The sequence below is a fragment of the Oenanthe melanoleuca genome, linkage group LGE22 (assembly GCF_029582105.1).
Source record: "Oenanthe melanoleuca isolate GR-GAL-2019-014 linkage group LGE22, OMel1.0, whole genome shotgun sequence".
Taxonomy (NCBI): Eukaryota; Metazoa; Chordata; class Aves; order Passeriformes; family Muscicapidae; genus Oenanthe; species Oenanthe melanoleuca.
Window position 1 is genome coordinate 2,959,979 of NC_079363.1, and position 130,910 is coordinate 3,090,888.

At 59.4% G+C, this 130,910-nt stretch overlaps 14 protein-coding genes and 2 long non-coding RNA genes across 39 annotated transcripts in view; 8 read left to right on the plus strand and 8 right to left on the minus strand.

Annotated features, from left to right (window-relative positions):
• LOC130265906 (keratin, type II cytoskeletal 6C-like) overlaps positions 1-4,831 on the minus strand; it is a 5,423-nt gene extending 592 nt beyond the window's left edge. Inside the window, exons 1-9 of the mRNA XM_056515242.1 lie at positions 4,235-4,831; positions 3,395-3,609; positions 3,139-3,199; positions 2,743-2,838; positions 2,445-2,609; positions 1,418-1,543; positions 948-1,168; positions 525-559; positions 1-418 (exon numbers count right to left, since the gene is read on the minus strand). The exon at positions 1-418 is cut by the window's left edge and continues 592 nt beyond it. Of these exons, the coding sequence (XP_056371217.1) occupies positions 78-418; positions 525-559; positions 948-1,168; positions 1,418-1,543; positions 2,445-2,609; positions 2,743-2,838; positions 3,139-3,199; positions 3,395-3,609; positions 4,235-4,831 (1,857 nt within the window). The 3' untranslated portion in view covers positions 1-77. The remainder of the gene's footprint in view (positions 419-524; positions 560-947; positions 1,169-1,417; positions 1,544-2,444; positions 2,610-2,742; positions 2,839-3,138; positions 3,200-3,394; positions 3,610-4,234) is intronic.
• Positions 4,832-8,984: 4,153 nt separating this feature from the next.
• LOC130265907 (keratin, type II cytoskeletal 4-like) lies at positions 8,985-14,343 on the minus strand. Of its 2 annotated transcripts, none has more exons than XM_056515244.1 (9): positions 13,861-14,343; positions 12,957-13,171; positions 11,864-11,924; positions 11,380-11,475; positions 11,125-11,289; positions 10,757-10,882; positions 10,190-10,410; positions 9,952-9,986; positions 8,985-9,850 (listed from the first exon to the last, which is right to left on the minus strand). In XM_056515244.1, the coding sequence occupies exons 1-9, from the start codon at positions 14,341-14,343 to the stop codon at positions 9,600-9,602; spliced, it is 1,653 nt and encodes a 550-aa protein (XP_056371219.1). In that variant the 3' UTR covers positions 8,985-9,599. The 2 variants fall into 2 exon arrangements, with proteins under 2 accessions (XP_056371219.1, XP_056371218.1); XM_056515243.1 differs by having other exon boundaries at positions 8,985-9,883; positions 9,943-9,986.
• Positions 14,344-21,500: 7,157 nt separating this feature from the next.
• On the minus strand, positions 21,501-27,846 carry LOC130265909 (keratin, type II cytoskeletal 8-like). Of its 2 annotated transcripts, XM_056515249.1 has the most exons (10): positions 26,871-27,846; positions 26,081-26,136; positions 25,928-25,975; positions 25,291-25,351; positions 25,104-25,199; positions 24,868-25,032; positions 23,209-23,334; positions 22,632-22,852; positions 21,779-21,834; positions 21,501-21,697 (listed from the first exon to the last, which is right to left on the minus strand). In XM_056515249.1, exons 1-10 carry the CDS (start codon positions 27,201-27,203, stop codon positions 21,507-21,509), a joined length of 1,353 nt encoding a protein of 450 aa, XP_056371224.1. In that variant the 5' UTR covers positions 27,204-27,846; the 3' UTR covers positions 21,501-21,506. The 2 variants fall into 2 exon arrangements, with proteins under 2 accessions (XP_056371224.1, XP_056371223.1); XM_056515248.1 differs by having other exon boundaries at positions 25,928-26,136.
• A 458-nt stretch (positions 27,847-28,304) lies between these two features.
• LOC130265911 (uncharacterized) lies at positions 28,305-30,329 on the plus strand. 11 transcript variants are annotated; one of them, XR_008842710.1, is made up of 3 exons: positions 28,305-28,842; positions 28,907-28,978; positions 29,037-30,329. It is a non-coding gene; the product is annotated as an uncharacterized LOC130265911 (long non-coding RNA). The 11 variants fall into 11 exon arrangements; XR_008842712.1 differs by having other exon boundaries at positions 28,907-28,976; positions 29,017-30,329; XR_008842709.1 differs by having other exon boundaries at positions 28,907-28,976; positions 29,055-30,329.
• A 698-nt stretch (positions 30,330-31,027) lies between these two features.
• On the plus strand, positions 31,028-36,393 carry KRT18 (keratin 18). The gene is made up of 7 exons (XM_056515250.1): positions 31,028-31,598; positions 32,341-32,423; positions 33,263-33,419; positions 33,494-33,658; positions 34,052-34,177; positions 34,909-35,132; positions 36,209-36,393. Exons 1-7 carry the CDS (start codon positions 31,146-31,148, stop codon positions 36,312-36,314), a joined length of 1,314 nt encoding a protein of 437 aa, XP_056371225.1. The 5' UTR covers positions 31,028-31,145; the 3' UTR covers positions 36,315-36,393.
• A 1,595-nt stretch (positions 36,394-37,988) lies between these two features.
• On the plus strand, positions 37,989-47,980 carry EIF4B (eukaryotic translation initiation factor 4B). Of its 3 annotated transcripts, none has more exons than XR_008842707.1 (15): positions 37,989-38,084; positions 41,175-41,312; positions 42,119-42,327; positions 43,335-43,451; positions 43,614-43,668; positions 43,807-43,950; positions 44,299-44,409; positions 44,562-44,729; positions 45,064-45,298; positions 45,714-45,832; positions 45,911-46,121; positions 46,747-46,815; positions 47,114-47,205; positions 47,290-47,344; positions 47,796-47,980. XR_008842707.1 is itself a non-coding variant. In XM_056515247.1 (15 exons), the coding sequence occupies exons 1-15, from the start codon at positions 38,072-38,074 to the stop codon at positions 47,871-47,873; spliced, it is 1,809 nt and encodes a 602-aa protein (XP_056371222.1). In that variant the 5' UTR covers positions 37,999-38,071; the 3' UTR covers positions 47,874-47,980. The 3 variants fall into 3 exon arrangements, 1 of the variants encoding a protein (XP_056371222.1); XR_008842708.1 differs by having other exon boundaries at positions 47,117-47,205; XM_056515247.1 differs by having other exon boundaries at positions 37,999-38,084; positions 45,911-46,114; positions 46,741-46,831; positions 47,134-47,205.
• A 2,056-nt stretch (positions 47,981-50,036) lies between these two features.
• TNS2 (tensin 2) lies at positions 50,037-64,468 on the plus strand. The gene is given in 30 exon segments (XM_056515160.1): positions 50,037-50,487; positions 51,754-51,865; positions 52,595-52,632; positions 52,719-52,757; positions 53,227-53,265; positions 53,769-53,812; positions 53,950-54,121; positions 54,352-54,402; positions 54,716-54,838; positions 55,202-55,266; positions 55,565-55,648; positions 56,002-56,114; positions 56,187-56,247; positions 56,574-56,643; positions 56,823-56,946; positions 57,303-57,368; positions 57,451-57,555; positions 57,986-58,801; positions 59,436-59,538; positions 59,582-59,796; positions 60,237-60,524; positions 60,805-60,930; positions 61,343-61,435; positions 61,659-61,736; positions 62,228-62,305; positions 62,909-63,009; positions 63,011-63,096; positions 63,444-63,512; positions 63,595-63,624; positions 63,722-64,468. Coding segments are annotated over 30 exon segments (3,597 nt in total). The 5' UTR covers positions 50,037-50,421; the 3' UTR covers positions 63,864-64,468.
• SPRYD3 (SPRY domain containing 3) lies at positions 64,415-70,769 on the minus strand. Its single transcript, XM_056515182.1, has 11 exons — positions 70,632-70,769; positions 69,381-69,596; positions 69,011-69,086; positions 68,813-68,937; positions 68,317-68,452; positions 67,863-68,051; positions 67,229-67,378; positions 66,889-66,946; positions 66,124-66,243; positions 65,893-66,050; positions 64,415-65,336 (listed from the first exon to the last, which is right to left on the minus strand). The coding sequence occupies exons 2-11, from the start codon at positions 69,581-69,583 to the stop codon at positions 65,202-65,204; spliced, it is 1,350 nt and encodes a 449-aa protein (XP_056371157.1). The 5' UTR covers positions 69,584-69,596; positions 70,632-70,769; the 3' UTR covers positions 64,415-65,201.
• A 361-nt stretch (positions 70,770-71,130) lies between these two features.
• Positions 71,131-74,514, minus strand: MFSD5 (major facilitator superfamily domain containing 5). Of its 2 annotated transcripts, none has more exons than XM_056515181.1 (2): positions 74,273-74,514; positions 71,131-73,165 (listed from the first exon to the last, which is right to left on the minus strand). In XM_056515181.1, exon 2 carries the CDS (start codon positions 73,139-73,141, stop codon positions 71,819-71,821), a length of 1,323 nt encoding a protein of 440 aa, XP_056371156.1. In that variant the 5' UTR covers positions 73,142-73,165; positions 74,273-74,514; the 3' UTR covers positions 71,131-71,818. The 2 variants fall into 2 exon arrangements, with proteins under 2 accessions (XP_056371156.1, XP_056371155.1); XM_056515180.1 differs by lacking the exon at positions 74,273-74,514 and adding an exon at positions 73,789-74,077.
• Positions 74,515-75,894: 1,380 nt separating this feature from the next.
• On the plus strand, positions 75,895-84,302 carry RARG (retinoic acid receptor gamma). Of its 2 annotated transcripts, none has more exons than XM_056515254.1 (8): positions 75,895-76,032; positions 79,323-79,468; positions 79,997-80,138; positions 80,461-80,615; positions 81,322-81,498; positions 81,998-82,202; positions 82,389-82,547; positions 83,129-84,302. In XM_056515254.1, exons 3-8 carry the CDS (start codon positions 80,027-80,029, stop codon positions 83,296-83,298), a joined length of 978 nt encoding a protein of 325 aa, XP_056371229.1. In that variant the 5' UTR covers positions 75,895-76,032; positions 79,323-79,468; positions 79,997-80,026; the 3' UTR covers positions 83,299-84,302. The 2 variants fall into 2 exon arrangements, with proteins under 2 accessions (XP_056371229.1, XP_056371228.1); XM_056515253.1 differs by lacking the exon at positions 75,895-76,032 and adding an exon at positions 76,738-76,990.
• Positions 84,303-84,636: 334 nt separating this feature from the next.
• Positions 84,637-90,448, minus strand: ZNF740 (zinc finger protein 740). Of its 2 annotated transcripts, XM_056515183.1 has the most exons (8): positions 90,385-90,448; positions 89,432-89,737; positions 87,846-87,977; positions 86,832-86,918; positions 86,669-86,728; positions 86,411-86,525; positions 86,191-86,309; positions 84,643-86,106 (listed from the first exon to the last, which is right to left on the minus strand). In XM_056515183.1, the coding sequence occupies exons 2-8, from the start codon at positions 89,438-89,440 to the stop codon at positions 86,014-86,016; spliced, it is 615 nt and encodes a 204-aa protein (XP_056371158.1). In that variant the 5' UTR covers positions 89,441-89,737; positions 90,385-90,448; the 3' UTR covers positions 84,643-86,013. The 2 variants fall into 2 exon arrangements, with proteins under 2 accessions (XP_056371159.1, XP_056371158.1); XM_056515184.1 differs by lacking the exon at positions 86,669-86,728 and having other exon boundaries at positions 84,637-86,106.
• Positions 90,449-91,320: 872 nt separating this feature from the next.
• On the plus strand, positions 91,321-97,417 carry CSAD (cysteine sulfinic acid decarboxylase). 2 transcript variants are annotated; one of them, XM_056515185.1, is made up of 15 exons: positions 91,321-91,538; positions 91,799-92,036; positions 92,814-92,940; positions 93,325-93,415; positions 93,795-93,901; positions 94,005-94,120; positions 94,532-94,611; positions 94,689-94,743; positions 95,455-95,571; positions 95,645-95,709; positions 95,822-95,903; positions 95,991-96,190; positions 96,258-96,309; positions 96,902-96,991; positions 97,090-97,417. In XM_056515185.1, the coding sequence occupies exons 2-15, from the start codon at positions 91,893-91,895 to the stop codon at positions 97,261-97,263; spliced, it is 1,500 nt and encodes a 499-aa protein (XP_056371160.1). In that variant the 5' UTR covers positions 91,321-91,538; positions 91,799-91,892; the 3' UTR covers positions 97,264-97,417. The 2 variants fall into 2 exon arrangements, 1 of the variants encoding a protein (XP_056371160.1); XR_008842694.1 differs by lacking the exons at positions 96,258-96,309; positions 97,090-97,417 and having other exon boundaries at positions 95,991-96,257; positions 96,902-96,974.
• Positions 97,418-99,976: 2,559 nt separating this feature from the next.
• LOC130265876 (zinc finger protein 853-like) lies at positions 99,977-104,125 on the plus strand. 2 transcript variants are annotated; one of them, XM_056515186.1, is made up of 3 exons: positions 99,977-100,074; positions 100,425-100,539; positions 102,318-104,119. In XM_056515186.1, the coding sequence occupies exons 2-3, from the start codon at positions 100,452-100,454 to the stop codon at positions 102,836-102,838; spliced, it is 609 nt and encodes a 202-aa protein (XP_056371161.1). In that variant the 5' UTR covers positions 99,977-100,074; positions 100,425-100,451; the 3' UTR covers positions 102,839-104,119. The 2 variants fall into 2 exon arrangements, with proteins under 2 accessions (XP_056371161.1, XP_056371162.1); XM_056515187.1 differs by lacking the exon at positions 99,977-100,074 and having other exon boundaries at positions 100,225-100,539; positions 102,318-104,125.
• An 11,407-nt stretch (positions 104,126-115,532) lies between these two features.
• On the minus strand, positions 115,533-120,413 carry LOC130265879 (nucleolar pre-ribosomal-associated protein 1-like). Of its 3 annotated transcripts, none has more exons than XR_008842696.1 (4): positions 119,889-120,413; positions 118,062-118,117; positions 116,566-117,531; positions 115,848-115,934 (listed from the first exon to the last, which is right to left on the minus strand). XR_008842696.1 is itself a non-coding variant. In XM_056515198.1 (2 exons), the coding sequence occupies exons 1-2, from the start codon at positions 116,608-116,610 to the stop codon at positions 115,533-115,535; spliced, it is 447 nt and encodes a 148-aa protein (XP_056371173.1). In that variant the 5' UTR covers positions 116,611-116,655. The 3 variants fall into 3 exon arrangements, 1 of the variants encoding a protein (XP_056371173.1); XR_008842695.1 differs by having other exon boundaries at positions 117,963-118,117; XM_056515198.1 differs by lacking the exons at positions 118,062-118,117; positions 119,889-120,413 and having other exon boundaries at positions 115,533-115,934; positions 116,566-116,655.
• Positions 120,414-126,375: 5,962 nt separating this feature from the next.
• The window catches only part of LOC130265880 (nucleolar pre-ribosomal-associated protein 1-like), a 4,856-nt gene continuing 321 nt past the window's right edge, over positions 126,376-130,910 (minus strand). The window contains exons 1-4 of one of the 3 annotated variants that reach the window (XR_008842697.1): positions 130,712-130,910; positions 128,158-128,373; positions 127,409-127,587; positions 126,691-126,777 (exon numbers count right to left, since the gene is read on the minus strand). The exon at positions 130,712-130,910 is cut by the window's right edge and continues 321 nt beyond it. Coding sequence is in view for 1 of the 3 variants with exons in the window: in XM_056515199.1 (XP_056371174.1) it covers positions 126,376-126,777; positions 127,409-127,453 (447 nt within the window). In the remaining 2 variants the exon portion in view is untranslated. Of the gene's footprint in view, positions 126,778-127,408; positions 127,588-128,157; positions 128,374-128,808; positions 128,887-130,711 lie in introns of those variants that run through there. The other 2 variants (XR_008842698.1, XM_056515199.1) reach the window with 2 other exon arrangements.
• LOC130265882 (uncharacterized) lies at positions 126,668-128,895 on the plus strand. The gene is made up of 3 exons (XR_008842701.1): positions 126,668-126,757; positions 127,398-127,643; positions 128,813-128,895. It is a non-coding gene; the product is annotated as an uncharacterized LOC130265882 (long non-coding RNA).

A 130,910-nucleotide genomic window follows, 5' to 3' on the forward strand; every position in this document is an offset into this window, starting at 1 on the left:
GAGCAGGGCTGGCTGCGGAGGCTGGGCTGCTGTCAGGAGGAGAGAGGAGCTGCTTCTTTCCCTGTCAGCCTCGGGGCTCAGAACCTCACTCCCGAGGATTTGACCGAGGTGGTGGTGACGCATCTCCGCACGGAGGAGGATCCCCCGCCGGAGCCGCACATCCTCCCGCTCCCGGAGGAGAAGCCCCCGCCGTACATCGCTCCCCCCATGCCGCAGCTGCCCCCCATGCTGCCTCCTCCGAAGCTGCTGCCTCCTCCGCACATGCCGCCGCCTCCCATTCCTCCTCCCATGCCGCTGCCTCCGAATCCTCCTCCCATTCCGCAGCTGCCGCCTCCGAATCCTCCTCCCATGCCGCTGCCTCCGAATCCTCCTCCCATGCCTCCTCTGCCGCCGGAGACAGTCGTCCTGCCCACCACGGCTGGAAGAGAAGCGCAGGTTATGTTCCCACTGCCCAGTCTCAGGCTCTGTCTCTGACGAAACAGAGTCTGACGCTTTTTCTCAGGGACCCCAGGGCAGATACTCACAGACATTGACGTTTGCCATGCCATCGTTGCACAACCTGCGAAGGAAATTGGATATTTTAATTACCCAATAAATGAGAGGTTGTAAAACTTTAAACTGTTTCCTCTACCAAATCATTTTCCTGGTTCACCCTCGTGAGCCACTTTGGAATCTCTAAAAGGTTGGAGGAGGGAAATGGTTGGCAATTCCTCTTTACAACAAAGTTTCTCCAGATTTGAGGTTCATTGAAAACTCAGCAGTGACAGAGATGGGGCAGCTGCTCTGCCCCCTCCAGGGAGCCAGTTACGGCTCCTGACCCCAGAACATCCCACACAGCATCAATCACAGCATCCACCCATTAGCCCAAATAACTGGTTTGGGATTACAGTCGATATTCCAGGTGCCCAGTGTAGATCACAACACCCAATGAGATCTCAGTTGTTTACCTGTTCTCCTCCCCCTCCAGCAGCTTCCTGTACATGGCAATCTCAACGTCCAGAGCGATCTTGACGTTCAGCAGCTCCTGGTACTCCTTCAGCAGGCGAGCCAGCTCCTCCTTGTCCTTCTGCAGGGCGCTCTCCAGCTCCTCCAACTTCAGCCTGGCATCTTTGAGAGCCATCTCCCCCCTCTCCTCAGCCTCAGCGATGGCTGCCTGCAGCTGCTGGTTCTGGGGAGCACAACGGGAGCTTTCTCACACCTCAATTTCTCCCTGGTGATCAGTCCTCAGACCCCCAAGAGGAGAAGTCAGGAGGCAAATAACCATCTGCATGAAGTGAACTCGGGGCGAAAGAAGGTTTCTGCCCCGCTCATGGTCATTTGGGATCCAGCCTGCTGCCACCTCCCCCTGAGACACCCACCAGCCCCTTCCTTCCTTCGTGCCCTCCATCTCAGCCCCGAGAGACCAGCCAAGCCCCACCTGCTTCTTGACGTTCTCCATCTCAGCCCGCAGCCGCTGGATGTTCCTGGTCAGCTCCTGGATCTCGATCTTGGTGTTGCGCAGGTTGTCCCCGTGCCGGCCGGCCGTGCTCTGGAGCTGCTCGTACTGAGGGCACCAAGACACAACGACACATCAGTGGCACATTCCTGGTGCCTCCAGGAGATTCGTCACCAGTTTCAGGGCTCAGGTGACACTATGAGGACCCGCTTTGCTGCTGATGGATGCCCAGCTCAATGTTCAAGGTGGCTCTGGGACTCAGTCATGAGGTTTGAGCTTTGAAATGGATCTTTGTGACACTAAAACACATCTCTTGGCATCCAAAAAGCCACCTGGGCTGGAATTTTCTCATTAAGGTGCATTTTGGGCCACTTTTATCAAGAGGTTTTGATGCCTTAAGTTTTAGCTTTCACAATTTTCAGATTCTGTACTGCATTAGTATATGACTCTGAACTTCATAGAAGGTGGTAGGAAGTTCTCCTCCCAGTTCAATCAGACAAAACAATCCTTTTCCAGCCCCAGAACCAAGGACACCATTGCAGCTTCAGGCCCAAAAATTGCAAAAAGCAGCAACTTGAGGAGAGCAATCTGGGAGGATGGCACTGCATAACCTGGAGCTGCAACTGGACAACTAACCCCAATATGGAAATGGACCAAGACTTATAAAACTGTGAAAATCTATCATCCATCTTGAGTGTAGCCTTGGCCAGCCTCTTGTTCTGCACAAGATGTATCCTGTGAGGGCCTTTTTAATAAATACCTGCTTTATTCCTTTAACACTGCCTAGCCTCTGCTCTAGGGCAGCCTCCCAAGGCAGCAGTTTGTGCCACGCACCTCAGTGGGTTTGGGACGCGTTGGGAACAATGAGTCAGATCCCTCAAAAGCAGCTCAGTCCCTCTGGACCTTCCTTGCACCACGAGCTCCAGCCCCGTTAGCTTGAAAGGATGTCTCATCCAGCCATGAATTACTGAAAATCACCCAGCCACACCCAGGCTGCTGCCTGACTCACCTGGCTCTGGTACCAGGCCTCGGCCTCAGCCCGGCTGCTCTGGGCGATCTGCTCGTACTGGCGCCGAACCTCCTCGATGATGCTGTCCAGGTCCAGGTGCCGGTTGTTGTCCATGGACACCACCACGGACAGATCCCGGCTGATCGTCTGCATCTGAGACAGCTCCTGCAACCAAGGCACGAGTCAGAGGCACCAGCTCCAGCCTAAATGCACCCAGGCACTCATCCAGCCTCAGTGTCCTTGGCTACCACACACCTGACTGCAATTTTGGCCCCCCCGGAGAAGAGAGAGCTCCTACCTCCTCATAGATGCACCTGAGGAAGTTGATTTCATCAGTCAGAGCTCCCACCCTGGCTTCCAGCTCCACTTTGGTCATGTAGGCACTGTCCACATCCTAAAGGAAAGATCCCGCAGAAAATAGTTTTGTTTCCTCTTGGGAATCCTTCAGGGTTGTGGGAGTCGCTGTCTGAGGGTTTGGTGCTATTCACTGGGACATCATTATGTTTATATGTAATTCTACAGCCGCATATATAAATAATTAAAATTCAATAATGTTATGGTGTCATCCCATTATGCAAATTGAATATAAGGGATTCCAGATATCAGCTGGGAGATCTTAAAAACTCGACAATTCCCATTCAAGCACAGGTAAAGCCAAATATTGGGGGATTATTTGGTGGTGCCTGTGACTCACCTTCTTCAGCACCACAAATTCGTTCTCGGCTGTCGTGCGCCGGTTGATCTCTTCCTCATACCTATGGAGAGGAAAAGTGCAAATTGAGTTCCTGGACTTTCCTGCCTAAGGCCGTGAGAAACAAACTGAAAGGGAAAAACACCCCTAAATTAAAATATTCAGGCTGAAAAACTATCTCCACTATCACCATAAAAAGCAGTTGGGAAAAATTAAAGTGACCAAAAAGCTCCTGAGCTGCTCTTGGCTCCGCACTCACTTGGTTTTGTAATCCTCGACGTACTGCTGCATGTTCTGCAGCTCCGACTCCAGCTGGCCCCGCTGTGCCAGGATGGATTCCAGCTGCCGCCGCAGGTTCTGGATGTAATTCTCAAAGATCACATCCAGGTTCTTCCTGGGCCCCGATGGCCCTTGCTGCTGGAGCAGCTCCCACTTGGTGGAGAGCACCTTGTTCTGCTGCTCCAGGAATCGCACCTACAGCCAAGACACAGAGGACCCTCCATCACACAGGAACAGCTGCCACCAAAACATCTCTTGCATCACTCAGAATGATTTGCATGGTGATGAGAGAACCAATTAACTATGTTTTTCGAAATTTCTGATGGTACCTAAGCTTCAAAATCAGGAAAAGAAGGAAATTTCTAATAATTTTCTACTCAAAGGAGCTTTTACACATTGCCCTCACTCTAACTCCGTCCCTATTGCAGGTAGTGTGGAAATCTGATCTCCAGCCTAGATTTAAAAGTCTGGATATTTGAAAACAAAGAGAAAAATATATAAATTAATATTTAAATGGGAGGTTGTTTGGGCAGAGAATGGCGGAGGAGGGAGAATCTGTGCCCGAAACCTGCGGAGGTTGGAGGTGTTGAACCTGCTTGCGAGTAACCTCAGAGTAGAGCTTGGTGCAACAGGGCAGATGAAAGCCCTGGAGACATTGCTTTGATCTTGTGTGGAGGAGAGATTCCCATCTCTTCCTTAATGAAAAGGCTCTGCTCAAGCTTCTCTGCCTGCTGGGATTCAGCTCCAGAAGGACGTTTCTGCGCAACTGGGAAGTTCCTCCTAATTTTGGCCTTAATCAGGCACAATCCCACCCTCTCACCTTGTCAATGAAGGAGGCGAACTGGTTGTTCAGGGTCTTGATCTGCTCCTTCTCCTGGTTTTTAACTTGCTGGATCTGGGGGTCGATCTCCACGTGGACGGGCCGCAGGAGGGTGGTGTCGATCTGCACGGGCTGGATCCCCGGGCCGCCTCTGCCCGGGCCACCCATGCCAAAGCCTGGGCCACCAAAGCCACCCATTCCTCCGCCACCCATCCCGCCACCAAAGCCACCCATTCCTCCGCTGAAGCCACCCATTCCCCCGCCGCCCATTCCCCCGAAGCCGCACATCCCTCCTCCTCCGCCGCCCATGCCGCCCCCGAAGCCGCCGAGCCCCCCGTAGCTGCCCCCGAAGCCGCCCACCCTGCCGCCGTAGCAGCCGCCCATGGACATCCTGGCGCTGCCGCCCATGCTGTGCAGGCTGCGGCTGCCGAAGCCCCCGCAGCGCCCCGCGCCCCCGAAGCCCCGGGACACGGAGTACGAGCTGTAGCTGCTCCGGCTCCGGCCGCCGCCTCCGAAGCCGCCGCCGATGGCGGAGCAGGAGCTGAAGCCCCTCCTGCTGCCCCCTCCGAAGCTCCTGCAGACAGACTGGCGAGACATGGCTGGTTTTCCTCGAAGAGCCAAGAACGGAGGAGCTGCAGAGCTCAGCGGGCTGTGGTGAGCAGGTGGTGGAAGAAGGGAAGTCAGTCCCTCTGGCTGGAGGGCAGCGGATGCTCCTTTTATGTGTTTTTGGAGGTGGGCTGGGTCTGCATGGGCGTGAAGGAGGAGACAGGTCCTGTCTTCATCAGCGTGGCGTGGCTAAAGATTTCCATCTCCAATTTGCCAAACATTGACCCTACCCTGAAACACACCCTCTAATGCAGGAGAAAAGGCAAAAAAATCCAACTGGGGCTCCCAGCACGCCATGAGTAAGGAATCTTACGCCTTGTGAAGCATCAAGAGCCTCCCTAGGATACACCAGGCATTTGTTTTCCACCTTTCATCCGCCGGGATTGTTTCCCTGCTTGTGTTTATCTTTAAATCTCTCACTCCAAAGCCCCATTGCAGGCAGGCACTGCGGCTTATGCCAAGTTGTAGCCTGGCTTTCACAATTCCCAAAACACACCTAAGTTACACCCTCGGCTTTCTTTTTACTTGGAAAATTGCCTTTGGCTCAGAGAATTGAGTTTCCCAATCTACAGCCAGAGCTCAGCAAATTGCATTTTGATGAGGCTCTGAGCCTTTTTGATAAATAAAACCTCACTGGTGACGAGACACTGGTGCTGGCACTGGAAATTCATTTGTTGTTGGACTAAAGCATGTGCCGCTGTCTTCGTGTCGAGACAATCTCAGTGCTGATGAGGAAATACCCTCTTTGGGAGACCTGTGTAGGATTTTCTGAAAGCTTTCAGGACCACGAGGAGACACCAGGCACGGCTGCCATGGTGGGACGTGCAGGAAGATGGAGGGACAGCCCCAGGAACACAGTGGGAGGAGGGATCCTAAACCTTGCTGCCCACATCACACACCCTGGAACGATTTAAATGCGATTAACAGAGCTCAACTCACTTATGGAAATGAGGAGGGCTTAGAGGAATCACCATTCTTTTCAGCTGTTTCACTTATTTTGGTGTTTGTATTTGGTGTTTACGCCAATATATCTTTGGCAGATGTAGATTTTAGAAAGGCAGGAGTTGTCGGAATCCTCCAGTTCTGATTCCCAGCTGAGGATGGATTCAGACTATGATCCACCACAGAATTCCAGGACGGCTTGGGTTGGAAAGAGCCTTAAATCCCATCTCGTTCCACACCCTGCCATGGGCAGGGACACCTTCCACTACCCCAGGTGGCTCCAAGCCCTGTCCAGCCTGGCCTCGGACACTTCCAGGGATTGGGCATCACCACCCTTCACAGAATCATGGAATGATTCAGGCTGACTCTGTAAGTCATTCAATCCAAAAATCCATCACACATCCACCCTTTTGCCCTGCTTATCAAATAACAATTAGTCTCATTTTATTCTTCATAGAGAAAATATTTTTTTTATTACTTTTCAACATTTTAAAGCCACCTAGGACATATTGAAGTCCAAACCCACAGCTCTGCAGGCACCTGGCTGTGCTGCAGCCATCTGGTGCAGGTCTCGGAATTCTCACACAACACATGTTAATTAAGAGCTTCTGGAAAATCCACACCAGCAACTTCTGGTATCATCAGATGTTTAAATACCTCTAAAAATATCGCCCAGACACCCATTTCCAAAAGTGCCTTGGGACCCGGACATGCAGCTAAACTGGCATTTCCACTGGAAAACATCACATTCCCTGTGTTTATCCCACCTCCAGGACCTGTGTGGGTCTGGGACGACTCAAGGAGGCAGATTGGGGGCTAGATAAACCTAAGAAAAATCATGGAATCATAGGATTAAGACTGGAAAAGACCTTCAAGATCATCAAGTCCTACTTTTGAACAAATAAATATATATAATATCAAAACCTCACTGTGGGAGCAAATGAATGGCGGGGCGGGGGGGTTGGATGGAGGGTTTTACAGGCAATGAATCAACAAACAGAAAATAGATCAATACACAGACAATAAAATGGGGGCTGAATCAGTGTCCCTCAATAGCCCAGGCAAGACCCACCTCCCTCAGCATTATCAAACCTCTGGTTACACTTTCCTGGGGGATTTTTGTTGGGATTTTTCCTCCTTCTGTGGGCGGGATGACAGGATCTGAAGGTTCCCAGGGGAGGAGAGCTCCCGAGTCAGCAAAGGCAGAGCCCGGAGCCAGGGGCGCGATAACGCCGAGCGTTGAGTCACAGCCAGGGCCCAGCCTGGGAAACCAAACTGGGTTTGGGTATCAGCATCACCTCCTGCTTCAAGCGTGAGCACTGGCAGAGGTGGAATGGCCTGGGTGGGCAGGGACTCCTTCCTCTAGACCACCCTGCTCCAAGCCTGGACTTGGGCACTTCCAGGGATGTGGCAGCCGCAGTTTTGCCAGAAAATCCATTCCCGGACCTCACCACCCTCACAGGGAGGAATTCCTTCCTGATATCCCGTGTAATCCTGCCCTCTTCCAGCTGGAAGCCATCACCCCTTATTCCATTATTTCAGGCCCTTTCCAAGGACTTCCCTCTACAGCTGTCCTGGAGCCCCCAGTGAAGGAAAATGACCTTCAGAGGTCACTTCCCACACAAACGGTTCCGTGATGCTTTGAAAATAAACAGGTTTTGAGTAACTGAGAGGAAACCATGAAATCACAGGATGGTGGGATGGTTTGGGCTAGGAAGGACTTTAAAGTTCATCTTGGTCCAACCCCTGCCATGGGCAGGGACAAACCCCCATGAATCCAATCCTATTTTAAAACCATGGAAAACATTTTCTCTCCTCCAACCAGAGGCAGGAGTTATATCACCTCTGTGTCTGGCCTGGGAGAATTTTTCCCTAATTGCTGGTGCGATCCCAGGATCAAAAGGGGAGGGGTTTGTACTCATGTTTGTTTTAGCAACAGCCTTGTGCTCCGGGAGAAGCCCTTGGTCTCTCGTCAGGCAGGAGCCACTGCTGGAAGTGAGTTTGGATTGGGGTGACTCCAAGGGAAGTCAATGCCTTTTTATTCAACACCACTTTAGGTGGCTTTTACAACTCCCCAAAGGTTTAACCGTGGCTCAGACCATGTCCCCACCCAAGCAGTGACAAGCCCGTGCTGGCAGCATTGAGACATTCCATTGTGACATTCCGCCTGTCACTGCTGGTACTGGATGTCTTCAGCCTTTACCAGCTCAGAGCTGAGCATGGGAGAAACGGGGTGAGTCACCCCAAGCACAGTCTGTGGCTGGCCAGGGATGTGATTTAAGGTCTCCTCAGCAGGAGGTCAAACCACAGCAGGAGTCTGGGGATCAAAATTTATCCAAATACTCTGTTTCTGGGGAGGGGTGAGGTTTGATGGAGCAGTGGGGGAAAGTCTTGCCCTTCCCGTGGTCTCAGCTGTGTTTTAGGGATGCCTTAAGAGGAATCTATGGATCCCTGGTGAGTCCAGACTATAGGAAAAGCTGCAGGGCTGGCTCCAAGATCATGGATACCAAGGAATTAGCTCCAAATTATTTGGAGGGGTGATGAGCACTCTTCCTTTGTCCCCACCAGCCCCGGTAGGATGTTCCTAAAGCGCTCACATTTGTGCAAAGAGTGCCCTGGGAGCTCCAGCTGTGGCACCACAGTCCTGAGGCCACCTCAGAAAACAGGGTGGGCAGTTGTTGGTCAGGCACAGTGGCCAGGGAGAGCTGGGATAGCTGGAGAACATCCCAACTCCAGCATGGAAAGGGCTTAGGAAGAGAAGGAAGAAGGGAAGAGTCTCCTAAAATCCAGAGTCTGAAAATCTGCTCAGATCTGGTGGGGACAGTGGTGGGACAACAATCTGCTACGTGCAGATCCTGCAGGACAGAGAGGAGGGTCCAGGGGCTGCCTACTTCCCTCTGCCAGGAGTGGGCTCATTCCCAGAGCCCAAAGTGTCCCAAGGACACTCCCGACTGTCACTCTGCACCCAACGTCCCTTCAGCCTCCCCGTGAGACCCTCCTTGCTCCTGCCAAACTCCCCACACTTCTGGAGACACAGAGGGCTGAGAGGAGACCCAGCTGCACCTTCACCTGAGCTCCTTTAAATTCAGACTTCAAAGGGCAGGAGAAAGTCAGGAAATGTTTTCAGATCTCGTCAGAAGACGAGACTTGTTAGAACATGAAATTCTTTGGTCGGGGAGAAAACCACACCAGGTTTCTGCCTCTCATGTTTATTGGGGGATGGCACATGCCAAGGAGAAAGACTTAAGCAAACACACACGATTGTTCCCATGGTCCCAAGGAAAAGGTGAACCCTGAGTAAAAATAAACATTTTATAACAGCCCAAGTGAAACTTGGGGGGGAAAAACAAAGTCAGCTGGGTGAGAAACATCTTCTTGGGCCAAGGCAGCAGAAGGAAATTCCTGTTTTAGAGCTTGAGCTGGGGCTGATGAGTGGCACTGATTAAAGTTGCACCACAGCTGGATCCAGCACAAGAGTCTGAGAGAAGCCGAGGCTCCTGCCTGTGGCTGGGCATCTCTTGCTTGGAGGGTGCTGCTCCACAGACTCATCCCAGCCGGGTTTGGGCTCCCAGGAAAGGGCAGGTCCTGCTCCTGAAGGAAGCCTGGGCACTTTGATGTCCAGCAGCTGGAGCAGAGCACAAGGGATTGAGCTGTTCTGGGCTGCTGTTGGGATTCTCAGTCCTTGGCAGGTGGGTTTGGCCATGTTTGAGTGGTGGTTTCAGGTGCCATCAGTGCCCACCACTCAGTGGTCACTGGGGGTCATCGTGCAGTTCGCTCCCTTTCTCCTCAGGGTGCCAGGCCGGGCTTGGCTCCTTCCCTACGCCCTCCTGCCAGCGGGGCCAGCGTTCTTCAGGAGGCTGCCAGACCCCCCCACCACCACCGAGCTCGATCCCCCACCCAGGGAGCCAAATCCACCCCCGGCACCAAAGCCGCCCCCTCCCAGGCTGAAGCACAGCCCAGCACCGCCCGTGCTGCAGCTTTTCCCGCTCCCAAAGCCGATTCCTCCTCCTCCAAGGCACAGTCCGCTGCCGTATCCACCTCCCACGGAGCTGCCGCCGCCCACCACGGCTGCAGAGAGGAACAAAAGGCACCAGGTTAGCTCTGATGCCACCAACAAGTTTGGGAGCACCGATCCCAGCCCGCCACACTCCCGTGGGAACGGTACTTACAGATGCTGACAGAGCTCTGGCACTCCCCAGACATCCTGCAAGGAAAAGAGATGGAGTGTCAGATCCAGAGCAACTGGAGTGCTCCAGCTCCATGAATTCAGGATTGGTCCACTGGCACAGACACAGCACCGTGGTCCATGGCTCATGACACCTCCATTAATGTTTTATGAAGATGATGCACACATTTTTCCCATTGCTTGATCAGGACACATGGGAATTCTTGCTGCATCCCACTCACCTGCACTCCTCGCCCTCCAGCAGCGTCCTGTAGGTTGCAATCTCCACATCCAGGGCTAACTTGACGTTCATGAGCTCCTGGTATTCCCGGAGCTGCCGGGCCATGTCAGCCTTGGCTTTTTGCAGGGCTGTCTCCAGCTCGGTCAGCTTGTCCCTGGCGTCCTTGAGAGCCACCTCCCCGCGCTGCTCCGCGTCCGCAATCGACGTCTGAACAGCCTCACACTGCAGGGCAGGACATGGGCGGGATGGGGGATGAAACCATGAGCCCAGATCAGAGAAACATGTAACGGTCTGGGTTGGACAGGACCTCAAAGGTGATCTGGAGCATGAGCAGGGACACCTCCCACTATCCCAGGTGGCTCCAAGCCACGTCCTGCTTGGCCTTGGGCACTTCCATGGATGGAGCATCCATGACTTCTCTGGGCAACGTGTGCCAGGCCCACACAGGCTCAGCTGTCCCCAGGTCCCTCCCATGCCAGTAATTCCCACCACACTTGTTTCCCTTCAGGGAAGTTCTAAAGGGATGCCCAAGAGGTCCTCCCCATCCCTCAAGACACAAAACTCGCACCTGCTTCTTCACGCTCTCGATCTCAGCCCGTATCCTCTGGATCATGCGGTTGAGCTCCGAGATCTCCATCTTGGTGTCCTTGAGGCTGTCCCCGTGCTTGCCCGCGCTTGCCTGCAGCTCCTCGTACTGGTGGGAAGAGCAGGAGGAGGGTGTTGAGTCTGTCGTGGCCTCCCAGCAGCACCACCACGGGGAAGCCAAGGAGAGCAAGTCCGTGCCAGGTCCCCTCCGGACGGACCAGCACCAGCACCACTGCAGGTCCTGCCATGGCCTGAGCCGCCAGCAGTGGCTCCTCCAGCCCCGGGTGCTGGAGCCAGCAGTGTGCCCTGGGTTGGTGTTGTGTCTGCTCCTCTCCCAGGCGCCAGGCTCACCTTGCAGCGGTACCAGGCCTCGGCCTCGGCGCGGCTGCGGGCGGCGATGTCCTCGTACTGCGCCTTCACCTCGGCGATGATGCTGTCCAGGTCCAGGCTCCGGTTGTTGTCCATGGACAGCACCACCGACGTGTCCGACACGCTCTTCTGCATCTGGGACAGCTCCTGCAGGTGACACCCAGCCCGGATTTACCTCCCCAGAGCTTCCTCACGGTGCCACAGCCCCTCCCGTCCCCGTGTCCCCAGAGCACTCACTGCCTCGTAAAGACACTTGAGGAAGTTGATCTCATCTGACAGAGAATCCAGCTTTCCCTGGAGTTCCACCTTGGTCATGTAGGCTGCATCCACGTCCTGCAGCAGAGATGGGATGAGAAAACCTGCCTGGCACACACCAGTAAATCCAAAATTTCATGGAATCATGGAAAGGGCTGGGCTGGAGGGGACTTTAAAAGCAATTCCATCCCCTGCCACGGGCAGGGACACCTTTCACTCTGCCAGGCTGCTCAAAGTCCCGTCCAACGTGGCCTTGGACACTTCCAGGGCAGCCACAGCTTCTCTTACAAATCTATGCCAGGCCCTCCCCACCCTCACAGGGAGGAATTCCTTCCCAATATCCCATCCATCCCTGCCCTCTGGCAGTGGGAGCCATTCCCTGTGTCCTGTCCCTCCAAGCCATTGTCCAAAGTCCCTCTCCAGCTCTCCTGGAGTCCCTTTAGGTAAAAAAAAAAAAAGACTTGACCTTCTTGAGGAGCACAAATTCATTCTCAGCTGCTGTCCTTTTGTTTATCTCCTCCTCGTACCTGTGGATGGGAAGGAGGGAGATGGAATCTGGCTGCTTGTTTTGGCTCCAGCTCAGACTAATGAACATTGTTGGCCTCAGACTCATAAACTCGGCAAAAATAGATCTGCCACGAGGGAGATTTATGGACAGGGAATTGCACTTCGCCTTCCAGGACAAGCCCTGGCTCCTGCATCTCCAGCACCTGGGTGGGGAAAGCCTGGAAAGAGGAATTCTGGCTCTGCTGAAGGGAGTCCTGGTGTTTGCAGCCACCCCAAGTTCCTTCCCTGCAGCCCCTCACTGGCATCAAGAGATCTCCTGATTTGGAAGGGACTCACAGGGACCATCGAGTTCAGCTCCTGGCCCTGCACAGGACACCCCACGATCCCAAATGGACCCAAATTTTCCAGATGCTCACCAACAAATACAAAGTCAATTTTCACCCAGCAACCTCTGGTTGATCCCAGCTCTTATGGATTCCAATGATTCCCAGACTTCCACTATCTTTTGTAATTCCTCAAGTGCATTAATTTCTCCAGTCTTTGTTCTACTTTTTCCAACTGGACACATTATATGTTCGCATTTTTAGACTAAAATAAATTAGATATTATAATAACATCAGGAAAACAATTTTCATTTTTCCTTTTTTTTTTTTCCTTACTCCATGTCAGCCTTCCACAGAAATCCTCAAATCCTGAATAATATTATGTGAAGGAATCATGAGGAAATCCATAAGGAAATTAGAGTTGGGTTTAGCAACTGATTAATTCATTAATGTCACTGATTATTAAGGAATTCCTTCTTGACAAAGAGCAGAGGATCCTCCACCAGGAAAAAGTACAATTCTAGCAATATATTGAGAAAATCTGAGAAAAGTTGAGAAAGCGCCACTTTTCCCCATGTTTTCTAACATTCAGGAAAAAAAATCTATATTGAAATTATTATAAGAAAAAATAAATATTGAAAATTATTATCAATATTTTGGGGTTTTTGGCTGTTTGAAGTGAGTTTTTTCTCCCTGTCTATCCATCACCAGACACCCCAAACAACCTACTTTGTCTTGAAGTCTTCCACCATGTCCTGGAAGCTCTTCAGCTCTGTCTCCAGCTGGAGCTTCTCACTGGAGAGACCATCCAGCTGCTTCCTCAGCCCGCTGATGTAGGTCTCAAAGAAGGGGTCCAGGTTCCTGCCCCCCGTTGGACCAGCCTGCTGCTGCAGCAGCTCCCACTTGGTCTGCAGGACTCGGTTCTGCTGCTCCAGGAACCGAACCTAAACAGGTGGGGGAAGAGAGATTCTTCCTTCAAAACCCATCTCTTTATTGATTTGTTCCCGTGTGTTTTCTGTGTTTTATTCCCATTTAATTTGGGATGACTCCCCAGTCCTACAGACAGGTGGGGCCGCAGTGGATGGGGTGAGTGGGCAAAAGGGGTCACGTCCCCTCCCCAGCTTTGGAGCTTCTAAACAGGAGAAACACAGGGAGCTCCGTGGGTTTGGCACCTTCTTGTTCAAAATAGCCAAAAAAGTCCCAACATCTTCAAAATAGACCAAAACATCTAAAAAATCCAACCACCACCTTAAAAAAAAATCTAAATCACTATATATCCATCTTCCCCTTAAGAATAACCCAAAACACTCCAGGTCCCAACATCTCCTTAAAAATATTCCCCAAAAATCCCACTTCTCCTTTAAAATAGCCCAAGTCACACAAAATCACACCTTCTCTTTAAAAGCCTAAACCACACAAAATCCCATTAAAAATAGCCCCAAACACCCAAAAAACTTTACCTTGTCCTTCAAAGTAGCCCAAAGTTCCCCATAAAGCAGCCCATTTCCCCATAAAAACAGCCCCGAACACCTTCAGTTCATGGAGATGTGGGCAGCCCCCAGGCCTGGGTGCCCTGGATGAACATCTCCTGGTCGTTCCCACCCTGCAGACCCAGGGTGAAGCCCCTCCGAACCTTGTCGATGAAGGAGGCAAATTTGTCGTTGAGTTTCTTGATCTCCTCCCGCTCCTGCGTCCGAACCTTCTGGATCTCGGGGTCGATCTCCAGGTTGAGGGGGGCCAGCAGGCTCTGGTTGATGGTCACCTCCCTGATGCCCCCCGGGGGGCACGGGGGGAAGCCCTGGCCCCCCATCCCGCCGTCGAATCCTCCGCCGAAGCCGCCGAGGCCTCCGCCGAAGCACCCCGCTCCAAAGCCGCCCCCCAGGCCGAAGCCTCCCTGGCCACCAAAGCCTCTGCAGGCAGCGCCAGCCCCCCCAAAGCCTCCCAGGGAGGTGCTCTTAGTGCCCCCCAGGGAATAGAGGCTCCTGCTGCTGAAGCCCCCGGCGGGGCCCCGGCACCCCCCGCGCTGCGCCGGGCCCAGCGCCGCCTTGCTCTTGCCCCCGAAGCACACGGAGCTGGAGCTGAACCCCTTGCCAAGAGCACGGGACTGCCGAGACATGCTGAAGGGTCCCCAAAATTCTGAGCCAAGGGCTGAGCCTGGAGCTTGGGAGGCAAGAGAAGCCAAGTCCTGTGGGAGCACTGCTGGGTCTCCCCTTTTTATGGGCACAGGGAGTTGGTCGGTGCCAGGGGGAGTGGACATGACATTTTTTTTGGGGTTGTTTCATTCTCTTCATTGTTTTCAGGTTTGAAAGGACGCCCTCCTCACTTTGCCACAACCGTGACCTCCCTGCAAACACTCCCCAGAGAGCAAAGGAAAACAAGCATTGTTGGTGTTGGAGCCAAACTCCAACTCAAACTCGCTGGGCTGACACTCTTCACAAAGCCCCATAAACTCTCTGATGTGTCACGCCCTCAAGGGAAACCCTTGTTTTAGCTAAATCTGTCATTTTCAGCCTGACACCAGGGGCTGGGTTCACTGAATTCCAACAAAAACCCAGGCTCCCAGGCACACCCTCAGATGCACTCAGTTTCAACCTCCTGCTCCGTGGAGAGGTGACATGGGCTGTCCAAAGTGTTTCATAACTGGGAGCATTACTGTTTGGCAGGGCTTTAAAACTACTTTTATGTCAATAAAGATGATTTTAAAACCTTCTTAAACCTTCTGAAAGGATTTTGAAGTCATTCTGGATCCCTCTGAGTGATGGGCTGAGCTGGGTGGGACACAGTGGGATTTGCAGAGACTGAAATATCTCAATATATCTGTGTTGAGCAACACCCCAGCAGGGTCAAGACTGTTTCCTGCCCCACAACTTTGACTCGGGATCACATCCCTCCTCTGAGGAACCTTCCAGGGATTTTCGGATGTTTCCTGAAGGTCCTTGTGGGTCTCCAGTCCCTCCACAGCTTGTGGTACCCAGCAAAGCCACTCTCAGCCTACCCCATCGTTAAAACAGCACCATTTAATTGCTTAATTGCTTTAAATTTATATTTAAATGAGGTGTTGAGTTGCCTCCATTGAGGATCCCGGTTTATGACACCGTTAAAACAAATAAAAAGCCCCAGAACTTCCCCCCAACCTCACACTGCCCATAAAATCCAGCTCTGGATAATCCCGTTCATTGGGAGAGGTTTGTGGAACCAGTTTCAGCTCTGAGACTGTTCACCCCCGGCTTTTTTTTTTTTTTTTTACTGAAAATATGTAAATCTAGCTCTGGGTGCAAGTCCCGGTGCTTCCTCCCGAATCTCATCGGGGATTCCTGGAGCTCCAGGGCGTTCAGCCCCGGGGCATTTGCAGGGCAGGGAACAGGGCAGCCGATGCTCCCTTTGGACCACGCGCGTCCTGCACACCCCAGCCCCAGCTGGAAACGCTCTCCCACCCCGGGGCTCCCCGATTTTCCAGCTGGAGGAGAGAAGCGGTTTGAGCAGAGGGGAGGAGGCGGCGGCTGCATCCCCTGGCCTTACGCAACCGGCAGATCTGCCCCAAACCGAATGAACCTGTCGGAGCTGGGCGGAGAGCATTCCTGCGGGAGTTCCCAGGGCGGCTCCAGCAGCAGCTCCTGGCCCAGCCCGGCGTTTGCCCGAGCAGAGCCGGGCCAGCACAGCCCTGCCCCGCCCGGCCACACGGGTGGCGACACCGCTGGGACACGGCCCGGCTCCCAGAGCCCTCCCGAGCTCCGAGGGGGAGCAGCCCAGATGCTCCAGCGCCTGCCGGGGTGGGAATGCGTCAGGAGCAAAGCTGGGGGCCGAGGCTGGCCACGGTCACCCATCCAATGCTGGCCACCATCATTCACCCAATGCTGGCCACGGTCACCCAGCCAGTGCTGGCCACCGTCACCCATCCAATGCTGGCCATGGTCACCCATCCAATGCTGGCCACGGTCACCCAGCCAGTGCTGGCCACCATCACCCATCCAATGCTGGCCACCATCATTCACCCAATGCTGGCCACTGTCACCCATCCAATGCTGGCCACCGTCACCCAGCCAGTGCTGGCCATGGTCACCCAGCCAGTGCTGGCCACCATCATTTACCCAGTGCTGGCCACTGTCACCCATCCAATGCTGGCCACGGTCACCCAGCCAGTGCTGGCCACCATCATTTACCCAGTGCTGGCCACTGTCACCCATCCAATGCTGGCCACGGTCACCCAGCCAGTGCTGGCCACTGTCACCCAGCCAGTGCGGGCCACTGTCACCCATCCAATGCTGGCCACTGTCACCCATCCAATGCTGGCCACCGTCACCCATCCAATGCTGGCCACTGTCACCCAGCCAGTGCTGGCCACCATCATTCACCCAATGCTGGCCACTGTCACCCATCCAATGCTGGCCACGGTCACCCAGCCAGTGCTGGCCACTGTCACCCAGCCAGTGCTGGCCACTGTCACCCAGCCAGTGCGGGCCACTGTCACCCACCCACTGCTGGCCACGGTCACCCATCCAATGCTGGCCACTGTCACCCACCCACTGCTGGCCACGGTCACCCAGCCAGTGCTGGCCACTGTCACCCACCCACTGCTGGCCACTGTCACCCACCCACTGCTGGCCACTGTCACCCATCCAATGCTGGCCACCATCATTTACCCAGTGTTGGCCACTGTCACCCACCCACTGCTGGCCACCGTCACCCATCCAATGCTGGCCGCCACCCCTCACCCACTGCTGGCCACCGTCACCCACCTAGCACGTTGTCACCCATCCCCCCTAACATGGAGGGCCATCCCCCACTCATTGTTGGCCACCATCACCCACCCAGCACCCCAGGGTGCCCCGTGGGAGAAGGGGCCACCAGCACGGATGCCCAGCAGTCCCAACCAGGGAAACGTGTAGGGGAGCCAGAGCCCGAATGCAGCTGATTTCACCCCAAAACTGTGCCGGGCTGGGTTCAACCGGGAAACATCAGAGCCGGGAGCTCCGGGCGCCGCTGGCAGCCGCCGGCCGGGACGTGGCAGGGCCGGGAGCGGAGTGGGGGCAGCCGGAGCAGCAGGGTGGGGCCGGGAGATCAAAGCGGGAGCTGCAGAGATGGGCGGCGGCGCCCCGGGACCCGGCGGGACCCGCAGCCCCCCGGCCGGGCTGGCTGTGCTGCCACTGCTGCCACCCCTCCTGCTGTCCCTCTGCCCCGGGACGGGACCCCGCACAAGGAGAGCGGTCCCAGCCCAGCGCCGGGAACATCCCGGGAATGAGGATTAGGGATCAGCGGGGAGGGAGCCCGGGAAGGGGCACCAAGCCCCGGCAGGAGCCCCTGAGGGGTGAGGACCCTTCCGGGGGTCACAGGCAGGAGTTGGGCTGACCCCGGGGGTCCCACGTAAATATCCCATGGGAATAACGACCACCCAGGTCCCCCTGTTTCTTCCCGCAAGGGGGGCAAACAAGGACACCAAAATGGGATGAATTCACTGTTAAAAGGGTCAGGGTGCTTGAGGTGGAGGGGATCCCGTGTTTTTGAGGGAAAGTCATTGGGATTGGGGGCCTCCCAGCTGCAGCGTCACCCCCTCCCCACATTCCTGGGAGTGGGAAACAGGTGGGCTGCGCCCAGGGTACCCCTGTATCCCTCCCTCCCCAATCCCTTGGGATCCCAAATCCAGAACACCCTCTGGGGGGCCACGATGTGCCCCAAAGCTCAGCCAGGCTCCCAAAATCAAGACCAAAACCAAGGCCCCCCCATGGCCCAGCCTCCCCTCCTGGGGGCTCCCCCGCTCTCGGGGTCCCTCCGCATCTCGCCCGTTAAAAAGGCAGCGCCCGCTCAGGACGTGCCGGTCTGGGGGTGCGGGGTCTCGGGGGCCGTGGGGGCTGTGCAGGAGCAGGGAGAGGTTTGGGGCGCAGGGAGGGGAGGAGTGCGGGGTGTGCGTGTGAAAGTACCGAGAGTTTGGGCGGCTCCTCCCGACGCTAATTACGGGAGTTAATTGCCCCGACAGGCCCCGGCTTGTCACTGCACCCCAAAACCCCACCCAGGTGATTGCCAAGGGAGCAGCCCCCCGTACGGGGCAGGGACCCCCATAAACAGCCTGGGCACAGCTGTGAGGAGTGCCCACCTGGATTGTGAGGGGCCCTCCGTGGGGAGGTGGGTTTTGGGGTGAAGGAGCTCATTCAGGGGATGGATTTATGGGAGGCTGAGCTTGGGGGGTCCCACAAAGACAGAAATGGGGTTCAGAATCCCTGATCCAGGAAAACTGGGGGGCAGGAAGTGTCTGTCTGAGCCCTCAGATTTTGGGGATCCCCCCACGGGGAGGTGGGGTTTGAGGCGAACGAACCCATTCGGGAGGTGGATTTGGGGGGTCTGAGCTTGGACAGACCCTCAGTGGTGGAAATGGGGGTTCAGGCTCCCTAGCAGGAAAATCCGGGGGAACTCGAGGCCCCCCTCCCCAAACCGTGCCCCCCCAGAACCACCCAGATCCCCCCGATCCCACCCCAAGAGCCCCCACCCTCCATCCACTTCTCGACCACCGCAGACTCCCCCAGACCCCCCAACACCCAGACCCCTCCAGATATCCCCAAACCCACCCCCTGACCCCCAGGAACCTCCAGACCCACTCCCGACCCCCCGAAACCAATCAGACCCCTCCCCCAAACCCCCAAATTCTCAGTGGGGCCGGGTCTGGCGGGGAACCCCCATTCCCGATTCACCCCCCAAAGACCTGGGTCCCCAAATCCCGCCCCCCCGGGCCCATTCCCGCTCCTCTGCCGCCCTCCAGCGTCCGCGAACCCCAAAATCACCGCGGCGGGAGGGCTCCGAACGCTGCGGGGGAAACCCCTCAAACCCCCCCCAAAAGAATCCTGCGAGCCCCCAAACCAGCCCCCGCCCCCCACAAAGCAGAGGGGGGGCCCCGGAGAGACCCCCGAAACAGGGCAGAGTCGGGGGGAGATGAAATGGGGGGACAGGAAAGGGAGCGCAGGGAGGTGACCCCGATTTAACCCTGCCGGGGGCACCGCTGGTGACACCCCCTTTCTTAAGGGGGGCTGAGTCCGGACACCCCCCTCTACCCCAAAGGCCCCCCAAAAGCTCAGGGGCCCCCGAGGGCCTCAGGGACTCCCTCGAATTTTGGGGGGGCCCGCGGTGGGTCTGGGGGAGCCCCTCCCGGCTTTGGGATCCCCCCAAATCTGGGAACGGTCCCCAAAACTCCCGGGGTGCGAATTGGGGAGAGCTGAGGGCTCTGAGCTGTGGGACTGCAGCCCCTACCCAGCTCCTTAATTAATTAGTGAATGAATTAATTAATTAATCCTCTCCCGGCACTAATTAGAGGCACCAGGTGTGACCCCCCCCGCCCGCGGATGGAACTGGGGGGGGACACCCCAAAACCTGCAACCCCTCCAGCCCCTGTGGGCACTCCCAGCCCCCGAAGCCATGGAGGGACCCCCAAACCCCCCAAACCCGCCCCCCCCGGCCGGGCCCCGCCGGGTTAACGATTCCCGGGGGACAAAGTTCGCCCCAAAAACGGCTCCGAGCCCCCAAATCTCCACCACCACCAACCCAGACACCCCCAAACCAGCTGGGGGCGCCGGGACCCCCAAATGGGGCCCTGCCACCCCTCCCTGCTGCCCCAAAGGGGGGCGACCCCAGAAGGCACCCCGAGAGCAAAGGGCCCCACAAACCCCCCCGAGGGACACAGGCACCCCAAAACAGACCCTGGTACCCCCGGGTGAGAGCCCAGGGAGGGACCCGGCACCCCAAAGCAGATTCCTGCATCCCAAAAGTGGCCCTGGCACCCCAAAACAGACCCGGCCACCCCAAACAGGGCGGGTGCCTGTACCCCCAAACTGGGATTGGTTCTGGCACCCCAGAGGGGATCTGGGAACCCCAAAACAGACCCTGGCCACCCCCAAACACACCCTGGCACTCAAGATGGGTCCTGGAACCCCAGAAGGGACCTTGGCACCCCAAAACTGACCCTGCCATTCTGGGATGGGTCCTGGCAGGCCAAAACGGTGCCAGGCAGCCCTAAAACTGGTCTGGGCATCCAAAAAAGGACCCAGGCACCCCAAAACAGGGGTTGGTGTCCCCTGGACGGTTCTGACGCCCTGGGAGGGACCCTCGCACCCCAAGCAGATATTGACAGGCCAGGTTGGCACCCCAAAACACAGCCAGCCATCCAAAAACAGACCTGGGCACATCAGCAGGGTCACAGACACCCCAGGAGGGAGTCCTGGCACCCCAAAACAAACCCAGGCACCCAGAGATGGGCTCTGGCACCTGGGAGAGATCCAGGCAGCCCCAAACAGGTATTGGCACCCTGGGATGGGTCCTGGCACCCCAAAACTTGTCCTGGGACTCAGGAAGGGAGCCAGGCACCCCAAGATTGGTCCTGGCAGTCACAGATGGGTCCTGACACCCTAAAACAGATTCTCGGACCCCCCAAACAGACGCAGACACCCCAAAACTGATCTGGGAACACCAGGATTTGTCCCAGTCCCCCAAGAAAGACTCAGGAACTCCAAAACAGTCCCAGACACCCCGAGATGGATCCCACCAGCCCCAGGCAGCCTGGGTGAGCCCCAACATCCCAAAAAATCTCCGACACTCCCAGCGTTCCAGGTTTATTCCAGCAGGAGTGGAGCCCCCAGGAGCCAGCCCGGTCTGAGAGGGACGGGGGGCTGGAGCCCCCCAGGGGACACTGGGGGCGCTGGCTCGGGCAGCCAGTGCAGGGGGCCTGGGGTCCTGTCCGGAGCTGGGACCCCCAGGGAGGGGGGCTCAGCAGTCAGAGCGTGGGGGACCCCACGGGAATGGGGGGACTCTTCCCAGGAAGAGAATGGGCTCAGCTGGCCTGGACAAGGGGGACCCCTCCCAAGAGCCCCCCAGGACATGGACAGGACCCCCAGGAAAGGGGTGACTTGGGGGGACCCCCCACAGGCAGGAAGGAGGGGACTTGGGGGGACTCAGAAGGTCCTGACCCCCACCCCAGAAAAGGGGGCTCAGCTTGGGAGGACATGGGGGGACCCCAGAAAGGGGGGGCCCATCTCTCCAGGACATGGAGGGACATCTCAGGATGGAAAGGGGGGCTCAGCTGGGCTGGACATGGGGACCCCCTCTCAGGAAAGGAGGGACTTAGGGGGACACCCTGGGAGGGCAGGGAACATGGGGGACCCCCGGGGAAGGAGGGTTTGTGTGGACATGGGGGACACCCAGAAAGGGGGGCCCAGGGGGGCCTCAGCAGGTCAGGATTGAGGGGCTGCTCAAGAAAGAAGGGGACTCAGCTCCCAGGAACGGGGGTCCCCCAGGAAAGGGGGTTCAGCTTTCCAGCACGTCGGAGGACTCGGACACGAGTTTCCCGTCGCGGGTCTCGATCTTCTTGATGACGATGGCGCGGGATTTGGGGGGGGCCGGGCCCTCGGGGGGTGCGGGGGGCACCGAGTACCCGGAGCTGACCATGGCCCCCCCAAACGGCCCCCCAAAGCTCCCAAAACCTCCCCCGAATCCACCTGCGGGGAGGAGGGAGCAGCAGTGAGGGGGGCACGGGGGCACCCAGAAGAGGGGCGCTCCGGGGACCCTCCCAGACTCACCCAGGTACCCCGAAGTCTTGGTGTGGATGCTCAGGTTCTGCACAGCAGCCTCCAGCCTGGGGGAGTTTTGGGGGGTCCCCAAATAGGATCAGTGATGGAGGGGGGGATAAAGGACATGGCCTGGGGGGGAAATCTGGGCAGGGGGTTGTCCCCTAAGCAGAGTCAGTGACAGGGGGTGTTTAAGGGACATGGCTGAAGGGGGGGGTTGGAGGGGGTTCCCTCAAACCAAGTGTTTGGGGGGAGAGGAATAAGGGACGTGGTCAGGTGAGGGGGATTTGGGATGCTCATGGAGTATGAGACATGGGAATGGGACATGTGGAATGTCCGTGGGATATGGGACACCCACGGGATATGGGATGGAGGATATGGGACACCCACAGGATATGGGATTGAGGATATGGGACACCCACGGGATATGGGATTGAGGATATGGGACACCCGTGGGTTATGGGATTGAGGGTATGGGATGCCCATGGGTTATGGGATTGAGGATATGGGATGCCCACGGGATATGGGATGGACGATATGGGACACCTGTGGGTTATGGGATTGAGGGTATGGGACACCCACGGGTTATGGGATGGAGGATATTGGACACCCATGGGATATGGGGTATGGAATGTGGGATGCCCACGGAATATGGGACTGTATCATAGGATATGGGACATGGAATATGGGAGGCTCACGGTATCCAGGATGAAGGGCACGGTACATGGGATGCCCATGGGATATGGGAGGGAGCACAGGACACCAGGTGTGAGAAATGGATGCCCAGAGGTTCTGGGATGTGGGATGCAGTATATGGGATGTGGGATGCCCATGGGATCTGGGATTTGGGATGGGGGATCCCCACCTGCTCTCCTCGCCCTCCAGCAGCTTCCTGTAGGTCGCGATCTCGATGTCCAGGGCCAGCTTGACGTTCATGAGCTCCTGGTACTCGCGGAGCTGCCGGGCCAGGTCCTGCTTGGCCTGGTTCAGGGCCCCCTCCAGCCCCCCCAGCTTGGCCCGGGCGTCCCTCAGCGCCAGCTCCCCGCGCTCCTCGGCCTCGGCCACGGCCGCCTCCAGCCCCGAGCGCTGCGGGACAGGACTGAGCCCAGGATCCCCCAAGCCGGGCTCCCCAGTACCCAACATCCCTCGCCCCCTCAGTGTCCCCCTGTCCCAGTATTCCATGTCCTACTGTCCTCTGTGTCCCAGTATTCCTCAGTCCCCGGTATCCCTCACACCCCCCTATCCTCCACCCCCCTCCTCCCCCCAGTATTCCCAGCCCCCCAAAATTCCCCCATCTCTGAGCCATCTCTCTCCTCCCATCTCTCAGATGAGATCCCAAGGGATCCTCAGGAAGGCGGGGGGGGTTCCCAGGGGGTGCTGGGGGGTGTGTGGGAGAGGGGCAGGCAGTATCTCCAAATTTCTATCCAGGTTGGACCCCAAACCTGATTTTTCAGAGCCTCAATCTCTGCCTGGATGCGCTGGATCCGCCGGTTCAGCTCCTGGATCTGGCTGCGGGTCTGGCGCAGGTCGTCTCCCTGCTTCCCTGCTGCCGTCTTCAGCTCCTCGTACTGGGGACACCAGACAGGGCTGGGAATGTGGGGCAACCCCCAAACCCACCAGGGAGGAAAAGCCTGGAGTGTGGCCAAACTTGGAGGAATAGCCCAGGGTGGGATGTGGTAGGTCCAGTTGGGTTTGAGGCTGGGATGGAGATGGGGGGACCCCGCTTTTTCACCTGCACCCCAAAAATTGGAAGGGAAGAGCTGTGATGCAGTGGATGCAGGAGGGATGCTCTAGCTCCAGTGGGAATTTGGTGGGTCCAGCTGGGTTTGGAACTGGAGTCTGGGGGAATGGAGATTGGAAGGACGCCTCTTGTCCCCCTGCATCCCAAAATTTGGGATGGTGAGCTGAGATTTGCCTGTGTCAAGAAGGATGTTCCAACTGGGATTTGGGATCTCAGGGGGATGGAGATGAGGGGACCCTTCTCTTCCCCAGTACACCAAGACTGGGGAGGAAAGAGCTGGGATGTGGCCATGCCAGGAGGGATGCTCCAGTTGGGAAGATCCATTGGGATACTGTGGGTCTGGTTTAGAGTCAGGGACTTGGTGGGATGGGGGAACCTCACTTTTCTACCAGCACCTCACAAATTCGGAGGAAAGAGCCAGGTTGCAGCAATGCTGGGATAGATGATCCAATTGGGATGTGGCAGCTCTCACTGGGATCTGGCGGGTCCAGTTGGGCTTGAATCTGGGATCCCATTGGGATGAGGCCCCCCACTTTCCAGCAGCATCCCAAAACGGGGGATGAAAGAGCCTGGGAAGTTCTGGCACTGGGATGTGCAGCAGGAGTGGAGATGGGCACCACTCCCTGCCCCACAGTGCCCCAGGACAGGGAGGAGCCCACACTGGGGGCAACGCTCCAGGCTGGGATGTGGCAGCTCCGGTTGGGTTTTGAGCCAGAATTTCTCCCACGCAACAGCTGCTCCCTCCAGGGCAGGGAGGAAGAGGAAGAGGAGGAGGAGGAAGGATTTGGGGCAGAGAGGAGGAGGAGGAGAGGGAAGTTTCAGTAAGCAGGAGGAGGATGGGGCAGGGAGGAGGAGGAAGATGCAGCAAGGAAGGGGAGGAAGGGTCAGGGAGGAGGAGGACAAGCAGGAAGAAGATTGAGGCACAGGGAGGAGGAGGACAGGGCCAGGAGGACGAGGAGTCCTTGGGAACAAGGAGTAGGATTGGGGAGCAAGGATGAAGGCTTGAGAAGGAGAGAGGAGGAGGAGGAAGGCTTAGGGCAGGAATGAGGAGAATTAGGAAGAAGGAAGAGGATGAGGCAGGGAGGAGGATGAAGGCTCAGGAGGAGGAAGTTTTAGGGAGGAGGGAGGAGAAGGAAGTGTCAGGGAGGAGGAAAAAGGTGGGTCAGGGAGGAGGAGGAAGGCTCAGGGAGCAGCGAGGAGGAAGGACGGGGGAAAAGAGGAAGATGAAGGTTTGAGGAGCAGGCGGAGAGGAGGAGGATTGGGGGTGAGCGAGGAGGAAGATGAAGATGTAGGGAGCTGGGAGGAGGAGGAAGAGAAAGAGGAGGAAGGCTTGGAGGGCAGCAGGAGACGCTGTCCTGACCTTGATCTGGTAGAGGCCCTCGGCCTCGGCGCGGCTGCGGCCGGCGATGTCCTCGTACTGCGCGCGCACGTCCGCCAGCACCCCGGCCATGTCCAGCTGCCGGCTGTTGTCCATGGACACCACCACGGCCGTGTCCGACACCTGCGCCCGCAGCTCCTGCAGCTCCTGGCACGGGGTGGCGGCTTTAGGGGGGGCACCTCCCAAACGGGGGCACCCCAACCCAGGCACCCCCGAACCTCCTCGTAGAGCTGCCGCAGGAAGTTGATCTCGTCCGTGAGGCTCTCCAGGCGTGACTCCAGCTCCACCTTGGACATGTAGGCTTCATCCACGTCCTGTGGGAACTCCTCATCACCCTGCTGTTCCCAGCACTCCCCCAGCAACCCCTTGGTCTTAGGGTCCCCCGCAGTGTTGGGGTCCCCCCACCTTTTTGAGCAGGACAAACTCGTTCTCCTTCTCTGTGCGATGGTTGATCTCCTCCTCATACCTGGGCAGGGGGACACGGGGGAATGTGGGCATGGGAGCTGGGAGGATGTGGGCACTTGAGAGTGGGGGACATGGGGACAGGGATATGGAGACAGCAGGGATGGGGACATGGCGACAGGGAGGACTTGGGTGTATGGGGACATTAGGACAAGGAGGGATATGAGGATGGGTGACGTGGGAACACGGGGACAGGAGGATATAGGGACATAAGGGGGTAGGAGGACATGGGGAGGTGGGGACAGAGGGACAAAGGGACAAGGCGATGGGGGGTGTGGGGACATAGAGAGGACTTGGACCAGGGATGTGGGGACAGGAGGATACAGGGAGACCCAGGACACAGTGGGGACATCGAGGGCCGTGGGGACAGGGGGACATGGGGCTGGGGGCACACAGGGGTGCGTGGGGGAACACTTGGGGACACGGCCTGGAGCTCCTCCAGGAGGCTGCAGGTGTGGCCTGGGTGGGTCAGCAGGAGGTGCAGCCCCCGGGGGACCGCAGGGCGGTTTGGGGGCTGTGGAGGGGTCTGGGGAGACGTGGGGGTGCCCGGGGGATTTGGGGGACGCCCGGGGACACTGACTTGGCCTTGAACTCCTCGACGAGGCCGCGGACGTGGCCGAGCTCGGCGCGCAGCCGCTGCCGCTCCTGGCCCAGCCCCTCGAGCTGCCGCCGCAGGGTCCCCGCGTAGCCCTCCAGGAGCCCCCCCAGGCTGCTGCGCGGCGGCGGCTGCGCCCGCAGGAGCCCCCACTTGGTCTCCAGGAGTTTGTTCTGCTGCTCCAGGAACCGCACCTGCAGTGGGGAGCGGCGCCCCAAAACCAGCCAGAGCCACCACAAAGTCACTCCTGGGGAAAGGCAGGCAGGAGCACCCCCACAGCCCAGAATCACCTTAAAATCGCCCCCAAATTACCCCAAAATAACCCCCACACACACACTAAAATCACCCCAAAATCACACTTGGGGGAAAACAGGGTCAGGGGCACCCCCATACCTGAAAATCACCCCAAAATAACCTCCACCCCCAAATCACATCGGGGGGAAAGGGGGAAAAGGGAATCAGAACCCCAAAATCACCCCTGGGAGAATGGGTTGGGCTGGACAGGGGCATGAAGTGGAAGGATGGGGGCAGGGTGGAGATTTGCAGTCCTGGGCAAGGTGGAATCTGTGTGACCTTGGGGGAGTCAGGAGGGGCTCAGGTGTCCCTAAGAGGGGTATCCCCGAGGGTCTCAGAAGGTCCCCAGAGGTGCTCAGGAGGTCCCAGCTGATTCAGGGGGTCCCTGAAGGGCTTCTCAGTGTCCCTAGGGGTATCAGGAGGTCCTCAGAGGTGCTTGGGATGTCCCAGCTGAGACTCAGAGGGTCCCAGAGAAGGTCTCAGTGTCCCCAAGGGTACAGCAAGTCCCCAAAGATGTTCAGGAGGTCCCAGGGAGGGTCTCAATGTCCCCCAGGTGTCCCCAGATGTCCCAGGAGGTCCCCGAATGCAGACCGCAGGGTGGTCCCAGCCCTGCTCGGGTCCCCCCCAGCCCCACCTTGTCGATGAAGGCGGCGAATTTATCGTTGAGGGTCTTGATCTGCTCCTTCTCCTCCCGGCGCAGCTCCTGCAGCTCGGGATCCACGGCCACGTCCAGCGGCGCCAGGAGGCTCCGGTTGATGGTGACGGCCGTGATGCCGCCGCCCGCCGCCGGGAGCCAGCAGGGACCCCCGAGCCCCCCGGAGCCCCCCCGGAGCCCCCCGTAGGGGCCGAAGGCCGGGGCCGTGCTCATCCTCAGCGCCGGGCCGGCCGTGAAGGAGCGCGACGAGAAGGAGCGAGCCGGGACGGCCGAGCTGCTCCGGAGCGGCTGCCGGGGGATGGACACCGACATCGGGCCGGGAGAGGAGAGCGGAGAGCGGAGAGCGGAGAGAGGAGAGCTCGGGAAGCGCTCGGGAGGCGGGAGAGCAGGTCGGAACACCGGGAGGAGACTGGAAGTTGGGAAAGGAGGTAGGAGGGAGTTTGGAAACAGGTTGGAAAGCGGGTGAAGAAGGTCGGGGAGGGTTGGAATAGGGCTGGAGGAGGCTGCAGGGAGGATGGAGAAGGTGAGAAGGAGGATGAGGAGATTGGAGGAAGTTTGGAAGAGGTTTGGAGAAGGTCCTCAGCTGAGGATGAGGACGGTGGGAAGAGGCTGGCGAGCTGAGGAGGGTGAGGACGCTGGAGAGAGCTGTCGGAGGCTGAGGAGGTGAGCAGGACGAGGCCGAAGGCCGCGCTCGGGGCAGGGAGCTCCGCAGCCCGGCAGGACCGGCCGGACGGGTCGGGGCGCCGCGGGCCGGGCCGGGCGGAGCGGCCGGGCGGGTTCCGGGCGCCTTCCCGGTCGGGCTCTCGGTTTATCCCAGAGCCGGGGGAGGAGAAGCGGGGGGAGGGACCGGAGCTTTAACCCCTTCGGGGCCCGGGATCCGCGGGATCGCCGGGATCCGGACGGGCGGGGGGCGGCTTACCCCAAAATGCGGGTCCCGGCGCTCTCCACCCCCTTCCGCGCCCCCTCCAGAAGGAGAAGACCCACTGAGTGTCCCCAGGGAGTGTCCCCAGCCCTGTCCTCACCATGTCCCCCCAGTCACCGAGTCTCCACCCCGGTCCCACGGCCCCAGCTGGTTCCCCGGGCTGAGTCTCCCGACCAATGTCACCACCCCGCGTGCCCCAGTCTGTGTCCCCAGCACCACAACCCCAATCTGTGACCCCAAACTATTCCCCCAGCCCGTGTCCCCAACCCCTGTCCCCCAGTCTTTGTCCCTGCCCATGTCCCCACCCTAGGATCCCAAACTATGTTCCCATGGAATGTCACCGATCCCTGGCCCCAGCCCTGTCCCCAAATCACACCCCAAAACTGTGTCCCTAAACCCCAAACCGTGTCCCAAGCCCTGTGTCCCCAGCCCCTGTCCCCAAACCCGACTCCAGGCACACCTCCCCACACCTGCCCCACACCTGTCCCAGCCCCATAGCCAGGCCTCAGCCTGTCCCCAGCACCAAACTCAGCAAAATGGGGAAAACATCCCAAAAAGGCCTGGGATGGACGGACAGACGGACTGAGGGATGGATGGACAGACGGACTGAGGGACGGATGGATGGATGGATGGATGGATGGATGGATGGATGGATGGATGGATGGATGAATGGATGGATGTGAGTTCAGGTGTGTTCAAGCAGGTTCAGGTGAGTTCAGGTGTTCGCAGGTGTGCTCAGGTGTGCTCAGGTGAGTTCAGGTGTTCACAGGTGAATTCAGGTGTGCTCAGGTGAGTTCAGGTGTTCACAGCTGTGTTCAGGTGTGTGCAGGTGTGTTCAGGTGTGTTCAGGTGTGCTCAGGTGAGTTCAGGTGTGCTCAGGTGTTCACAGGTGTTCGCAGGTGTGCTCAGGTGCGTTCAGGTGTGCTCAGGTGAGTTCAGGTGTGCTCAGGTGTTCACAGGTGTGCTCAGGTGTGTTCAGGTGTGCTCAGGTGAGTTCAGGTTTTCACAGGTGTGTTCAGGTGTGCTCAGGTGTGCTCAGGGTGAGTTCAGGGTGTGTTCAGGGTGTGCTCAGGTGTTCACAGGGTGTGTTCAGGTGTGCTCAGGTGTGCTCAGGTGTGTTCAGGTGTGCTCAGGTGAGTTCAGGTGTTCTCAGGTGTGCTCAGGTGTGCTCAGGGTGTGCTCAGGTGAGTTCAGGTGGCTCAGGTGTGCTCAGGTGTGCTCAGGTGTTCAGGTGAGTTCAGGTGTATGCAGGTGTGTTCAGGTGAGTTCAGGTGTTCACAGCTGTGTTCAGCTGTGTTCAGGTGTGCTCAGGTGAGTTCAGGTGTGCTCAGGTGAGCTCAGGTGTGCAGGTGGGTCTGACAGGTGCCAGCCCAAGCTCCGTCGGTGCCTCCAGCCCAGACTTGCCCGGCACGAGGGCGGCACACGCCGGGCACGGGGCGGGCGCGGCAGCTGCGCCCGGGACTCGAGCCGGGGTTCGGGATCCCGGGTTTGGGACCGGAGCGCTCGGGGCTTCCCTCCAGCCGGGCCTCGCGCCGCTGCTCCCCGCCCTAAATCCCGCCTTAGTCCCGGTTTATCCGGGAGGAATTTCCAGAGATAACCCCGAAGGGTGGGTCCAGACCCTGCAGGACGCCCCCACAGCCCCCCAAGACCACCGAGTCCCCCCAGGGAGCAGAGGGGACCCCCTGAAGCTTTGACAGCCCCACCTGAGCCCCCTGTCCCCATCGGGGGGACACGGGGAACACGGAGGGACACGGGGGGATGTGAGGTGATGGGTGGGGGACGTTTTGGGGATGGGGGAACTCGGGGGGACACGAGGAGAGGAAACTGGGGGTGCCAGGTGACACGGGAGGGACACAAGGGAGGGACGTGGGGGGGTCACAGGGACATGGGGGATGTTTGGGGGCACAGGGGGAAGCCGCGAGGGGGAACACGTCACCCACCGGGAACGCCCGGAATGTTCCCGATAAGGCCCAGGGTGGGAGCAGCCCCGACACCCCCGCCCCTCCCCACGCACCCTTCAGGGGTCCCAGGGGGTCCCCAAAGAGGGACGAGGCTGCTGGACCCCGGCAGGGACCCCCTGGGACCCTCGGGTCCGGCACCTCGGGGACCCCGCGGGGAAAGCGGGGACAAAAGGGGGAGAAGAGGCAAAAAGAGGAAGAAAGGGGAAGATGGAGCAGAACGGGGTAAAATTTGGCATAAGTGGGGGAAACAGGAATGGGGCTAAGCAGAAAAAAACAGAAAAAATGGGGCGAACGGGAAATGGGAGAAAAAGGGGAAGGAATGAGGCAAAATGGGGAGAAACGGCAGAAAATGGGGATAAACTGGCAAAATTGGGCAGAGAGGGCAAAAAGGGGTAAATGGGACGGGAATGGGGTAAAACAGGGCAAGATCAGGCAAAAGGGTTAACGTGGACAAGAATAGGACAAAACAAAAAATAGGGCAAAAATTAGTAAAACGGGACAAAATGGGGCAAAAGAGCGAAATGGGAAGATTTGGCATAAATAGAGTCGAATGGAGCAAAAAGAGGCAGGAATGGGGGAAATGGGGAAAATTGCAGCAAAAATGAGATAAATCAAAGCAGTGATGGGCAAAAGCGGGTAAAAATGAGTAAATGAAACATGAACAGGGCAAAATGGGGAAAACAGAGCAAAGCAGGGCAGGAATGGGGTGAAACGGGGGGTCTCGGGTCAGGCAGGGGCTGCAGCAGTGTGAAGGTCAGTAGGGTGATGTGGGCCTGGCTATGGGGACCCAAAAATGTGTGGGGCTGATCCCGATTCTGCCCCCCACCCCACAGTTCTGGTTCTGGGTTCCTGTGCCCCCCACCCCACAGTTATGGGGTCGATCCCATCCTGAACCCACGCCACAAGTTCTGGGTCAGACCCCCATCCCTCCAGTCCTCACCCCACAAGTTCTGGGGCTGATTCCTTTCCCTCTGCCCCCCACCCCACATTTCTGGGTCATACCCCTTTCCATCCACCCCTTCAGCCTTGGGGTTGATTCCTTTCCCCCTGCCCTGCACTCCCCAATTCTGGGTCAGACCCCCAAACCTCTGCCCCGCGTCCCACGAGTTTTGGGGCTGATTCTTTTCCTCTCACACCCCACTCCCCAAGTTTTGGGGTCGATTCCCTTTGCTGTCCGCCCCCCCCCCCGTTGTGGGGCCGGTCCCCGCACGAACAAAGCCCTGGGCCGGCTCCAGCCGCACCTTCCCGGGAGCGCGGCCGTGGGGAGGTGCCGTGGGGCCGCTCCCGGCTATAAATCGCGGCCAGAATTCCCGCCCGGAATTCCGTCCGTGCGTCCGTCCGTGCGCCTCTCGCCGCCGTGCCACCGTCTCCATGAGCTTCTCCCGCCGCACCGTCTATTCCAGCTCCGTCCGCTCCGGCGGGATCGGGACCCTCGGGACCCCCGGGATCGTCCCCGGCCGCCGCTTCGCCCCGCTGGGCAGCGCCGCCAGCGTGTACGCGGGGGCGGGGGGCGCGGGGTCCCGCATCTCCGTCACCCGCACCCTGAGCAGCGCCGGGGGCGCCTTTGGGGCCGGTTATGGGGCCGGTTATGGGGCCGGCCTGGGGGGCAGCGTCTTGCTGGGGGGCTCCGGGGCCGTGGCCAACGAGAAGGAGGCGATGCAGGACCTCAACGACCGCCTGGCCACGTACCTGGAGCAGGTGCGGAGCCTGGAGCGGGAGAACCGGCGCCTGGAGACCCAAATCCGAGAGTTTATGGCCCGAAAGGGGCCCAGCGCCCACGACTGGAGCCCCCAGTGGGAGCTGATCGAGGAGCTGCGGGACAAGGTGGGGGCGCGGGGGGACTTGGCGTTAAACATTAACGAGGGGGGAGGGGAAGGGCTGAACTTTGCATCCGCGGGGGTCTGTAAGTCCCTGGGGGGGATGGGGGCGTTATGGGGAGATCTGTAAGTCCCCGTGGGTGGGGGGCGCAGGGGGGTTTTCCTCCCCGCGGGGCTGTTTTTGCGTGGGGCGAAGGGAGGTGACCGAGCCCACCGGGGCGGGGCAGTGTCAGAGGAGCCCCCCCTCCATTTTTACCCCGATTTGGGGGTCAATGAGCCTCCCCCAGGCCCCCAAAGCCCCTCCTGGAGCCTCCTCAAGGTGACCGGCACCCCTCCCCCCCCGACACCTGGGCCCCCCCGCCCCGCCCCCACCCTGGGTTATCGGCGCTTTTCCGGGGCGAGGCCCTGCGGGGACGGGGGCCGGAGAAGTCATCTCGCCACGGCGACGGTGACACGTGTCCCTGTGTCCCTGAGCTCGTCCCTGTGTCCCACTCACCTGTCTGCCCCCATATCCATGTGTTCACCTGTGTCCGTGTGTCTCCATGTCTCTGTGTGTCCATCCCTGCCCGTGTGTCCCTCCACGTCCCCCGTCTGTGTGTCCCCATGTCCGTGTGTCTCCCCATATCCGTGTGTCCCCCACTCCGTGAGTCCCCTGTGCCCACTCATGTCCCCATGTCCGTGTGTCCCTGTATCTGCACGTGTCCCCACGTGTCCCCTGGCTCCATGTGTGTCCTCGTGTCCCGTCCCAGATCCTGGAGAGCACGGTGGAGAACGCACGGACGGTGCTGCAGATTGACAACGCACGGCTGGCGGCCGATGACTTCCGAGTCAAGTGAGGGCAGGATACTGGGAATACTGGGAATAATGGGAATGCTTGGAATAATGGGGTGGGAACATGGCAGGGATGACATGGGAATGAGGGTGGAGTGGGAATGGGGATGGAAATTGGGGTGGGAATATGATGGAAGAGAAGGTGGAGATGGGCACTGAGTGGGAATAGGGATAGGGGTGGAAATGGAGTTGGAAATGAGGTGGGAATGGAGATGAGAGTAGGTGTGGGATTGGGTAGGAATGGGGATGGAGTGGGGATGAGGGTGAGGGTGTGAACGGGGATGACAATGGGGATAGAGACAAGATGGGGATGAAGGCAAGGACGAGGATGGAAATGGGAGTGGAAGCAGTGGGAGTGGAATGGGAATAAGGATGGTGAGGGAGATGGGACATGGAAACTGGAGTGGGGATGGGAATAGGGTGGAAAGGGATGGGGATGGGAATAGGGTGGAAGGGGATGGGGATGGGGATGAGAAGGGAAGGGAAGGGAAGGGAAATGAAGATGGAAATGAGGATGAGGATGGATATGAGGATGAGGATGGATATGAGACAGAATGATGGGAATGGGATGGGGATGGAACAGGGATGGGAAAAGGGATATGGTGAAGATGGAAATGGGGATGAGGATGACGGGACAGGGATGGGGAGGAGGATGTGTTGGGGATGGAAAGGGGCCTGGGGACTACAGGGATTGAACAAAGACGAGGAAAAGGCTGTGCTGGGCTGGGGATGGAAATGGGGCTGACGATGGGGAACAAGGATACGTCGGGGACAGGCGAGGGGCCAGGACGAGGCCAGAGCTGTGCGTGGGGCAAGGCTGGCTCAGCCCGTGCCCGGCAGGTTCGAGGCAGAGCTGGCCATCCGGCTCTCGGTGGACGGCGACATCGCGGGGCTGCGCAAGGTCCTGGACGACACCAACATGGCGCGGCTGCAGCTGGAGGGGGACATCGAGGCCCTGCGCGAGGAGCTGATCCTGCTGCGCAAGGACCACGACCAGGTGGGTCCGGGGGGCCTGGGGGGCTCGGGGGGGAGGCGGGTGTGGGACCCTAAACTGAGCCGCTCCGCCCCCAGGAAGTGCAGGAGCTGCGGGCGCAGGTCTCGCAGTCGGCGCTGACGGTGGAGGTGGATGCCCCGCGGTCACAGGACTTGGGGAAGGTCCTGGGAGAGCTGCGGGCTCAGTACGACGCCCTGGCCCAGAAAAACCTGGAGGACTTGGAGAAGCAGTGGGGGCAGCAGGTGAGGAGCCCTGAAAAAAAAACCAAATCCCACCCAAAAACCAGCCCTGCAATGGTGCTGGGGGAGCTGTGGGTACAGGACAATGCCCTGGTCTGAAAATCACTGAAGGACCTGGAGAAGCAGAGGGGGTGGGAGTTGGGGACCCCAAACCCCCCCCAAAAATCCACACCCAAAGGTCCCCAGTCATTCTCCATAGGGTCCTATTTGGAGCCCCTCCTAGGGCACCCCCACGATGTGCGACCCCCACGCCTGAGTCTGGCTCTTCTTGGGGTGGTCTCACCCCCCCACAGCCCCTCCAGGACTTGGGGTGTCTGTGGTGGGTGGGACGGAGGCCGCTGCCCCCCAGACCCCAAGGGTGTCCCCAGGCCTCCCCAGACCCCCTGTCCCTCCCAGATCACGGAGACCACCCTGGAGGTGACGCAGAGCACCAAGGACCTGGACACGGCGCGCGGCACCGTCGGGGCGCTGCGGCGCTCGCTGCAGACCCTCGAGATTGACCTCGAGGCCCTGCGCAACCAGGTACCCCAAAATCTCCCAAACTCCCCAAAAAGGCCCCAATCCTCCCAATCCCTCAATCCACAGCCTCACACCTCCAACTCCCCCCCAAAAAAACCTAACTGCCCTTAATCCACGGCTTCAGAGCCCCAAGACGCTTCCAACCCCCAACCCATAAATGCAGCCATTTCTGAGGTCCTGACCCCACACCCCCAAACTCTCTGAATCCCCCAGAACTTGGGGCTGGAGCTGGCACTGCCTGAAGCTGAGGCTTGGGCCAGAGTGAACCCCCATAAGATTTCCTAATCCTCCCCTGATCCACCCAGAACATGGGTTTGGGGGCTGCATTGACCAAAGCTTGGGTTGAACCCCCAGTTTTCGGGGTGAACCCCCACAAAGCCTCTAAGTCCCCCCAGAATGCGGCTCTGGAGGCAGTACTGGCTGAGCCCGAGGTGACTCCCCCCCATTTTCATGGTGCAGGTCCTCCAAACACCCCATTTTAGGGGTGCTGACTCCCCCAGAACCCCCTACTTCCCCCCCAACACCCCAGAACATGGATTTAGAGGCTGCCGTGTTCGAGGCTGAGGCTCAGACCGAGGTGAACCCTCCCAAAACCCCCTTAACCCCCCCAATCCCTCCAGAATGTGGGTCTGGAGTCAGTGCTGGCCAAGGCTGAAGCGTGGGATGAGCCCTCCAGCCCCAATTTTCGGGGTGCTGACTCCCCCAAACGCCCCTAATCGCCCGGCTCCCCCCAGAATGCGGGTCTGGAAGCGGCGCTGGCCGAGGCCGAGGCGCGGGCCGGGGCTCACCTGGCGCAGGTGCAGCTGCAGGTGAGCGCGGCCGAGGCGGAGCTGCGGGACGTGCGGGCGCAGCTCCAGCGGCAGAACGAGCAGCACCGGGAGCTGCTCGGCCTCAAGGACCGGCTCGAGGCCGAGATCGCGACATATCGGGAGCTGCTGGAGGGCGGCGACGGCTTCAGGTGAGCGGGGGGAATGGGGAGGGGATCAGGGGATCAGGTATGGGGGGGTTCAGGTGGGGAGAAAGACATTCAGGTACCGCCGGGGTGGAAGTCCAAGTGAGAGGGGGAAGTTCAGGAACGGGGGGGTGAGTTCAGGTGAGCGAGGAAGTTCAGGTGAGGGGGAGGAGTTCGGGGGGTTCAGGTGAGGGGGAGAAGTTCGAGAGGGCTCAGGTGAGGCGGGACTTCAGGATTGAGAGGGTTCAGGGGGGAGTTCGGTGGAGAGGGAAGGAATTCAGGTATGGGGTGTTAGAAGTTCAGAAATTCAGGGGAATTTGGGGGTGTAGTTCAGATCAGGGGGTGGGAGCTCAAATCGGGGGGTTCAGGTACAGGGCGAGAATGTGGTGGGGCATTCAAGTGCAGAGGTTCAGGTGAGGGGGAAGTTCAGGTTTGGGGGAAGGTGAGCAGAGAGAGCTCAGGTGAGGGAGTTTGAGGGGCGAGTTCAGGTACGGGGGCTTGAGAGTGGGGGGAGTTCACGTGAGGGGGAAATGCAGGTACGGGGGGGCTCAGGTGGGGTGGAAGCTGAGGTGAGGGGGAAATAGAGGGTGGGGAGATGTGGTTTCAGAAGGGGTTGGGAAGGGGTAATCCCAGGAGTGGGGTGTCCAGGTGCTGTCCCTGGCAGGGGGAGGGGTCAGCGGTGACACCAGAGCAGATGAGCCTCCTGTGATGAGGAGTCGAGATCCCACCAGTTACAAGATTTTGGGGACAGCCAGGGGACAGAGGTGACATGCAGGGGGGATGATCCCAGGAGACCAGATAGCTCTGTCCTTCAGGATGGTCTGGGGATGGGGACAATGGTGACATCAGAGGGGATGAGCCCCAGGTGTCCAAGCGTCCAGATCTCTCCAGTTACAGTATTTTGGGAACAGCCAGGGGACACTGGTGACAGCCAGAGGGGACAAATCTCCAGGGTGTTGGGACACCTCAGCCCATGCCCCCAGACATTCTGTCGCCATCACCTGTTGGGTGATACTTGGGTGACACTGCCGGCATGGGGAGGGGACCCCGGGTACCCCCACCCCTAACCCCCCTCCCCGCAGCCTGAGGGATGCCCTGGACAAGGAGACCACGGCCACCCCGGCAGGGACCGGCACCACCCACCGCGTGGTCACCGAGACCAGGGAGGTGAAGGTCCGCACGTACTGAGGGGGTCACAGGACCCGAAAATCGGGGGGCTCCCGAGCCCCTCCAGATCCAAATAAAGTGGTGACTCCCATGAATGGCGCATGGGATGTGCTGGTGTGTCCTTCTGGGGGGAAAGCGGGGGGGGCACGGGGCTGAGTCTGGGGGGAAACTGAGGCACGGGATGTGGAGGGCTGTCGGGGACGGATGGATCCCGGTACGCCCTCCTTGTCACCATCCCGACACCGATCCCCGGTCACCCATGGGTCACCCCCCACCCATGTCGGAGTCCCAGAACCAGCCAGGAGGACCCCAAAAGGTCCCTATCCCCACGGGCCACGTCCCTTCGTGAGCCGCTCCCGGGGGGACTCGGGGTTTGCGGGACCGGGGATCCCGGTGGGGTGCTCGGGGATCCCGGTGGGGTGCTCGGGGTCCCGATGGGGTGTTCGGGGATCCCGATGGGGTGTTCAGGGATCCCGGTGGGGTGTTCGGGGATCCCGGTGGGGTGTTCGGGGATCCCGATGGGGTGTTCAGGGATCCCGGTGGGGTGTTCGGGGATCCCGATGGGGTGTTCGGGGATCCCGATGGGGTGTTCAGGGATCCCGGTGGGGTGTTCGGGGATCCCGATGGGGTGTTCGGGGTCCCGGTGGGGTGCTCGGGGTCCCGATGGGGTGCTCGGGGATCCCGGTGGGGTGTTCGGGGATCCCGATGGGGTGTTCGGGGATCCCGGTGGGGTGTTCGGGGATCCCGATGGGGTGCTCGGGGTCCCGGTGGGGTGTTCGGGGATCCCGGTGGGGTGTTCGGAGGTCCTGGTGAGATGCTCGAGGGTCCCGGTGGGGTGCTCGGGGGTCGCGGGGATCCTCGTGCCGGGAGTCCTGGTGTCGGGGCTTCCTCGGGGGTCGGTGCCCGGAGGTGTCGGTGCCCGGGGATCCCGGAGCAGATGCCTGGGGGTGTCTGTGCCCGGGGGTCCCTGGTGTGTCAGTAGACCGGGGGTGTTGGTGCTCAGAGGGTCACGTGCCCGGGGGTGCCGGAGTCGGGGGTCTCGGGGGGCTGCCAGGGCTGTCAGTGTGTGGGACAGCGCGCGTCCGGGGCTCTGCTGCCGGGGGTCCCAGTGACCGGGAATCCCGGGGGATGTCAGTGCCCAGGGGTCCCGCTGTCCTGGGGTGTTGGGTCCTCTCGTCCGGGGTGTCACTGCCCGGAGGTGTCGGTGCCCGGGAGTTCCGAGCAGCCGGGGGGTCCCGGATGCCGGGGGTGTCACTGCCGTGGGTGTCACTGCCGGGGGTCCCGGTTGCCGGGGGTGTCACTGACGTGGGTGTCACTGCCAGGGGTCCCGGTTGCCGGGAGTGTCACTGCCGGAGAGGTCCCGGTTGCCGGGGGTGTCACTGCCGTGGGTGTCACTGCCAGGGGTCCCGGTTGCCGGGAGTGTCACTGCCGGAGAGGTCCCGGTTGCCGGGGGTGTCACTGCCGGGGGTCCCGGTTGCCGGGGGTGTCACTGCCGGGGAGGTCCCGGTTGCCGGGAGTGTCACTGCCGGGGAGGTCCCGGTTGCCGGGGGTGTCACTGCCGGGGAGGTCCCGGTTCCCGGTGGGAGGTTCCCGGTGGGAGGTTCCCGGTGGGAGGTTCCCGGTGCGGAAGCCCCACCCCCTCAGAGCCATCCCGCCCCAGGCCCCGCCCCAGCCCTGACCACGCCCCCGCGCTTTGCCCCGCCCCCTGACAGGGCGCGACGCTCGTGGTCACGTGACGCCGCCATCCGGGTCCTTTGCCTTCTCTGCCTCGTCCCAACATGGCGGCCCCAGGTGAGCGCTGCGCCGCGGGCCCGGGCCCTGCCGGCCCGCGTGGGGCTCCGCGGGTACTGATGGCGGCACTGATGGCGGCCCCGGGGCTGCTCCGGGCACCGCCGCTGCCGGAGATGGGGCTGGGGCGGAGGTGGTGGCGGGAAGACCGGGGGAAGCGGCGGGAAAACCGACCCCCCCCTTCCTCCTCCGCCGCGTCCCCTCAGGGCGGGCGCGCGCCCTTCCCTCTCCCCCCCCCCCGCCTCTTCCCATTGGCGGGGGTGCGCGCGCGGCCCGTGATTGACGTGCGCGCGCGGGCCCCCCCGACACCCCTCTGCCTCCCATTGGCGGGGGCGCGCGCGCCCGGCCGGTGATTGACGTGCGCGCGCTCAGCCGCTGATTGACGGGCGCGCGCCGGGCGCGGCTCGGCGCGTGCGCGCGGGAGGGGGGGAGGGGGCGACGCGCCCACGTGGCCGCGAACGGGAGTGGGGGGGGGTCAGAGGGACCCCGGTACCGGGAGTTTGGGGCGGGTGGGATCAGCCCCTCCCGCACACACATCTGCCCGCAGGGGCTGCGCCGGGACCCCCGGCGGGCCCGCCGTGCCCTTGAGGCTCCTTGAGGTTGGTACCGGGGGAGGCGGGGCGGGGTACGAGCCCTCCCTGCCCCTCCAGGGTCGGTCCCGGCGGGGGGCACAGCACATCCCCCTCCATCCCCGGTGCCGCAGCATCTCCCGGGATCCCCGGCTCTCGTTGGGTCCCGGTACCGCGGTGATCACGGCAGAGCTGGAAGGTGCCCCCCAGCCCAATGTTCGGGTTCCCACCTGCATCCACCCCTGTCCCGGCTTTCCCCGGGCCTCAGGTGCCTCCCGCATTCCCAGGAGTGTCCCAGGCTGCTTTCCTGGGATAGCTCTGAGGGTCTTGGAGCTCCTGGATCCCAGGCAGGGGGTCCCGTGGGATTCCTGGAACGGCCCCGTGCTTCCCTGAAATCCGTGATGGGGAGGGAAGGGAGGGACTGGGGGAGATGGAGCCGTCCCAGGGGTCTCACCACCACCGCCACCTCCTCTCAATTCCCACGGCAAAACACCAGTGGTAGTTCTCTCCATGCTGAATTCCCACAGAACAACACATTTCCAGGCCATTCCATGAGCAATCTCAGCATCACACCTCCATCCTTCTTATCCTCATTAAAGCCCTTCAGTTCATTAATTAATTATTATCCCACTGTCTGGTCGCAGATATCTGACAGGAAGCTGTGGCCATCCAAAAATTCATTATCTCTCCTTCAAAAAAAAGAGGGGAATATTTTTCTAAGCCTTTCTCTTTCATATTCTTAAAATGCATCAGTTTTCCTTCCGTTGGGAGCACAGTTGACCTCCCCAAAACCTCCAGGGGGAAGGAGGGGAATCCACTGTTCCCTGGGGCTCCAAGACCCCCCAGCTCCACCCTGAGGGATTTTTCCTGGAAAGTGCGGCGCTGTTGCCGGGAAAGATCCCATATCCAGTGGCAGAGCCACATGAGGGCAGCAGCTCCTCCAGGAAGGAGGGAAGACTGGGGGAATTGTGAATCCAAACCCGCCTTCCAGGAAATATCCCAGTTTTCCAGGAGGGTCACAGCATGTGCCTGGTGTGTCCCCACAGGGACAGTTTTCCTGGTGGGAATAGAGAATAAAGGGGGCTGGGGGGTGGCTCAGTGGCTCCTGTCCCCTCGAGTGTCCCCTCCCAGTGGCTCCTGTCTAGTCCTGGTGTCCCATGTCCCAGTGTGCAGCTCTGTCCCACCCCAGTGTCTCCTGTCCCTATCCCAGCTCCTCATGTCCAGCTCCTCATATCCCATCCCAGTGGCTCCTGTCCCGTCCCAGTGCCCATGTCCCATCTTGTGTCCCATCCTGTCACTTGCTGTCCCCTCTTGGCTCTTCCTGTGCCACCTTTTGTCCCATCCCAGTTCCTCGTGTCCCGTCCTGGTGCCCCACATCCCTCCCTGGTTCCTTCTGTCCCATCCCAGTGGCTCCTGTCCCACCCTGCTGCTCTCATGGCCCGTCCCAGCACCTTGTGTCCTCTCTCAGTGCCATATCCCATCCAGAGGCCTCATGTCCCATCCTGTGTCCCCTCCCAGTGCCTTCTGTCCCATCTCAGTACTCCCATGTCCCATCCTGTCACCTGGTGCCCCATCCTGGTGCCTCATGTCCCATCCCAGTGACTGGTGTCACATCTTGATGGCTCTTGTCCCCTCTCGGCTCCTCGTGTCCCAGCCTGACACCTCCTGTCTCCTCTTGACTCCTCCTGTCCCATCCCATCCCATCCCATCCCATCCCATCCCATCCCATCCCATCCCATCCTATCCTCATTGGCCCATGTCCCATCTGTCACCTTGTGTCCCATCCCAGGGCCTCCTGTCCCATCCTGGTGCTCCATGTCCTCCTGTACTGTTTCCTCCTGTCCCATCCACTGGCTCCTGTTCATCCCAGCTCCTCCCGTTCCATCTCAGTGTCCCATGTCCCACCTTGTGTCCCATCCTGTCACCTTGTGTTCCATCCCAAGGCCTCCTGTCCCGCCCTGGTGGCTCCTGTCACCTCTTGGCATCCCATGTCCCATTCTGATGTTGCATCAGAGCACCTCCTGTCCCTTCCCAGTGTCCCCTGTCCCAGTGCCTTGTTTCTGACCCTGGCACTTCCTGTCGCCTCTCAGCTCCTTGAGTCCATTCCCACTGTCAGGTCCTTGCTCTTGTCCCATGGCAGTGTCCCATCCCAGCCCCTCATATCCCATCCTGGTGTCCCGTATCCTGGTGCCTGATGTTCCATGTCACCTCCTCATGTCCCATTCTGGTGTCCCCAGTCCCATTCCAGTATCCTGTGTCCCACCCCAGTGTCCGCTGTCCCTGCCCTGTTCCTGTCCCTGCTCTCATTCCACCTGTTTCCACTCTCATTCCCTCCCATTCCCACTTTTTTTCTGACCCATTCCTGCTCCCATTCCCACTTGTCCCTCCTCTCATTCCCTCCCGTTCCCCTCCCATTCCCACTCTGATCCTATTCTCATTCCAGCCCATTTCCACTCTCGTTTCCTCTCCTTCCCACCCATCCCCTGTCTGATTCCCGCTGATCCGTGTCTGGTCGCTCCTGCAGCGGCAGCGAAGAAGAAGCCAAAGAAGGGGAAGACGCTGACGCTCACGGATTTCCTGGCGGAGGATGGGGGGGGCGGGGGGGGCCCCACCTACATCCCCAAACCTGTGAGCTGGGCCGACGAGACCGACGACCTGGAAGGTGAGCGCGCCATTCCTGCCTCCTGCAGTGTCATCCCTGGAGCCAGGATGGCATCCCCAGACCCCAGGGCAGCAGTTACAGCTCTGGGATTGGCATTCCCAGTCCTAGGAGCAGCATTCTCAATCCCTGGGCGCCATGCTGAGCTCTGAGATTAACATTCCCAGCTCCCAGACTGGCATTCCTGCTTCAGGGTCAACATTCCCATGCCCCAGAGGGGCATTCCTGGATCATGGAGGGCATTCCCAGCTCCCAGACTGGCATTCCTGGCTCTGGGTCAGCATTTCCAGCTCCTGGAACATAATTCCCACCTTCCAGATTGGCATTCCCAGTTGCAGGATTGGCATTCCTAGCTGCCAGTGGCACCCACAGCTGGAAAAATCTGCTGGCTGTTCCTTTTTGGAGGACTAATGAACTGGGAGAGCCATGTGAGTTTTCCTTAGGGATGAGACTCAGTGTTCAGCAGAGTGGGGGAGCAGCAAGGGGGTATTGAGGGTTTTAGGGACCAGATTCACCGAGCTTCCCACTGAGCCAGGCTGGAATCCAAGCAGGCAGGAATCCTGGAAAGCCATCCCATGGGGTTGCCCTGCTTGGCTGCTCTGGATGGCTTCAGGGCACCTTTTCCATGGATTTACCAATGCTGCCAGCAGCTCCCTCTGCTTGGCTCTGGAGGACTCCAGTTTCTTCCCGTTGCCTCCAGTTGCTTCCAGCTGTCTCTGTCTGGGTGGGCTTTGGGATGATTTGACTGCTGGCCAGCTCTGGAAGCTCAGTCAGCCCCAGCAGGCAGGCGTGTGCCCGTTTCCCCGCAGTCTCCACCACGTGGCACAGCAATGACGACGACGTTTACCGGGCGCCTCCGATCGACCGCTCCATCCTTCCCACGGCCCCGCGCGCCGCCCGCGAGCCCAACATCGACAGAAGCCGCCTCCCCAAGTCCCCCCCGTACACGGCATTCCTGGGAAACCTGCCCTACGATGTCACGGAAGAGTCCATCAAGGATTTCTTCCGAGGGCTCAATGTGAGTGATGTTCCAGAGGTGGGAATGCTCTGGGAGCCCGGGCTGTGGCTCTGTCAGGCGCCCGTATCCATTGCCACCTTGATCCTGAGAGAATCCCTTGATTCCCCAGCCATGGATCAGCCATTCCTGCTCCTCCAATGGGACTGAGGAGCCTCCAGAGGCGGCTTTCCCTGTAGAGTGAGGTGGAGGTTAGACTGGGGGAGTGGGGCAGGACAGCTGGAAACAGCATCAGGAGGCTCATGGATCACACAGAGGTGTTGAAAACCACAGGGAAATTAGTCCCAAATTGCTGAAAGCCAAGTATATTTCCATTTAAACCAATTCTGCTTTTCCTTCAGCTCTGCACCTGACCTTTGCCTTCCTCATTCCTTCTTTATTTTTCTTGGCATTTATCATCCTTTTAATATAATTCCACGGATGAATTGTAGATTCTCCTTTGGTCCAAGCTAGATCCTGGCTTTCCAAGAGGTTTCCCATCAGGAAATCCATTCCAGGAAAATCCCAAGGGATGCTCTATGGGGGACCCTGTGAGCCCCTGGGATGTCATTTAGGAATGTTGGTGGCTCCTGACACTTCCCAGGGCACCGACCAGGAATAAACAAGGAGCTCCCACACTTTGAGAGCTGAAATCCAGGGAAGGAAGGTAGTGGGCTACCCTGTGTCCATGTGGAACTTGTGCTGGACACATGCAGGGCTGATTTTCCACTGGTATGAGCTCTGAGATGGCTCCTGCTTCCCTGAGCCCGGGTTGGAGCCTGCAGAGCATACCCAGCCCTTCCCATTGTTCCCAGTGCAGCTGCCAGAGCTGGAGTTCTCTTCCCAGTCCCTCAATCCAGAGATGTTGGAAAGCTGTGCTGTGTTTTGGGGGGGACCCCATTCATGCATGAGGAATCCCCTCCATCCCTGGATATATGAGTTGCTCCAGCCCAGATCTCAGCATCCTTCCTCATTCCCCTTTGGGAGCCAAGATCCTGAGGGGAGCTGTCCTGCCTTCCCTCCCTTGGCAGATCAGCGCCGTGCGGCTCCCGCGGGAACCCACCAATCCCGAGAGGTTGAAAGGTTTCGGATACGCGGAATTTGAGGATATCGATTCCCTGTTCCAGGCCCTGAGCCTCAATGAAGAGGTGAGTCCAATCCCAGCTTCCAAGAGCACATCCCAGGGCCTAAAGGGACTCCAAGGACCTGGAGAAGGATTTGGAGATGATGGGAAAAGGGCACATGGCTTCCAGCTGGGGTATGGGGAGGGAATTCCCAGCCCAGCCCTCATTTCCCACTGTCGTTCCCAGTCTTTAGGAAACAGAAGGATACGAGTGGATGTGGCGGATCAAGCTCAGGATAAAGGTGAGTGCCCAGCTGAGGACACGGACTGGGCAAGGTAGGGATTCAGGGAGAGTGGCTGAGGGCCCAGCCCTGACCCTGCCCTGTTTCCTTCCTTCCCTGTCCTTGTCCCTGCCCTGCCTGTGTCCCTGCTCCCGGCAGACCGGGACGATCGCTGCTTCGGCAGAGACCGGGATCGCTTCCGGGACTCGGAGCGGTTCGAGAGCGACTGGCGCGCGCGCCCGGCTGCTTCCGACGCCTTCGATGACTACCCCCCCCGCCGCAGTGACGATGGATTCGGGGACAGTGAGTGGAGGGGATGGCCCAGCATTCCAGCACTGCCTCCTTCCCCTGTGCCCCAAGATCCAGGGGCACCTGACCCTGCTCTGCTTGCGATTAGGAGCTCATTCCCATCCTGAGCTTGTTCATTCCCGTCTGGTCCTCGTTCATTCCCCATTTGGAGCTCATTTGTTCTCATCTCTCATTCCTACCTCAAGTTCATTCATTCCCAAAACTCTTCGTTTCCACCTGAGCTCATTCCCAGTTTATAGGGATAAATGGGCCCTCCTCTTCTCCCACATGGGCTGTACTGGGATTTTCCTCTTTCCTCGTGGAGTCTGTGCCTATCCCAGTAAAATCTGTGCCTATTGCCAGGATATCGTGATCGCTACGATGACCGGTATCGGGACGGGCCACGGCGGGACATGGATCGTGGCTTTGGGAGCCGGGATCGCTACGACGACCGCAGCAGGGATTACGACCGAGGTGGGAATTCCCGAGGGGCAAAGAGAGTGGGAGCGAGACCCCCATATGGCCAGCGACTAACTGGGACTCCCCCAAACTCCCCAGCCCTGGTCACTGTGAATCTGGGCTGCGCTATCCCCAGCGATTCTCAGACAGATCCATCTCCTTCCCAGGCTACGACTCCCGCGTAGGCAGCGGCCGGAGAGCCTTCGGGAGCGGCTACCGCCGGGACGACGACTACCGTGGCTATGATGATCGTTATGACCGGCGGGATGACCGGATGGATCGGTGGAATTCCCGGGATGACTACGGCCGGGATGATTTCCGCCGCGAGGACAGAGGTGGGGTGGGACAGGGGCTGTTCCTTTGGGAAAGGTTGGATAGAACGGGAATGATTCCTTGGGAAAGGTGGGAGCAGTAGGGAATGGTCCCTTGGGGATGGTGGGAATGATCCTTTGGGAAAGGTGGGATGGAGTTGGAAGGGGCTGGTCTCTCAAGAAAGGCAGGATGGGATAGGAGTGATTCCCATGGAAAGGTGGGAAGGACAGGGAAAGGTGGGCTGGAGAAGGAGATGATCCCTTAGGAATGGTGGGATGACACAGGGATTATCCTGTCAGTCCCAGCACTGCTCCAGGTGGGATCAGTGCCCACTGGGATCTCCTGGCTCGTTCCCAGGTCCCACCCAGAGACCGAAGCTCAACCTGAAGCCCCGGAGTGCTCCCAAGGAAGAGGAAACTTCTGGAGCTCCTGCTGCCCAATCCAGCCGGGCTGCTTCCATCTTTGGGGGGGCCAAGCCTGTGGATACAGCGGCTCGGGAGCGGGAAGTGGAGGAGCGGCTCCAGAAGGAGCAGGAAAAGCTCCAGCGGCAGCTGGAGGATGACAAGAGGATCGACAGACGGCCCCGGGAAAGGTGGGAATGGTGCTTGGGAAAAAGGGAGTGGGGTGGGGATGATCCCTTGGGCAGGGTGGGAAGGACTGGGGGTGCTCTCGTGGGTAGTGGTGAGATGGACAAAGAAGGATCCCATCCAAGAGGTGTGATGAGTAGGAAATGGTGTCTTGGGAAAAAGTGGATATGGGCTGGGAATGATTCCGTGGCAAAGGTGGGGATGGGCAGGGAATGATCCCCACAGAGAGCTGGGATGGGATGGAAACGATCACTCAGAAAATTTGGGACTGATCCCCACAGAGAGGTGGGAGAGACAGGGAATGGTCCCCATGGAAAAGTGGGAGGGATGGGAATGATCCCCTGGGAGCGGTTTGTGTGGGATGGTGCTGATGGGGCAGCCCTTTCCCAGCCCCCTGATCCCATTCCCACCCCACCCCAGGCATCCGAGCTGGCGCAGCGAGGAGAACCAGGAGCGGTCCCGGACGGGCAGCGAGTCCTCCCAGAGCGGCCCCGCGGGCCCCCCGGGCACGGCCGCGGGCTCCGGCCCCACCGGCCGCAGTGAGTCGGGCTCCGGGGCGGCCGCGGCGTCCCCGCCCGGGCTGTGCTGCAGCTCCCACACGCCTCTGTGTCCCCCAGCCACACGGAGGAGGGAGAGCGAGAAATCCCTGGAGAACGAGCCCCTAGGAAAAGAGGAGGAGCCGCCCTCGCCGCCCCCCAAATCCCGGGAGGAGAAGCCGAAGGTGATGCCGGCGCCGCCTCCCAAGGAAAACGCCTGGATGAAACGGAGCAGCCAGAACCCCCCTGGCAATTCCCAGAGCTCTGACTCGGAGCAGCCCTGCCTGACCAGGTGGGTGTCCCAGGAAGGAGCGGCCTGCCGGGGCCTTTCCCAGCCCAAAGCATTCCATGGGTCCCTGGTTTTCCTTAGTGGAGGACCCCAGGGACTGGGAGGAGGGGACCCTGGCATTCCCAGGGATGATGCTGTAGTGTGTCCCAACGTTTCTGCTGCCCATCCTGACCTTCCTAAAGCCCATCCCAACATTCCTGTGGCCCAGGGATGTTCCTGCCTCACATCCTGATATTCCCGTGCCCCATCCCAGTGTTCTGTGGCACATCCCAACACTCCTGCAGCCCATGGAGGCTCTTCTGCCCATCCCAGCATTCTTGTGCCCCCTCCCACCATTCTCAGGTGTGCTCCTGGGCTCCATCCCAGCATTCTTGTGCCCAATCCCAGCTTTGCTGGGGCTCAGGGATGTTCCTGTGACCCATGCTGACATTCCCAGGGTCCGGGGATATTCCAGTGTCCCGTTGCAATATTCCCAGGAATTCCTGTGCACCGTTCTGATATTCCTGTGCTCCACCCCAACATTCTCGAGCCCTATCCAAACATTCCTGTGCTCCATCCCACCATTCCTAGGAATGGGGCCATTCCAGGGACCCCCCTAATGCCCCTCTCCCCTTTTCTCTCTCTGCAGTGGGGGCCCCCCCCGGCCCCTCCCCCCCTGGAGATGATGGGGGCCCCCCCAGGACCCCCCAGAGGAGAGGTGAGAATAGGAGGGGGCACTGGGAGGGCTCGGAGCGGGTTTTGGGAATTCGGGGGAGTCTTGGGAGCACTTGGGGGACTCAGAGGGTGTTTGGGGGGGGTTGGGGGGAGCTCAGGGGGCGTTGGGAGGGCTCGGGAAGAGGTTGATATCAGGGGATCTGGGGGGGTGAGGGATTTTGTGGGGGGTTCTAAAGGGGGTTGGGAGGGTCCCAGGGGTGTCAAGGCCTTGCTGGGAGGCTCAGGGAGGCTTGAGGGACTCGGGGGGTTTTGGGGACTGTAACCCCCCCACCCTTTCCCAGCAGAGGACCTGAAGCCAGAGGGGGGGTCGGGAGAGCAGCTCCAAGGGCCGGAGCTGCAGCCGTGGCCCCGCAGGAATGGGGGACTCTGAGAGGTGAGACCCCCCCCCAGAGCCCCCCCAGGAACCCCCCAGACACTGGGAATGTCCTGGGTATTGACCTCTGACCTCTGCCCCCAGGAGGGACCCCCGGAAGGAGCACGAGCCAAAGAAACTGGAGGAGAACCCCCCCTCTGTAAGGATCCAGGGGGCCGGAACGGGGGGAGGGACCCCCCAAATCTTGGGTTGGGGGATTTTGGGGAATTCTCACCATAACTGACCCCCCATGCCTCTGGTTAGTGGGGGGCTGCAACCCCTCTTTGGGGTGATGGGGCTTTGACCCCTCAGATTCATTTTTTGGGTATCTAAGACCCCTTTTGGGGGGGCTGTGATCCCCCCCTTCTGGGGTGCATGACCCCCTGGGGGGGGTCTTCATCCTCTTCAAATCTTGGTATTTTGGGGGCTTGGGGCATTTTTTTTTCAATACTGACTCCTATGCCATCTCAGCTCAACTACTCCAGCAATTTTGGATGTCTCTGGTCTCCTGGGGGGGCTGTGACTCCCTGGTTTTGGGATGTGTGAGCCCCTGGAGATCTTTATCCCCCTGAAATCCCGTTTTTGGGAATTTTTCCTGGCTTTCCCTGCAGTTCAGCCACGCCAGCAAATACGCCGCGCTCTCCATGGATGGGGAGGATGAAGGTGATGATGAAGAAGGAGCTGAGTAAAAGCTTCCTCCCCCTCCTCCTCCTCCTCAGCCGCCACGGGAACCTCTGGAGATTCCCAAAAATCCCAACCTTGATCCAGGCGAGACGGAAATAAAGCCTAAAACTCATCTATTCCCTCAGATACGGCTTCTTAAATCCTGATAAAACCCACCCTGAATGCAGGGGAATCACCCCAAAATCAGCACAGGGGGTGCCTGGGGTAGTTCCAAGAGTTTTCTCAAAGGAAAAGCAGCCCCCCCTTCCCCCCCCCGTGTTTTCAGTGGAATAAGGGGTGAGGAAGAGCTGGCCTTCCTCCCACCCCCTGCTCACTGGAGCCCCTCCGAAACAGGGATGGGGAGGCATCAAACCCCCTCCCAAAATCCTCCTGGGATCCCCCTGCACCCCCCCACTTTCCTCACCTCTGGAATGTCAGTTTTCCCCAGGACACCTTCATCATCCTCCTGCTCACAAGTGTCCCCACAATTCCCTCACCCAATTTTTGGGATGCAACCCTGCCCTTTACACAGGAAAAGCTGGATTCCCACCCCAGAGCCTCAGGATATTCTGAGATTTTGGGATTTGGGGTGGGCTGTAAAAATGTGTAAAAAGAACCTTCCCAGAGGTTCTGGGAGGTCCCAGGGGAGTTTTGGGGTCCCCGGGGGGGTGGGGGGGCTTTGGGGTTCTCCCCCTGGCTGGGGGCTGTTTTGTTTTCTCCAATAAAATGAGCTTAAAAATATCCAGAAAGGCCCCAAATGCTTTTGCCCTTCTCTCCCCCTCGAAGGGGAACGGGCCAGTTCCCAAAGCTCCCAGGGGGATTTCCTGCCCCTGCATTGGCCTTCCTCTCTCTGGGCTTCCTTCTTTTTCCTTCTTGAGTCCTTCTCTTTCCTCATTCCATCCTTCTCCTTCCTCATCCTTCAGTCCCTTCCTCCTGCTTTTCCTCCTTCATCCTCCTCCTTCCATCCTCTCTTCCTCTTCCCCTCCTTGCACTTCCTTATTTCTTCCTCTTCCCTCCATCATTCCGTCTTGTTCTGCTTCCTCCTTCCACCTCATTCTTTTTCCTCCTCTCTCGTTCCTTCTCCTTCCTTCCCTCTGTCCTTCCTCCCATTCTTCCTTCTCCTTCCTCCTTCACTTTCCTCCTTCCATCTTCTTCCTCCTTGTCACTAGTTCTACCTCCTCTTCCTCCTCCTTTTTCGTTATTCCTCCCTCACCTTCACCCTGATCCTTCCATCTGTGCTTCCTTCCATCCGTTCTCCTCCTCTGGCCCTGCTGACTGACGGTAATTAATTGGGGTGAGGGCAGAGCCCCCCCTTTCCCGGCTCTTCCCAACCGCTGGAATGCCGAGCCGCGCCGCCCCCGCCGCTGGAATGCCGCCCCCCCCGCGGCCGCACAAAGGGGGGTCTGTCCCGGCCGGGCGGGGCGGGGAGGACCCCAAGGGCCGGGAGAAGGGGGCTCTGACTGCCCTGACCGGGAGGGGGGCCGGATCAGGCCGCCGACCTCCCCTGTGCACCCCAAAACCTCAAACCTAAATCCTGTTCCTGCACCCCCCAAAAGCCGCTCCCCAATTCCCCTCCCGAGCTCAAATTCCCTCCGGGCTCCCCAGGCCCCCCTGCACAATAACCCACACCCTCCTGAACCCTCCTGAAACCCCAAAACCCTCCCTGCACCCCAAAACCCTCCCTGCACCCCAATTCCCCCTGTGCAGCCCAAAACGCCCCCACTTCGATAACCACCCCGACGCCCCCCAAGCCCCTGTGAACCCCAATCCTGCCCCCCCCCCCAGCTCCTCCCCTTGAAACGAGCTTTGCCCAGGGGCATCCCAGGGGAGGGGGTTGGGGTCCCTGAGCCCCTCCAAATCTACATCTCCCGCCCCGAGGTTGGGGGTCACAGGGGCTGAGGATCGTCTTTCCCGCCGAATTTGGGGATCCCGTGGGGGGGGTCTCAGCCTTCCCCTTTTCTCCGACTTTGGGGGTCGCCACGGAGTGGGTCCAACGCCCACTTTCCCCCCGAGTTTGGGGGTCCCGGGGAGCGGCGGGGGCGGGTTAACGGGGGGACGGTGGGAGGAGGAGGAGGAGGATGGAGAAGGGGCGGGGGCAGCGCCAGGAAGGTCCCGGGGGGGCTCGGGAGGAATTTTGGGGGATCCTGGCAGGGAGAAAGGGGGAAACTGAGGCAGCGTCAGCAGCGGGAAGTGTCACCCCTGCGTCCCCCGTGTGTGTCCCCCCTGTGTCCCCGTCCTTGTCTCGCCTGTGATCCTTCCGCTGTCCCCTGCCCGTGTCCCCCCGTGTCCGTGTCCCCCCCGTGTGTCCCCTCTGTGCGTCCCCCATGTCTCCCCCTTGTCTCCCCTGTGACCCTCCCGGTGTCCCCTCCCCGTAGCCACACGTGTCGTTCCCGTGTCGTCCCCCCCGTGTCCCCCCCGTGTCCGTGTCCCCCCCCGGCACGGGAAGCGGCTCCGGGCTCGCGGAAACGGCCCCTCCCCGCGCGCCTTCGGCCACGGAGCCGCTGGCGGGACCCACGGGAGCCCCGCGCCGCCCCCGGGAGCGCCTGGGACCCCCGGAGCCCCCCGGAGCCCCCCATGAAGCCCCCCGGGGCCGTGGGGACGCTGCTGCGCGCGTTCGGCCGCCGCGATGTTCCCGACACGGTAGGAGCGGGGGAGCCCCGCGTGCGGGCGCAGGTCCCGCGTGGGGTGGGGACCCCTCGGTGGGAAGGGGGGGCTGGCTGGGGGTGGAAGCGGCGGGGCCCCCCCGTGGCGCCCCCGCGGGTCCCCCTGCGGTCCGCTCCAGCCGCCCCGTCCCCACGCGTGGCGCTGCGTGTCCTGGGGGGGAAAGGCGAGTCTGACCCTCGCCCCCCGCCCCTCCCCATGTTTTCCTGCGCTCACCCCTCGCCGCCACCTTCCCTTTTTCCCCATTTTCCCGCTTTTTCCCTTTTTCCCACGCCCCTCCTTCCCCGTCCCACGCCCCCCCCGCGCCTCCCCCCGCTGTCCCCCCACCCCGCGCACTCCCACGCCCCTCCCCCTCCGTGGGAACGGCGGGGTCGTCCCCGGGGGAGCATTTCCTGGGCTTGTCCCTGTCCCGCTTCCTGCGGGACGCCGTGTCCGTGGCCGGGGGCCAGAGGGGCCGGGGGTGACACGGGGGGGACACGCGGGACGACACGGGGGGGGCACAGGGAGGGAGACGAGAGGACACTGGGGGACACGAGTGGGACATAAGCGACGCGGAGGGACACGGGAGAGACGTGGGGTTGACACGGAGTGACCAGGAATGGAGAGAGGGACCAGGGAGGGGAGACGGGAGACACGGGGGACATGGGGGCGGTACTTGGGGTCACGGGGGTGGCACTGGGGGCGACACATGAGGGGTCACAGCGGGGACGTGGGGGAAACAGCGACGTGACGCAGGGACAGCATGGGGGGACACGAGTGGGAGCCGGGAGGGGACACAGGAGAGGACAGGGGAGGGACACGGGGGAACGCTGGGGTGACAAGCGCGGTGGGGACACATGCGGAGACACGGGTGGCATCATGGAGGGGACAGGGAGAGGTCACTGAGAAGTCATGGAGGGAACTTGGGGGGACACAAGAAGAGACACAGGTGACACCGGGGGACAAGGGTGACACCTGGGGACACGTCAGGGGACCAGAGGAGGACGGGGGGTACAGAGGGGGCGACACGAGGGGACACAGAGGTGACGCGATGGGAACTGGGTGGGACTGGGGACTGGGTGTGTCACCGAGGGGACCCGGGGAGGACGCGGGGGGTTCTGACAGGAGACACAGAGGGTGACACGGGGGGACATGGAGGGGACACGGGAGGTGACATCGGGGTCCCAGAAATGACGCGCGAGGTCATGGGAGCGGCACGGGGAGGACACGGGGGGGACAGGCGGTGACCCCCCCGTGTTCCCGCAGCCGCGGCCGCCCCCGCCCGCCCCCCACACGTTCCGCGAGCGGAGCCTGCGGCGGGGGGCGCCCTGCGGGGGCTGCGGGACCCCCCTGGGACCCCACGGGCTCGTGTGCAGAGGTGACACCCCCGGGACAGCCCCGCGACACGGGGGGGCTGGATGGGGAGTAGGGTGGGGGGGTGTGGGGACAGTGGGGTCGGGACTGGGCAGTACCTGGGGACACTGGGAGGGCACTGGGAGGTTACTGGGAGCATTGCAGGGTCCCTTGGATGGATACTGGGGGCACTGGGAGGTTACTGGGAGCATTGGGGGGTCACTTGGATGGATACTGGGGGCACTGGGAGGTTACTGGGAGCATTGGGGAGTCACTTGGATGGATACTGGGGGCACTGGGAGGTTACTGGGAGCATTGGGGGGTCACTTGGATGGATACTGGGGGCACTGGGAGGTTACTGGGAGCATTGGGGAGTCACTTGGATGGATACTGGGGGCACTGGGAGGTTACTGGGAGCATTGGGGAGTCACTTGGATGGATACTGGGGGCACTGGGAGGTTACTGGGAGCATTGGGGAGTCACTTGGATGGATACTGGGGGCACTGGGAGGTTACTGGGAGCATTGGGGAGTCACTTGGATGGATACTGGGGGCACTGGGAGGTTACTGGGAGCATTGGGGGGTCCCTTGGATGGATACTGGGGGCACTGGGAGGTTACTGGGAGCATTGCAGGGTCCCTTGGATGGATACTGGGGGCACTGGGAGGTTACTGGGAGGGTGGAACGGTACTGGGGGGTCCTGGGGGGTCCTTGGAGAGACCGTGGGGGTTCTGATGTCGCCGTTGTCCCCCCAGTTTGCAAAGTCGCCGCCCACAAGAGATGTGAGAGCAAGGTACGGGGGGGGCGGGGCTGTCCCCGAGGGTGGGGGTCCCCTTGGGGCCGGGTCCCATTTGGGGTGACCCCCGTGTCCTCCTCCAGGTGACGTCACCGTGCCAACCTCTGCCCCCGCCCGAGCTGGTGAGGATGGGGGGCCGCGACCTCCCCAAACCCCCGGGCGGGACCCGAGACCCCCAAACCCCCCTCGAGACCCCCAAACCCCCCTCGAGATCCCCAAACCCCCGGGCGGGACCCGAGACCCCCAAACCCCCCTCGAGATCCCCAAACCCCGGGCGGGACCCGAGACCCCTCAAACCCCCCTGGAGACCCCAAAACCCTCGGGCAGGACCCCAGACCCCCGAAGCACCCTCGGGCAGGACCCCCGAACTCCCCTCGGGGCCCCCAAACTCCCCGGGCAGGATCCGGGACCCGCGGAAGGGGTGAAACCCCCCAGGCCCCCCCGAGCAGGAGCCGCAAACACCCCGGTCAGGACCCGGCACTGCCGGTGTTCTCCCTGGACCCCCCAAATCCCCTCGGGACCCCACAACCCCGGGCAGGACGCTGCCCCTCCGGGGGGTCGGGCCCCTCCAGACCCTCTGTGCCCCCCCAGAGGCGGAACACGGCCCCGGTGCGGCGCAGCGAGCGCGTGGTGAGACCCCCGAACCCCCAAAACCCCCCTCGACTCCCTGACCCCCCGTGACCCCCAACCTCCCCCGGGATTGTAATCCCCCCTGTAATCCCCCCGGGACTCCCAAAATGCCCCTGACCCTCCGCAGGTGTTGAAGACCCCCCAGCCCCCTCCTGACACCCCCGTGACTCTGCGCTGTTTTGGGGACCCCTCTGACACCCCCCTTGGCCCCCCTGACCCCTCCCTGACCCCCTTGACCCCCTCCGACCCTCCTCTTGTTTTGGGGACCTCCCTGACCCTCCCCTGCCGCCCCCCGCCCCATGTTATGGAGGCACCCCCGGACCCCCCTGACTCCCTCTGACTCCCCCTGTTTAGGGGACCCCTCTGACCCCCCCCTTTGCCCCCTTGGCCCCCCTTGAACACGCCCGTGTTTGGGGACAGCTCTTAACTCCCCCCGTGTTTTGGGTCCCCCCCGGTCTCCTTTTGCCCCCCCTCGTTTTTGGGGCCCCCCCGGGACCCTCCAGAGCTCCTCGTTGGACAGCGCCCCCCAGCGGAGCACGCTGCCCAGGTACGGGGGCTTGGGGGGGCTGGAGGGTCTCAGGGAGGGGCGAGGGGGGATTTGGGGAGACCTCAGGAGGTTTTGGGGTTCTGGGGGATCTGGGGGGCTTCTCGCCCCCCCGGTTCTGAGCCTCTCCTCCCCCCCAGGACTCCCCGCGCCCCCAGCCCCGAGACCTCCCCCTTCCCCCCCCTGGACCTGACGTTCGTGACCGAGCGGATCCTGAGCGTGGGGGTCCCGGGGGGCGGCGAGGGGGGTCCCGGGGGGCACCTGCGGCACCTGGCGAAGCTCCTGGGGGCGAGGCACGGCCCCAACTACACGGTGAGGGCAACTGGGGCAACTGGGGGGGCACTGGGGGGAAACTGGGGGGAAACTGGGGGGATCGAGGGGGGCTGCGGGGACCCTGGGGAGGGGGAGCAAGACACGAGGGGCCCGGGGGTCGCAGGGGGCCGGGGATTTCGGGGGGTCCAGCGGGGGTTGGGGGCTCCTGGGGCAGTTTCGGGGTCGCCCCGCTGGTCCGGGCTCCTCCCGACCCCCCCGTGCCCCCCCAGATCTTCAACCTGTCCGAGAAGCGCCGCGACCTCACGCGCCTGAACCCCAAAGTGAGGAGCGGTCCGGGGGGCTGGGGGGGTGAGGGTCCCCCCGGGGATCTGGGGGGTCCCGGGGCCTGCTGGGCTCCCAGGTGGGTCTCACGGGTTTGGGGCTCCCCTCGCGCGGGTTTGGGGTCCCGGGCAGGCCCTGCGGGGCTGGGGGGGCGGGGGGTGTCCTGGGGTTTGGGGGGGTTCCTGGGGGGTCCCTGCGGGGTCGGGAGTGTCTCGGGGGGGGTGGGGATGTCTGGGGAGGGGCCTGGGGGTCCCGGGCGGGTCGGGGGTGTCGCGGCGGGTTTTGGGGTGCCGGCTCTGAGGCCCCCCCCAGGTGCTGGATTTCGGGTGGCCGGAGCTGCTCGCCCCCCCCCTGGAGCTGCTCTGCTCCGTCTGCAAAGCGCTCGAGGGGTGTCTGGGGGGGCACCCCCGCAACGTGGCCGTGCTGCTCAGCAAGGTGGGGGCCGCGGTTTGGGGGGCTCTGGGGGGGCTGGGGGCAACGGGGAGGGGCTGGGGGCAATTGGACGGGCACTGGGGGGCACTGGGGGGCACTGGGGGGGTACTGGGAGGGTACTGGAGGGTACTGGAGGGTACTGGGGGGTACTCGGGGCTCTGGGGGGGCACTGCAGGACACGGGGGTGTCAGTGGGGGTGATCGGGAGGCACTGGGGGGGTCCCTCTGACCTATGGGGAGGTACTGGGGGGTACTGGGGGGGTACTGGGGGGTACTGGGAGGTACTGGGGGGTACTGGGGGGTACTGGGAGGTACCGGGGGGTACTGAGGGGCACTGAGGGTCCTGACGTGTCCCCCGCCCCCCCAGGGCAGCAAGGCCCCCGTCGGGGTGGTCGTGGGGGCGTTTCTGCACTACAGCGACGTGTGGGGCAGGTGAGGGGGGCGGGGGCTCTGGGGGATCGGGGGGTGAGGGGGGACTGGAGGGCTTCGGGGGGCTATCGGGGCACTGGTGGGGGGTTAGAGGAGGCTGTGGAGGTTTGGGGGGTGTCCGAAGGAGGGGTCTCAGATTCAGGGGTGGGGGGGCTATGGGGAGGTTGAGGGGGGTCATGGAGGGGTTAAAGGGGGTCGTGGGGAGGATTTGGGGCTGTGGAGAAATTATGCGGGGCTTGGAGGACTCTGAGGGGGGGTGACGGGGGCTTTGGGGGTGTCTGACCCCCATTTGCCCCCCCAGCCCCGAGCAGGCGCTGAACGCGCTGAGCATGAGGAGATTCTGCGAGGAGAAACTGGGGGGGGTCCTGCAGCCCTCCCAGCGCAGGTGGGGCGGGGGCGGGGGGCGAGGGAGATCAGGGTTTCGGGGGAGTTGGGTGGTTTTGGGGAATGGTTTTTGGGGTGGTTTTGAAGGTTTTGGGGGGTGTTTTGGGGTGATTTCTGGGCTGTTTCTTCGGGTGATTTTTGGGTGATTTTGGAGGGATTTTTTGGAGTGTTTTTGGGATGGGTTTTAGGGTGTTCTAGCGGTAACTCTTGATGTGGGTTAGGGTGTTTTTGGGGTGGTTTTGAGGTGATTTTTGGTGTGGTTTCAGTTGCTCTTTGGGGTCGTTGAGGGGATTTTTGGGCTGGCTTTGGTGTGGTTTTGGGGCAGTTTTGGGGTTCCACTCGTGCCCCCCCCAGGTACACGGAGGATTTCGGGGCGCTGCTCTCGGGGCGGCTCCGCCTGAACAGTTCCCCCCAGTTCCTGCACCACGTCCTTCTGCCCCCCCTGCCCGCCTACGACCCCCCCGATGGTCAGTTTGGGGTGGGGATGGGACCCCGGCAGCCCCCCAGAGCCCCCCGGTAACACCTCGTGTCCCCCCCAGGCTGCCGCCCCTTCCTCAAGATCTACCAATCGCTGCGGCTCGTCTACACCTCGGGGGTCTAGTGAGTGACACCCCCGCCCCAAGCCCGACCCCCCGCCCCTCGGGGCTCCCAAACCCCATTCCCGCCCTGCTGTGCCCGTCGGGGGGTCCCGGCGCGCCCCCAAACCTCCCAGCCCGCCCCCCAACCCTGACGTGCCCACCCCCCGCCCCTTTGGAGGGGTCCCGCGCCTCCCCCCAGTCTTCCCCCCAGTTTCCCCCAGTGCTCTATGGCTGGTGCGGTTTCAGGGGGTCCCCCTAATCTTCACCCCCCCCCCCCCCCAAACTGATTGCCCCAAACCTGCCACCCCAAACTTGAAGTCCCCCAAAGTGCCCCCCTTGTTCCCCCAGCAGCCCCCCCGCCTCGCAGTCGCTCTGTGTCACCCTGGAACCGGCGCTGCTGCTCAAGGGGGACGTGATGGTGAGGGGGGCGCGGGGGGCGCGGGGGGGCGCGGGGAGGCCGAGGCGTGTCCCGAGCTCGTGGGGCAGCTCGATGGTGCGGGGAGGGGTGACCCCCCCGACCTTTTGTGTTTTGGCTCCCCTACCTCACCTGTCCGTGCCCCCCTCACCTGTGCCCCCCCCTCACCTGTGCCCCCCCAGGTGCGCTGTTACCACCGGCGGCGGGGGGGGCGCGAGGCGGTTTTTGGGGTTCAGTTCCACACGGGGACCCTGCGCGGGCCCCGCCTGAGGCTGCGCCGGGACGAGCTCGACCTGGCCTGGCAAGGTGGGGGCGCGGGGGGTCCGAGGGTGCGGGGGCACTGCGGAGTTTGGGGGGCTCCGGCGTTTGGGGGGCACGTGGGGACAGGGAGAGTTTAGGGGTGCTGTGGGGGGGTCACGGGGGGCGGGTCGTGGGGTGATTCGGAGGGGACATGGGCGCATTTGGGGACACAGATAACGGGGACGCCCCCAGTTCCCGTGTTACCCCCAGGCGAGAACAGGGACGGCAGACTGGGGGAGTTTGGGTGGGCGGGGGGCGGCTGGGGGCTGGGAATGGGGTGACTGGGGGAGCGCGGGGGAATTTGGGGGTGCAGGTGATGGGGACGCCCCCGTGCCCCCCCGAGCCGCCCGTGCTGCCCCCAGACCAGCGCTTCCCCCCCGACGCCACCGTCGAGTTCATCTTCTCCTCAGGCCCCGAAAGGGTCGAAGGTGGGTTTTGGGGGGCGGAGACCCCCGGGGCTGCCCCGCCGGGACCCCCCTCACCGCTCCCTCTTCCTGCCCCCCTCCCCAGGCTGGGTGCCCCCCCGCGGCCCCCCCGCCGCCCCCATCGATTACGGGGTGCGGGACCCCGCGGTTCGGCGCGACTCCTACGAGGGGCGCTGGGAGAGCCCCGAGGGTGAGCGGGGGTCGGGGCGGAAATTGGGGTCCGGCGGGGTTCCCAGGGCATGGAGGGGGCGGAGGGACCCCGTGTCCTGGGACTGGGGAACGCGGGGGGCTCGGGGTGCTGGAGGGTGTTGGGGGGACCTGGACTCGCAGGGGGCGCTGGGGGGGATTTGAGGGGCCGGAGGGACCGGGGGGTTTGGGGGTTTTGGGGAGGCCCCACGGAAAGGGAGTTGGGGGGTTGGGGAGGGGCCGGGGGGGTCCCCACCTTCAACGGGGGAAAATGCGGGGAACTGGGGGTGCACGGGGGGCTTTGGGGGGCAGTGTGGACATAGGGGAGGGGTCCCATGGCCTGAAGGGGATGGGGAAGGAGACAGGAGTTTCCGGAGGGTCCCGTGGGGTTTTGGGGGTGCAGAGGGGGCTTTGACCGCCCTTTTCCGTCCCAGAGCCCTCCCACACTTGGGGTCCCCTGGATGGCAGCCCCTACGCCCGCGTGCAGAAGAAGGGGGGTCCGTGCCCCCCCGGGCCGGACTCTGACTCCCCGCCCCCCCCCGGAGCCCCCCAGGGCCGCCCCCCGGGCCCCACGGCCGCCGAGCGCCGGGAGCTGGAGCAGCTGCTGGGGGGGTTCGGGGTGCGGGGGGGCCGCGAGACCCCCGGCCCGGGGGAGGAGACCCCCGACACCCCAGAACCTCTTGGGACCCCCGCAGCCTATGGGAGCCCCGAACCACTCGGGACCCCGGCACCCTACAGGAGCCCCACATCCTACGGGACCCCGATATCCCACGGGACCCCCACATTCCACGAGACCCCCATATCCCATGAGACCCCCCCGGCCCACGGGATGCCGATATCCTATGGGACCCCAATATCCCACAAGACCCCCCCATCCCACGGGACCCCCACATTCCATGGCACCCCTGCTCCCCACAGCCCCCTGACATCCTGCGGGACCCTCACACCCCATGGCCTCCCCACATCCTACGGGGCCCCCAAATCCCAGGGGTCCCCCACACCCTATGACACCCCAAAACCCTACGGGACCCTGGTGCCCCACGTGACACTGACCCTCCATGGCCCCCCAGCATCTCAGGGGTCCCCAACTTCCTACGGGACCCCGGCACCCCATGGCCCCCCCAGCATCCCCCGGGACCCCAATTTCCCACGGGGTCACAGTGCCCTATGGAACCCAAATATCCCACAGGACCCCAATATCCCGGGGGTCCCCGACGTTCCACGGGACCCCGATATCCCAGGACACCCTCGTGCCCAATAGCGCCCCAATATCCCAGGGGACCTTGACATTCCAGGAGTCGCCGATACCCTACAGCCCCCCAGCATCCCGTGGGACCCCGACATCCCTGGAGACCCCCACTCCGTATGGGACCCCAACATCCCAGAGGTCCCCATCCCCCTATGGGACCCCAAAATCCTACGGGACCCCACCATCTCATGGATCTCCAACATCCCAGGGCCCCCACACTCCTCATAGCCCCCCACAAGCCCAGAAGTCCCCAGCATCCTACAGCCCCCCAGTATCCCACGGGACCCCAATAATCCATGAGACCCCAGCCCCCCACAGCCCTCCGACATCCTACAGCCCCCCAAAACCCCATGGCGCCCCAGTATCCGCCGGGGTCCCAATCTCCCACATCACCCCAATATCCGAGGGCCTGCCACCCCCCCACGGGACCCCGATGTCTCATGGCCCCCCCGCACCCCACAGCCCCCCAATAACGCACAGCCTCCCCTCACTGCACAGCGCGCCAGCGTCCCATGGGATCCCAATATCCCACAGCCCCCCCGCCCCTCACAGCCTCCCGGTATCTCCCACCCCCCCGAACCCTTGGGCCCCCCCCAGCCCCTGGGCCCCCCCGTGTCCCCCCCTGTGCCGTCGAGCCAGCCTGGCCTCCCCCCGGGACCCCCCAAAACGGGGGGTGCAGCGCTCGCTGTCCGAGGGGTTCCCCCCGTGGGGGGGCTACGGGCGCCCAGTGGCGGGGGGGTACCTGCTTTTGGGGGAGCTCCCGCCCCTCTGCCCCTGCCAGGACTGCCAGGGCTGGGGGGGCGTCCCCGCGCTCCCCACCCGCGCAGTTTATAGCGGCCATGACTGGGGGGCGCCCCCGCTGGAGCCCCCAGATTGCCCCCATTGCGGCCGCCCCGGGCTGGGGCTGGAGCGGGGACCCCCCCCCCAGAAAAGGGGGCTACGACCCGCCCGCCGTGGAGGAGCCCCAGGAGCCGGCAGGTGAAGGTGGGGGGCAAGGTGGGGGCGCAAAGGGGTTAATGGGGGTCCTGGGGGGTATTAGGGATCTGGGGAGGGGGGGCCTAAAAGGGCTGTGGGGGTCTCTTGGGGGTTATGGGGCATTATAGGGGCTATCGGGGGGTCCTGGGGCAGATCTGCGGGAGGTAAAAGGGTTCATGGGGGGGTCCGGAGCGGTGTTGGGATTCAGTGGGGTCTAAAGGGGCTGGGGGACTTTTGGAGAGAGTTCTGGCCACAGAGGGGCTGGGGGGCGCCTTGGGGGAGCTGAGGCATAAACTGGGGGAGATTCGGGGGCTGGGGGCGTTAAAGGGTTAAAGGGCGCCTGGGGATCCGAGGGGTGCTGGGGAGAGGCGGGAGGCAAAGGAGCCGCTGCAGGGCGGCTGCGGAGGCCCCCGGAGGGGCTTTTGGGGGTCTCACTCCCCTGTCTCTCTGTGCACCCCCAGGGCGACGCAGCCCAATCGAGGGGACCCCCTGGCCGGGCCCTCCCCGAGCCCCCTCCCCCAGCAGCGGCACCCCCGGATCCCCCCCGCCCCCGCAGCCGCCCCTGCCCGAGAAGCGGCATCCCCCGGCCCCGGGGGGGCCCCGGGACCCCTCCTCACCGCAGCGCAGCCCGGGGGGGGCCCAGGGTCACCCCTCGGCGGGGCCGGGGCCGGGCGGGACCCCCCCCGGGGGCACCTTCGTGCAGGACACCACCAAGTTCTGGTACAAACCGGGGCTGTCCCGGGAGGAAGGTACGGGGGGAACGGGGCCGGGGACCCCCGCGGGTGTGGGGGGGCCGGGAGCTGCCGGGGGGCTTTGGAGGGTCTCGGGGGTTATTAGGGGGTATTGGGGGGCTGGGGAGTGTTTGAAGGGGATCGGGGGAGCATGGGGGGGTCGCGGGAGGTCAGTGAGGGGGCGGTCAGTGGGGGCTGGGGGGTCAGAGGGGGCTGCGGGGGTCAGAGGGGGCTGTGGGCGCTCAGTGGGGGCTGCGGGGGGTCAGTGGCCCCCCGTGTGACCCCCGTGCCCCCCCAGCCGTGTCCCTGCTCAAGGCGGCCCCTCCCGGCTCGTTCCTGGTCCGCCGCAGCAGCAGCTTCCCGGGGGCGTTCGGGCTCGCGCTCAGAGTGGGGGTGCCGCCGCCCCGCGCCACCCCCAGAACGGGTATGGACCTCCCCAGGACCCCCCGAACCCCACAGACCCCCCCGGTTCCATGGACACCCCCAAACCCACCCTCCCCTACGGAGTATTTGGGGGCCGGGGGTGGAGGGGCATCTCCCGGGGCTCTGACGCCCCCAACTCCCCAGGGACCCTTGAAAATCACCCCAAATTCCCCCCAGCAGTCCCCAAATCCACCCATGGACCCCCTCGCCCCGTGCAGTGTGGGGGCTCGGGGGGCTGCCCACGGGGGGGTCTCGGGGGGCTGCCCGGGGAGGCTGGACCCGCCCAACACCCCGTGAACCCCCCAGATCCCCCCACGGACACCCCCGTTCCCCATAGAAAATGCCGGGGGATCGGGGGGTGCTGGGGGGGTCTCGGGGGTCTCCCTGGCGCCTGACTCCCCCCGCCCCCCCAGGGGACCCCCAGGAGCAGCTGGTCCGGCACTTCCTGATCGAGACGGGCCCGCGGGGGGTCAAAATCCGGGGGTGCCCCGAGGAGCCCTACTTCGGTGAGGGGCGGGGGGCTCGGGGGGAACCGAGGAGGGGTCGAGGGGGTCTCTGAGGGTCCGGGGGGTTGGGGGGGGGTGGGGAAGTCCGTGGGAGGGGCTGAGGGGTCAGGGGGGTCTCAAAGGGAACTCTGGGGGCTGAGAGCGGCCGGGTGGGGTTGGGGGACTCTGTGGGGCTTGGGGGAGCCAGCGGGGTTTTGGGGTGCCCTGACCCCTCTTTCCCCAGGGAGCCTCCCGGCGCTGGTGCTGCAGCACTCCATCACCCCCATCTCGCTGCCCTGCGCCCTCCGCATCCCCCACGCAGGTGGGCACCCCAAAAACTGCGGGAACACCCAAAACTCCCGCGTGACACCCCAAAACCCTCACAGGGACCCCCTCCAAAATGCGGGTACCTCACCGCAACTCCTCCCCGGGACACGCCAAAACCCCCCCGGAGAACCTCAGAATCATGGGACACCCCAAAACCCCCGCGGGGACACCCCTGAACACCTGCTGGGACACCCCACAAGCGCGAGGACACCCCAATATCGCGGGCCCTCCCTCAATACCACAGGAGCCCCAAAACCGCGAGAACCCCCAGAATTGCGGGGACGCTCCCAAACGGTGAAACCCTCCCAAAAAGCGGCCGGGACCCCCCAGAAACTCCTCCAGCCCCCAGAATCCCTCCGGAGCTCCCCCCAGGTTCCCCCCAAACTCCCCTGACCCCCCAGTTTTCCCTGCTGGCCGTTCTGGATGGTTCCTGGTGGGGCACTGGGGGTCCCGGCCGCCCCCCCTACCCTGTGCCCTCCTCCCCAGAGCTGCAGGAGGAGCCCCCGGACCCCCCCGGGCCCCCCAATGTCAGCACGGCCGGAGCTCTCCTGAGGCAGGGGGCAGGTGGGACTGGGGGTCCTGGAGTGGGGGGCTGTGGGATGGGGGGTTCGGGGCTGGTGCAGGCACTGGAACTGGGTCACTGTGGGGTTGGCATCGGGACTGGGAGCGCTGCGGGGGCTGGTCCCGGTTTTGGGGGGCTGGTCCCGGTTTTGGGGAGGCTGGTCCCGGTTTTGGGGCCTGGTCCCGGGTTTTGGGGGCTGGTCCCGGGTTTCGGGGCCTGGTCCCGGGTTTTGGGGGCTGGTCCCGGGTTTCGGGGGGGCTGGTCCCGGATTTCGGGGGCCGGTCCCGGGTTTCGGGGGCTGGTCCCGGATTTTGGGGGCTGGGGTTTCGGTTTCCCTGGGTTTCGGGGGGGCCGGTCCCGGGTTTCGGGGGCTGGTCCCGGGTTTCGGGGGGCCGGTCCCGGATTTGGGGAGGCTGGACCCGGATTACGGGGGGCCTGTCCCGGGTTTTGGGGGCTGGGGGTTCGGTTTCCCTGGGTTTCGGTTTCCCTGGGTTTCGGGGGGCCGGTCCCGGGTTTCGGGGGCTGGTCCCGGGTTTGGGGGGCTGGTCCCGGGTTTCGGGGGCTGGTCGCGGTTCTGGAGTTTCCCCTCCCCGTTGCCCCCCCAGCCTGCTCCGTGCTGTTCCTGGGCTCGGTGGGAACCGAGGCGCTGACCGGGCCCCAGGCCGTGGCCAAGGCCGTGGGGTCCCTCCTGGAGGGGACCCCGAGTGCGGGGGGGTCCCCCCGGCCCCCCCCCCAGCCCCGTGCACTTCAAGGTGTCGGCGCAGGGCATCACCCTGACGGACCGGCAGCGCAAGTGAGGGACCCCCAAACCCCCAGCGACCCCCCAAACCCAGATCCCTCTAATCCCGCAATGACCCCAAACCCCCCACCCTCCCCACACCACCCAACCCCCCCCACCCGGACTCCTTCAAACCGAGATCCCCCCAAATTACCGAACCCCAGAACCACTGACTCCCCCAAACCTCTCAAACCCTCACCCCTAAACCAACCCAAATAAACACCTAATCCTCCAATCCACTGATCCCCCAAACCCCGACAACCCCCAAAACCAACCGCGACCTCCCCCCACCCCCTCGGCACCCACCGACCCAGCCCCCCCCCCCCCCCCACCCCCTCCTCACCACGCCCTGCCGCCCCCAGACTCTTTTTCCGCCGGCACTACCCCGTGAGCAGCGTCACCCACTGCGGCACCGACCCCCAGGACCGCAGGTGAGGGGGGGCACTGGGGGCACAGGGGTTCCCCCAACCTTCCAAACCCTCCCAGACCTCCCAACCCCTCTAACCCCCCCAGGTGGGCGAACCCCGACGGGAGCACGGCCAGGTACGTGCAGAATGGCCCAGAACGGGACCCGCGGGAGGGAGGGGGGGGCACAGATCTGACTCCGGCCTCGGCCCCTGCCCCCCTCCGGCCCCCCCAGGATTTTCGGGTTCGTGGCGAAGCAGGCGGGAGCCCCGGGGGGCGGCAACGCGTGTCACGTATTCGCGGAGCTGGACCCCGAGCAGCCGGCGGGGGCCATCGTCACCTTCGTCACCAAAGTCCTGCTGGGGACGCGGCACTGAGAGACCCCAGGGACCCCCTCGGGACCCCAGAAACCATCTGGGGACCCCCAAAGCCCCCCGAGGCAGGGGGGAGCAGGGGCACCCTCAAAACCCAGCGGGACTCCCCCCCGCCTTCACCAAGGTGCTGCTGGGAACACGACACTGAGGGACCCCCAGAACCCCCCACGACCTCCAAAAACATCTGGGGATGCCCAAAAACCCCCGGAGTCCTCCTGCCAAGGGGGGGACGGGGACACACATAACTAACCTCCCCCCTCATCATCACCTTCATCACCAAGGTCCTGAACACCCCCAATCCCCCACTGAGACTCCCCCAAAACCACCCCCGGATCCCCCAAACCCTCCCAGGCACCCCCGATTCGGGGGAGCACAAGGGGACCCCCATAATCACCCTCCCCACAACCTTCATCACCAAAGTTCTACTGGGGACCCCCAAACTGCCCCTGAGACTCCCCCAGACACCCCCCAGACCCTCCAGCCCTCCTTGGAGACCCCCAAAACCTCCTGCACACCCCCAGCTGCCCTCTCAAATGAAGAAGGGGAGGCTGCAATTTGGGGGTCCTGGGGGATCTCCAATAAATCCACATTTATTTTGGTGTAACAAATGGGTTTATTTGAGGGGAGGGGGAGGCATGGGAACCCCCCCCATGTGCAAACGTCAAAGGGGACCCCAAAACCAGCCCAGCCCCCACCACAGAGCTGGGGACTCCGGGGGCTCCCATGGAATTGGAAGGGTCAGGTTACATTCATGATTGGGGGAACCCCTAATTCTGCCCCCTGGACCCCCCCAAAAATGAGGCGTGCTGGAAGGGATGGGGGGGCACAGGTGTGATTTGGGGGGGCACTAGGGGGGTCAGTGGAGTGGGAGGGGTTGGGGGGGCTGGAGAGGGTCAAAGGGGGCTCGAGGAACTCTGGGGAGCACAAGGGTCACTCATGGTGGAAGGGGCACGACTGAGATCCCCAAATCCACCTGGGGGGGTCACTGGGATGATCTGGGGGTGGGGGCAGGATTGAGTCCCGCACAAACATGGGGTTGGGGTTAGGAATGGGTCCCCCAAAAATACGGTAGAGGCCATGGCTGAGACCCCCAAAAACCACCTTGGGGGGCAACAGTGGGGTAGGTTTGAGGGGTCAATGGGGGGATTAACTTGGGGAACCCCCCCCAAAGAGCTCTCAAAGGGCAAAATTATGGGGGGGACAGGAGTGAACCCCCTAAAAACCACCTTGGGGGGGTCTCCACTGTTGTGGAAACACCCTAAAGTGCACTGGGAGAGCCCGGGGCGGGTCCGGGAGCACCGCAGGGTTTTGGTGTTGGGGGGCCCCACGCGGGCCCCCCCTTTATCCGCTCAGGGGGTGCAGGTCCACCTTGACCCTCTCACCAGTGCTGAGCATCCCCACGGTGGGGAAGAGCCCCCCAGGGGGGACCCCAACCTCCCTGCGCCCCACGACCGTCCCGTTCCGCGTGAAGAACACCTGGGGAGCACAAATCGGGGTCACCCCTGTACTGGGGGGACAAGGGGAGACCCCGTCCCCCTGAAAAGAAACAGGTAAAGGGGGGAGTAAGGCAAGGAAAGATGAGCCAAAAGGGGGGTGAAGGGGGGATTTTTGGGGTTTTTAAGGGGCAAAAACACCCAGGGAGGGTCAGGGACACACAGCAGGGTCACCTCAAAATAAGAGAGGAGAGCAGGGAGACCCCAGTCTCCAAAAAACTGGGGGCAAACGGGTTGACCCCATGGTGAGTCACTGCAAAGGGAACCCAGTGGGGGTTGCAGGGGACTTTTGGGGTGATGGAGGATCCAGGGGTGGGGCAAAAATAAGTGTGGGGATCATAGACAAACAGAGGATAACCAAAATATAAGGGGGGGCGGGACACCCCCAACCCCCCCAAAATCTGGGTGTTAGAGCCCCCAAACTGATTCAAAAGTTAGAGGGACAAAGGAGAATTTTGGTGTGAAGGAGGAGCTTTTTTGGGGGGCAGGGGGGCTTTTCAGGGCACAGATTTCTTTTGGCGAGGTGTCCCCACCCTTACCACGACCTTCCTGCCCTCCTGCTCCTGCTCCATGTCCTCCCCATCCTCCTCTTCCTCCTCCTCTTCCTCTTCCTCCTCCTCCTCCTCCTCCTCCAGGTACATCACGTTGCGCACCTTCACCTTCACCTCGGGGGGCTCCGAGGAGTCATCGCTGTCACCTGGGGCGGGGAAAAGGGTGAGGGACCCGCCCCAGGGCCCGCCCAGGCCTTGGGGGTCGCAGCCCCGCGGTACCTTCGCTGTCCCGGCCGTAATCCCGAGGGAACATGATCCCACAGCCCATCACGTCGCCCTTGTAGCAGCGGGGGCCAAAGGGATCCCCGACCCCGCTGCCGTGGAACAGCTTCCCGTCGTCTGGGGAGAGAGCCCCAGTTAGAGGGACCCCCCAGTTCCTGGGGGTCAGACACTCCATGGGAGTGCACCCCACAAAAAGGGGGAGAAATGGGCAGAGAAAGGGGTTAGAGATGGAGAAGGAGGGGGGAAATGGAGAAGGGGATAACTGGGGTCAGGGAGTGCACAGAGGGACCCCCGAATCAAGGGGCACTCCTCGGGTCATGAGGGGGACCCCTCCCATGGGGGTGCACCCCAAAGAAAGGAGAGAACTAGGCCTGAGAAAGGTGGAAGGAAGAAGAGGGTGAAGGGAGTGAAAAGAAAAAGGAAAAGAGATAAAAGGGGGGAAAAGGAAGAAGGGACCCCCCCGAGGGGCTGGAAACCACCCCTCAGACCTCCCCATGGGACCCAAAAAAAGGGAAAGGAAGAGGATGAAGGAGAAAAAGATGGAGGAAGGGAGAAGGGAGGAGGGAGGGGTCATGGGGAGCCCTCAACTTAGGGAGGACCCCCCGAGATCCTGGGGGAGACCCCCAGATCTTCATTATAGGGGTGCAACCCAAAATAGCGGGGGGAAATGGCAAAGGAGATTTTGGGGGAGAAAGAGCAGGAGGAGGTCCCACTATTGGGGTCCCACGCTTGGGGGGGGTCCCCTAATTTTGGGGGGCTCACCTGCGTGATAGGCCACTGAGCCCCTGCTCCAGCCGGGGTGACGATTTTTGGGGTAATCCTGGGGGGGCACAGGGGAGGGAGGTGAGGACAATGCAGGCTGCCCAGCCTCCCCAGATCCGTGGACCTCAGTTTTCCACCCCAAAGCCTCATTCTTGACCCCCCCTCCCCACCTTTCAGCCCAAATCTGAGCCCCCTCCCAGCCCTGGAGGAGGCTCCCGCCCCCCTCTGCTCCCTCTGTAACTCCTGGGTTCCCATTTCTGACCCACCCCCTGCCCCCCCAGCTCCGCAGGTGTCCCCACGCACCCCAGTGTCCCCGCACCCCAACTCCGCGCCCCCGCACCTTCCTGGCCACGCCCAGGGCGATGTAGCACTTCTCGCCCGGGTCCAGGATCTCCAGCTCGAAGTAGTGGCTGCGGGGGCTGAGCGGCCGCCGGGCCTGGGCCAGCCCCACATCCACGATGCTCTTCCCCTTCCCCACGTACTCCAGCACCTGGGGGGGGCGCGGGGAGGGCTCACACACGGGGAAAAAGGGCACCCCCCAACCCGGACCAGCCCCAGATCCGCGAAATTCATCCCTTTCCTCGCCTAGTAACAGCACCTGGGAGGGTCTGGGGGATCTGGGGGATCACAGGGGCTGAGGGGAGGATCATAGAGAGTCGGGGGGGGCACACACAGGGGATTTGGGGGCACCCAGAAACCCCAGACTCCCGATGTCACTGCCCCCCAGCACTGGGGACCTCTCTCACCCTGTCCCCAAAACTGTCCTTACTCAAACTCCCAGCCCCCAGTTTTCCTCACTCCATAACCTCAATTTCTGACCTCCCAGCTCAGGAAGGGGATCCAACCTCTTCCAACATCCCCCTCCACTCCCCCACACTCTCACTGGGTGCTCCCTCCCCATTTCCCTGCGTCATCCCCAACCCTGGGGGAGGCTCCAGCCCCCCCTTTCCCCCCCCGGCTTCCCGGGTGCTCACAGAACCACAGAGCCGCACGTCGTGGAGCCGCCCCCACTCCTCCTCCAGGCTGTCCACCAGCATCGCTCCCCCCTCGTCCTCGGACGGCCCGGGCGGGGGCAGGTGCAGCCGAACCTCCTCCCCCAGCGAGTGCAGCCCCACGGCTGGGAACAGCCCCGGGGGGGACAGGGGCACCCCCAGACCCCCCACCTGCAATTGAGAGAGTCGGGGGTGAGGGGGGCTCAGGGACAAGGGTACTCCCGGGCCCCCCATCTGGGATTTAGGGAAACACCAAAGTGGGAAGTGGGGGGGCTCTGGAGGCTTCAGGGTTTGAGAAGGTTGGGGGTCCTCCCATTCTCTGTCCATATTTTGTGAAGAACAGCTGGGGGAGGGGCAAAAGGACCCCCCGTTTGAGGGGTCCTGGAGGTTTTGGGGGTCCTGGGAGGTTTGAGGGTGCTCTGGGGCGGGGGCTCACCCTCTGGCCGTTCTTGGTGAAGAAAACCTGGGCGGGGGGGGCCCCAAAGGAGCCCCTCTCGACACCGCAGCCGATCCGGTCGCCGGAGCTGCACTTGGAGCCGAACTGGCGCCCCTTGGCTCGGCCACTGTAGAGCCTGGGGCACGCCAAAAACGGGGGGCACCCCGGAAACGGGGGCATTCAGAACGGGAGGGGAGGGTCTCAGTAATGGGGGACCCCAAACCTGGAGCAGACCCCAAATATCGCAACATGCCCCGGTGCCCCCAACACCTCCCAGTCCTGCTCCCTCTCAGTCCCCCCAGTATCCTGACATCCCCAAGGTGCCAACCCCTCAATACCCTGATATCCTCTTGCTATTCTCACACCTCGATATCCCAAAGCATCTCATTCCTCACCTCACCATCTAACAACCCACCATCACGGAATTCCTTAATATCTCAACACCTCCCCGCTGTCGCGACATCCCGGCGCCGCCCCCCGCTGTCGCGACACTCACTTTCCATCATCAGCGTGGTAGGCGACGGAGCCGGGCCCCCACCCCGGGGGGTGCTCGAGGCTGTGGCAGTGCGGGACCAGCCCCACGGCGATGGTGCCGCGGACCCCGCTGTCCACGATGGACACCTGGGCAGGGGGCGCTGGGGTCAGGGCTCAGCGCCCCCCGGGCAGCCCGCGCCCCCCGAACCCCCAGGCTCACCTCGAAGTAGTTGCTGTCGCGGGTCAGCGGCCGCGGGGCCACGTAACAGCCGACCTCGCCCGAGGGGCCGCGGTAGCTGCGGGCGGCGAGGGGCTGAGACACCCTCGACCCCCCGGGTACCCCCAGAACCCTCCCCCCCAAAATCTGTGCGTGCTTCCAGACCCCTCGCACCCCCGTGGACGCCCCCAGCCCCTCCCACCCTCGTGGGTGCATCCCCCCCTCTCCTCGGGACCCCCAGCCCCTTTTTGTGGGTGCCCCCAACCCCCTCCATGTACCCCCCGCCCCCTCCCATCCCCGCGGGTCCCCTCACGTTCCCCCCCCGGAGCCCCCCAGTCCCCTCTGGCGGGTGCCCCCGGTCCCCCCGGGGTACCTGAGCGTGTCCCCATCCACCAGGATGTGCCGGGCGCGTTCCTGGCAGCGCAGACCCCGATCCCGCTCCCGATCGCGGTCCCGGTCGCGGTCCCGATCGCGGTCCCGATCCCGGTCCCGATCCCGGCCCTCCCGCACCTCCCGGATCTCCCGGATCCGCCGGCGCCAATTCAGGAACCTGAAGTGCAGGTTCAGGTCATCCATGGCGGGGGGGCTCCTGCGGGGAGGCAACGGTGGGACCCCCGAAAGGACGGGGGGCCCGGAACCGACACCCCGAATCCAACGTGAACCCCCAAAACCCGGGATCCCCCAACACTGACCCCCAAACACACACCTGACACCCCAAACACACCTGAACCCACAAAACTTCCCTCAAAACACACCCGATCCTCCGAATCATACCTGGAAACCTTAAACATACCTGACTCCCGAAAATACACCCAAACTCTCAAAATCAATCCTCAAAACACACCTGATGCTCCAAAATACACCTAAGCCCCCTAAAGACACCTGACTCCCTAAAGTATACGAAACCCCCTAAAACCCATCGGGCCCTCCAAACACACCTGAACCCCAAAACACCCACCGGAGACCTCCCTGAACCGTCCCCCCAAACACATACCTGACACACCCAAATCACACCTGAGATACCCCAAACCTGCCCCTCAGTACACACCTGACCCCCCAAAACCCCACTGACACACCCAAATCACACCTGAGATACCCCAAACCTGCCCCTCAGTACACACCTGACCCCCCAAAACCCCACTGACACACCCAAATCACACCTGAGATACCCCAAACCTGCCCCTCAGTACACACCTGACCCCCCAAAACCCCACTGACACACCCAGATCACACCTGAGATACCCCAAACCTGCCCCTCAGTACACACCTGACCCCCCAAAACCCCATATCTCTCAGCCCAAAACTGATCCCAAATCCCAACCTGACACCCCCCCCACACCAAGGTCCCCTCATTCCGGGGGTTCCCCTTTCCCAGCATCGCTGCTCCCAGAACTCCCTAAGCCCCCCAGTTCCCCCGGCACCGCGGCCGCCCCCCATCACGGGACCCCCCAAACCTCCCCAATTCCCCCCAAGTCCCCTCAGGACCCCCAAATCCTTCTCACATTCCCCGTACCGGGGTCTCCGCGTCCCCCCCTCAACTCCTCAGGGTCCCTCCCAACCTCTCCCGGACGTCCCCAGACCCCAAACCTTCCCCAGAGCCCCCCGGGCCCCAGCGCCCCCTTACCGGGGGTCCCGCCCCCTCCACGGGCCGCGCTCGCATCCGGGTCCCGCTCGCTTCCGTCTCCCTGCGCCCGCCCGCTGTACCCGCCGGCCAATCGCGAGCTGCCGCGCCGGGACTGACGGTTCTCTCAGCCAATGGGAGCGCGCAGAGGCCGGGAGGCGGGGCCTAGCGGGGAGCGCGCCTCACGGTCACGTGGTGCCACGGGCACGGGGCGAGAGGCGTAAGGGCGCCCCCTGGAGGACGGGGGGAACCGGGGAGAATCGGGGCGCAGGAGTCACTGAGGAAACTGCGAAAACTACGGGGAACGGGGGGGTTACCGCAAGGACTGCGGGGAATTGGAGGACACTGGATGCACTGAGGGGGTTTGGCTTGGGGTCAAACCAGCACAGGGGTCGCACTGGGGACATGGCTGGACTGGGAGTCACTGGTTTGAACTGGGAGTGCTCTTGAGGGGTCTTAGTGGTCCCCCAGACCCAGGGGGTTGGGGGGAAGACTTCACAAGTACCTCTATTGGGTGGATTTATTAGAAATTAAGTAAGTAATTAATACACCCTCACCCCCATGACACCACACGGGGTAGGTCACACACCTGGCCTGGTGTCCCCACGTCCTCTCTGCTGTGCTTTGTGGGAGGTGGCACTGTGACCTGCCACAGCTCAGGTGTCACCTGGGGGTGTCCTCATGTTGTCACCCAGAGTTCATTGTGGGGTGACAGCAGTACCATGGCCCCATCATAGCACTGTGTCACCATCAGGGTGTCCCAGTGTCACTGTCACCTACATTTCATTATGGGGGTGATACTTTGACCTGTTACAGCTGGGGTGTCCCAGTGTCACTGTCACCCACAGCTCAGCCATAGGGGTGACACTGTGACCCACCACAGTTCAGTGTCCTCAGGTGTCCCAGTCAACCACAGTCCATTGTGGGTTGACACTGTGACCCATCACACCGGGTGTGACCCACCACGGGGTCTCAGGGTTTCTGTCACTCACAGCTCAGTATGGGGATGACTGTGACCCCAGCAGGGAGGTGCCTGAGGACCCCACGTGTTCTTCCCGTGTCCCTGTCTCCATTAGAGCCCAGTGTCCACGTCCCTGTCACAGCCCAGTGTTCCTGTCACATCCTGGTGTCCCCCTCACAGCCAGGTGTCCCTGCTGAGTTGACCCAGTGTCCCTGTCCCGGGGCACTCATCACTCCCCGGTGTCCCCCTCGAGCAGCCCCTCGTCCCCCACCCTCAGCCCCTCGTCCCCACGGGCGGTGCCCAGGATCCCCCCGGCTGCCCCCAGCGCCACCAGCGCCGCCAGGGCTGCAGCCCCGAACACCTGCCGCGTCCCCAGGGGGTGCCCAGGCAGCGCTGGCAGTGCCAGTGACAGCCCCAGGCCGAGGGGCAGCCGCAGCCAGCGCGCTCCTCCCGCCGCGTCCCCGCCGCGCTCCAGCCGGCGCCGCAGGAACGCCACGGCCGGGAAGTAAATCCCGCAGGAGAGCTGCAGCACCAGCACGGCAAGGAAGTCCACGGCGGGGTACAGTGGCATTGGCAGTGCCAGGACCAGGAGGGCCAGCGCCAGGAGCAGGATGGAGCCGGGCAGGAGCCGCAGCGGCTGCAGCCGGAGCCTGCCGGTGACACCGCGCCGGAACAGGGCCGAGCCTGCGGCGCTGGCGGCCGTGAAGCCCGAGAAAGCGATTCCCAGCGGGATCCCGTGTGGCTCCAGGACAGGTGTCCAAAGGAAGGCAAAGATGAGTAGGATGCTCTCCACAAGGGCCTGGACCAGCCCCAGGAGCAGCAGCCGGGGGTCAGACAGGAGGCCCCGAAGGCCTTCCCCACATGCCTTACTGCAGGACCGGCTCTTCCCGTAGTTCTCATCCCAGTTTTTCCCAGCAAAGATCCCTGAGAGTGCCAGGAAGGGTATGGCCACCAGGAATGGGGCCACAGGGCCCAGGGCCAGCCCCTCAGCCACCAGCTGAGCTAGCAGGCCGGCCGCCACGGCCAGGCCGCTGTTCCAGAGCGCCACGCGGGAGAAGGTGCTGGGAATCCACTCGGCCGGGAAGTCATGGCACTCCAGGTGCTCGTGGACGTACCAGCACTCGAAGGCGGAGAAGAGCAGGGAGGTGCCGAGCCCGGCCAGCACCCGGCCAGCCGCCAGCGCCAGGAAATCCCGGGAGAGCTGCAGCAGGCAGGACACGGAGCACAGCCCCGAGGACAGCACACACGACTTCTTCCGGCCGAGGCGATCCACGAAAGCAGCAGAGACGAGGCCGAAGGCGAGGTTGGAGGCGAAGCCACAGGAGTAGAGGGCCGCGATCTGGCTGCGCAGGAAGCCGCGGCTGTGCAGCAGCTGGAACAGCAGGGGGCCCTGCAGCCAGTCGGCAGCCAGCGCCGGCAGGTATCCCAGCAGGAACTGCCGCTGGAAGCGCAGGAAGGCGGGGTTGGAGGGAGAGGGCTGGCGCGGGGGCGGCTCCAGAGCCAGGCAACTGAGGAGGAGGAGGGCGAGCGCGGAGCAGGGGAGCAGGAACATGGTGGGGAGGGGGCTCAGGAGGGCCTGGGGAGGGAAAAAGGGGGATCAGCACTCGGAGGAACTGGGAGAGTCCATAGGGATCACCCAGGTGCCCCAAATCCCCCAGACAGCTCATGGGTTCTATAGGGACCCCCCCACCCCAAAGGGACCCATGGGGTGGAGGGGCTAGAGGAACCCCCCAGCCCCTAAAACAAAACATGGGAGGTTATAGGGACTCCCAGCATCGCAGATTTGCCACACAGTCCCTCACAGCTCCTCCACAGGCCCCAGCACCCCTCCCAAGCCCACACAGACCCCACCTAGGCCGCACAGAACCCCCACAGACCCCAAGCCCCCAGCAGTTCCCCACAATCCCCCCACAGACCCCCACGCTCCCCAAGAGGCCCCACACACACGCTCCAGATCCTTCACAGCCCTACACAGGACCTCCACAGACTCCCCATGGGGTCCTCATAGAACCCCCACACCCCTCACAGGACCTTCGCTGCCCAAATCCTCCTTAAGCCCCCCATATCTCCCCTACAGCCCCACACAGCCTCCCTCCACTGCCCACAGCCCGCCCTCCGACCCCAGAGTAGCCCCGTAGGACCCCCAGACAATTCTCAGACCCTCCGGAGCTCCTCCACCCCTTCTGACAATCCCCGTACCCCCGGTCCCACCGGCGCCTCCGCTGCCCCGTGGCGCCTCCGCTGAGCCACTTCCGCTTCCGGTCCCCATGGGCGCCGCCATCTTGGCCCGTGTCACGTGGCACAGGGCACCACCTCCCCCCCACACGGATACCCTCCCATTCCCCCCCGTGTCCATGGAGACCCCCGGAGACGCCACGGCGAGTTATGGAGACACCCATCAAAGGGACCCCCAGACAACCCACCGGGGATTATGGAGACCCCAAGTACCCCCAGAGAACCCCCATGGGGGGTTTTCGGAATCCTCACCCCAAAGAAACCCCCCCAGACACACCACGGAGTGTGCGGAGACCCTCGAGCAAATCCACAGAGCAAAACCCGTCCGTGAACCCTCCCGGGCAAAGCCCCAGAACGCCCCGTGCAATTGTCCCCGATCCCCCCAGCCCCCCCCGTGAAACCCCCCTTTCCCCGTTAAAGGGGATTCCCCCGATCGCCCCTCACTCACCGCCGCTCCGGGGGTCTCCGCTGGGGCGCGGAGAGGGCCGGACCCCCCTCACTTGATGCTTGGGCGGGGCCGGAGGGGGGCGCGGCGCGGGGGGGGGCAGCATCGGGAGGAGGGGCGGCACTGGGGGCACGGGCGGGGGTGACACAGCGGGGGACAGGGCGAGGGGTGGCACTGGGGGCAGGCGGGAGGGACGCAAAAGGGGGAGCAGCAGGAGGGGCGACAGGGTGGGAGGTGATATTGGGGGCAGCAAGGAGGGGCGTGACAGGGCGGGGGGGGACACTGGGGGCAGCAGGGCAGGGGGTAGCACTGGGGAAAGGGGGATGGGGGGTGACACTGGGGACAGGGGGGTGGGGGGCACCAGGCGGGGTGGCAGGAGGGGTGACAGGGCAGGGGGCAGCAGGGGGGGGCGCAGCAGGGCGGGGGGCAGGCTGCGGGGTGGCACTGGGGGCAGCAGGGGGGGGAGAAGCAGAAGGGGCAGGGCGGGGAGCAGAAGGCGGGGGCGCAGCACGGCGGGAGGTGACAGGGGGGGTGACAGCGCGGGGAGGTGCCCCCGCGCCGCCGGGAGCGGGGTCGCGGCCAGCCCAGCCCCATGGCCGAGCCGTACCCCCCCCCCCCGCACCCCACGGCTCCCCCCCCGTCCCCCCCGGGGATTTACCGGGCAAAGCGTCTGAGCGGGGGGAGCGGCGGGGGGGGCACGTGGCCGCACCCGTGGGTGAGGGACGTGGGAACATGAGGACACGGAGGGGGCACAGGGGACATGGGGACACTGAGAACGTGGTGAACATGGGGTGCGGGGGGACATGGGGAGGACCTGGGGACAGGGGGGATGCGGAGGTCACAATGGAGCGGGGAACATGGGAGAGCACAGGGGACATGGGGGACAGAAGGCACCAGGGGGACACGACTCGGGGGGAGAAGGGGTTATGGGGACATGGGGCAGCATAAGGGACACGGGGGCCATGGTGTCATGGGGACACACGGGGGACATTTGGGTCACGGGGTTATGGAGGTCACAGGGGACACGAAAGACATGGGGAGACGTGATTGGCGTGGGCTCAGGATTACAGGGACTTGGGGGCCACGGGGATTACGGGGGGATACTAGTGCAGGGGACACGGGCTGGGGACATGCGGGACACGGGGGGACGTGGTAGGGACACGATTTGGGCTCACAGGGAATTACGGGGACATGGGGGCTATGAGGAGACATGGAGGGACGGGGGATACACGGGGGGACACAGCGATTGGGGGAGACACACACGGGGGTCCCAGCGTGGCGGGGGCGGGGCCGGGACCGCACAAAGAGGCCATTGAGCCGCCGTGGGGGAGGGGCGGGGAGAGGAATTTCCACCCAAAAGTTTTTCCATGAGCCCATTCCCGCCCTTCCCCCGATCCAGCCCCTTCCCTCCTCTTTCCTGGCTCGGGGAAACTGAAGCATGGGGGAGAGGAGGGGGGAGTTTACACGCGTGACGGGGCATGACTGTGTGGCACGCAGGGACACACCCCGCACACGTGTCGCCTTGCCCAGACGTGCGTGTACACGCTGGGGCTGTGTGAAGGTGTGCGACACGTGCAGTGACACATGAGCACCCCGTGGAAAGGTGTGCGGCACGTGCGATGGTCCCGCGTGCAGGTGCGTTACTCATGCAGGGCCGCAGGAATGCAGACGGGCAGGCGGCGCTGGCACAGCCCTCGCACACCCGAGACGTCCGGGCACACCCAGACACACCTGCGCACAAGCACTCGCCCGTGCACACCTGGGTATGCGCACACACACCGCTGCGCGGGAGACACGCTGGAGGAAGATGGCGCGGGGGACTGGGAGAACTGGCAGGACTGGGAGGGATTCAGGGGTGACAAGGGGACTGGGAGGGGCTGGGGAGGTGACAGGGGAACTTGAAAAGACTGGAAGAACTGGGAGGACTGGGAGGACTGGGGAGACGGGCAGTGACATGAGGACTGGGAGTGCCCGGACTGGAATTGGGAGGGACTGGGGAAGGCGTAACGCGGGGACTGGGAGGAGTGGGAGGGGCTGGAGGTGACAGGGGCGGGGCCTGGGTGCCGCCCCCAGGGAGGGGGGACACACACGTCTAATACCGTGTGACACATGTGACACGTGTGTACGCCACACCGCGTGTCCGCGCCCCCAGGCCCCGCCCACTGCTCCGATCCCCGCTCATTCCACATGCAGCCCCGCCCTCGATTCCCGCCCCTGGCTCAGACCACGCCTCATTCTAACCCAGTCAGCCCCGGCCCCGCCCCCTTCCTGCCCGCCCCGAGACCACGCCCCGTTCTGATACAGCCCAGCGGCGCAGGGTCCTGCCCCTCCCTCTCAGACCCCGCCCCGCTCTCGGTTTAGCCCCGCCCCCAGCCCGCGCCCTCGCATTCAAAACTACACCGCCCCCAAGCCCCGCCCCATTTCCCCTCCCGTTCACCTCCTCCCGCGAAAGTCCCGCCCCCGCTCAGGCCCCGCCCCCGGCCCCGCCCCCGCAGCCGCACCCTCCGGGGCCGCTCGGGGCCCGTCGCGACCGGGCCGATCGCGACCGATCGCGGCGGGGCCGAGGCGCCGGGGGGCAGGCGGGGGGGCCCGGGGCCGCCATGTTCGGCTGCGTGGAGGCGGCGGCGGCGCCGCGGCGGCTGCACGACGTGACGAACCGCGGGGGCTGCGCCCTGCGCAGGGTCCCGGTGCCCGCCGGCTGCGGCGGCCCCGCCCGCAGAGGTACCGGGGGGGCGAGGGGGCCGGGAGCGCCCGGGGGTCAGGAGTGTTCGCGAGTGGGTGTGGGACTGAGGGGGGCGGGAAAGCGCGGCCAGGTGTGGATGAGTGTGCAAATGAGTGTGAGAGCGAGCGCGAGCGTGCCGTGGGTGCGGGGGGGTGTTCGTGTCGCGAGTGGGTGCGAGCGGTGTCCGAATGAACGTGCGAGTGAGTGTGCAGAGGAGCGTGAGCTGCGCTGGTTGTGGCACCGCGGGGCCGTGGGGAGGATCGGGACCGTGGGAGGGGTCGGGGCCGTGGGCGGAGGGTCTCCCAGAGCGCACCCGAGTGTGCAGACGAGTGTGAGAGGGAGCGCCAGTGTGCGGTGTGCGGGCGTGGGGGCGGCTCCGTGTCCGCGAGTGGGTGCGTGGGTGTGCCACGGGCTGGGGTGGAGAGCGCGTGTCCGAGTGTGGGAACGCGCCCAAGGGGGGTCAGGGTGACCCGCGGGGTGGGGGAGTGACGAGCGTGGGTACTGGACCGACCTAGGCGTGTGCGGGAATGACGCGAGGCCGGGGGGTGTGTGCGCGTGGGGGGCAGGTGTGTAAGGGGGGGACATCCCCAAATTCTCCCCAGGAGGGACCCGAGCTGTGAGGGCTCGGTTTTGGCGGGGAGGGCAGGGTCCCAGAGCCGTTTTGCGGGGGACACAGGGACGTGGGGACCGCAATGAGGGAGCCCGGCTCGAGGAACCTGGACCCTGTTTTTCGGGAGGTCGCGGTGTCCCGGGACAGAAATAGGGATCCATTTTTGGGGGTCAGGGACACAGGAGCGCATAGACCACACGGGACCCCTTTTGGGGATGCCGGGGGCCCTGGACCCTGTTTTGGGGGGCTCAGGGGCCCCGAACCTTGTTCTTTTGGGAGGTGACTTTGTGGAGGTAGAAAGCGGCACTCGGTTTTGTGGGGAGGCCCACGGCGGGGGGGTCCCGGATGTCCCACAGGAGCCCTCAGCGTGTAGATCTGGGCACAAACAGGTTGGGAGGGAAGAGAATCCCCTCAAATCCCCCCAAATCTCCCCTTCCCCCTATGCCCGTGGTGCGTTGCCCCTTCCCGTGTCCTCTCCCCTCCCAGTTCCTCCGCCCAACTGGTTCCAGTCGGGGCCGCGCCCGACCCCCCCGCGCTGCCAATGTGGCACTTTAACCCCTGCAGGGCCGCCCCAAAACCGCCCGAACCCCCGAACGCGGGGACGGCGTCGGGGGGAAGAGGGGGCAGTTTTAGCAGGGGCAGTGGGGGCGTCAGATCCCAAGTTTTGGGAGGGGAGCCCCCGTCCCAAATTCCCCCCGTCCCAAATTCCACCCTGGGCAGGGGAACTTCCACCCATCCCCCTCAATTTAGGGTCCGAAGGGGCACCGCGCCTTGGAGCGGGGAGTGCCCCGAAAAACTGAGGGGCCCACAGCGTCGTGGCATCCCCCAGGACGGTTTTGGGGTGCTGTTTTCTGGGGAGTGGATGCTTTAATTTGGGTTCCTCCCTCTTCAAAAATCAAACCTCAAGAGAAAACACACACGGTGGGGTCCCCCAAATATGCCCGCACCCCTCAAATGAACCCCCCCACCGCCCCAGCCCTCCGTGGGGAATCCCCAGTATTGGTGGGGGTTTATAACCAGCCCTCCCCAAACCTGGGGTATGGACGGGTGGGTCCCCGTGCCGGGGGGCGGAGTGTGGTCCCCGATTTCGGCCCTGTTTTTAGGATGGGGGGCCTCCCCCGCCCCCCCACCCCCGGTTATTTTTGGGTGCCCGTGGCACGCGCTCAGGGTCCTCCCCCCGCTCTCCGTCTCCCCCGCGGTTACAAGCACACCGCTCGAGGCCGGAATTTCCTCAATTTCAGCAATTTTGGGCTTTTTTTTAGCAAAAACACACAAAACCCACCCAAAAAAAAAAAAAAAAAAAAATCTGAAACCAGCTGCTCCTCCCCCAGAGCCGCCCGGGCTGAGCGCTGGGGGGGCTCCTCCCTTCTCCCAGTGCCACCCCCGGCACTGCGCGGGGGGCATCTGAGGGGGCTGGGGACCCTTCTCCAGAAGTTTGGGGGTTAGGGAAGCTGGGGACATCCCCATGCCAGGGTTTGGGGAGGGGGTCGGGGCGCACACTGACATGTCCCCCACCCCTGGTCGCATCCCCGGATTCCAGCCCCCCAGCCTCCGATTTTAAGGTTTGCAACTCAGGTTTTAGGGCCGGGGAGGTGACAGTAAGTCCCCCAAAATCACACCCTCCCTGTACTTTAGTTTTCCCCTCCTCCCGATGTGGGCCGGTGCCTTTGGAGAGGTGTTGAGAGGGGCTGTTTAACTTCCCCCACCTTTTGTTCCCCCAGCCCTGGAGCCCTCTCCTGGGCGGGTTTTGGGGGACACGGACGCCCCCTCGCCACCGCCCCCCCCCCGCGTGCACAAGCCTTGCTTCGTGTGCAGCGACCGCAGCTCTGGGTACCACTACGGAGTGAGCTCCTGCGAGGGCTGCAAGGTGCCGGGGGGTAGGGGGGCAGGGGGACCCCCCGGGACAGGGGGACCCCTCTGAGACAGTGGAAACCCTCGGCGGGGGCAGGGGGGACCCCGTGATGGGAGTGGGGGAAGTGCGGACCCAGAACTTGGAGGATGCTCTGGGGGGTCCTGTGGACACTGGGGACCTGCCCCAAGAAAAGGGGAACCCCCCAAGCCAGTGGGGACCCACTTGAGGAATGGAGACCCCCTGGGGGAGTGGGAATCCCCCAAGCACGGGGGAGCTGTAATGGGGGGCACTTGGGGACATCACAGACCCTGTGGGGTGAGTGGGACCACCCTTGGGGGATGGGGATCCCTTCCCAGGCACTGGGGACCCCTCAGGGGCAATGCGAACGCCCCTGGGAAATGGGAGCCCTCCAAGCCCTGTGCCCCACCCTGGGATACTGGGGAGCCACTGGGGAGCCTTACTGGGATCCCTGGGGATGTGATTCTGGTGCCCCCAGTTTGGGGGTGCCCTGCCCACCTCCAACGCCCCGTTTTCATGCTGCAGGGGTTTTTCCGGCGGAGCATCCAGAAGAACATGGTGTACACGTGTCACCGGGAGCGCAACTGCCAGATTGACAAGGTCACCCGCAACCGCTGCCAGTTCTGCCGCCTCCAGAAGTGCTTCCAGGTCGGAATGTCCAAGGAAGGTGCGAGGGGGTCTGGGCTGGGGGTCCCCCGAAGTTGGGGACCCCCCCAAAACATCACTAACCTCCTGTTCCTGGGAGGGCTTTGGGAAGCATTTGTGGCTGTAGTGGGTACTGCTGGGTGTGAGGGTTCCCCCCTTGGTCCTGCAGGGGGGGTCCTCTAAAATAGAGACCCCCCTGCAAAGCTTCACTGAGGGGTCCCAGGGATGCTCATGGTGGGGGTGCTCCTGTCCCGTGGGGGGATTTTTGGGGGATGGGAAACCCCACCTGGGAGGGATCTGAGGGGGCACAGCAATGCCCCCAACCCCCAAACCCCACCCCCCAGCTGTGCAGAACGACCGGAGCAAGAGGAAGAAGGAGGTGAAGGAGGATCTGGGGGGGGATGAGCTGAGCCCCGAGCTGGCCGAGCTGGTGCGGAGGGTCAGCAGAGCCCACCAGGAGACCTTCCCCTCGCTGGGCCAGCTGGGCAAGTACACCACGGTGAGTGGGGCTGGGGTCTGGGGGCGTTGAGCAGGGACCCCAACCCCTCCCCACAACCCTCGGATCTGGGGCAGGGTCACTGCTCCCTCCTGAGCCCCCCAAACATGAGCACTGGGGGCAGCTGGGGCTGGGGCACATGTTCAGGGGGAGTGGGGCACCAGGTTTCTGTTCCCAGGGGGTTTTGGGAGTCCCTCTGGGGGGGACCCTGACCCTCACACCAACCCTTGGGTTCTCTCTTGACCTGTCCAAAACAGGAGTGCTGAGCACTGGGGGAGCTGGGGGACAAGTTCAGGGGGAAGGGTGCACTGGGACTGAGCAGTGGGGGTTGTGGGGGATGTTTGGGAGGTTACTTATGGGAGGGACCCCAAACCCAGATCCCAAAGCAGGGTCTCTGCCCCTCCTGACCCCCAAAAACTCAAGTACTGAGTAAGGGACGGAGCTGGACCTGGGACTGGGGTTGACTTCAGGGTCTGGGGGTCACTGAGGGGGAAAATCCCAGCAGGTTCCGGGGGGTCTCAGAAGGTCCTGGACCCCCATAACTGAGCCCATGCTCCCCAAAACTCGAGCGCTGACCACTGGGTGCAGCTGGACCTGGGGCTATGGGACAAGTTCAGGGTGCTGGAGTTGGAGTCCCAGAGGTTCCAGGGGGTCCCAGGAGCTCCTGAACGACCCCCCTAACAGAAGTGGGGCCCCCTTGTGCCCCCAGAACTCGAGTGCTGACCACCGGGTGCAGCTGGACCTGGGGCTGTGGGACAAGTTCAGCGAATTGGCCACCAAGTGCATCATCAAGATCGTGGAGTTTGCAAAGCGGCTCCCGGGCTTCACAGGGCTCAGCATGGCTGACCAGATCACTCTGCTCAAGGCTGCCTGCCTCGACATCCTGGTGAGGGCTGGCCATCCCTGGGACTTGGGGGACTCCTCACGATGTCTGGGGGCTCCGTGGGGGTGGGTGGGAGCTCCTTGAAGGGGTGGCCCACAGTGGTCCTGACCTCACCATCCCACAGACAGATGTCCTGGATAGGCTGGGAGGTCTCCTGGGAGGGCTTAGGTGGGTTTGGAGATCTTTTGGTGGGAAACTTTGGGGTACCTTAGGTGCTTTTATTCATCTTGGGCAATTTCGAGGTGTCCCTGACCCCAGCTCCCCCCAGTGCTGCATCTGTCCTGTGGCAGAGCCGGAATGCTCCAGGATGGGCAGATTTTGGGTGGATTTTAGGGTCCCTATCTGCACCTGCTACATTCCAGAGCAGGACACAGTGATGGGATGAGCTGACCCTGAGTGAATTCTGTTGCCCCTGGGTGATTTTGGAGACCCTGGATGGATTTTTGGTGTCCCTGCATGTATTCTGGTGCCCCTGGGTGATTCTGGGGTCCGTGCCCTGCAGATGCTGCGGATCTGCACCCGCTACACGCCAGAGCAGGACACGATGACGTTCTCGGATGGGCTGACGCTGACCCGGACCCAGATGCACAATGCGGGATTCGGGCCCCTCACTGACCTCGTGTTCGCCTTCGCGGGGCAGCTGCTGCCGCTGCAGCTCGATGACACCGAGACTGGGCTGCTGAGTGCCATCTGCCTCATCTGTGGGGGTGGGGACACGGGGCCATCGGGGAGGTGTGGGGGACATGGGGACAAGGGACTGAGTTGTGGCCGTTCAGCCGCAGAGGGGGGGACACGAGGGGACACTGCGGGGGCGCGGGGTCTCTGGGAGGAAGGTGGGCATGTGGGGACGTGGGGACAGTGTCTATCCGGGTGGTGTCTCTCTCCCTGCCCAGACCGGATGGAGCTGGAGCAGCCCCGGCACGTGGAGCGGCTGCAGGAGCCGCTGCTCGAGGCTCTGCGGGTCTACGCCCGGCGCCGGCGCCCGCGGCAGCCACAGCGTTTCCCCCGCATGCTGCTCAAAATCACTGACCTGCGTGGCATCAGCACCAAGGGTGAGCAGCCCTGCCAGACCCGAGCCCCCCAAACCCCCTTAGGATCACCCCAAAACCTGCTAGCCACAGTGATCTTCCTGAACCAAAGGGGGTGTCCCCAAATCCCACCAGGACACCCCAAACCTGCCCCTGGCACCAGGGGAGTTGAAGCTCTCAGGGAAGGGCAGTTGAAGATTCTGGGGGTGGTTCAAGGTTTTGAGGGGGGGTTTGAAGCTCGTTTTGGTGGTGTTCAGGGTATCTGGGGAGCTTCACGGTTTTGAAGCTTTTGCGGGGTTTTGAACGTTGGGGACTGTTGAAATTTGGGAGGGTCTTGAAGCTCATTTTTGGGTGGGATTCAAGGCCTCTAGGGGGGAATTCAGTCTCTTAGGGAGTGTCACGGTTTTGGAGCAATTGAAGCTCATTTTGGGGGCGTTCAAGGTCTTGAAGGAGTCCAGGATTTTGGGGGTTTAGAGTTTTGGGGGCTGTTGAAATTTGAGGGGGTATTGAAGCTCATTTTTTGGAAGGGGATTATTTCTTAGGAGGGGCCTAAGGCCTTGAGGGGGGCCCAGTTTCAGGGGGTGTTGACATTTTTGCTCCCCCAGGGGCAGAACGAGCCATCACCCTGCGCACGGAGATCCCGGGGCCGATGCCCCCCCTGATCCGGGAGATGCTGGAGAACCCCGAAATCTTCACCGAGGCGGGGGGGGATGGCCCAGCCCCAGAGCCCCCTGCCGCCCAGGACAGTCCCCCTGGCCCCCCCAAATCCCCATAGCCCCCCCCAGATCGGGGGGGGATCTCCAAAGCCCCTCCCAAATGGGGTGGGATGTTCAGAGCTGCCTTCCAGGGCCCCCCTCTACTCCGTGGAGGGGGAGCTCCCCAAAGTGTCACCCCCCACCCCAAATCTGGGGAAGGGGGTAGAGACTGACAGAGCAAAGCTATTGCCTTAAGCTGGAGGGGTCTGGGGGTGCCCCCCAAACCTCAGCTTCCTGCCAAAGCCCTCTCAGACCCCGCTGCCACCCCTCCTTGTACTGGGGAGAACGTGAGGGGGAGGAGTTCGGGGGCCCACCCCTCCCCCCCCGAAATTAATGCCTGACACTCCTGGGTGCCCCTCCCACGGTTTATTTATTGAACACTGGGTGGATTTGGGGGGGACACACACCCCCATTCCCCCCCAGGACATCCTGCTCCCCCAGTCTGGGGGGACCTCGTTTATATTAGGGGGAGCTGCTTGTAGGTTTTGTTTTTTGATGCTCTGTGGGTGGGGAGAGACACCCCAAAATTGCTCTCCCCCAGTGCCCCCCCCCCCCAAACACTACAGAGACCAAAGATGGGGGACACAAGGTGACCCCCACAACCCCCCCCCATTTTGGGGTGGGGGCTCAAGCCATAGGGTGACCCCAAAATCTTGGGGGGTACCCCCAGACCCAACTGCCCTCACAAATCTCTGTTACTCCCAGCTTGGCTGGATGATGGGGTCTGGCCTTACTGGCCCCCCCTACATTTGCCCCTCGAATTTGGGGGTGCAGAGCCCTCAGGGGGAGCCTGTTACACTACACAGAGGGGTGCCCCCTCTGCACTTTCACCCCTATTTATTCCTCTGCGTTTACTTCGGGCCCCCCCTCCCCAGAACGGGAGCCCTCCCCGCTGCTGCCCCCCCGCTAACTCCCCCCTTTTTGGGGGGGCCCCTGCCATGTTTACAGCCCACCCGCCCCTCCCGTGCTGGGGGGAGGACACGGGACTTTTCTATTTTTTGCAAAATAAAGTTATGGAAATTTTGGGGGTTCGTGAATTTGAGATGGGGGGTGTAGACGGGGCTTGGGTGGGGAGAGGGGAAACCTGGGGACCCACCTCCCGAGGTGAGGGGGCACCCCTGGGGTCCCCCCTGTCTTAAGGACCCCTGCAGGGATAAGGGGGGTACTTGGGGACCCCTCCCCAATTGGGGGGACCCCGAGAATAAGGGAGGGATCCCCAGCAATAAAGGGGGGGGAACACCTCTAAGCCCCTCCTCAATTTAAAAGCCCCCATATTCCCAATGTGACCCCCTCACTTTGTTTGGCATAAATGGCTTCTGGCCCCCCCCTCACTCCCCCAAAGGACCCAAATTTAGGGTTAAAAAAAAGCAAAAACCCAAATTTTTATTTAAATAAGCCCTAAAGGAAGGGGGGAGGACACACAGTGGGGGCAGGGGACACAGTGGGAAGGGGGGACAAAAAATTTGGGGACCCTTAGAAAAAACTACAGTTTAAAAGTGACCCCCCCCCCGCCCCCCCAGGGCTGCACCCCGCTGCCCTCCCCTCCCCATAGCAAAATAACTGTATTAAACCCTAAATCCCAACAAATCACCCCAAAAACAAAGCCTGGGGGGGTGTGAGGGGGGTGAGAGCCCTCACAGGTGGGGGGCCCTGGAGTGCCCCAAATCCCACCCCCTCCCCAGAACCCCCCCACCCCCCCCCCCCCAGCACCCCAACCTCTTCTGGAGCCCCCAAACTGCCCCCCCCAGGCCCCACAAATTTGGGGGAATGGGCTCAGCAGAGCCAATGTCCTTCTTGAAGTGTCATTGGGGGAGGTCTCCAATATTTGGGCCCACCCCCAAAACTCCTGCAGGCCCAGAAAGGGGGCTCAGGGCACAAAAATGGGCACAATCTCTCTTGCCCCTTAGAGCAGTCTGTGATGGGGGGGGCAGGGACACCCCCAAAACGAAGGGGTGGGGGGAACAGGGGCCCCCCTTGCGGTTTTTGGGAGCTTGTGGCTGCTCCTGCCCCACACTAACCACCCCCCCGACCCTTGCCCCTGATTCAGGCATTTTCCTTTCCCTTGGAACAGGGTTTTCCAGGAAACTGGGGGGCCCCTCTTCCCCCCACCCAGGGCACAGACCTCCCAGCATGGGGGGACATAGGCAGCACCCCAAAACCGCATGGACGTATGAGAAACCCCCAGAATCTGAAGGATTTCCAGAGGAAATGGGAAGTGCTGATGAGTGTCCCACAGGATATGCCGCTCAGGGGGGGCCCCAAATTCATTTTTTGTTTCCTATTTTCCAAAAAGAAGCTGGGGGTGCACCCACCCCCCAAGCTGAAGCACCCTCAACGTCTTCAGTTTCCCTCCTTTTCTCTGAGAGGGGCTGATGCTGCTGTTCCCAGCAGGACCCTCCTACCTGTGCAGAGGTATCCCGGATCCGCCGGGATTTTGGGCAGTGTGGGGGCTCCCAGTCTTTCCTAAGAGGGGAAGGGGTGGATTCAGGGGTATAACGATGGTGGTGGGGGAGAGGGGCACTTGAAGATTCCAGGAGGATTTTTGGGATCATCATCCAAGTTTTTAGGCCGGAGGGCAGGAACGATCCAAGTTTTTTCACGCTTGCAGCGTTCGGGCTCTTCCCCATCCTTAGAGGGGGTGAGAAATCCAGGTGAGGCAGAGCACGGTGATGTGGGGCGTGCAGGAGGAAACACCCCCCTCCCACACCCCCGAACTTCCCGGTATTCCCAGATTTTCACAGCAGGAGCTGGGAGTCGGGAGGGGTCTTGGTCTGGCAGCCTTGGCACATGCGCTTGTGTCGGAGCAGCCGGTCCGTGCGGGAGAAGCTCTGCGAGGACAAGGGGGTCAGTCGGTTCTGGGGCTGGACTGTGGGTGCCAGGGGTGCCCCACCCGGGGATTCCCTGGGGAATACCTGCATGCAGCGCTCGCACTGGTACGGCTTCTCCCCGCTGTGCACCCGCTTGTGCCGCTCCAGGTGGTACTTCTGGATGAAGCGCATGTCGCACATGTCGCACTCGAACGGCTTCTCCCCTGGAATTCCGGGTGGGAGTTAGCGCCGGGAGAGGGGTGGGAATGGGTACAGGGGCGGGGGGCTGCTCGTTAACGACGGCTCATTAACGAGGGCTCCCTACCGGTGTGGATGAGGATGTGCCGTTTGAGGTGGTAACTGCTCCGGAAGGCGCCGAAACAGTGGTCGCAGATGAAGTTCTTGAGCTGGAAGGAGCCGTTTTGCTCAATCACCACCATCTGAAATAGGGGGGATTTAGGGGTTCAGAGCCGGGGAGAGCCCCAGCAGCCCCCCCAAATCCCCCCCCCCGGCCGTCCTGCGCCTGCCGGAGTTTGGGAGATTGTCTTCCTCCTCCTCCTCCTCGTGCGGCGCGGCGGCAAACCTGGGATCCTCGGCGGGAGGAGCTCGGGGGTCCCTCGGCGCTGGGAACCCGCTTGCGGCGCTGCCGGGGGGGCGAGGGGGTGTCAGCGGCCCCCGGGATGGCCCCCGACCCCCTCCAGAGCCCAAAATCGAGGGGGGACCTCCCGCTGGGGGAGGGGACCTGCCTTTTTCATGGATTTCTTGGGGTTGGAGGCCTCGGGAGCATCGTCGTCCTTGCGGGCACGGGGCTTGTCGGGGTCCTGGCGGAGGGACTGGGGGGCAGGAATTGGGGTGGAGTTTGGAAAGGGGAGATTGGGGGGCAGAAATTGGGAGGGGTTGGGAACAGGGCAGGAATTGGGGAGGGGGGATTGGGAAGGGGGGATTGCAGGACCAGGAATTGGCAGGGAGGGGGTTAGGAAGGGGTGATTGGGGGGGCAAGAATTGGGATGGGGGGATAGGTGGGGAGGGATTGGGAAGAGGGAGGGAATTGGGAAGGAGGGATTGGGAGAGCAGGAATTGGGGTGGGGGCGTTCAGGGTAAGCAGGGAATAGAGAGGTTGGGGGATAATGGAATTGAAGGGGAAACAATGGAATTAGAACAGGAAAAACCAAGGCAGGAAAAGAGCAAATAAAGGAAGAAAAATCCAAATGGAGGAGGAAAAGTCCAATAAAAGAAAGGGCAGTGAAGCAGGAAAAATTAAATAAGGGCCAGAAATGGGAAATGAAAGGATGAAAACTCAGTTAAAGCAGGAAAAGGTCAAATGAGAAGTGGGAAAATCAAACTAAAGCAGGAAAACTAAAGGAGGAAAAAGCCAAATTAGAAGTGGAAAAGGTCAAATAAAATATAGAAAAGGATGAATAAAGGAATTTCAAATTTGAGGAGGAAGAGGCCAAATTAAGGTGGAGAATGCCAAATTAGGGGCAGAATAGCCCAAATTAAAGCAGGAAAAAGATTAGTCGGAAACCCCCAAAATAAAAGCAGGAAAAAAAGAACTTAAAAGGTAGAAAAAGCAAATTAAAGGTGGAAACCCCCAAATTAAATACAGAAATACCCAAATTAAAGGTAGAAAACTCCAAATTAAAGCAGGAAACCCGCAAGTGAAAGGTGGGAAAAGCCAAACTAAAGGCATAAACCTCTAAATTTAAGGGGGAACCCCCCAGTTAAAGGCGGGTCCGCAGTGGGAGGTGCAAGGTCCGTACCAGGAGGTCGGGGCTGGAGCCCCGTTCCCGGCTCCCGTCCTGCTTCCCGCCGGATTTGGGCATCATCTTCTTGCTGGCGACGGTGGGGACGAGGCAGACGCCCGAGAGCCCCTCGCAGGCCAGGAGGCTCGCCTGGAACGGGACCCCGGGTCAGCGCCGCCCCCAGGGCGGGGCACAGCCCTGCAGCTCCGGGCGAGCCTCGGGGCCACTGGGGACACTCTGGGGTGACTGGGAGGGAAAACTGGGATAATCTGGGGAAACTTTGGGGTGATTGGGAGAGAAATTTGGGATAATCTGGGGAAATTTTGGGATGGTGTCAGGGGAAATTTGGGATAATCCTGGACAAACTTTGGGATAATCTTGAGGGAGGTTTGGGATAATCCTGGGGAAACTTTGGGATGATGTCAGGGGACAATTGGGATGATCCCAGAATAATTGTGGGAAGTCCCGGAAATAGAAACGAGAGAGTTGAACCCTCTTCTTTCAGCTCAATGACGATTTAAGGTCAAATGGGAAAATTCAAGGGAACTATGCAGCAACTTTGGATAATCCTGTGGGGAAGTGGGATAAACCCAGGGGAAAATGGGAAGACCCCAAAAAAGGCTGAACCCCCTTTTTTGAGGCTGGTTGGGACTTAAGGGTCAATGGGAAATTTGGTGATAATCCCAGGAAAAAATGGAGAATTATGGGGGAAATTTCAGATAATTCCTGAATAATTCTGGGAAGAGCCACAAAAAAGCAGGGTTTGGGGGCTGTACCCCTAATTTCAGACCTGACCAGACCTAAAAGATACCAGGGAAATCTGGGGAATCCTGGAGAAAACTGGGATAATCTCAAAGAAAATTCAGGATAAACCTGAGAAAATTTTGGGAGAATACCAGGGAAAACTGTGATAATTGTGGGGTAACTCTAGGAAGACCCCAAGGTGTGTTTGGGGTCTGAAACCCCTTCTTCCAGGTCAGAAAAGATCTAATGGATAACAGGAAACTTCAAGCTAATCCTGGGGAAAATTTGGATTATCACAGAGAAAACTGAGACAATTCCAATGAAAACTGGGAGAATTCAGGAATAACTCTGGAAAAATCCCAAAAATGTGGAGGGGGAGGTGGAGGGAGGCAAAGACACACCCAAAGCGCCTACTGAACTACTAACCTGCCTTTACTGGGGCCCTAAAGGCTACCAGGGAAATTTGGGAAATCCTGGGAAAACTGGATGATCCTGGGAAAAAACTGGGATAATACTGTGGAAATTTTGGGATAATCCTGGGAAGACTGGGAAGTGCGGAGGGCATCTTGAACCTCCTTTTTTGAGGCGTGACAGGCCCTCAGGGCTAAGGGAAAAACTCAGGATATTTCTGGGGAAAGTCAGGATAATCTTGGGGAAAACAGGGATAATCCTGGGATATCTCCCTGGAGGATGGGGGGATGGGGAGGCACCCCCCCCCCCCACCCTAGCACAGGGGGAGGGAAGCTCCAGCTCCATCTCTCTCCCCCTCTTCTTTCCCTTTTCCCATTTTTTTTGGGCCGTTGTTCCCCCAAATTCCTGGGCCTGGGGGTGTCAGGATGCAGGGGGTGGGGGCTCATTACCTGAGCCATGCTGTGGGAGCCTTTGGCCTTACTTCTTGCCCAGGTAAAGCTCGTTTGGGGTAAGAAAAGGTGGGATCAGTAAATTTTTATGGATTTTTGGGCGGGCTCCAGTACCCGCCACGGTGCCGCCATTCCTTCTCCTCCTCCTCCTCCTCCTCCTCCTCCTCCTCTTCTTCCTCCTGCCAGGGGGGCCACTGGGGCAGAAAGGGGGGGGACACAGGGCCGGGCCCCCCCCCAAAGCCGGGACCCCCCGAGCTGGGCGGGCGCTGGATCTGCGGGGACAGAGCTGAGTCCAGGGGGATCCGCCTGGGGAACAGCGGGAAAATGGGGGGTCAAAGGGGGGCCCAAAGGGAACGACCTCGGGGTGGGGGGTAAGGGGGAAACAGCGACACCGCCAGGGTGATGTGGGGGGGTGTCCCAGGACAGGATGGCATCGGGGGGACATTCCTGGGACAGAAGATGTCCCGGGGAAGGGGGAAAAAGCGGCTCCCCGGGGGTGGGTGACTCTAGGGGGGTCCCAGGGCAGGGTGCGGTGGGGACGATCCTGGGGGATCCCGGGGAAATCTGTAACCTGCGGTGGTCGAGGCGGGGGTGACACGGGGGGTCACACCCGGGGTTACCGGGGAGGGGGAGGGCACGGGGGGTCGCTCACACCGGGAAGATCCCAGGGAAGGCAGGGGGAGTTACCGGGGGGTCCCAGCGGCGGCGTCCCGGGGAGGGGCCACAAGCAGGGAAAGGCCTGGGGAGGGTCACGCCGGGAGGGGCCACAGCGGGGATCGGGGCCGCCTCTCCCGTTAGGGACCTCCCCCCAATCCCTGCCCACCCCCTCGCAGCCCTAGCCCGTTCCCCCCCTCCCATCCCCGGTGGGAACGGCCCCCGGTGCCGGGCGGGACCAGAGTGGCCCCAGGGTGTCGGAGGGTCCCGCGGGGCGGTCGGGGGGGGTCGCTCCGTACCTGCCGCGGCCCCTCCGCGCTCCGAGCGAGCCCGGCCCCGCCGCCCCCCCGCCGCCGCCACCCGGAAGCGGAAACCCCCGCCCCCGCCGCCGCTTCCGGGGCCGCCGGCCGCCGGGCGGAAGTGAAGGCTGCCGTGCGCATGCGCACGGTGGCGGCATGACGCCGGGCACTGCGCCGCCATCGCGCTTGAGGGCAGTTGCCACGGCAACGGCGCGGCCTGGACCCCTCCTAGAGCCCCCAACCTTCCCTGAGCCGCCGCAGGAGAGGGATCCGCTCCCTCGATCCCCCGGCCTCACCGAGATCGGGACCGACTACGGCCCAACGCCACCCCCAACTCCCCCGGCACCCCGGGAGGGGGAATGACACCTTCCCACCCGACAATCCTCTGCCCCGCTGCCCCCACTCGCGACCCGCCTTTGGGGGCCCCTTACTACAACCTCCCTTTGGGCCCCCCCCCCCCCCTCCACTATGATCCCTTCTTTTGGGGTCTCCCCCGTGACCCCTTTTGGGGGCTGGTCCCCCCTATTTCCTCTGCTTCGCTTTATTGCCACCCCAAGCCCCGGGGCAGGTAATGGTCCTCCCCATGGTGTCTGAGAATTGAGGGGGATACTGGAAATGGGGCACTGGGACTGGGGGGACCCTGGGAGTGAAGCGCACTGGGAATGGCTGTGGGGACACTGGGGACAAGGGCATACCAAACACGGGTGGGGAGACACACTGGGAACGATGGGGGGACACCAGGGACAGGTGGGGAATACAATGGGGACAGGGGGGACAATGGGAATAGGTTTGAGGACCCTGGGAATGCGTGGGGGGCCACACTGGGAATGGGTTGTGAGGGCACTGGGAATGGGAGGACATTCGGGGTCACCACTCATCTCTCTTCCTATGGATCTGGGACACAGTCCTAACCCTGCCCCCCTGTCCCCAGAACCCTTCCTGAATCTTGGACTTTGCTCCTTGCCCCTTGGTGACGTGCCCAGAGGAAAATTCCATCCTGGGGAAGGGAGAGAGAAGAGCTGAGAGAGCCTGATCCCAAGAAAAGCTTCTCCTGAGAGCACCTAATTCTGGGATCACCTGGTCCCAGAGTCACCTCATCCCAGAACAACCTGGGCCTGACAGCTCCTCATCCCAGAAAATTCCAGCTGGCAGAGGTGAGAGGAGCTGGGAACACCTGGGTCCACAGAGCCTGATCCCCAGAGAAACCCACCCTGGGATTACCTAATTTTGCAATCATCTTATCCGAGAACTACCTCATTCCAGACGAACATAATTCTGGAATCAGTTTATCCAGGAGAATTTCATCCTGAGAGAACCTTATCGCAGGAGATCCTTATCCCACAATCACCTCATTCTGGGACCACTTAACCCAGGAAAACCAGAATCACTTTATCCAAGGATTATCTCTTTCCAGGAGAAGCTCATCCTGGGATCCCCCATCCCGTCTCCTTCTGCCAATCCCCGGGGTCTCTCCCAGTGCATTCAGGGTCTCCCTGTGTTGTCCTGCCATGGCTGAGCCCTCTGGGATTGGGGACAGCATCCCTTTGGATGATCCCGGCCTGGACATCGCTGCCGGGGAGGAATTCCTTCAGGAAGTGTTCCAGATCCTGCTGGAGGAGGGTGTGCGGAAGAGCACGGATGTGACACAGAAGGTTGGGACACCAGAGCATCTGGGAGGGTGGGGGTCCCCAATCCCACCCCATCCCATTCCCATTTCCTGTCCCAATCTCGGTCCCAATCCCATTCCTTTCCCCCACAGGTGTGTGACTGGAAGGAACCCCCTGGGAAGGGGTGGGGTCTCCAGTGTCTCCCTATTGCCTGTCCTATTCCCAGTCATTCCTTGTCCCAGTCCCAATCCCATTCTCATTCCCAGTCCTATTCTCAGGAATTCCCAGGTGTGTGACTAGAAGCTGACATTGAAGGGGGTGCGGATCACAATATTGCTCCTTTCCCAGTCCCATTCCCATTCTGAATCCCGGTTTCCAGTCCCATTCCCAATCCTGTTCCTAATACAAGTTGCACTTCCAATCCTGTTCCAATAGCCAGTCCCATTCCCAATCCCATTCCCAGTCCCATTCCCATTTCCAGTCCTGTTCCCATTCCCAATCTTATAGTCAGAACAGGATTGGGAGTGGGACTGGGATTGGGAATAAATCCCAGTTGCAGTCCCATTCCCATTTCCAGTCTCATTCCCAATCTTGTTTCCATTTCCAGCCCATTTGCGATCCCACTTCCAGCCCCATTCTCATTTCCATTCCCCATTCTGTTTGCAGTCCCAGTGCCAGTCCCATTTCTATTCCTATTCCTATTCCAGTTCCCATTCCCATTCCCAATCTTGTTTCCATTCCCAGTCCCATTCTCAATGCCATTCTCAGCCCATTCCCTCTGCGGTTCCCAGTCCCTCCCAGTCATTCGCAGTGCATTCCCAGGTGTGTGACTGGAAGGATCCGCAGGAGCTGCGGGAGCTGCTGGATCTGGAGCTGCGGAACGAGGGGGAGGGGCAGGAGCGGCTCCTGCAGCGCTGCCGGGACGTGCTGCGCCTCAGCGTCCGCACTGGTGCGCTCCCAGTATACACCAGTGCACACCAGTATACAGGAGTACAGCCCCAGTACAGCTCCCTACCCACCCCTGATTCTCCCATGTCCCTCCATGTCACTCCTGTGTCACCCTCGATTCCCCTATATTATCCCCCCTGCCCCTCAATTTTCCCATTTCCTCTCACTCCCCCATTCTGCCCTCCATGTCCCCCCCCACCATCTCCCCAATCTCCTTATGATCCCCCTATGTCTCCTCTGAACCTCCCAGGTCCTTCCCTTACCTTCCCGAGTGCCACCCCCAGCCCTCTCATGTGTCCCCCCCATTTCCCCCATTCCCTTCCATATCTTTCTCTGTCCCCCCCAAGTCCTCCCCTGACCACTCCATGTCCCCGTGTCCCCCCAGGTCACCCCCGGTTCTTCAACCAGCTTTTCTCGGGGCTGGACCACCACGCCCTGGCCGGGCGGTTCCTCACCGAGACCCTCAACACAAGCCCGTGAGCCCCTGACACCCCCAAATGGGGGCTGGTGGGTGGGGGGACCCCCAAAAACCTGCTGTGACCCCCTCCTCCCCCACATCCACCTGCGAGGAGCCCATGGTGCTGATGGAGTGGAAGGTGCTGGGGGAGGATTTTGGGGTGCTGAGGTTTGGAGGGAGGGCTTTGGGGGTGTTGAGGAGCCCAAATGAGAGAAGACCCTCCAAAATCCCATCGTGACTCCCCTGTTGTACCCCCCAGTGCTGGTGCTGATGGAGTGGGCATTCTGGGGGGAGGGGTTTGGGTGCTGAGTGGGAGGATTTTGGGGTGCTGCGGCTGCGGGGGAGGGTGTTTGGGGTGCTGAGGTTTCAGGGTGAGGGGAACCCTCCCACTCCTTCAGATACACGTACGAGGTGGCCCCGGTGCTGGTGCTGATGGAGGAGCAGGTCCTGGCCAAGCTCCGGGAGCTCGTGGGGTGGAGCAGCGGTGATGGGATCTTCGCTCCCGGTATCCCAGACTCTTCCTGAGCCTTATCCCTGACCCCTCTCTGCACCTGGCAGCCTGTCCATGGTGCCCCAGGGGTGACACGGAGGTCTCTGTCCCTGGGCAGGGGGCTCTATGTCCAACACGTTGGCCATGAACGTGGCGCGATTCCGGCGTTTCCCAGAGAGCCGGAGCAAAGGGACCTGGGACCTGCCTCGCCTGGCCCTGTTTGCATCCCAGGAGGTAGGAGTGGGGGGCTCAGGGTCACCCCAAAACCTGATCCTCAGGGTCATCCCAATTCTGATTCATGGGGTCATTCCAAACCTTATTCCTGGAGTCACCCCAAAACCTGATCCCTGGGATCCCCACAAAGCCAGATCCTGGGGTCATCCCAACACCTGATCCTGGTGTCACCCCAAAGCTGATCCAGATGTTGCCCTAAACCTGATCCATGAGATCACCCAAAAACCTGGCCCATGGGATCACCCCCAAATCTGGTCCCTGGGGTCACCCTGAAATCTGATCTATGGGGTCCCCTCAAGTCTGGTCCATCAGATTACCCAAAATCTGGGGTCACCCCAAGTTTGGTCTTTGAGGTTACCCACAGTCTGGTTCCTGGTATCCCCCCAATCCTAGTCCTGTTTTCCTGCCCAGAGCCATTATTCCATCCTAAAAGGAGCTGCTCTCCTGGGAATTGGCACAGACAACGTTCACCTGGTGCAGACAGATGAGAGGTGGGTGCTGGGAGGTCCCGGGGGGTCCCCAAGTCAGGGAGTCCCTCCGTGTCTCCATCCCTGTCCCTTCCCCTCAGGGGGAAGATGATCCCAGAAGAGCTGGAGAAGGAGATCCAGAGGGTTAAAGCTGAGGTTGGCAGAGGCTGCACCCTGATGTCCCCAAAATCCCCCCAGTATCCCCAATGGCCTTCCCAGTGTTCCCAAAGCTCCCTCAAAGTCCATGTCCCCATTTAAGTCCCCAAAGCCTCTCCAATGTTCCCAAAGCCCTTCCCATGTCCAGAAAACCTCTCCCATGTCCCCCAATGTCTCCCCAAATCTCCCCGATGTCCCCCCAAATAATCTGGATCTCCAGTGTCTCCCCATACTGTCCCTTCAGCCCTCCAATGTACCCAATGTCCCCTGTCCTTCCCAGGCCTCTTGTCCCCCTTAAACTTTCCTGTCTGCCCCAAAGTCCTCTGAACCCTGTTTCCTGCACCCCCAGTGTCCCCCTGTATCCTCCAACCCCCCCTAACTGACTTCCTGAGCCTCCTCAAATGCCTACCCAGGGCTCAGAGGCCCTAATTTTTTTGTGCCACCGTCCTGGCCAGCTTTGACCCTCTGTGCCCCTGTCCCCTATCTCCCAAATCCCCCCTCAGACCTTCCTATATCAAGCAAGACCTCTCCAGATCCCCTCCAAATTGCCCCCAAAGCTTGCCCAAATGCTCCCTCAGAACTTGAAGCCCCCTCTTTGTTTGTGCCACCATCCTGGCCACCTTCAGCTCCCTGTGCCCTCCCTGCCTTCTACCCCCCTTCCATGCCCCCGGCACCTCCAACATGCCCAGGCCCCTCCCTAATTCCCCCCAGGGCTCGGAGCCCCTCTTTGTGTGTGCCACGAGTGGCACCACTGTCCTGGGCAGCTTCGACCCGCTGGACGCCATCGCCGATGTCTGTGCCCGCCACGGGCTGTGGCTGCACGTGGATGTGAGTTCAGTGGGGGCCCTGGTTGGGGGGGCCAAGGGTCCCCCTGTGGGTGCTGATCCCCCTTTCCCTGCAGGCAGCATGGGGAGGCAGCGCCCTCCTGTCCCCCCAACTCCGTCACCTCCTTGCCGGCATCCACAGGTGTGTCCCTCCTCCTACCCCCCCCAAAAGGCTCCCACCCCTCCGCTCCAAGTTTTTGGGGATCCCCTTTTCCCCACAGGGCGCCCTAAACTCTGCTGTTCTCCCTCATCAGAGCTGACTCGGTGACCTGGAACCCCCACAAGCTGTTGATGGTGGGGTTGCAGTGCTCGGCATTCCTGCTTCATGACAGCTCTGTAGGTGCCCCCCATCCTGAATTCCTGCCCCTGGGATGCCTCTTTGGGCTCCCTCATTAATCTTGGGTGCCCCCTGCCCACCCCCAGGGGCTCCTGCAGCGCTGCCACGGTGTGGGGGCCACATACCTGTTCCAGCGGGACAAGTTCTACGACGTGTCCCTGGACACAGGGGACAAGAGCCCCCAGTGCGGCCGCCGCGCCGACGGCCTGAAGCTCTGGTTGCTCTGGAAAGCCGTGGGGACACGGGGGCTGGCACGGCGTGTGGAGCGGGCGTTCGCTGCCACTCGGTGAGCCCCGGCCCCGGAGGGACCCTCTGCCCTTCCAAACGGGCCGTCAGCACTTTGTTCCCCCCAGGTATCTGTTGGAGCAGGCAAAGAGGAGGGAGGGATTCCAGCTGGTGATGGAGGTAGGGATGGTGCTGGAATGTGGGATGGGGAAGGGATGTGGGCACCTGAGAGTCCTGGAGGTTGGAATGCTGCAGATTTAAATAATCCTGGAGGTTTAACTCCCAGGGGATTAATCCCAAATTTTGAATCCCCAAGGTTTAAATTCCTGAGTTTTCAATCCCAGAGGCTGAAGTCTCAGAGGTTTGAATTGTCCCAGAAATCTAAATCTTGGAGGTTTAAATCCCTGAGGACAAATCCATGAGGTTAAATGCCAGGGTCTGAAATTTTGAAGACTGGAAGTCCAGAGGTTTAAATCCTGGAGGTTTTTAAATCATTCTCCAGAGTTTTGAATTCCTTAGAATTAACCCCAGAGGATGAAACCCTGAAGATTTAAATCCTGGAATTTCAATCCCAGAGATTTAAATAATCCTGGAGTTTTAAGTTATCCTGAAAATTTCCATTCTGGAGGTTTAAATCCTGGAGGATTAAATCCTGCAGGTTCCAATCCCAGACAATTGAATACACGTCTGAATACTTGGAGGTCTGAATCCCCATCAAATTCTGTGAACTGGGTGAATGGCCATGTTCTCCTTCCTTTTCCTCTCCCCACAGCCAGAATTCCTCAACCTCTGCTTCTGGTTCATCCCACCCAGCCTGAGGGGTCAGGAAAGCTCCCCAGAATTCTGGGACAAACTGGGAAAGGTGAGAATTCCAGATTCTGTCCCCCAACAGCCCTCCAAATCCCCAAAAATAACCCAAACATAAAAACAAAATCCTCCCAAAATGGTGTTTCCCCTTAGGTGGCCCCAGCCATCAAGGAAAAGATGATCCGGAGGGGCTCCATGATGGTGGGATACCAACCCCATGGATCCCGAGTCAACTTCTTCCGGCAGATTATCACAAATCCTGCTGTCACCCGCCAGGACCTGGACTTCTTCCTGGATGAGATCCAGGAATTGGGATGGGATCTGTGAGCACTCCCAAAAAACCCCGAGAAAGACTCCAAAACGTGCCCCCCATCCCTGAGGAATAGAAGCAGAACCTTGATTTCCTCCCCACATCAAAAAATCAGAAACAATCCCGAAATATCACACTTGTGGAATAAAAATAAAACAACTTTTAATGGTCCTGATTTGATAATAATTTGATATAACCCCACCCCATAAAATGGGGTTTGGGGTGTAGGGGGTTCCTCAATTCCCCTGGAAGCTCCAGAGGAGGTTGTGCATTCTGGGATCAGGATGTAGTGGCCTTGTTACTCTCCTGACATTCTCATGACTTCTTGAAGCTCCAGAGGTTGGAATTTATATGGAAAGAGATCTTGCAAGGGTCAGCACCTGAAAAACTCTTGGGAGGGTACCACAAAACCAGCTGCCTCCATCCCTGAGGAAGTAGAGCAGAGCCTAGACTTCCTTCTGGATTCTTTAAATCAGGAATAAAGATGGAACTTCTTGGTGCTTGATACCAAAATTCCACACTCATGGAATAAAACAGCATTTAATGGTCCCAATTCTATATTAATTTGGTATTAATTTGGTAATTAAATGGGGTTTGGGGGTCCCTCAATCTCCCTGGAGGCTCTGGAGGAAGTCGAGGATTCCGGGATCAAGTCGGGCGTGCTCAAGGCAGGATCGCAGCCGGGACACTGTGGCCTCCTGTCGCTCCCGCCGCCGCCACTCCCGCAGCATCTCGAAATTCCACAGGACAGGATTGCCGGGATTTTCCTCCTGGATCTGCTCCAGCCTGCTCCGCTCCAGCCCAAGATGCAGAATTCCCACTTCCTGCCACTCTTTTCCCAGTCTTTGGGCGATTTGCATCAAATCCTTCTCCATCAAGCGCTGGGGATTCACCGGTGGAGCTGGAATCGCACCAGGACGACATCCTGAAGTGGGGTCTCCCCTCACCTTGGAGGTGTCCCCGCTAGGTTCCCAGGGAGTTTCCTCCGGGATTTGCTCTTCCAGGGGCAGCTGGAAGTGCTGGATGAGGTCGAGGCGGCCGAGCTGCCGCAGGATCCTGGCGGTCACACGCAGGGAATTCCCCGGGAAGCGCTGGAGGAGGATCCGGCACAACTCGGGGCGTGATGCCGGGTGCAGAAGCCCGGCAGGAATTTGCCCTTCTAGCAGGAACTTCAGACTATGGAATTGCTCGTCCGTGAGCGCCAGGTGCACCTCCAGCAGCGTCGCTCGCTCGTCCCTCGCCATCGGGACAGAAAATCCCCCACGGAAATGGGGTCACTCCTGAGACACAAAGGTTAAGAGAGAGGGGTCACCACGCAGCCCAAAAAGTGGGGAAAAAACGGGCCACTCCTGGGCCCCAAAACTTCGGTGTGGGGGTGGACAGGCGTCGCCCTATGATCCACAAATTGGGGTAGATGGGTCACCGTCGACCAGGAGGGCTTTCCTGGTGCCCCCGGTCCCCCCACCCTGCACCGGGCTGAGGCATCCCGGTGTCCCCCTAGAGCACCCCACCCTACCACGAGACTCCCGACTGTCACCCCAGTGCCACCCCTACTACCCTGGAGCTGGGCTTCCCAGTGCTCCCCCATCCTTCCCTGCGCCTGGGACCCACAGTGCCCCCCTTTGTCCCGGCTCCCCCCATGCTCCCGGCGCGTGGCAGGTGCCCTTTGTTCGGGCTCCCCACGATCTCGGGGTGCCCTCGGTGCCTCCCCAGCCCAGCTCCGCACCGTTCTCCCCGCAGCCCCCGCTCTGCCCCCGCCCCCGGCCCGCTCTCACCGCGCCCCGCTCCCGCCACGGCGGCTCCGCGCTGGGGGCGGGGCCTCCGCTCCCGCCACAGCGGCTGCCGTGGCAACGGGGGCGGGGCTTGGCGGGCGGGGCGGGCCCTGCCCGGGGCGCGCCTCCGCTGCAGGGGTGCGGGCGGAGCGGGGGCCGGGGGTCCTTCGGGGGCTCCGGCGGCGCTTCGGCGTTGCGGGGAGAGAGTCTTGGGCGCAGAGCACCGCCCCGAGTGCCCCGAGTCCCCCCAATAACCCTCAATAATCCTCCATCCCCCCAATCCTTCAGTCACTTCCAGTACCCCCACTGCCCGCAATCTCTCAGCCCCCCCAATAACCCCAAACCCCTCAAACCCTCAGTATCCCCCAGTTCCCCAGTCCTTTTCATGATCCCCCCAGTCCCTTGGTATTCCCAGTCATCCAAGTCCTCCCAGTATCCTCCATCCCCTCCCTTCCCGTTTCCCCCAGTAACCTTGAGTAACCCCTCAGTAGTCCCTGCAATTCCTCAGTCCCTCCATTATCCCCCAGCATCTCCCAGTCCTCCAACATCCTCCAGTACCCGCCAGGCCCACTAGTATCGCCCCATTTCCCCAGCTTCTCCAGTCCCTCTAGTATTCCCGAAACCCCCCAGGAATCCCCAGCTCCCCCAGTCCCCACAGAATCTTCCAACTCCTCATTCTCTCCATTATCCCTGACACCCTAGTATCCCCCAATCTCCCAGAAATCTACTATCCCCCAGTCTCCGCAGTCACCCCAGTATCGTCCAATCCCCTCAATCCCCTCTGCGTCTCCGAACCGCAGCCTCCCCAAAGTGTCCCTCCTGAGTTCTCCCAGAGCAGCCTGTCCTGGCCACCCCTCCCTCGACTCCCCCAAGTCCATCCCACCACCGATGGTGGGAGGGTCCTTATTGTTCCTCCCTCTTGGTTTTTTTTGGGGATGGGCTCCCTCCCGGGGGTGGGTTTGGGGGGACACGGAGGCACTGGCGGCCGCGCAGGAGCCCTTCCCTCCCTCCCACCCTCGTCCAATCCCCCTGAGCACCCCGTGCTCCCCAACAGCAGTGAGTGACCACCGGGGACATCCCCTCGTAACTGAGACTGAGCAGTTCCCCCTCGTCCCCCCCGTTTCTTTTGCCGCTTCCCCTTCCCTGCGATGGCTGCGGTGCGGGGGGGCGAGAGGAATTTAGAGGTTCCTCCATGGGGGTATGGGAGGGGCTGTGGGATGGGACGAGGGTGGTGATGTCATGTCATGTCATGTCACTGTGCGTGTGTCCCCAGCATCGGGAGGGGCGCGGAAGGGGTTGGGGTCAGGCGGGATCCCTCCCCTGGGGGCGGCAGCGACCCCCCCCCCTTGGGGTATCCTGGCGTCACCCCAGTTCTCTCCCTACCCCCCCCCCGCTCCCCCCGGCAGGATCCTCCCATCTAGGTGACGGCGGCAATGGACGCGGGGGGGGTGTCGGCTTCCCGAAACCCCCCTGACCCCCCGGATCCTCGGGTCGTCCCTCTGCTCGAGGGTCCCCCCACAGGTGAGACTACCTCCCCCAAAAGAGGCCTCTGGTCAGGGTAAGAAGTCCTGAGGGGGGCCCCCTAGAACCGCAGAGCGGAGAGGGTGGTTTTCAGCGGTCCCCTGAGGGCCTGCAATATGGGAGAATCCTGCCCCTATGGTACAGGGAGATCTCAGATCTGAAGGAGGGTCCCAGGGGGTCCCAGAGATGTGGGGGGTTGTGGTGCCATGGTGTGGTGGGACCCCGATCCCAGAGTATGGAGGTGACCCCATCCCAGAGTAAAGGAATCCTGGGAATGTCAGGGTGCCCCATTCCCATGGCACAAGGGTATCTGAATTCCAGGTCCTTCCCCCGTGGGGGACACAGAGATGTGACAGTGTCCTGTTCCTATTGTGTGGGGTACCCCAGTTCCAAGGTATTCCCATTTCCCATGCCCCAGGATATGGGCGTGTCACATTCCTATGGCACCAGTTCCAGGGTCTGGGAGTGCCCCAGGGTCTGGGGGTGCCCCAGGGTTGTGGGGGTGTCCAGTCCCATGGAATGGTGTAACTTGATCCTGAGGTATGGGGGTTCCCCAGTCCCAGGATATGGGAATTCCAGGAATGGGGCTGTCCTATTCCTATGGTGTGGTCCTCCCCAGGGTGTGATCCCTATTCCAGGGCAAGATGGTGCCCCGATCCCACAGCTCAGGGATAGCCCAGTCCTGGATGCAGCAATATCTCACTGACATGGAATGGAGGTGTCCCAGTGTTAGGGTACAGGGATGTCCCATTTACATGGAATGGGGTACCCCAATCCCAGGGTATGGGGGTGCCCTGATCCCAGGATATGGCAGCACCACAATCCCAAGTTCAGGGTCAATATCACCTCATTTAGGGGTGCAGGGTTCTAATCTCATGGCATGGGAGTGCCCCAATATTGAGGTGCAAGCAATGTCCTAGTCCCATGGAATGGAGGTGCCCTGATTTTGGGGTATAAGAATGTCCCAATCTCACATGATGGGGATGTCCCAGTGTTGGGGTGCAGGGCTGCCCCAAACCTGTGGGATGAGGGTGTCCTGATTTTGGGGTGCAGGGGAGTTTCTGGGTGCCCCAACTCCATCTCTGGTTTTCAGAGGGAATTTGGGGTCCATGTCTGTTCCAGTCCCTGGCCCCCCTGCACCCAATCCCCGACCCTGGTGTGGGTGGCAATGCGGGGGTTGCGGGAAGCTGAACTCTGGCTTTGGAATATGGTAGGGATGGGGGTAGGAAAGGGGTGGGGAGGGGCTGGCAACAGGGATGGGGAAGGGGGAAAATGGATGGAGAAGATGGAAAAGGGTTTGAGAAGGGTGAGAAGGGATGGGGAAATGGCAGCAGGGATGGGGCAGGGGGGAAGGGATGAAGAAGGCTCAGAGGGGGAGAATAGGAAGAGGGAATGGAGCAGATAAGGATGGGAACTGGAAAGGCAAGAGAGGATGGGAAAACGGGAAGAAGGGTTGGAGAAGTTGGAAAAGACGATGGGGAAAGAACAGTGGGGATAGACCAGGTATAGATAAGATGGAGAATGTGGAAAAGGAATGGAAGAGGGGAAGAGAGGATGAAAATGGGCAGAAGGACGAAGGTATTAGTGGGACCAGGATGGAACAAAGGGCCTGGAGTAGGTGCCAGCTGGAAAGGGCAGGTGTCATTGGGATGGAGCAGGTAGGGATAGGAAGGAACAGAGGAACTGGGGCAGGTGCTGATGGGATGGGGCAGGTGCCAAGGGGCCCCATGCCCCTGTCGCTGCCCTACCCTCCTGGTGTCCAGCCCCCTCTCCCACAGCCCATCCCGGCCCGACCCAGCCACACCGGAAACCCCCCAGGCCCCCTGTGAGGGGACCAAGCCCCCTGAAGGAGCTGATGAGGACAGGGAGGGCCGGGCTGCACCCCACTATCTGCGGGGAGTGTGGGAAAGGCTTCAGCCGGAGCTCGGACCTGGTGCGGCACCGCATCACCCACACTGGGGAGCGACCGTTCACCTGCGGCGCCTGCGGGAAGAGCTTCAGCCAGAATTCCAACCTGGCCACGCACCAGCGCATCCACACCGGGGAGAAGCCGTTCGGCTGCCAGGACTGCGGGAAGCGCTTCGGGGAGAGCTCGGCGCTGGTGCAGCACCGGCGGACGCACACCGGGGAGCGGCCCTACAGGTGTGGGGAGTGTGGGAAGAGCTTCAGCGTCAGCTCCAACCTGCGGCGGCACCACCGCACCCACGGCCGAGAGCCGCCCCACCTCTGCCCTGAGTGCGGGGACACTTTCTGGAACCCTGGCCAGCTCCGGAGGCACCGCAGGGAGCACGTGGTGTGAGGGGGAGGAGGGGCGGGCATGGAGACAGGGACACCTGGGTGGGGATCGGGACAGCTGGGTAGGGGTGGGACACATGGATGGGGATGGGGACACCAGGATGAGGATGGGGGGGATGGGATGGGGATGGGGACAAGGACACCGTGGTTGGGGCACAAGGATGGAGATGTGCTGGTTTGGCACAGCGTGGTTTTTGGTAGTGGGGAGTGGCAGGGGTGGCACAGGAGTGACTTGGAGCCAGCCTCTGATGGCTCTGAAAATAGACATGCTGTTGGCCCAATTAGAGAGGGTGGTAATGCCTCTGATGAAATATTTAAGAAGAAAATCAAAATGGTTTGCTCAGCTGTTTTCCAGGGGTGGCCAAGTGCCGCTACCGGGGCCATCCCAGCACAGGCTGCAGCAATCTTGGGAGGCCTTGCCTGCCAGGCTGCCCTGGGCCAGCTGCACCACAGGTGAAAAGGGCAGGGAGGGTGGACAGTGGTGGCTGTTTTCCCATCCCAGCACCCTGCACAAGGAGTGGTGTAAGATGGCACTGCCCGTGCCTGGCCAGCTGCAGAAATCAGCTGCAGAAACGTGACGAGCGATTCCCCAACACGAAATCTAGGCAAAGTCAACCTAGAGCTGCAGGATCCTGCAGGGATGTTTGAATTGGTGGAACTTGTTGACAGTGGTACATACAAGCATCAGTTTTTCTTCTAGTTAGAGAAGAGAAGGAAATGAGATCATGTGAAGGGAAACAACATGGAAACACTGAGGTCAGTGGAGAAGAAAGAGGGGGAGGAAGTGCTCCAAGCGCCGGAGCCGAGATTCCTCTGCAGGCCATGGTGATGACTGTGGTGAAACCAACTGTCCTCCTGTGATGCACAAAGTCCATGGGGGATGCAGAGTTCCATTAGCAGCTCCTGCCAGAGCAGGTGGATGCCAGAGAAAGCTGTGATCCAGTGGGAGACCTGAATAGAGAGAGAGGGCCCCTGCTTCCAAACTAGAGCGGCCTATCCTTAGAGGACTGCACCCCGTGGACGAGTAACCCATGCCACAACAGTTTTGGGATGACTGTTTGTCCGTGGGAGGGACCCGACTGCATAGCCGAAAAAAGACTCCTGTCCCTGTGCAAACAGAAGATCTCGAGTGACAAACTGACCAAAATCCCCATGCCCTGTCTCTCTGCACTGTTGGTGGGAAGGAGGGAGGGGCTGTGGGGGGAAAAGGGTATTTTAAGGGCTTATTGTACTTCTCTTCATCGCCCTCTGACTCTATAAATAATAAATTTACTTTATGCCTTTACAGTTGAACATGTTTTGCCCTTAGAGTGTTTTTCTCCCCATCCTTATCTCAACTCACAAACCCTTCTTTAATTCCTTTTTCCCCTCTTCTCTCCCCAGCTGTAGTAAAAGAGGGTAAGCAAACTACTCTTGTGGGTGCCTGGCATTTGGCCAGTGTCAAACCACGACAATACACCAGGATGGCAACGGGGACACTGTGATGGGGACAGCGAAACCAGGATGGGGACACTGCCATGGGAATGGGGACACCAGGATGGGCCTGTGGGGACACTGTGATGGGGTTGGGGACACCAGGATCAGGATGGGGATACCAGGATTGGGACACCAGGCTGGGGACTCCAAGATGGGGACAGGGACACTGGAATTGGGGCACATGGATCTGCTGACATCATCAATAAAAGGTCCCCAAGCAGCCTCATGTCGCCACACAGACTGGGGACTTCCCCAATGGCATCACCCAGGGGATGACAGCATCTTCCCACTGCAAGGGCTTGGGGTCACCCCCAGTGATCCCAGGGTGGTCCCAGGGAGCTTTTTCAGTTCTTCCAGGCAGGCCAGATCCAGTGCCAGCACAGGGTGCCTGGGGGAAAAGGGGAGCAGCATGGGGATGCCCCACTCGCACACCCCTAGACACTCCGAGGAGGAGGAATGCACCAAAACCTGATCCTGCAATCCTGCTCACAATTCTCTGGCCTTTTTGCATAATTACAACCATTTCTAATTTCTGGGGGACAGGAAACACAACCCCAGAACATCAGAATTAGCTCACAGATTTGGGAGTTGCAAGGGGCACCCCAAAACCTCAGTCCTGCAATTCCATGATCCCAGAATTCCATGATCCCACTCATGAACCTCCAGCCTCATTGTGAAATTCTAATTTTTTAATTACTTAAAATTGTTGCCTGCCTGTGAGAGCAGTGTTGCTTCTCACACGTCCCCCCACTCAACCATCTCCTCCACACATCTTGCCAGGCAATCACTGCCTCATGCATGAGGCGACCATGAACCCATTCTCCAGCCATCTGACCTGCAGCTGAACCCCTCCCAGAGTGTTTTGGTGAACAAGAGTGAACAGGATTTAACAAATGTGAAAACGGTCCTTATTCTGTCTCACATGTTTTCTGCATGATTTTTTTTTTTTGTTTGTGTTTCCTGCCATGTGTAGAAAAGAGGATGGGAGCAGAAGGGTAATTATACAACAGGAATAGGAGTTAACTATGAACTACTTAGATTACAACCTCTTCTGGGAGAAGGAACCACCTCCCTTAATAGAAACCTGATTCTAAGAGAAGTCTCAGGTTGCCAAATAAATAGTGATAGAATTTCATTTACACATATATATATTCATTTATACATTATATATATGACATTTGGAGGTACACAGGCCAGTGAATTTTACTCTCTGCAAAGGCTTCCTGGGGAGACCCAGGAGCTGGATTAAAATCTCGAGGTTATTTGCACTCACACTGATCAGCAAGGTAACCCATGCAAAGTAAATCCAAAGCAAATCCTCAATAATAAGAACTGGCATTTGTTTACAAATTACGTGCAGTTTTGTACGGTGCTGTGCAGCCTCAGAGACAAGCACAGAAAAAAGAGCTACAGAACTGGAACCTAAGTTTGAACAGCTAAGTCATTTGTACCTTCTACATGAAAATAAATCAAACATAACCACAATATTATTACAATATTGCTCTTACCCTGCTGAAGTTCTCCACTGTGGATTTCAGGTATAACAGCACATGCTTTACTCCCAACAAAAGCTGGTCAGGTGGGAGCCAGGAAGCCAATTTTGTCTGAACACCACCTTCCAGTAGGGTATTGCTTCCTCTCTCATAGGCTCTCTTTAGCAAAGTGGTAAATGCAGAATCCAGGGGCACAGCAGGTTCTTTGCTCACCTCCTCGTGATTTTTAAACTGTTTAAAGTGAAAAAAAAAAAATCATAAGAGAAAAACAGTGATGAATATGAAACAAAAAATCTCCTCAGCTCCCCATGTTTTGAGATGAGCTCTGAGCTGAACTCAGGTGGAGTGTAGTAGTGTTCACTGCTGGCCTTGGAGAAAAACTCACCAAACCCAGCCCAGGGGGCCTGTGATCCCCAACCCAGCCAGAGGCAACTGCAGGCACTCTGAACTGACACATATAATCTGCACAAGGAAAAAAAAAGGATGCAAAGTAGCCACCTACTCATTAGAACTGATTACCTCTTCTAGATATAGAAAGCCATCCACCCAAGTTTTCTTCTTTTGGCACACTCTGTCACAAATTAGAACTGTGTTTGACAATGATCAAATGAGTGTTGATGCCTTTTTTTCTTTCTTTTTTTTTTTTTTTTTTCCCTCTGAAATCTCACCTAGGTGCTTTATCTTTATTAAAAAGGAAAGGGCTGTTTGTTCTAATTGTACTAGAAATAAATCAGGTGGTTGAAGAAATAAGTCAGGTGGTTGCACACCTTGTCTGGCTGTGGTGTCTCCCTTCAGCTCTAGGAATCACGCTTATCAAGGTGTCCTGTTTGCAACACAAGCAGAAAAAGGTACCAAAATTCATCTTGGAACTCATATTTATAGAAAGTGGCTAGATTATTTTTTTAAAGAATCAAAACATAAAATAACCCAAGTATATTTTTTTTCTGTAACTTTTTCTCCCTGCACACAATATAGCTGCACCTCAGAGCAGCTCCACATTGCTTTCTCTGTACAGAACTGATGACACTTAGATTGTCTTCTCTAGCAGCTCCTATGACAATTAAAGCTGAATTTGTTTCTTGGCCTACACAAAAACAAAACAAACAAAAAAAAAAAACAACCAAAAGAAACAACAACACACCAAACAAACAAAACAACAACAACAACAAAACAAACAAACACAAGCAACACAAAAATCCCCAAACATCCTCAAAAAAAGCCCCAAAAAATCCCAAAAATATTCCCCAAAATTCCCCAAAAACCCAAAAGTAATTCCCCTAAAGAATCCCCAAAAATTACCAAAAATAACCATCCAAAAAACACCCAAAACCATGTGGAAGTGGCGGCCAAATGTAAGGAAAAAACAAAAAACAAAAAAAACCAAAAAAACTCCCAAAAATACCCAAGAAAAAATTCCTAAAAAATCGCCAGAAATTAAAAATAAAAAAATCCCAAAGAAAATCCCCCCAAAAATTCCAAAAAACCCCCAAGAAATCCCAAATAATCCCGCAAAAAAATCCCAAAAAACCCCAGAAAATCATCCCAAAAATTACCAAAAACCCCCAAAACATTCCCAAAAACATTGCCCAAAACATTCAAAAAAATTTCCCCCAAAAAATTCCAAACACCCACCCAAAATCCCCAAAACCACAAAAAAATATCCCCAAAAATTACCAAAAACAAACAAAAAAAAAAAATTCCCCCAAAAATTGCCAAAAATATCCTCAAAAAAACCACCAAAAATCACCTGGAGCTGGCGGCCAAAGGTAAGAAAAAAACCCCAAAAAAACCCCAAAAATTACCCCCAAAATTCGCCAAAAAATCGCCAAAAATTAAAAAAAAAAAAATCCTCAAAAAAATCCCTACAAAAATTCCCCAAAAATCCACAAAAAATTCCCCAAAAATATCCCCCCAAAAAAAAAAGAAAAAAAATTCCCAAAAAAAAATCCAAAAATCCCCAAAAAAATCCCAAAAAAATCCCAAACATTACCAAAAACCCCCAAAAATTCGCCAAAATTACCAAAAGTCTTCTCAGAAAGCCCCCCAAAAATCATCTGGAGCTGGTGGCAAAAGGTAAGAAAAAAAACCCCAAAAAACCCCCAAAAATTCCCCAAAAATATCCCCAAAAATTGCAAAACTCAAAAAAAAAAAAAAAAAAAAAATCCCCCATAAAATCCCCCAATATTTTAAAAAATATCCCCCCAAAAATCCCAAAAATCAGCTGGAGCTGGCAGCCATAGGGGAGAAAGAACCCCAAAAAACTACCCAAAAAACTCCAAAAAAATTCCCAAAAAAACCCCTAAAATTACCAAAACCCCCCCAAAAATTCCCAAAACGCCCCCTAGAAACACCCCAAAAAAAACCCAAAAAATCCCCATAACCAGGCAGCCAAAGATGAAAAAAACCCACAAAAACACCCCAAAAATATCACCAAAAATCCTTAAAAAATATCCCCAAAAATTCCCCAAAAAATCCACAAAAACTACCAAAAATATCCCAATAAAAATTCCCAAAGAAATTCCAAAAACCCCTCAAAAATCCCAGAAAATCCCCAAAAAAGTCCCAAAAACCCCTCAAAAAACCCCAAAAAATATCCCCATAAATATCCCCAGAAAATTCCCAAAAACCCGAAAAAATTCCCTAAAATCCCAAAACGATTCCCAAAAAATTTCCCCCAAAACTACCCCAAAAATTCAAAAAAAAAATCCCAAAAATTACCAAAACCCCCCACAAAATTACCAATAATCCTGAAAAAAATCCCAAAAAAATCCCCCAAAATTACCAAAAATATTCCCTCAAAAAACTCCAAAAATTAGCTGGACCAGGTGGCCAAAGTGAGAAAAATACCCCAAAAAACCAGCCAGAAACACCCCAAAAATATCCCCAAGAATTATTAAAAACGGCTCAAAATGATGCCCCTTTCACGCCACTGGTAGAAATGGCACAATACCAAAAAAACCTGTACCTGTTCCGTTTTCAGACTGAAGCAACAGGATATTCCTGGCTTCTAGTGCAGCAGGGAAGGGAAAGGTTTGGGTAATCCCGTCTTCATTTAAAGATTTCTTCATGAAAGCCATCACTGCCCTCAACCGGGACATCCACCACAGCCAGGGCATCTAAAATAGGAAGAAAAAAAAAATCTAAGCAGAGGATCCAGACTAGCAGGAAAAACAGCAGAGGCAGAATGGAACACTCCGAGAATACAAGGCATCTTTTTAATTGATCACAAACTCCCTGGCAGCGCCGGAGCGGCGGGTTCGGGAGGCGCCGGGGCCGGTTCCCCTCAGCGCGGGGAAATCCCCGCACCGCCCTCCCGCGCACGGCCGGCGGCACGGGAGCCCCGGCAGCAGCCCGGAGCAGCAGCGGCAGCGCCGCGCGGCCCCAGCGCCCGCCCCGATGCCGCCGGGTGCCCGAGCCCCACACTCCGCCCGCCGAGGGAGCGGCGGCACCGCCGGCACCCGAACCGGAAGCGCTGTCACGTTAGCGCCCGCACGTCAGCGGCCCGGGCTCCGCCCACGGCCCCGCACGTCATCGGGTCGGCCCCCCCCGCATCACAGCCGCGGGCCCGCCCCCCGCGTCACAGTGACGGCCACGCCCCCCGCGTCACTGCCGCGGCCCCGACCCTCCCGTCACAGCCGCGGGCCCGCCCCCCGCGTCACAGTGACGGCCACGCCCCCCGCGTCACTGCCGCGGCCCCGACCCTCCCGTCACAGCCACGGCCCCGCCCCCCTTGTCACAGTGACGGCCACGCCCCCGGAGTCCCAGCCGCGGATCCGCCCCTCGCATCACAGTCAAGGCCCCGCCCCTCGCGGCACAGCGCTGGCCATGTTAATGCCTGCCGATCGACTGCTCGGCGATCGACTAGCGACGCCTGCCGATCGATTGCTCGGCGATCGACTCGTGATGCCTGCCGATCGATTGCTCGGCGATCGATTAGGGATGCCTGCCGATCGATCGCTCGGCGATCGACTCGTAATGCCTGCCGATCGATTGCTCGGCGATCGACTCATAATGCCTGCCGATCGATTTGCTCGGCGATCGACTCGTGATGCCTGCCGATCGATTGCTCGGCGACCGACTCGTAATGCCTGCCGATCGATTGCTCGGCGATCGACTCGTAATGCCTGGCGATCGATTGCTCGGTGATGGATTAGCGATGCCTGCCGATCGATTGCTCGGCGATCGACTCGTGATTCCTGCCGATCGATTGCTCGGCGATCGACTCGTGATTCCTGCCGATCGATTGCTCGGCGATCGATTAGTGATGCCTGCCGATCGATTGCTCGGCGATCGACTCGTACTGCCTGCCGATCGATCTCTCTCGGCTCGATTGCTCAGGCCCAGAGCAATGCACCCTAAACCCAACCCCGCCCCTTGGGCTTCGTAACTGCCTGGGGTGTCACGTGGCCTCGTCCCGCGTTTTTAAAGGGGTTTTGGGGTGTTTTGGGGGGTTTTAAGGTTGCTTTAGGGTATTTTGATGGGATTTTTTAAAGTTTTTATTGTATTTTTAATTTTTTTTTTTAATTTTCGGGTTTTTTTAGGGGCTTCTGGGGGTTTAGCCCAGCGCTGACCCTGTCCCTCTTCGTTCCATCCCCTGGGACGCTCCCCCGGCCCCGCCCCTGCCCCGCCCCAGCCCTGGCTGCGCACCCGCCGCTAACGCCGCCTTGTGGGCACAGCGCGGTACTGCAGCTGCTGCCGAGCAGCTCCCCTCTCCCCTCCTCACCCGATTGTCGCTGCCAAAACCCAGCCTAAGGCTGAGCTCCCTATCCCCTCAATCTCTGCAAGGAATCGGATTTCTCAATCCGGCAGGGCAGCAATGCTGTTCTCCTCGCCGGAGATCCGGATTGCAGTGGCGCCCCCGCCTTCGCTGACCGGAACGAGCGGGGAGCGGGGGGTGTGTGTGAACAGAGGGGAGGGTGACGCCGAGTTCGGGCTGCGAGAGCGGCCGTGGCTGCGAGCGTGGGAAGGGCGGCAGTGCTGCCGCCTTGTGGGCACAGCGCGGTACTGCAGCCACCCCCGAGCCGGCGCCCTGGCAGTGCTGCCGCCTTGTGGACAGAGTCTGGTACTGCAGCCAGCCCTGAGCCGGCCCCTGGCGGTGCTGCGCGCGTGCCCTTCTGAAGATGGGAGCGAGCGCGTGCCGGGACGCTGCCCTGTAGGACTGCCGCCACGCTACGGATGCCGCTTGCGGCAGGAGCCCGGACGAGACAAGCATCCCCGCCCGTGCCTGCCGCCGCTCCAGCGTCGGCCGGAGCTCTTTTCGGCGTCGTTGCCGGATTCAGGCAGGCGAATTAGAAATTGAGATGGTGAGGGGCGTTACGGGTACCACAACAAAGATGGCAGCGGGGCCGGAAGTGGCCTCTGCCAGTAGTAAAGATGGCAGCAGCGAAGGGCGGAAGTTACTGCTTGCCACTCTCAAGATGGCGGCTCGGCCGGTACTCGCCTGACCTTCTATATATGGCGGCAGAAAGGGCGGGTAAACAAGGACCTCAGTGTGTTTTGGGGGCTGCCTGCGTGCGACGCCGACACCGATCGCCGCGGCGTGATTTTCTGCGGCGTTTCCGAGAGTGCGGACACGGGCTGTGGGCTCAGCGGCGCCGCGGGCACGCGGGAGTAGGGCAGGCGCCGACAGGCGGCTGCGGGCAGACGCCTTTCTCTGCTTCGGGGTCCTGTCCTGCCGGGGGCGGTACCGAAGGCGGTACCGGGGGCGGTACCAAGGGCGGCACCGACGGCGGTACCGGGGGTGGTACCGGGCGGGGATCCAGGTGCGGGGCCGTGAGGTGATCCAGGGGCGGGGCTGGGCCCGGCACAGGTGCGCGGGGTCTCGGTGCGGCTGCGCGGGGCGTGGCCGAGGTGATTGAACTCCAGGTAATGGGCTCGGCCGCCATTAGCTCAGGCTGAGCTCGCTGCGGGCGGTGGCTGCGTTGGAGCTCCGCGCACAGGGACTGGTTGGATTTCTGCTTTCCCTCCTCTCAAACCCTCTACCCCTCCTTCCTCCTCCTCGTGTTCCCCTTCTTTTTCTCCCTTTCCCGCCTTTCTCTCTCCTTCTCAAGCCGACTCTTTCCCTCCCCTTTGGCCTCTCCTCCTGTTTCTCTCTCTACCTTTCCTCCCTCCTCCCCGTGTTCCTTTTCTTTTCTTTCTCCCCCCCCAACCTGTGCCCCCCATTCTCCTTCTCCTGTCCCTACCCCGCTCCCCTCTCCTGTTCCCCTCCTGGGTCCCCCGTCCCTCTCCCCACCCCCGGCCTTTCCCTCCCCGTCCCGCTTCCCTCCACAGCCCGAGCCCTCCCTGCTCCTCTCATCCCTGTGTCCCTCCTCTCTGTCCCTTCTCCCCTGGCTGTTTCCCGCTGTTCCTTCCCATCCACCCCCCATACCTATACACACCCTACCCTACCCTGTTCTATTCCTTTCTCCTCCTGCTCCTGCTTCTACCCTTCCTTCCCCCCAACCCTGGGCCCCCCATTCCCTCTCCCTGCTCCCATTCCCCTCATTCAATCCTCCCCTCCTTCCTCCACCCTCCCATTCCCTTCCCACCACACCTGTCCCTGTTCCCTCTCCCTGCTCCCGTTCCCCCCTCCCCCCAATTCCGCCTCCCCTCCTTCCTCCACTCTCCCATTCCCCCCACCAGCGCCCCTTCCCCTGTCCCCGCTGCCCCGCACACCCCGGCACCCCCCGCCCTCGGTCCTTGGTCACCCACCCCGACCGCCCCGTCTGCCCCCCATTCCCATCCTCCGTGCCCGCTTTTCCTCTTTCCCCCGCCCAGCGGGGTTCGGGGCGCCGCATAATAAAGGCCGGAGAGCCCGAGCGGCTGGACCCGGCCGGGCGCGGGGGAGCGCCGTGCCAGCCCTGGAGCCCCAAATCCCGGCGCTCCCGGTGCCCCCGTCCCGCGGAGGCCCCGCAGACCTCAGCGCGGAGCAGCACCCGGCTCCCCGTTCCCGTGCGCGCACAGCCCCGGGGCTGCTGCCCGCGCACCCCTGCGGAACGAGCGGGGCTGAGGCGCGGGAGGAGCCGCTCGGCGGGGCCGGGCACGGTTCCGCTCGGGCTGTTTCTCATTCACCTGCCAGATGGGATGCTCCCCCTCTCCCTTGCTTTGCAACTCCAAAAAGCTCTGCAATGGCAAAACCTCTTTTATTAAAACTCGGTTGCGGCTTTTCCCCTTTGCTTCCAGGTCACAGGATATACTGGGATTGAGAGGGTTCCTGAAATCCGACTCTCGAGGACACGGCCCGTGGGAGAATTGAACTCACAACCTTGGCACTACCTGGACTGTGCTCCGACTGACTGAGCCCTCTGCATCTCAGGTATGAAACTCCCAAGGATGGGAATCATTGGCTCCAGCAAGGAAACTGCAGCTCCTTCTATTCTGCTAAAGCAGCTTTACACACCAGCCCCTGCCACGGCTGTAGGGTAGAACTGGCTGGCAGCTGGCATGACAGCACCGCATCTTCCCATCCCCTGATTTTCCTGCCCTTTCCAGGATTTACCCAGCAGCTGTAGATTTGCTCTTGCCATGTCTCTTTGTAGGGAGAAGTGAGCAGGACAGGTTCTGAGGCTTCCCTTGCTGCGTGGCCTGAGTTCTTCTGGAGAGTGGCAGGTGGCATTTCCTGCAGGTGAGTGTTGCCCAAATGAAGCAGCTGCTGAAACTGGGGTTGGTTTTGTGGCCCAGAGCTGCACAGAGGCCTCAGTGCCTCCCTCTCAGTGCCAGCAATGCTCCTTGATGTTTCTGTGTGTCCCAGCTGCGAGGGGCAGGACGAGGCCAGGAGTCCCCGAAAGGCATCCAGCACCTCTTGTCCTTGGGCCCTCGGGGCAGGGGCTGTGCCTGCAGCGTCCTGCCCGTGCCGAGCACACGGCCCGGGATGGGCGCTGGGTGCCCGGCCGGCGCTGGCACGGACACGGCTCAAGGGCTGCCCGTGGCTCCCGGCCAGGGGCTGCTCTGAGCAGGCTCCTGGAGATGCTTCAGCCTGGATACAGGCCACTGACAGCCCAAAAGCAGCCCAAGGAGCAGCTGGCGTGTCCTGGTGATGGCGGCACGGGCTGCGTGCAGAGGGGCTCAGACAGCAATTCCTGGTTCCAGCCTCCCAGAGCTCCCAGGCAGCTGCCAGGTATGTCCTGTCCACCCCAATTGCCTTCCCTTCCCTTCCCTTCCCTTCCCTTCCCTTCCCTTCCCTTCCTTCCCTTTCCCTTCCCTTCCCTTCCCTTCCCTTCCCTTCCCACCCCACCCCTTTCCGCCTGAGGCCTCGTTCAGCAGCAGCAGCACTGAAGCCAAGGCAGTCTTCCCTCACAGCTATTAAATGCCAACCGACAGCCTGCAGAGATGCCTTCAAATCAAAGGTTCAGGTGGGATGAAGTTTTGTTTGGACGAAGGTGGGAGTTTCCAGGGAGCCAGCTGGAAGTGCAGAAGGGATGGAAAGCTTTCCCAGGTGGGTCCCACTGGAGGTGTGCTGAAGGCAGGGATGTGCACCCTTTGCTGAGGGAAAAGAACTTGCAGAGGCTCTGAAAGGAGCTGAGCTGCTGCAGGGAGAGATGTCCTCCCGTGGGCACGGGGAGCTGCCTTGGCACGGGACGGGAGCGCCCCCCGGCCCTGCCTTCTCCTGCTTGAAAATATCACCTGGAGCCCCGGCTCAGGGGGGCTAAATCAGCTGACTCCAGGCAGCTCTGTCAGCTGCCCCCAGGGACATGGGTGGGGCTGGGGGATGAGGGCTTTAGATAGCCAGTTGTTTGGAGCAGATGCCTGTCCCTGTCCCGATGCTGCTGAGCTTCCTTGGACGCTCTGCCCGTTCCTGGCACAGTGGCGTTCAAGGGGCAGCTCTGCACGGGAATATCCACCCTCCAGGAGGCACTGTGAGGTTATGACATTACATATGAGCATTACTGTAGCCAGCCCAGAGCTGGAGGTTTGTTTTAGAAAGAAATTCTTGGACTCTGCAAAAGTGAAAGCTCAGTTTCTACAAAAACCATCTGGTTGTGGCATTGCACGCTCCAGACACTCTTCTCTCCTTGCCTGAGCAAAAGGTTTTATCTCCTGTACTAAATCAGGAGAAGCACAAAGACAGAATTCCACATTCACCAAGCATTAAATAAGGGCTTCAAAAGAAAAATCAGGGCAGCAGTAACTCTTAAGAGCACTTGCTTCAGTCTAGGCAAGCCTCAGAACAGCTGTTCACCTTTAGTGCTGCAGAGGTACTTCCAAGACAGTCACTAGAGGTCAGACATCTAGGTCTTATCGCCTTTATTTGTGGTGTGAAGATTGCCAGCCCTTAAGGCCAGCAGGGCCTCCTGCATCAGGCAGGGCTCAGTGGTGCCTTTACCTGCGGAAGGTCGGCTGAATCCATACAGGTCTCTGCTGCAAATGCACGTGAACCAGTGGAAGAAAGCTCTCCATGTGCTTCCTCAGGTACTTCCCAGTGGCACTGCTCAGACACCAGAGCTCCAACTGCAGCAGGTGAGTCCTGGAGTGCTGGATCAGCATGGCCACAATGGCCAGGGAGGTGAGTGAGCACTGGGCAAGGCAGTGAGCCTGCACCTCAACACCACCTGTGAGAGCAAGGACTGGCTCACTCTGGAGAGCCTGAAGGAAAACTCGCTCCAAATCTCTTCTGGCCGATGCTGACATCAATTTCCCCAAAGCCTTAATGTGCTCTGTGGACAGCAGAAGTTCTCCTTGCTGTGTCTTTGGTGGCTGTCTGTAAAGAGCTGCACCAAAGTTTGTCCATAGAAGCTTAACTGCTTCCCTATTTTAGGGGATTTTTTCAGATTTCTGAGAAGCCAAGCCCATCTCAGGAAGTTGCAGCATGGTTAAAGTGATCTCCTTCAGCTGAGCTGCAGTCATGTACATGTGCAGCTCCTCCAGAGCCTGCAGCTGGTGAGACTTCCTGGGATAGACCTGGCTTTGGTCCTTCCCCCCAGTCTGCAGCTCTTCCAGGACACTTTTGGTGATGGCTTTGAAATACTTGGACAAGACGTGTCTGTGATCTCTCGTTTTCAGCAGCTGGAGCACCCCAGAATGGAGGTGAGCTGACAGGAGCTTCACAGTGACAGGGTTCAGACCAGGCTGAGGAATAGAGCGCAGCTCCAACGCCAGGAACCAGCTCTCCAGTGCAGGATGTCTGAAAATCAAGGTGAGTGCATCCTCCAGGGTCTGTAACAAACAGAGGTAACAGCATGACTGAATGGATAATCACAGTGCAGGGTAAAAAATAAACTCATTCATCTGCCTATTTTCCACATTTTATCAGTTACAATTATTGAACATGAAACTGTCTACTAGCTGACCAGAGGATAAAAAATATTAATGAATTACAAGCACATAAATATCATTCTCTCAACATTTATGCTGTGGGATTTATGCTGTTATACTGAACACTCTGGACGTGTCTAAGCTCGTCTGCAGAGAAGAACTGAGTATTCTGGGGTTCATCAACACACTCTAATCTCCACAAATTCACAGAACAGATGAAAGGAGAAAAAATTCCCTCCTCAGGTACATAATTTTCAATAAGGCTTTACACAGGGCTGAGGGGATGCATTTTTTCCTGAAAAGGTGATCTGATTTGAGACTTCTCCTGACCGTGTTCCAGCTCAGGGGTGGGACTGTGGGTGATGCAGCTGGCTCACATCTCCAGACAGTAGTTTAGCAACCTCACGCTCTGCATTCCTAAGTTCCCCTCCAAGAGCTTGACAACAACTCTCTGATCAGCAAAACTATTCCCCAGAGAATCGGCCAAACCCAAGTTTACTAACATGTGCCTCTGTATGCAGGGATTTGGTACCTTGTCATTTGAAGACACTTCTGTCATCAGAGGCTCCTCATCCATGAAGAGATCCCATCAGCCTGATGCTCCTCCTGCTTCTGCTGCTGCTCCAGCTTTATTTCATTGTCCCGGCACAACAAGATGCTCAGCAGGTCCACACAGAGATCAACAAGCTGAGGACCCAAAGTTTTACCAAGCTATGAAAACAAAGACATGTTGGAAGTGAAGAAAAGAGGAGGATGGGAGCAGACAGGTAATTATACAGCAGGAATAGGAGTTAACTAAGAACTACTTAGATTACAACCTCTTCTGGGAGAAGGAACCACCTCCCTTAATAGAAACCTGATTCTAAGAGAAGTCTCAGGTTGCCAAATAAATAGTGATAGAATTTCATTTACACATCTATATATATTCATTTATACATTATATATATGACATTTGGAGGTACACAGGCCAGTGAATTTTACTCTCTGCAAAGGCTTCCTGGGGAGACCCAGGAGCTGGATTAAAATCTCGAGGTTATTTGCACTCACACTGATCAGCAAGGTAACCCATGCAAAGTAAATCCAAAGCAAATCCTCAATAATAAGAACTGGCATTTGTTTACAAATTACGTGCAGTTTTGTACGGTGCTGTGCAGCCTCAGAGACAAGCACAGAAAAAAGAGCTACAGAACTGGAACCTAAGTTTGAACAGCTAAGTCATTTGTACCTTCTACATGAAAATAAATCAAACATAACCACAATATTATTACAATATTGCTCTTACCCTGCTGAAGTTCTCCACTGTGGATTTCAGGTATAACAGCACATGCTTTACTCCCAACAAAAGCTGGTCAGGTGGGAGCCAGGAAGCCAATTTTGTCTGAACACCACCTTCCAGTAGGGTATTGCTTCCTCTCTCATAGGCTCTCTTTAGCAAAGTGGTAAATGCAGAATCCAGGGGCACAGCAGGTTCTTTGCTCACCTCCTCGTGATTTTTAAACTGTTTAAAGTGAAAAAAAAAAATCATAAGAGAAAAACAGTGATGAATATGAAACAAAAATCTCCTCAGCTCCCCATGTTTTGAGATGAGCTCTGAGCTGAACTCAGGTGGAGTGTAGTAGTGTTCACTGCTGGCCTTGGAGAAAAACTCACCAAACCCAGCCCAGGGGGCCTGTGATCCCCAACCCAGCCAGAGGCAACTGCAGGCACTCTGAACTGACACATATAATCTGCACAAGGGAAAAAAAAGGATGCAAAGTAGCCACCTACTCATTAGAACTGATTACCTCTTCTAGATATAGAAAGCCATCCACCCAAGTTTTCTTCTTTGGCACACTCTGTCACAAATTAGAACTGTGTTTGACAATGATCAAATGAGTGTTGATGCCTTTTTTTTTCTTTCTTTTTTTTTTTTTTCCTCTGAAATCTCACCTAGGTGCTTTATCTTTATTAAAAAGGAAAGGGCTGTTTGTTCTAATTGTACTAGAAATAAATCAGGTGGTTGAAGAAATAAGTCAGGTGGTTGCACACCTTGTCTGGCTGTGGTGTCTCCCTTCAGCTCTAGGAATCACGCTTATCAAGGTGTCCTGTTTGCAACACAAGCAGAAAAAGGTACCAAAATTCATCTTGGAACTCATATTTATAGAAAGTGGCTAGATTATTCTTTTTAAAGAATCAAAAGATAAAATAACCCAAGTATATTTTTTTTTTCTGTAACTTTTTCTCCCTGCACACAATATAGCTGCACCTCAGAGCAGCTCCACATTGCTTTCTCTGTACAGAACTGATGACACTTAGATTGTCTTCTCTAGCAGCTCCTATGACAATTAAAGCTGAATTTGTTTCTTGGCCTACACAAAAACAAAACAAAACAAAAAAAAAAAAACCAACCAAAAGAAACAACAACACACCAAACAAACAAAACAACAACAAAACAAACAAACACAAGCAACACAAAAATCCCCAAACATCCTCAAAAAAACCCCCAAAAAATCCCAAAAATATTCCCCAAAATCCCCCAAAAACCCAAAAATAATTCCCCTAAAGAATCCCCAAAAATTACCAAAAATATCCATCCAAAAAACACCCAAAACCATGTGGAAGTGGCGGCCAAATGTAGGAAAAAACAAAAAAAAACCAAAAAACCCCCAAAAATACCCAAGAAAAATTCCTAAAAAATCGCCAAAATTAAAAATAAAAAAAATCCCAAAGAAAATCCCCCAAAAATTCCCAAAAACCCCCAAAAAATCCCAAAATCCTGCAAAAAAAAAAAAAAAAATCCTCAAAAAATCCCTACAAAAATTCCCCAAAAATCCACAAAAATTCCCCAAAAATATCCCCCCCAAAAAAAAGAAAAAAATTCCCCAAAAAAATCCAAAAATCCCCAAAAAAATCCCAAAATTACCAAAAACCCCCAAAAATTCGCCAAAATTACCAAAAGTCTTCTCAGAAAACCCCCCAAAAATCATCTGGAGCTGGTGGCAAAAGGTAAGAAAAAAAACCCCAAAAAACCCCCAAAAATTCCCCAAAATATCCCCAAAAATTGCAAAACTCAAAAAAAAAAAAAAAAAAAAAAAAAAATCCCCCCATAAAATCCCCCAACATTTTAAAAATATCCCCCAAAAATCAGCTGGAGCTGGCAGCCATAGGGGAGAAAGAACCCCAAAAAACTACCCAAAAACTCCAAAAAAATTCCCAAAAAAACCCCTAAAATTACCAAAACCCCCCAAAAATTCCAAAACCCCCCTAGAAACACCCCAAAAAAACACCCAAAAAATCCCCATAACCAGGCAGCCAAAGATGAAAAAAACCCACAAAAACACCCCAAAAATATCACCAAAAATCCTTAAAAATATCCCCAAAAATTCCCCAAAAATCCACAAAACTACCAAAAATATCCCAATAAAAATTCCCAAAGAAATTCCAAAAACCCCTCAAAAATCCCAGAAAAACCCCAAAAAAGTCCCAAAAAACCCCAAAAAATATCCCCATAAATATCCCCCAAAAATTCCCAAAAACCCGAAAAAAATTCCCTAAAATCCCAAAACGATTCCCAAAAAATTTCCCCCAAAGTACCCCAAAAATTTCCAAAAAAATCCCAAAAATTACCAAAACCCCCCACAAAATTACCAATAATCCTGAAAAAAATTTCCCAAAAAAATCCCCCAAAATTACCAAAAATATTCCCTCAAAAAACTCCAAAAATTAGCTGGACCAGGTGGCCAAAGTGAGAAAAATACCCCAAAAAACCAGCCAGAAACACCCCAAAAATATCCCCAAGAATTATTAAAAACGGCTCAAAATGATGCCCCTTTCACGCCACTGGTAGAAATGGCACAATACCAAAAAAACCTGTACCTGTTCCGTTTTCAGACTGAAGCAACAGGATATTCCTGGCTTCTAGTGCAGCAGGGAAGGGAAAGGTTTGGGTAATCCCGTCTTCATTTAAAGATTTCTTCATGAAAGCCATCACTGCCCTCGACCGGGACATCCACCACAGCCAGGGCACCTAAAATATGAAGAAAAAATCTAAGCAGAGGATCCAGACTAGCAGGAAAAACAGCAGAGGTAGAATGCACCACTCCGAGAATACAAGGCATCTTTTTAATTGATCACAAACTCCCTGGCAGCGCCGGAGCGGCGGGTTCGGGAGGCGCCGGGGCCGGTTCCCCTCAGCGCGGGGAAATCCCCGCACCGCCCTCCCGCGCACGGCCGGCGGCACGGGAGCCCCGGCAGCAGCCCGGAGCAGCAGCGGCAGCGCCGCGCGGCCCCAGCGCCCGCCCCGATGCCGCCGGGTGCCCGAGCCCCACACTCCGCCCGCCGAGGGAGCGGCGGCACCGCCGGCACCCGAACCGGAAGCGCTGTCACGTTAGCGCCCGCACGTCAGCGGCCCGGGCTCCGCCCACGGCCCCGCACGTCATCGGGTCGGCCCCCCCCGCATCACAGCCGCGGGCCCGCCCCCCGCGTCACAGTGACGGCCACGCCCCCGGAGTCCCAGCCGCGGTCCCGCCCTCGCATCACAGTCAAGGCCCCGCCCCTGCGGCACAGCGATGGCCATGTTAATGCCTGCCGATCGACTGCTCGCGATCGACTACACCCCCCCCGTGATGCCTGCCGATCGATTGCTCGGCGATCGATTAGCGATGCCTGCCGATCGACTGCTCGGCGATCGACTCGAATGCCTGCCGATCGATCGCTCGGCGATCGACTCGTGATGCCTGCCGATCGACTGCTCGGCGATCGACTACGATGCCTGCCGATCGACTGCTCGGCGATCGACTAGCGATGCCTGCCGATCGATTGCTCGGCGATCGACTAGCGATGCCTGCGATCGATTGATCGGCGATCGACTAGCGATGCCCTGCCGATCGATCGCTCGGCGATCGACTCGTGATGCCTGCCGATCGATTGCTCGGCGATCGACTCGTGATGCCTGCCGATCGATCTCTCTCCGCTCGATTGCTCAGGCCCAGAGCAATGCACCCTAAACCGATCCCCGCCCCTTGGGCTTTGGAACTGCCTGGGGTGTCACGTGGCCCCGTCCCCCGTTTTTAAATGGGTTTGGGGTGTTTTGGGGGGTTTTAAGGTTGCTTTAGGGTATTTTGATGGGATTTTTTAAAGTTTTTATTGGATTTTTATTTTTTTTTTTAATTTTGGGGTTTTTTTTAGGGGTTCTGGGGGTTTAGCCCAGCGCTGACCCTGTCCCTCTTCGTTCCATCCCTGGGACGCTCCCCGGCCCCGCCCCTGCCCCGCCCCAGCCCTGGCTGCGCACCCGCCGCTAACGCCGCCTTGTGGGCACAGCGCGGTACTGCAGCCGCGCCGAGCAGCTCCCCTCTCCCCTCCTCACCCGATTGCCGCTGCCAAAACCCAGCCTAAGGCTGAGCTCCCTATCCCCTCAATCTCTGCAAGGAATCGGATTTCTCAATCCGGCAGGGCAGCAATGCTGTTCTCCTCGCCGGAGATCCGGATTGCAGCGGCGCCCCGCCTTCGCTGCCCGGATGGAGCGGGGAGCGGGGGGTGTGTGTGAATAGAGGGGAGGGTGACGCCGAGTTCGGGCTGCGAGAGCGGCCGCGGCTGCGAGCGTGGGAAGGGCGGCAGTGCTGCCTTGTGGGCACAGCGCGGTACTGCAGCCGCCGCCGCTCCGGCGCCCTGGCAGCGCTGCCGTCCTGTGGGCACAGCGCGGTGCTGCGCGCGTGCCCTTCCGATGATGGGAGCGAGCGCGTGCCGGGACGCTGCCCTGTAGGACTGCCGCCACGCTGCGGATGCCGCTTGCGGCAGGAGCCCGGCCGAGACAAGCATCCCCGCCCGTGCCTGCCGCCGCTCGAGCGTCGGCCGGAGCTCTTTTCGGCGTCGTTGCCGGATTCAGGCAGGCGAATTAGAAATTGAGATGGTGAGGGGCGTTACGGGTACCACAACAAAGATGGCAGCCGGGCCGGAAGTGGCCCTGCCAGTAGTAAAGATGGAAGCAGAGAAGGGCGGAAGTGACGTCTTGCCACTCTCAAGATGGCGGCTCGGCCGGTACTCGCCTGACCTTCTATATATGGCGGCAGAAAGGGCGGGAAAATGAAGGACCCCAGTGTGTTTTGGGGGCTGCCTGCGCGCGACGCCGACAGCGATCGCCGCGGCGCGATTTTCTGCGGCGTTTCCGAGAGTGCGGACACGGGCTGTGGGCTCAGCGGCGCCGCGGGCGCGCGGGAGTAGGGCAGGCGCCGACAGGCGGCTGCGGGCACACGCCTTTCTCTGCTTCGGGGTCCTGTCCTGCCGGGGGCGGTACCGAAGGCGGTACCGGGGGCGGTACCAAGGGCGGAACCAGGGGCGGTACCAAGGGCGGCACCGACGGCGGTACCGGGCGGGGCGGGATCCAGGTGCGGGGCCGTGAGGTGATCCAGGGGCGGGGCCGGGCCCGGCACAGGTGCGCGGGGTCTCGGTGCGGCTGCGCGGGGCGTGGCCGAGGTGATTGAACTCCAGGTAATTGGCTCGGCCGCCATTTGCCCCTGAGCTCGCTGCGGACAGTGGCTGCGTTGGAGCTCCGCGCACAGGGACTGGTTGGATTTCTGCTTTCCCTCCTCTCAAACCCTCTACCCCTCCTTCCTCCTCCTCGTGTTCCCCTTCTTTTTCTCCCTTTCTTGCCTTTCTCTCTCCTCCTCAAACCGACCCTTTCCCCGCCCTTTCGGCCTCTCCTCCTCTTTCTCTCTCTACCTTTCCTCCCTCCTCCCCGTGTTCCTTTTCTTTTCTTTCTCCCCCCCCAACCTGTGCCCCCCATTCTCCCTCTCCTGTCCCTACCCCGCTCCCCTCTCCTGTTCCCCTCCTGGGTCCCCCGTCCGTCTCCCCCCCCTCGGCCTTTCCCTCCCCGTCCCGCTTCCCTCCGCAGCCCGAGCCCTCCCTGCTCCTCTCATCCCTGTGTCCCTCCTCTCTGTCCCTTCTCCCCTGGCTGTTTCCCGCTGTTCCTTCCCATCCGCCCCCCATCCCTATACACACCCTACCCTACCCTCTTCTATTCCTTTCTTCTCCTGCTCCTGCTTCTACCCTTCCTTCCCCCCAACCCTGGGCCCCCCCCATTCCCTCTCCCTGCTCCCATTCCCCTCATTCAATCCTCCCCTCCTTCCTCCACCCTCCCATTCCCTTCCCACCACACTGTCCCTGTTCCCTCTCCCTGCTCCCGTTCCCCCCCCCCCCCCCCAATTCCGCCTCCCCTCCTTCCTCCACCTCCCCTCCTTCCCCCCCCCAGCCCCTTCCCCTGTCCCCGCTGCCCCGCACACCCCGGCGCCCCCCGCCCTCGGTCCTTGGTCACCCACCCCGACCGCCCCGTCTGCCCCCCATTCCCATCCTCCGTGCCCGCTTTTCCTCTTTCCCCCGCCCCGCGGGGTTCGGGACGCCGCATAATAAAGGCCGGAGAGCCGAGCGGCTGGACCCGGCCGGGCGCGGGGCCGCCGTGCCAGCCCTGGAGCCCCAAATCCCGGCGCTCCCGGTGCCCCCGTCCCGCGGAGGCCCCGCAGCCCTGAGCGCGGAGCAGCGCCCGGCTCCCCGTTCCCGTGCGCGCACAGCCCCGGGGCTGCTGCCCGCGCACCCCTGCGGAACGAGCGGGGCTGGGGCGCGGGAGGAGCCGCTCGGCGGGGCCGGGCACGGTTCCGCTCGGGCTGTTTCTCATTCACCTGCCAGATGGGATGCTCCCCCTCTCCCTTGCTTTGCAACTCCAAAAAGCTCTGCAATGGCAAAACCTCTTTTATTAAAACTCGGTTGCGGCTTTTCCCTTTGCTTCCAGGTCACAGGATATACTGGGATTGAGAGGGTTCCTGAAATCCGACTCTCGAGGACACGGCCCGTGGGAGAATTGAACTCACAACCTTGGCACTACCTGGACTGTGCTCCGACTGACTGAGCCCTCTGCATCTCAGGTATGAAACTCCCAAGGATGGGAATCATTGGCTCCAGCAAGGAAACTGCAGCTCCTTCTATTCTGCTAAAGCAGCTTTACACACCAGCCCCTGCCACGGCTGTAGGGTAGAACTGGCTGGCAGCTGGCATGACAGCACCGCATCTTCCCATCCCCTGATTTTCCTGCCCTTTCCAGGATTTACCCAGCAGCTGTAGATTTGCTCTTGCCATGTCTCTTTGTAGGGAGAAGTGAGCAGGACAGGTTCTGAGGCTTCCCTTGCTGCGTGGCCTGAGTTCTTCTGGAGAGTGGCAGGTGGCATTTCCTGCAGGTGAGTGTTGCCCAAATGAAGCAGCTGCTGAAACTGGGGTTGGTTTTGTGGCCCAGAGCTGCACAGAGGCCTCAGTGCCTCCCTCTCAGTGCCAGCAATGCTCCTTGATGTTTCTGTGTGTCCCAGCTGCGAGGGGCAGGACGAGGCCAGGAGTCCCCGAAAGGCATCCAGCACCTCTTGTCCTTGGGCCCTCGGGGCAGGGGCTGTGCCTGCAGCGTCCTGCCCGTGCCGAGCACACGGCCCGGGATGGGCGCTGGGTGCCCGGCCGGCGCTGGCACGGACACGGCTCAAGGGCTGCCCGTGGCTCCCGGGCCAGGGGCTGCTCTGAGCAGGCTCCTGGAGATGCTTCAGCCTGGATACAGGCCACTGACAGCCCAAAAGCAGCCCAAGGAGCAGCTGGCGTGTCCTGGTGATGGCGGCACGGGCTGCGTGCAGAGGGGCTCAGACAGCAATTCCTGGTTCCAGCCTCCCAGAGCTCCCAGGCAGCTGCCAGGTATGTCCTGTCCACCCCAATTGCCTTCCCTTCCCTTCCCTTCCCTTCCCTTCCCTTCCCTTCCCTTCCCTTCCCTTCCCTTCCCTTCCCTTCCCTTCCCTTCCCTTCCCTTCCCTTCCCTTCCCTTCCCTTCCCGCCTGAGGCCTCGTTCAGCAGCAGCAGCACTGAAGCCAAGGCAGTCTTCCCTCACAGCTATTAAATGCCAACCGACAGCCTGCAGAGATGCCTTCAAATCAAAGGTTCAGGTGGGATGAAGTTTTGTTTGGACGAAGGTGGGAGTTTCCAGGGAGCCAGCTGGAAGTGCAGAAGGGATGGAAAGCTTTCCCAGGTGGGTCCCACTGGAGGTGTGCTGAAGGCAGGGATGTGCACCCTTTGCTGAGGGAAAAGAACTTGCAGAGGCTCTGAAAGGAGCTGAGCTGCTGCAGGGAGAGATGTCCTCCCGTGGGCACGGGGAGCTGCCTTGGCACGGGACGGGAGCGCCCCCGGCCCTGCCTTCTCCTGCTTGAAAATATCACCTGGAGCCCCGGCTCAGGGGGGCTAAATCAGCTGACTCCAGGCAGCTCTGTCAGCTGCCCCCAGGGACATGGGTGGGGCTGGGGGATGAGGGCTTTAATAGCCAGTTGTTTGGAGCAGATGCCTGTCCCTGTCCCGATGCTGCTGAGCTTCCTTGGACGCTCTGCCCGTTCCTGGCACAGCTGGCGTTCAAGGGGCAGCTCTGCACGGGAATATCCACCCTCCAGGAGGCACTGTGAGGTTATGACATTACATATGAGCATTACTGTAGCCAGCCCAGAGCCGGAGGTTTGTTTTAGAAAGAAAATTCTTGGACTCTGCAAAAGTGAAAGCTCAGTTTCTACAAAAACCATCTGGTTGTGGCATTGCACGCTCCAGACACTCTTCTCTCCTTGCCTGAGCAAAAGGTTTTATCTCCTGTACTAAATCAGGAGAAGCACAAAGACAGAATTCCACATTCACCAAGCATTAAATAAGGGCTTCAAAAGAAAAATCAGGGCAGCAGTAACTCTTAAGAGCACTTGCTTCAACAGGCAAGCCTCAGAACAGCTGTTCACCTTTAGTGCTGCAGAGGTACTTCCAAGACAGTCACTAGAGGTCAGACATCTAGGTCTTATCGCCTTTATTTGTGGTGTGAAGATTGCCAGCCCTTAAGGCCAGCAGGGCCTCCTGCATCAGGCAGGGCTCAGTGGTGCCTTTACCTGCGGAAGGTCGGCTGAATCCATACAGGTCTCTGTACTGCAAATGCACGTGAACCAGTGGAAGAAAGCTCTCCATGTGCTTCCTCAGGTACTTCCCAGTGGCACTGCTCAGACACCAGAGCTCCAACTGCAGCAGGTGAGTCCTGGAGTGCTGGATCAGCATGGCCACAATGGCCAGGGAGGTGAGTGAGCACTGGGCAAGGCAGTGAGCCTGCACCTCAACACCACCTGTGAGAGCAAGGACTGGCTCACTCTGGAGAGCCTGAAGGAAAACTCGCTCCAAATCTCTTCTGGCCGATGCTGACATCAATTTCCCCAAAGCCTTAATGTGCTCTGTGGACAGCAGAAGTTCTCCTTGCTGGGGCTGTCTTTGGTGGCTGTCTGTAAAGAGCTGCACCAAAGTTTGTCCATAGAAGCTTAACTGCTTCCCTATTTTAGGGGATTTTTTCAGATTTCTGAGAAGCCAAGCCCATCTCAGGAAGTTGCAGCATGGTTAAAGTGATCTCCTTCAGCTGAGCTGCAGTCATGTACATGTGCAGCTCCTCCAGAGCCTGCAGCTGGTGAGACTTCCTGGGATAGACCTGGCTTTGGTCCTTCCCCCCAGTCTGCAGCTCTTCCAGGACACTTTTGGTGATGGCTTTGAAATACTTGGACAAGACGTGTCTGTGATCTCTCGTTTTCAGCAGCTGGAGCACCCCAGAATGGAGGTGAGCTGACAGGAGCTTCACAGTGACAGGGTTCAGACCAGGCTGAGGAATAGAGCGCAGCTCCAACGCCAGGAACCAGCTCTCCAGTGCAGGATGTCTGAAAATCAAGGTGAGTGCATCCTCCAGGGTCTGTAACAAACAGAGGTAACAGCATGACTGAATGGATAATCACAGTGCAGGGTAAAAAATAAACTCATTCATCTGCCTATTTTCCACATTTTATCAGTTACAATTATTGAACATGAAACTGTCTACTAGCTGACCAGAGGATAAAAAATATTAATGAATTACAAGCACATAAATATCATTCTCTCAACATTTATGCTGTGGGATTTATGCTGTTATACTGAACACTCTGGACGTGTCTAAGCTCGTCTGCAGAGAAGAACTGAGTATTCTGGGGTTCATCAACACACTCTAATCTCCACAAATTCACAGAACAGATGAAAGGAGAAAAAATTCCCTCCTCAGGTACATAATTTTCAATAAGGCTTTACACAGGGCTGAGGGGATGCATTTTTTCCTGAAAAGGTGATCTGATTTGAGACTTCTCCTGACCGTGTTCCAGCTCAGGGGTGGGACTGTGGGTGATGCAGCTGGCTCACATCTCCAGACAGTAGTTTAGCAACCTCACGCTCTGCATTCCTAAGTTCCCCTCCAAGAGCTTGACAACAACTCTCTGATCAGCAAAACTATTCCCCAGAGAATCGGCCAAACCCAAGTTTACTAACATGTGCCTCTGTATGCAGGGATTTGGTACCTTGTCATTTGAAGACACTTCTGTCATCAGAGGCTCCTCATCCATGAAGAGATCCCATCAGCCTGATGCTCCTCCTGCTTCTGCTGCTGCTCCAGCTTTATTTCATTGTCCCGGCACAACAAGATGCTCAGCAGGTCCACACAGAGATCAACAAGCTGAGGACCCAAAGTTTTACCAAGCTATGAAAACAAAGACATGTTGGAAGTGAAGAAAAGAGGAGGATGGGAGCAGACAGGTAATTATACAGCAGGAATAGGAGTTAACTAAGAACTACTTAGATTACAACCTCTTCTGGGAGAAGGAACCACCTCCCTTAATAGAACCTGATTCTAAGAGAAGTCTCAGGTTGCCAAATAAATAGTGATAGAATTTCATTTACACATCTATATATATTCATTTATACATTATATATATGACATTTGGAGGTACACAGGCCAGTGAATTTTACTCTCTGCAAAGGCTTCCTGGGGAGACCCAGGAGCTGGATTAAAATCTCGAGGTTATTTGCACTCACACTGATCAGCAAGGTAACCCATGCAAAGTAAATCCAAAGCAAATCCTCAATAATAAGAACTGGCATTTGTTTACAAATTACGTGCAGTTTTGTACGGTGCTGTGCAGCCTCAGAGACAAGCACAGAAAAAAGAGCTACAGAACTGGAACCTAAGTTTGAACAGCTAAGTCATTTGTACCTTCTACATGAAAATAAATCAAACATAACCACAATATTATTACAATATTGCTCTTACCCTGCTGAAGTTCTCCACTGTGGATTTCAGGTATAACAGCACATGCTTTACTCCCAACAAAAGCTGGTCAGGTGGGAGCCAGGAAGCCAATTTTGTCTGAACACCACCTTCCAGTAGGGTATTGCTTCCTCTCTCATAGGCTCTCTTTAGCAAAGTGGTAAATGCAGAATCCAGGGGCACAGCAGGTTCTTTGCTCACCTCCTCGTGATTTTTAAACTGTTTAAAGTGAAAAAAAAAAAATCATAAGAGAAAAACAGTGATGAATATGAAACAAAAATCTCCTCAGCTCCCCATGTTTTGAGATGAGCTCTGAGCTGAACTCAGGTGGAGTGTAGTAGTGTTCACTGCTGGCCTTGGAGAAAAACTCACCAAACCCAGCCCAGGGGGCCTGTGATCCCCAACCCAGCCAGAGGCAACTGCAGGCACTCTGAACTGACACATATAATCTGCACAAGGGAAAAAAAAGGATGCAAAGTAGCCACCTACTCATTAGAACTGATTACCTCTTCTAGATATAGAAAGCCATCCACCCAAGTTTTCTTCTTTTGGCACACTCTGTCACAAATTATAACTGTGTTTGACAATGATCAAATGAGTGTTGATGCCTTTTTTTCTTTCTTTTTTTTTTTTTTTTTTCCTCTGAAATCTCACCTAGGTGCTTTATCTTTATTAAAAAGGAAAGGGCTGTTTGTTCTAATTGTACTAGAAATAAATCAGGTGGTTGAAGAAATAAGTCAGGTGGTTGCACACCTTGTCTGGCTGTGGTGTCTCCCTTCAGCTCTAGGAATCACGCTTATCAAGGTGTCCTGTTTGCAACACAAGCAGAAAAAGGTACCAAAATTCATCTTGGAACTCATATTTATAGAAAGTGGCTAGATTATTTTTTTAAAGAATCAAAAGATAAAATAACCCAAGTATATTTTTTTTTCTGTAACTTTTTCTCCCTGCACACAATATAGCTGCACCTCAGAGCAGCTCCACATTGCTTTCTCTGTACAGAACTGATGACACTTAGATTGTCTTCTCTAGCAGCTCCTATGACAATTAAAGCTGAATTTGTTTCCTGGCCTACACAAAAACAAAACAAAACAAAACAAAAAAAAAAAAACCAACCAAAAGAAACAACAACACACCAAACAAACAAAACAACAACAAAACAAACAAACACAAGCAACACAAAAATCCCCAAACATCCTCAAAAAAACCCCCAAAAAATCCCAAAACGATACCCAAAAATATTCCCCAAAATCCCTCAAAAACCCAAAAATAATTCCCCTAAAGAATCCCCAAAAATTACCAAAAATATCCATCCAAAAAACACCCAAAACCATGTGGAAGTGGCGGCCAAATGTAAGGAAAAAACAAAAAAAAAACCCAAAAAAACCCCCAAAAATACCCAAGAAAAAATTCCTAAAAAATCCCCCCAAAAATTCCCAAAAACCCCCAAAAAATCCCAAATAATCCTGAAAAAAAAAAAAAAAAAAAAAAATCCCTACAAAAATTCCCCAAAAATCCACAAAAAATTCCCCAAAAATATCCCCCCCAAAAAAAAGAAAAAAAAAAAAAACCAAAAATCCCCAAAAAAATCCCAAAAAAATCCCAAACATTACCAAAAACCCCCAAAAATTCGCCAAAATTACCAAAAGTCTTCTCAGAAAACCCCCCAAAAATCATCTGGAGCTGGTGGCAAAAGGTAAGAAAAAAAACCCCAAAAAACCCCCAAAAATTCCCCAAAAATATCCCCAAAAATTGCAAAACAAAAAAAAAAAAAAAAAAAAACAAAAAATCCCCCCATAAAATCCCCCAACATTTTAAAAAATATCCCCCCAAAAATCAGCTGGAGCTGGCAGCCATAGGGGAGAAAGAACCCCAAAAAACTACCCAAAAACTCCAAAAAAATTCCCAAAAAAACCCCTAAAATTCCCAAAACCCCCCCTAGAAACACCCCAAAAAAACACCCAAAAAATCCCCATAACCAGGCAGCCAAAGATGAAAAAAACCCACAAAAACACCCCAAAAATATCACCAAAAATCCTTAAAAAATATCCCCAAAAATTCCCCAAAAAATCCACAAAAACTACCAAAAATATCCCAATAAAAATTCCCAAAGAAATTCCAAAAACCCCTCAAAAATCCCAGAAAATCCCCAAAAAAGTCCCAAAAAACCCCAAAAAACCCCAAAATATCCCAAATATCCCCAAAAATTCCCAAAAACCCGAAAAAAATTCCCTAAAATCCCAAAACGATTCCCAAAAAATTTCCCCCAAAGTACCCCAAAAATTTCCAAAAAAATCCCAAAAATTACCAAAACCCCCCACAAAATTACCAATAATCCTGAAAAAAATTTCCCAAAAAAATCCCCCAAAATTACCAAAAATATTCCCTCAAAAAACTCCAAAAATTAGCTGGACCAGGTGGCCAAAGTGAGAAAAATACCCCAAAAAACCAGCCAGAAACACCCCAAAAATATCCCCAAGAATTATTAAAAACGGCTCAAAATGATGCCCCTTTCACGCCACTGGTAGAAATGGCACAATACCAAAAAAACCTGTACCTGTTCCGTTTTCAGACTGAAGCAACAGGATATTCCTGGCTTCTAGTGCAGCAGGGAAGGGAAAGGTTTGGGTAATCCCGTCTTCATTTAAAGATTTCTTCATGAAAGCCATCACTGCCCTCGACCGGGACATCCACCACAGCCAGGGCACCTAAAATATGAAGAAAAAAATCTAAGCAGAGGATCCAGACTAGCAGGA

Coding starts and splice junctions, on each gene's coding strand:
- LOC130265907 (XM_056515243.1), bottom strand. CDS start 14,343: ATGTCTCGGCAGTCCCGTGCTCTTGGCAAGGGGTTCAGCTCCAGCTCC. Junction 13,172..13,860: donor TTGCCTCCTTCATCGACAAG/GTTCGGAGGGGC, acceptor CCACCTGTTTAG/GTTCGGTTCCTGGAGCAGCA. Junction 10,883..11,124: donor AGGCCTGGTACCGCTGCAAG/GTGAGCCTGGCG, acceptor TCTTCCCACCAG/TACGAGGAGCTGCAGGCAAG.
- LOC130265909 (XM_056515248.1), bottom strand. CDS start 27,203: ATGTCGGTGTCCATCCCCCGGCAGCCGCTCCGGAGCAGCTCGGCCGTC. Junction 25,352..25,927: donor GTCGAGGAGTTCAAGGCCAA/GTCAGTGTCCCC, acceptor CCCCCTGCCCAG/GTATGAGGAGGAGATCAACC. Junction 21,835..22,631: donor CTGGAGGGCGAGGAGAGCAG/GTGGGGATCCCC, acceptor AAACTCCCCCAG/GCTGGAGGCTGCTGTGCAGA.
- KRT18 (XM_056515250.1), top strand. CDS start 31,146: ATGAGCTTCTCCCGCCGCACCGTCTATTCCAGCTCCGTCCGCTCCGGC. Junction 33,659..34,051: donor AGAAGCAGTGGGGGCAGCAG/GTGAGGAGCCCT, acceptor TGTCCCTCCCAG/ATCACGGAGACCACCCTGGA. Junction 34,178..34,908: donor TCGAGGCCCTGCGCAACCAG/GTACCCCAAAAT, acceptor GGCTCCCCCCAG/AATGCGGGTCTGGAAGCGGC.
- EIF4B (XM_056515247.1), top strand. Junction 42,328..43,334: donor ATTTCTTCCGAGGGCTCAAT/GTGAGTGATGTT, acceptor CTCCCTTGGCAG/ATCAGCGCCGTGCGGCTCCC. Junction 46,115..46,740: donor TGACTCGGAGCAGCCCTGCC/TGACCAGGTGGG, acceptor CCTTTTCTCTCT/CTGCAGTGGGGGCCCCCCCC.
- SPRYD3 (XM_056515182.1), bottom strand. CDS start 69,583: ATGGATGACCTGAACCTGCACTTCAGGTTCCTGAATTGGCGCCGGCGG. Junction 66,947..67,228: donor CCCTGGGCGTGGCCAGGAAG/GTGCGGGGGCGC, acceptor GTGCCCCCCCAG/GATTACCCCAAAAATCGTCA. Junction 65,337..65,892: donor AGGAGGGCAGGAAGGTCGTG/GTAAGGGTGGGG, acceptor TGTGCTCCCCAG/GTGTTCTTCACGCGGAACGG.
- MFSD5 (XM_056515181.1), bottom strand. CDS start 73,141: ATGTTCCTGCTCCCCTGCTCCGCGCTCGCCCTCCTCCTCCTCAGTTGC.
- RARG (XM_056515253.1), top strand. CDS start 76,870: ATGTTCGGCTGCGTGGAGGCGGCGGCGGCGCCGCGGCGGCTGCACGAC. Junction 79,469..79,996: donor GCTCCTGCGAGGGCTGCAAG/GTGCCGGGGGGT, acceptor TTCATGCTGCAG/GGGTTTTTCCGGCGGAGCAT. Junction 82,203..82,388: donor CATCTGCCTCATCTGTGGGG/GTGGGGACACGG, acceptor CTCCCTGCCCAG/ACCGGATGGAGCTGGAGCAG.
- ZNF740 (XM_056515183.1), bottom strand. Junction 86,526..86,668: donor CCTCCCGCCGAGGATCCCAG/GTTTGCCGCCGC, acceptor CCCCTATTTCAG/ATGGTGGTGATTGAGCAAAA. Junction 86,107..86,190: donor AGTGCGAGCGCTGCATGCAG/GTATTCCCCAGG, acceptor TTGTCCTCGCAG/AGCTTCTCCCGCACGGACCG.
- CSAD (XM_056515185.1), top strand. CDS start 91,893: ATGGCTGAGCCCTCTGGGATTGGGGACAGCATCCCTTTGGATGATCCC. Junction 94,121..94,531: donor CCCTGTTTGCATCCCAGGAG/GTAGGAGTGGGG, acceptor TTTCCTGCCCAG/AGCCATTATTCCATCCTAAA. Junction 94,612..94,688: donor CTGGTGCAGACAGATGAGAG/GTGGGTGCTGGG, acceptor CCTTCCCCTCAG/GGGGAAGATGATCCCAGAAG.
- LOC130265876 (XM_056515186.1), top strand. CDS start 100,452: ATGGACGCGGGGGGGGTGTCGGCTTCCCGAAACCCCCCTGACCCCCCG. Junction 100,540..102,317: donor GCTCGAGGGTCCCCCCACAG/GTGAGACTACCT, acceptor CCTCTCCCACAG/CCCATCCCGGCCCGACCCAG.
- LOC130265879 (XM_056515198.1), bottom strand. CDS start 116,610: ATGGATGAGGAGCCTCTGATGACAGAAGTGTCTTCAAATGACAAG. Junction 115,935..116,565: donor AAGTGTCTTCAAATGACAAG/GTACCAAATCCC, acceptor TGTTTGTTACAG/ACCCTGGAGGATGCACTCAC.